The sequence below is a fragment of the Myodes glareolus genome, chromosome 3 (genome assembly GCF_982192425.1).
Source record: "Myodes glareolus chromosome 3, mMyoGla1.1, whole genome shotgun sequence".
In the NCBI taxonomy this organism is placed as follows: domain Eukaryota; kingdom Metazoa; phylum Chordata; class Mammalia; order Rodentia; family Cricetidae; genus Myodes; species Myodes glareolus.
Window position 1 is genome coordinate 92,040,984 of NC_142028.1, and position 144,179 is coordinate 92,185,162.

General features: G+C 44.0%; 1 long non-coding RNA gene and 1 pseudogene across 1 annotated transcript; one reads left to right on the top strand and one right to left on the bottom strand.

Moving 5' to 3' along the window:
* The first annotated feature begins 22,352 nt into the window (after positions 1-22,352).
* On the top strand, positions 22,353-72,146 carry LOC125412669 (BCL2/adenovirus E1B 19 kDa protein-interacting protein 3-like; annotated as a pseudogene).
* A 21,308-nt stretch (positions 72,147-93,454) lies between these two features.
* Positions 93,455-130,837, bottom strand: LOC146895107 (uncharacterized). The gene is made up of 4 exons (XR_015000725.2): positions 130,643-130,837; positions 97,128-97,189; positions 95,982-96,067; positions 93,455-94,187 (listed from the first exon to the last, which is right to left on the bottom strand). It is a non-coding gene; the product is annotated as an uncharacterized LOC146895107 (long non-coding RNA).
* Positions 130,838-144,179: the final 13,342 nt, after the last annotated feature.

Here is a 144,179-nt window from a genome sequence, read left to right on the forward strand (position 1 = left end):
AAGCAGCTTCATTCCATGGCCTCTGAATCAGTTCCTGCCTCCGGGTTCCTGCCCTGTTTGAATACCTTCCCTAACTCTCTTCAGTGATTAATTTCAAGTGTAGTCCAAATAAACCCTTTCCTTCCCAACTTGTTTTTGGTTATGGTGTTTCATAATAGCAATAGTAACCCTAACTAAGACACTATGAAAGAGAAGATGGTACTGGGGATGGAGCTCAGTTGGTGGAGTGCTTTGCCTGGTATTCATGAATCCTCAGGTTCAATCCTGATCACACATAAACCCAGCCTGGTGAAGACCTGTGATTCCAGGACTTGGGGAGTGGAAACAGGAAGACCAGAAATTCAAGGTCATCTCCAGGTACAGAGGCAGTTTGAGGTCATCTTGGGCTATGTGATGCACCTATTTCAAAACAACAAAAATAAAAACAAATCGGAGGGGGGTGATTTCATAGAAAATTGTTTATGGTGGAATCTCCTGTCCTTGATTGGGGAAGCTGCCTTGGGTTGTGTGGATGCTCTGGGGCCTTCAAATCAGATGTGAAGGCTGGGGGAAGGTTTCAGGGCCTGGGAGCTGGCTGTGTGGCTGAGCCTCTTGCTTGTGTGAACAAAATTGAGCTGGAGGGCCTACAGGAAGGATTCTCCTACCCTCATAAAAAACCCACAGGATTTGGCAATAAGTCTGAGTGAAGTAAGAACCTGGAACTGTGCCCCCAACTCAGATAAAACCTAGAATTTAGAAGTCACAGCAAAACTGGGTGTGGTAGTGTGACCTTGTGATCCTAGCACCCTGAAGACTATAGCAGGGTGACCTTGTGATCCTAGCACCCTGGAGACTATAGCAGGGTGACCTTGTGATCCTAGCACCCTGGAGACTATAGCAGGGTGACCTTGTGATCCTAGCACCCTGAAGACTATAGCAGGGTGACCTTGTGATCCTAGCACCCTGGAGACTATAGCAGGGTGACCTTGTGATCCTAGCACCCTGGAGACTATAGCAGGGTGACCTTGTGATCCTAGCACCCTGAAGACTATAGCAGGAGATTTTGTGTTCAAGGCTACCTAAGCAGATCTTGTTGGGGGAAAAAGTCACAATATTCAAACTAGAAAAATTCCCATTTTGATCATAATAAGGGAGAAAGAAATCTTAAGAAAGGGAAAAAAGAATGGGAAAGGAAATATGAGGGACAGGAACACAGAAGGGGAGATGTTGGGGGACTGTTTGTTCGTTCCTGGCCTCCCAGACCAGAAATAATCACTCAGAAACTATATTAATTAAATCACTGATTGCACAATCACTTAAGCGCATTGCTAGCTAGCTCTTATATTTTAAATTAACCCATTTTTATTATTTTATGTCTTACTATGAGGTCCGTGGTTTATCTGCAGTGTTCTGGTGCATCTGTCTGCAGTGGCGGCTACACACCTTCTTTCTCCCAGCATTAAGTTTAGTTTTCCTGCCTAGCTCTACTCTGCCCTATCACGGGCCAAAGTAGCTTTGTTATTAACCAATAAAAGCAACACATATACAGAAGGACTTCCCACATCATCAAGAGGGAGACAGCTAAAGTGGGATGAGGTCACTAACAAAACAGGTCCTAAATCTTTAGGGCAAAAACTGGAAAACTGACAAAAAGAGAACTAAAAAGCAAATCCAGTCAATTTGCAAACACAAAATCGGTATGTGGAAATCAATTGTACTTGAATACACTAGACATTAAGTTAAAAAGACCGAAAATCACCAAGCATCACCCTCCCATACCCCAAAATAGCAAATGGAAAAGAAGACATTCCATGTTCATGGACTGGGAGATTAACACAATCCAAACTGATCTATGACTTATAATAACCATTATCAAAATTCTAAATGTATTTGTGTAAAAATTAAAAAATCACATCCTTTAATACTCAAAAATCTTATTTAAAAAGACTTGTTGTTATTTTGCATGTATTGGTGTTTTATCTGCACATGTGTCTGTGTACCATATGTGTACAGTACTGCAGAGGCCAGAAGACAGCGTGGATCTAGAACTGGAGTGATAGACCATTGTCAGTCGTTGTGTGGGTGGTGGAGCCTCCGCAAGAGCAGCAAATGCTCTTGACCAATGAGCCCTCTCGCCAGAACCTCTCTGAGGACTTTTTGGTAGAGCTGGTAGATATTAGTGTTTTGGTGTGGTGAAGTTTCCTAGCTAAATTCTCTACTGAGACCAGCAGAGGTAAGGAATGAAAAAATTCCTTATGGAGAGAACTGTTGTAATGCAGACAAGGAGTGTATGGGGCTACAGTAATTTGAGAACATGATTTGCATCACATGTGGTTACTGGCTATGCCTCAGTTGCAGAAGACGGTTAACATCAGCATTGGCGCATAGGTAGTTTTCCTAATACTGAATTAGTTCATTTGGCAGCTTGCTCTTACTCCTTCCTTCCTTCCTTCCTTCCTTCCTTCCTTCCTTCCTTCCTTTCCTCCCTCCCTCCCTCCCTCAATCCCTCCCTCCCTCTCCTTTTTCTGTGTAGTCCTGGCTGTCTTGGAACTTGATCTGTAGACCAGGCTGGCCTCGAATTCATAGATCAGCCTGTCTCTGCCTCCTGAGTTCTGGGATTAAAGTCATGTGCCACCGCTCCCCAGTATACATCTAGTTTTTAGTGAAAAGGTCTGACTTGGGTTTTGAGACCCTTTTAAATAATTATATTTATTTGATTACAATTATTCTTTCTCTTCTTTCTTTCTTACTTCTTTTGTATGTCCACATGTTTGTTTATTTTAGAAGGGGTCCTCTGCAGTATAGGTTGGTCTGGATTTCATTATGTAGCTAAGGACCTTGAACTCTTGATCTTTCTGCTCCTGAGTCCCAAATACCAGGATTACAGGTATGTATCACTAGGCCCAGGGTAAATCATGAGCTCTTATCAGATTCAGGGGGAGATATTAAATAAAACATTTAAAAGGGAGAAAATACACCATGCCCTCCCTTGAAGAGTTTAATTAGTAGCCCTACCTGAATAACGGCCTCATACTGCAGAATGATGAAGGCAGGATTTCAAAGATGGTGGCCTTCTTAGTCATGTTTGGTCCCCTAGCTTGTCTTACATCACATAAGTGTATTCCATGTGCTGATTGCTTCTATATGAAGACATCCAGTCCTGTTTCCTGTATCACAGACTCCATGGTGCTTTGCTTAGGGCCGCAGAGGGGGCTACAGTTATGGCACGAACAGACCGTGCTGCAGAACGGCACAAGGAGGGAAGAGGCCTTTTTTCTAGAGTAAGACAGCATGGATTCCATGCTGTGTAAAGAAAAGGTGGCTAGGGGCTGGGGAGATGGCACAGTTGGGAAAGTGTTTGCCACCCAAGCAGGAGGACTTGAATTTGATTTCCAATAACTATACATCCCCGTGTCCACATCGAAACCAGGGTGGTGGCATGTGCTTACAATCCCAGTACTGGGGAAGTGGAGATGGAAGAAATCCCGGACTTGTTGGCCAGTAAGCCTGACCAAATCAGCAATCTCTAGGCCAAATTGGTGAGCTCTAGGTTCAGGGAGAGATTCTATCTGAAAAAAAAAATCAGAAGAGAGAGAGAGAGGGAGAGAGAGAGAGGGGGAGGGGGAAGTCACTCCATGGTGATCTCTGGTTTCTACATACCATGTGTGCCCGTGTACCCTTCCGCCCCCAACACACAACAGAAAAGGCAACTGAAGCCCTCCACTCTACCACCCTGCCTCATGCTCTTGGTGCCAGCCAGTTAACGTCTCCTAGGCAACTGCATCCAGCAAAGAGCTTTTCTAAAACTGTGATGCTTATGTCTGACCCCACGCACCGTAAGTACTCCTCCCAACTCCTTTTGTAACCACGTCTTCTGCTTGGTGTGGTCTCAGATGTTAAATTGTAATCCTTCCTCCACTCTCTGGGTGCTCGCCAGATCTCTTGCTCAGGGTCTATGTCCTATTTCATGCAGTATTGGCTGCTCCTGAATATACCTCATCCTTCCCAGCATTTCTGAGAACATGGTGACTGTCACATTTGACAAACATAGAGACGTGGGAAGAAATGAAGAGGAATGGGTTCTCTGTGGTGACTAACTACTCGATCCCTTACTGAGTACCACACTAACCCATCACATGTGGTATGGCAGACATTCAGATATGCTCTCTCCTGGAGTTGAGGATTTAACTTGGTGGTAGAGCAGTTGCCCTGGATTTGGTCCTCAAAAGAAGACAAAATAACAAAAAGACCAAAAACAAAACCCAAAATAACTGCTAAGGTAACAGAAATGCTGTCTCCAGAGCACTGTATGGCCATCTGCAGCTTACAAGGCCTTCCTTGGTTCTTACGCTGGCCCTGTGAAGATGCCAGGACTTCCATGACCTCCTCTGATTCTTATGCCAGCCCTGGGAGGGAGCCAGAACCAGTAGGATCATCTTTGCTTTGAGAATGAGAAAACAGAATTTCAAAGATGTTATGGAAGTTCCCCAAGACCACTCAGTGAAAAAATAGCTGTGCCACTGACTCTAAGGGATTTTGTTAATAAAGCAGACAACAAAAACACAAACTAAATTATTAAATAAGTATATTGAATTTTGCTAAGTTTTATCATTATTCCTTATGGTATCCATATTTTATCTCTTCATTTATTCATTGATCTAAGAAGTGTTCCTTGATCGGTACCAAGCATTATTACAGGCATGGCAAGCACATCTTTAAATAAGAAAGAAAAAAGTCTAGTTTCTCAGGGTTGACATTATTTTTTACCGAGATGAATTTGCCTACCGATTTGCTTTCCCCTTTACTAGAATGAATTAATTTATGAACTAACTTGGTCAGTAATCTTTATTGAGAAGCTTCTATGTGCTTGGTATTAGGACGGGTGGGTGCTGAGAATCATGAGGGGCAAAACCAGTCACTGTGGGAAACAGACATTAGCCGAACGACGGGTGTTATGAGATATTCGGGACCACTTCAAAGCCCATCTGACCGAGTGGTCTACCGAACTCTCCTTTAAGTCAAACAACTGCTAACTTTAGGAGTTTAGTTGTTCTCGTTTGCAAAAGATCAGAGCCCACCTCCTGGGCTTGTTGACTGTTTCCATCCTCTCTTGAGGGGCGGGGAGGGTAAGGAGACCCTCACCTGAGTACCTATCTTCTTACCACCTGTTGTAACTCTGTCCTAACTGCATGTAACCTTGGGGAGAGGCTAACGTACCTCGGGCAAGGAAAACTGGAACAGGGGGCTCCATCTATGAGGCTTTGGAAAAGCCATATCCCTGTTGGGTATAGACTTTGTAGTGAGGTCTTTTGGGGGAGTACCCACACCCCAGTAAATAGCCCCTTACCTGTGCTCTGTAAGTAAGCCAGGTACAGTCACTGGTTCCCCAGAATGAACTTTGGTGGGATTATGCCTTGGTTTGTTGTTAGGACCTCAGGAAAAAGGGTAGATATTATGTCCCCCCTCAGAAGGAATTTTAGAAACACCAAGGAAGGAGGGGCAGAGAGGTGATATTTGACCTCAGACGAGTAGGAGGCAATTAGGCGAAGAGGCGAGGAGAAGTGTGCTCAAAGATCCTGTGGCAGGGAGGACAAGCTGCTTACAAAGAACTTAAAAGAAAGGGATGCGGCACGGTTTGAAAAGGGGACTGATGAAGCTTGAGAGGCGTGCTGGTCCCTAACGTGCAGGCTCGTGGAGGCCTTATTAAAGAGCAGGGTCTTTGTCTTTAGAACAGCAGGAAGTCACTAATGGATTTTCAGCATGACGGGTGGCAAGAGGAGATGCAGGATTTGGAAAGATTACTTCAAGGGCCTAGAGGGGAATGGGAGAAATCCAATTAGCGGGCAGTAGTAAATCTACACAGAAGATGCTGCTGCTGTCTTGGACCCGGGGTGGGAGCGGTGGAAACGGAGGCAAGACCATGGATTGAAGTTAGGAATGACAGAGCTCTATGGGCTTGTCTGGGTTGTTATGGCGAGGATGTGCCAGGGGCCTTGTTTAGTGAATCTGCTCCGCTTCCCAGCACAGCTGGCACATAGACATTCATAACGGCATCGGAACAAGAAGAAAATGAAATCATATGACTCCCAATATTAGTATATGAACGAGCTGAGGATTAGTGGAGAAAGGAAAGAGAATGTTTTTTGTTTGGTTGTTTATTGTGGGCATGCACAGAATGTGCCATTACACTAGTACAGAGATCAGAGGGCAACCCACGGACGGCGTCAGTTCTATCCTCCGTCATGTGGGAGCTGGGGATTGAACTCAGGTGGCCAGGTTTGGTGGCAAGCACCTTTACCCACTGAGCTACCTCGCTGGTTCAAGGAAAGTGAATTATGAAAATGACCTTGGAGATTAAGTTGTTCTTTAGTAAAACAGTCTATTTCTGAAGATTTTTAGGGGGAAACACATATATTTAATTCTAAAAAGAAATTATTATAATAACCAGCACATGGCTTTAATCCCAGCACTGGGGCTGGGGAGATCAGAGCAGAGGCAGGCAGATCTCTGTGAGTTTGAGGCCATCCTGGTCTACAGAGCAAGTTCTGGGGACAGTCAGGGATACACATAGAAACCCAGTCTTGAAAAACAAAAATAAATAAACAAACAAAAGTACTTATTATTGAGCACAAGAACTGAGGTTTGTGCTTCAAATGGTTTTGCTCTTTGAAGATAGAGTTTCTCACTCTAATCCAGGCTGGTCTAGAACTCACAGTGATTATCTACCTCAGACTCCCAGCCTTCCGAGTGCTGGTTGTTACAGGCCTGAGCCACCATGCCCAGTTTCAAATCATTTCATTTCATTTCTAATTTGAGTGTCTTAGTAATTCTCAGAGATAAGTAGGGCAAAGATTATCACTTCTCATTTTCCAGTAGAAAGAACTATAGCCATGTGAAACTTGACTCCACATTGTTGAATTCAAGACTCAGTAACTTTCAGTAGGTTATATATTAAGTACAGAATTGATACTTGATGTAGGATATCCTTTTGTATGCTGTGACTATGTGTGTGTGTGTGTGTGTGTTTTAATTGGTTGATGAATAAAGCTGTTTCAGCCAATGGCCAGGCAGAGTGATGTGAAACTCTGGATGCAGACATAAATCAAGCTGTCTCTCCCCTGGAAATGCTTCCCACTGGCTGGCTTCCATAGTACTGGATGGTGCTATGCAGGCTGCCGGGAAGGAAAAGTCATCAGCAGTCTTTCCCAGTGCTCACCAGTGCCTGCTAGAAGACAGATCTGCTCAGTAAGAGGTGTTCAGTGTACAATAATGGCATTACTGTTATGAGGCTAACCAATTGTCTTCTGGTTGGATTTGTGGTCCTTTCCACAGAAGGGAATTCATACTGTTAACCCAATCAAAAATTCGTGGCTGAGGAAGTCATAGGCCCCTATTACTGCTGTTTGGCTAAGTGAATATATTGTCAAGTGTCTTCTGAATATTTGTTTTTGACTGCAGCTTATTACTGCTTTCTGTCTTGGTCAAGGAAGCTTCCGTTTTCAACGAGCAGTGGTTAATGCATGGACTCATGCTCAGTCAAAGTGCTGAGAATAAGTGACCCATCCATAAGTGAGACACCTCTTTCAATCCCTTCAAGGCTCGGAGGACATTTCAGAAGAGACACTGGGGAAAAAAAAGCCTGAGAGCCAGAGAATGAGGAGGAATGCTGTGACATGGAACTTACAGCAGCGGTGGTCACATGCACAAGACCTGAACAAGATTGAGCCAGTCAGTATGCAAGAGTATGTAAGAGGAGCTCATGAAGCCCACCGCAGCTGAAGAGCTGTTGTCAAGTAGGGTTTGCTGAGGAAGGGATCATCTGTTTTTTCCCCCCATCAGTGTGGTCACTGCTAAGTCATCCGTAGTTCAATAAATAACACCACACCTGTATTCATGCACACAACTCTAATTAAATTCAGTGGATCATTTAAAAGAAAGATACAAAAGCAAAAGTTCTAGGAAAAAGTAGGAGTTCAGAGGGAGTAGGAGGGGAATATGAGAACAAACTCTCTTATTAGGGGTGAATATGATAAAAATACATTAAATACAAGTATAACTGTATTCTTTTAAAATATTTTTAAAAGAAGGAGACCTACCTGTGAAAGCTGTCATAAATGGTTATTCATAGGATGCTGTCCATACAATGTATTTCAATAAAATTTTAACACATATAAGCAAATAAAAATCAGTGGGGAACAATTAAGGAAGACACCTAGCATCCACCTTTGCCCTCCACACTCACAAGCAAATACATGCGCCACACACATACCTCAAGGTATCTGTAACTAACTAAATTTAAAAACAAATAAATAGAAAGTGATTGTGGTCACATATTCTTGAAATTATATACTATATTCCCTATAGGGAAGATTTGGGTTTTCAGAAAACCTAGACAATTCTCTTAAGCTGATATTTTTGTTTGTTTCATGTTGTCAGTCAATTGGCTTTCCAGGCCGGCTCTTACAGAACAATTTATTTGGCTTTCATTCAAAATTCTTAGATTCAGAAGTCCTATTCCAAGCAGAAGAAACTGCCAAGTCAAAGGACCAAGTCAGAGGAATAGGAGACAAGGGGATCTTCTACAAGTTCTCTGTGTCACCAGACAGGGCTCCTCCACTCCCTTTCTGTCCTCTTGGTAGTTCTGAAAGCCCATGGGACTCTGTGCTGGGCAAGAGTGACTGCAGTTCACCAACACTTGCCTGCTGCCTCCTAGAACTGAAGGAGTTTGGAAAGTTGCAGACACACTGTGTGGTTGGAAAGCTGCATTCATACTGTGTGGTTGTAAAGCTGCAGACATACTGTGTGGTTGCAAAGCTGCAGACATACTGTGTGGTTGCAAAGCTGCAGACATACTGTGTGGTTGCAAAGCTACAGACATACTGTGTGGTTGAAAGCTGCAGACATACTGTGTGGTTGCAAAGCTGCAGACGTACTGTAGTGAACTGAGCCAGCTGGTCTGTTAGCAGCTCAATCTGATACTGTAAAAATCCACTTGTTTCCTGGGCTTTGTTTCCCTAACTATAGAACTGTGCTATCTGTAGGTATACCTGGTTTGCACATTTAGGAACTCATTTGGTGTTCTCATCTCTCTCTTGTCTGTGTTTAATCCCCATTAGCATTAATAGAAGTTGGATACACAAACCATTAAACGTTTATTTATGGGGCTGCACCCTTTAGTTTCCTAGAGAAGTGAGCTAGGCCCCTCTCTAACTTCTTACCAGGTGATCTTCAGAATTTGGTTTTTGTTTTGTTTTGCTTTTTATTTATTTATTCATTTATTTTTGAGACAGGGTCTCTCTATGTAGAACTCACTTTGTAGACCATTCTGACCTCAAAATCATAGAGATCTGCCTGCCTCTGTCTTCCAATGGAAGGTGGAGTCACCAAGCTCAGCTTTTGATCTTCAGGATCCCTTTGGCAAAATTTTTGAGCGTCTGATAGTTGCTCTTAAGATGAATCTTAAGAATAGCACAAAATCATTTGGTTTTTCAAATTGTTTTTATTGAGCTGTACATTTTTCTCTGCTTCTCTCCTTCCCTCCCCTTTCCCCTTCTACCCTCTCCCATGACCCCCCCCCCACTCCCAGTTTACTCCTTGTCTTTTCCCCTTCCTGTATAGATCCACACATGTCTCTCTTAGGGCCCTCTTTGTTGTTTCCTCATGTCTGTTTTCTAAACGTGCTTCTCAGAATATGTGTAGAATATTTATATGATTCTTTCATGAGTTTTTCCAAACACCTTATTAGAGTTAATTGCTTTATTATTAAAAACTATTTTAAGAACATTATCAAATATATTAAAGCTATTAATCATCACCAAATGTGCTTCAATTTATGCACTAAAATAATATTACCAAATTGCTGGTAGGGCTGTTCCAGGCATACTAAGGGACGGTCCTTGTTTGAGAAGACAATACTAACAACCAAACAAGCTGTATAACACAAGAGAGTAGATAAGGACACAGAGTCTTGGGTGCACAGGGAGAGTCAGAGTGGCCGGAGGGAGTGGGAGAGGATTCATTCACTTCGGTAGGATAGACCGAGCAGTCTTTCCTTTGGAGCATTGCGTTTCCGAGTAGAAGTTGAGGCACCTGAAACAGTCTCAGTGTTTGTGTAAACTTGAACACACGCTAGACAAACACAACTGAAGCCAGTAAACTGGAAACGCTTACTTTAAAAATTTACATTTAGGGCTGGAGAGAGAGTTCAGAGGTTAAGAGCGCTGGCTGCTCTTCCTGAGGTCCCGAGTTCAATTCCCAGCAACCGCACGGCAGCTCGCAACCTCTGTAATGAGATCTGGCGCCCTCTTCTGGCACGGAGGTGTACAGGCAGGAGGAGCATTGTATATATAATGAATACATCTTTTTAAAAAATTACGTTCAGCAGGGTGGTGGTGGTGTATGTGTTGAATCCCAGCACCCGGGAGGCAGATGCAGGTGGATCTCTGTGAGTTCAAAGCCAGTGTGTTCTTCAGAATGAGTTCCAGGACAGCCAAAGCTGTTACACAAAGAAACCCTGTCTCAATTAATTAATTAATTAATTAATTAATTAATAAAATAATTACATTTATTTATTTTGGATAGAGGGATGTTGGGGTCAGAAGACAACATCCAGGAATTGGTTCTTCCTTTCTATTATGTGGGTTCCTGGGACTGAACCCAGGTTGTCAGGTTTGATGGCACAAAGTACCTTTCCCCACGGAGACACATTGCTGGCCCTGATGAACGGCTTCTGTCCTAGTGGTGTTTCTGCTGGGAAATAGATTATAAGCGGATTAAAAAAAAAATAAGAAATCACATAGTGAAAAGTGGTCTTGAGAAAACGAACCTGAGCAAAGGAGTTTATTTACCATGATCAGAAGGACTTCCATGGAAGACTCCTACAGCACCGAGCTAGAGTGAGGGAGAAACATTCCAGACTGAAGTGCCAAGTACAGAGGCTCTGAGAGAGGCAAGGAGGTTGGCGCCTCTAGGGAATCATGAAGAGAGCAGAAGGAGAGGGAGCCGGACTGTGAACAGCCTCTGAGCCACGGCAAGAATTTTAGGGGCTGGGAATTCGCTCAGATATAATATACTACAATGCTTGCTGGCAAGTGTGAAATTCTAGGTCCAGTCCTTAGAGCTAAGTAAACTAGGCCTGGGGAAGTAGGCCTGTCATTCCAGTGCTTGGGAGAGGGGGCAGGAAGAGCACATAGTTAGGTCATCCTAACCTGAGACCAGTCTGTGGTGTGTGAGATGCTGTCTCAGGATAAACCAAGAAGCCGATCAGTCAACCAGCCAAGACAAAACAAAAGAGCAAAACAAAGTCGTGGTGTGGCATGGCTGTGGGGTGGCGGGCTGGTCCACACCATCACCCTTAGCTGCAGAGCCTGCCAGCCTGGACTACATGAAACCCTATCTCCAATAAGAATTTTTGAGGAGTTTTCTTAGAAGCCTTAATGAAATAATGTAATATAATTCATATTTAGCACGCTTCACTGTGATGCCTAATCTTGGTTGACCACTTGACATGCCTGGGAAGAGAAAGCTTCAGTTGAGATATTTTCTCCAGCAGTTGGCCTGTGGGCATGTCAGTAGAGCATTTTCTGGATTGTGGATTGACAGAGGAGGGCCCAGTCCACTGTGGGCAGTAGCGCCTCTGGGCTGTTAAGAAAGGTAGCTGATCATGACTCCTCTGGGCACCGACTGGTCTCTGCTTCAAGCCCCTGTTCTGCTTGCATTCTTACATTGTCTTCCCTCAATGATGGGCTCGGACTTGTGAAATGGAATAAACCCTTCCCTCAAGCGTCATTTGGTCGGAGTGTTTATCACAGCAACAGAAAGCAAAGTAAAGCAGGCACCATTCTAAAAGGGACGCACTTTGGCGGGGGTGGGGTGGGGCGGGAAAAGGTTGTGGGGGTTGAAGTGTTAAGACTGGCCAAGAAGCTGGGGACGGAACCCTGATGAACTCCAGAGGGAATTCAGCAGTTTTCATTTGATGTTGCTACCCAGTTCTTCTAACCCTCTATCTACATCGATTTCTTCTTTAACACCCAATGTCGGTTTTCAGGTCTTCTTCATTCTCCTCTGTTTTTGCTCTGTATTGCCTCTTTCTCCTTAACCCCCACCTCCCCAGCCCAAAGAATACAGGCTGCCCTGGTGTGCAGCGTCTCTCTGCCTCAGAGAGGGGAGACTGCTCTGTGTTATCTGATATCACAGCTCTTCTCCAGTCTGCCTTTAACTCAAGCTTCCTCCCCTCTCACGCCCTACTCTTACTTTTTCTACTATGTATGTCTTTTACATTTTTTGGGGGGGTTTTATTGAGATAGGGTTTCTGTGTGTAGCTTTGGGGCCTCTCTTGGCCCTCGCTCTGTAGGCCAGGCTGGCCTCGAACTCACAGAGATCTGCTTGCCTCTGCCTCCCGAGTGCTGGGATTAAAGGCGTACACCACCACCACCTGGTGTCTTCTACTTTCTAGTTATCAGTCTAATACTAACCATAGTCTTCCTATTTTTATTCTTTGTATTGCCATTCACACCCAAGACTACTGATATTTTCGTATACACAGTACTGTCCTGTCAGTGTCTCTTTAATCCCTAAAATGAGTACTTAAGGGGTGATTATTTGATAGGTAATTATTACTGTATTTTCATAGTGGGTCTACATCTGGAAAATGAAAAAAAAAAAGTATTCTACTCTAAGGGGAGGACTAGGAACAGAGTCTGGGGCCCTGAACACAAACCTAACAGAGGAAAATGTCACCTCAATCCCTACTACAACCTAATCCCTTCTGAGCATTACAAACAGAGGCACGGAAGAAAGATCCCTTAAAATTATCTAACTCTAGATACTCATGTCCCAGTGCAAAAACACAAGGCATGCGACAACCCAAGGCATCAGGTCCCCTCCAAACGTTACCAGTCCTGCAGTAATGAGCCCCGGGGGAATGGCTTAAATGAGTTTTCAGACAGAGACGTCAAAAAGATGATTACAATGTGTTCAAAGAGGGCACAAACAGAAAGATGGCCAAGTGGTTAAGGCCACTTCCGGTTCTTGTCCATGACCCAAGTTCAGTTCCCAGCTCTCAGATGGCAGTTCACAGCCTTATGTAACTCCGGCCCGAGGGAGGTGAGGACCTCTTCCGGCCTCTGAGGGGACCAGGCTTGCACATGGAACACTTACAAGCAGGCAGGCAATTCACTAATTCCATAAAATTAAAAGAAAATGGGCTAAAGGGATGGCTCAGGAGTTAAGAACACTGACTGTTCTTCTACAAGCCCCAGGATCTGTTCCTAGCACCCACACAGTAACTAACCGTCTGTAACTTCAAGCCCACAGGATCTGATGCCCTCTTCCGGCCTCCATAGACACTGCATTCATGAGTACACAGACATACAAAGGCATGGACTCAGATTCCCGGATAAATCCCACGAGATGTAGAGTGGAAGGAAGTGTTTTCTCTTTGTGCCCGATCCTGACATGCGAGATCCCCACTGCTCTGTGGAGCAGTAAATACAAAGGTGACAGTCTACCGTCCCGAAAGCTCATTAAGAAATGGTCTGGTTCCTTATCACACAACCATCCCTTCGCCCTCCTGATATTCCGAGGGATGCTTGGTAATTGCCACTTGGTTCTGCTGATCTTTCAGACATGTACCCAAATAGTGTGACTCAGCATCACAATCATTTCAAAACACAAGGACTATCTGTACCACTTCTTCTGCAGGCAGGCGAGGAAAAAATAACTCCTGGGAATAAATTTCATCTAGCAATATTTTGTTCAAATGGGACAATGTCACAGGTTTGGGAACTTGTTTTAGGGACCCCACTAAGAAACAGCAATTCGCTTTTAAACATAGGGTGATTTTTCGATCTCCTTTGTTTGCATATGCAGAGATTAGCCTTCTCAGCCTTCTCAGAAATGCCTGTGATGTTGTCAGTTACTTTATACTCACGCGGCAGGACGTGTTTGTCAAAAGGCATATTTATGTAGATGCCCTAAAGGAATGGCGTCTTGGAGGACGTCGGAGTGTAAATCAGCCCTGTGCTTGAAGATGTTCTGCTGAAGGAGGCAGTCTCTCCTGGAGAGCTCACTTGAGCCTTCTGTCCTAGAGGCGGCTTGCGTTTCTTAGGTACCTGATTGATTTTAGGGCACCTTCTTTCCCTGCAGAGGCTTCTGGAGGGCTACCTGCTCAGAAATGGTCGAAGTGCCTTTCCTCCAGGGGCATAAACGAGCTTGTGTTCGTCCTTCACTACTGATGTCTCCTCAAAGTCTCCTTCGGAGAGTGCCGAGGTTGTCCTCATGTGTGCGTCCACTGAAGGTGAGGGTGTGCAAAATATTTACGCTATGTTAATTAAGCTGTAAATACAGGCTTTTTCTGGGGGACACGCAGTTGGGGTGTCACAGGTTATCTTCAGTACCATCTCCTCTCTTGTATTTGTTTTGTTTCAAGTTTGAGACAGCACTCACTATATAGCCCTGGCTGGCCTATGCAGACCAGGTTGGTTTCGAACTCAAAGCTCCCGTCTTCCTTTGTCTCACAGAAATTTAGGTCTGGTAAAGCTATACTTTTTTTTTTAATCTGTATAATTCCTTCCCTTTCTCTGATTTCCCTGCCTACCATGATTGCGTCAACCTACCACAGGCTCTCCCCTGACTCCTGGGTCATCTCATGTTTGTCTCATTGCTTTGGGTTCTCTCTCGCAGACTTTATAGCTGGCCCAGTTCGCAAGGCTGTTTGGCCTTTTCTTTTTCTGTGCCGTGTTTCTTCCACTGGATTGGAAGCTTTTGAAGATCACAGACCATGCTTGATCGCTACTCGCATCTCCTTACCTGGCTTAGCCTATGGTGTATGCTGAAACCTCTGTTAACTGAGAAAGTGAAGCACACATTCATTGCTAGCACTGTCCAAGCTGCCATTTGCAAAGGGTTCGCTACATCAGAGGAAAATGTTGTCTCCAAGGCCACTTGGTCCATGCAACTCCTCTGACCAGTGAATCTCCTCATATGGGCACAGTTCCCTCCTGATTGGACATTTTTTTGTTGCTCAGAAAACTGGAACAAGGGACTGGAGAGATGGTTCAGTGGTTAAGGGCCCTTTCTGCTCTTCCAGAAGACCAGGGTTCAGTTACAGCTGCTTGTAACTCTGGCTTCAAGGGATATGACGCGCTCTTGGCATGGAAGTGTGTGCTTGAAACCCAGCACTGCACAGGCGAGACAGGAAGACCTCTGAGGTTTGCTGGTTAGCTGCTGTAGCCCACTTGATAAGTTCCAAGCCAGTGAGAGATCCTGCCTCAGAGAAAAGGTGATTGATGCCCGCCGGGTGACACCTGAGATTGTCAACCGGACTCCATATACACATGCACACACATGCACAAACATGTGTAGTGTGTACACACACATACACACACTCACACACACACACAAAAATTCCCTGAGGAAAAAGCCAAAGCAAAACAACATCAAAAACTAAAACCAGGGGCTGAAAAGATGGTTCAGTGGTTAAGAGCATTGGCCACTCCGAAGGACCTGGATTCAATTTCCCAGCACCCACATGGTAGTTCACAACTCTCTGTAACTCCAGTTCCAGGGGATCTGGCATCCTTACACAGACATACATGCAGACAAAACCCTAATGTTCATAATAAATAAATATTTTTTAAAAATAAACAAGCAAATAAACAACTAGCATCACCGTCAAAACACACCCCAAAATTTAAAACCCCTAAAACAAAGTCAAATAAAAATTAAAGTTCTTTCTTGCTTTCATCATTTTATATCTAGTAGCGATAAAAGTGTTGCTGACTTTTTTTCTAATATACAAATTATTTCCCCAGGATTCTAGACTTTGAAATCTTTGGGTTTGCTTATTTGCCCTTTTAAAAACAGGGTCTCATGTATCCTATGCTTGTCTTGAACTTGTTGTATAGCTGAGGATGACTTTGAACCTCTGATCTTCCCATCTCTGTGTCCCAAGTGTTGGATCATAGGTCTGTTCTACCACATCTGATTCTTACCTATGGAACCCAAAGCTTCCTGCCTGTTAGATAAGCACTCTTCCAACTCAACTGTATTTCCAGTCCCTAAACTTTTAAATATGTGTTTTTAAGTGAAAGTATTCATTATTGAACTTCTGTTTGGGGTGGGAGGATTTTTTTTTTTAGAAGGATCTCAATATGTAGTCCAGGCTGGTCCTGAACTCAAAAGATTCTCCTGCTTTGGTCTCTTGGATGCTGGGTTTACAAGCTACCGTATCTGTTATGAACTTTTATCAATGACTTTTACTTCAAAAGAGTCTTTGAGAATATATTCTCTCTTACTCATTTGGAAGGCAGCAATGCCAACCACTACACCATCAATGACTTCTTAGTCATTTGCCATCCAATTTTAAAAAATGTACTGGGCTGAAGAGACAGCTAAAGTAAAGCACTTGCCATGAAAGCCTGAGGACCCGAGCTCAGATCCCTGGGACCCATATGAAGCTAGACTCCGTAGCATGTGTCTATAACTGCTCTTATGGTGAGATAAGAAGATGGGGCAAGAGAATTCCCCAGAAACTCTTGGGCCAGATAGCCTGGCATACTTGGGCTGAACAACAGGAGATGCTCTCTCAAATGAGGTCAAAGGTGAAGACTAAGTCCCGAGGTTGTCCTCTGATCTTCACAGGAACACCCACATGCATGAATACAGACATACTCATACACATAGACACACACGTGCATATACACGTGCACGCACACAAGATATCTCTGGACAGTGATATGACAACAGACAGATTGTCCCTGTCTACCAACAGTTTAAAAATGATGAAAATTAATTAAAAGCCCCATTTCTGTTGATCCATTCATTCAATCAACAAATAATTACTGTGTATACACACCAGGTACTTTGTAGTCCCCGAAGATGTAGAAATTACATAGGTAGACACATCTCTACCTCCATGAAGCTTATTTTTATCAGTGGGAGATGCAGGAAAAAAAAGATGAAATTTTCATGCAAACAACAGAATAGACTGGTCTGCTGGAGACCGACTTACATCTGTGCCGGTGGAGCTACTTTAGCAGGCTAGGTGGGGAAGGCGTGGTGAGGAAGTACCATCTGAACTAAAGCCAATTCTGACTGAATGTGAGAGACTAAATGATAACAGAGGCATGAAGGAAGTCAATTTGTTTGTTTTTTTTCACCAAGATTTTTGGCAATTCTGCTGCACCAAGTTATCTGGGACCTAGCATCCTTCTGCTTTGGTTATTGTTGGTTTTGCTTTTTTTGAGACAGTTTTACTGTGTAGCCCAGGCTGGCCTTCAACTGGTGATCTTCCTGTTTCTGCCTTCTGATACTGTGCCACCGTGCTGCTTTCCTTTGCTTTCTTTGTTCACCCAGCATCTCTTGTGAAAAGGAGGCAGAAGCTCAAGGTCTCTTAGCTGAGGAGGATGTTGCCTGGTGTGGGAGGTCCTTCTGTCTATGTGTTGCTTTCATTGGTTAATGAATAAAGAAACTGCCTTGGTCTGTTGATAGGGCAGAACTTAGGTAGGCCCTTCATCATCCATGCTAGTTACACAATATAAATCTCAGGAAAGGGTTGCTAGACAGAGGGTCAGGTTGACTTGGTCTCTGTCTTCTTGCCTCATGTGATGTCTTCCTAGATGTACAGTCTCACCGGGATGCCACACACCAGCATGTAATGAAGACCAGGGGTCCTCTAAAAAGACTCATGAGCTGGGATTGCCCAATTTTAAAGTTTTATCCTTCAAAACTGTGAGCCAGATAAATAGTTGTATTTTCTTTTATGCTATTTATTTATTTTGTCTCAGACAAGTTCTTACTATATAACCCAGGATTGCCTTAAATTGAGATCTTCCTGTTTCAGCCTCCCAGGCACTGGGATTATAGTTATATGCCATGGTGCCTTCCCTGTCTCCCTACTTCCCCATTGGGGGAATAAAATGCTGCAGGGGTAAGATATGTATATAGCATATGTGAGGTCCTGAGTCTGAGCCTAGCGCCAAAAGAAAGAAAAGGCTGAAGCAAATGCAGCAATGCACTTGTATTTCTAAAGACTAGGTGGTGGGTGTTGGCTTTGTTGCTGTTTTGTTTGTTGACTTTCAATGTTATGTAGCCCCCACTGGCTTGGAACTCACCATTTAGCTCAAGAGAGACTCCAACTGACAATCCTCCTGCCATAGACTCCATAGATATTTGGATATCTGCCACCATGCCCAGCTCTCTTTTACCTTTCTATATATGTAAATTTTTTTAAAGGTCTGCATTTGAAGAAAGAGGGGAGCATTAAGGTAGAAGGCTTGGACAGAGATAAGGTAAGAGATCACAAAGGCTTAAATTAGATTAAGAAAAAGAAGGTGTGTCTGGAACATAGCTGGCTGTATAACTGATAGGATCTCATAATGAATCTTATGGGACAAGAGGCTGGGGAGATGACTCTGTAGGGTGAGACACTTGCTGCCAAGTCTGACCGACTGGGTTCAATCATCAGGACCCACATGGCAGAATGGAAGAACTGATTCCTGAAAACTGTCCTCCAAATGCAGATGTGTGAATGTTCCCAGAGACCTGCCATCCATCCCTTCATAACAGGGATTTGGAAACCAGAGGAGGTCGTGGTAAAGTTGGGATAATGCTCTGTAAGACTTTCCATACTGATTTTCAAATGGCCTTCACACAGTAGCCTGTAGTTTACTGGCCGGTGCCTGATAACAAGGACTCCACTGACATTTAGGTTTTCATACGGGGAGGGATTCGGGCCATCATTCTGTTGTGCCTAAACACATGTGTGGGTAGCTGGTAACCTATGTCCAAAGGGTAATGGTTGTGATAGTTAACACAGGTGACAAGCAATGTCTAAAGATGGTAAAGTAAAAACTGCACTCAATTAACCTGACCTCTTTCAGGAAAATTCTTTGTAACACACAAAAACAAACACAACTGTTTACAGAGGGCCTCATGGGCATGAAACTTTTGATGGAAGCACATCTTATCCTATGGTACTTAATCTTATGAGGACTTCATTTGTTATGATGAGTTTTAGCGTATATGTTGAAGAGTTATGCAACAAATAAATTTTTATTAAGCCAGTAACTGTAGAATAATTTAATGTCACAAGGAGAAGCCAACAAAGAAGTGAATATTGCTTGAGAAAAGTGACAGATGTAAAAAGATTCAGGCTGGAGGGAGAGGGTCTGGTTCTTATCCAGAAAGAACACTTTCACTCAAACACAGACACGGACAATGGCGCAGTCTAGAAATTGCTTTAATGTGTAAAAATCCTGACTAGAAAAAATCCAACTTCAATTCAAATTTAAAGGGGCCGATAAATAGCATGAAAATTAATTATGTATATATACATGTTGTGTGTCTTTTTTGTGTGGACTGTGTGTATATGTGTGTATGCTATGCATATTGTGGTGTGTATGAGTGTGTGTGTGCTATGTGTTATTTCTGGGTAGAGGTCTTCTGGCTTACGTTGCTGTATGGTGTGTATGTATGTGTTATGTGTTATTTCTGGGTAGAAGTCTTCTGGCTTATGTTGCTGTATGGTGTGTATGTGTGTATGCTACCCATATATTATTGTATGGTGTGTATGTGTGCACTATGTGTTATTTCTGGGTAGAAGTCTTCTGGCTTATGTTGTTGTATGGTGTATATGTGTGTATACCTGTTGTGTGGAATGTGTGTGCTATGTGTATGTTGTTGGATGGTGTGTATGTGTGTGCTATGTGTTATTTCTGGGTACAAATCTTCTGAGTTTGTGTAGACTCATTCAGACCACCATCTATTTTCATGTTCTTCTGAATATTTTCCACTTTCCAATTGCGTCCAGCTTTAGCAGTACAAAAACAAATCCCACAAAACATCAGCACAGGACGCCACCACCACATATAAAAACTGCCATGTTCGGGATCAAAACCAGGAAGATCTCTGCTATGAAATTAGCATAGACTCATCAAAGTAACAGTAGCTGTGACTAAGGACTATGACAATATAAAGGGATTAACATATGTGATAATGGGCTAATTAAACCTTAGCTTTTCACCGCGGTGGTTTTACAGCCTCTTCTTCTGGCTGCCAGTTTGGAAGCTGCCAGCGAATATTTTCTTAATTGCAAAAAGAGACAATGCACGTTCCCCCGTCTCATTCATAACATTCAAGGCAGACGTAACTAAGACCACGCATAGAGGATGAAAAAGACCACATTATTTGGAGAGCCCGAGGGATGGCGGGGCAGGAGGAAAGTGATGGCTTAAAAGCAAACCCCAATATAAGTCCTTACAAGAAATATTTAAGTAGAATTTGCACCGAAAGAGCCGACTTGCCTTGATAGACTAGCCTGCCCCTGTAATAAAACCTCCCAAAGTCAACAGTTCATAAAGTCTTTTGTTCTAGTAAAAGGGTCTTTAATTTTTAACACAAACTCATACTTTGGTATGCATGGACTTAAGTAAAATTAGGAGACATGTATATAATAGGATTTAATGGATTATCATCTGCATTTTCCAAAGATGTCAGCTTCTCTCAGCTCTGATGGAGTAGCACTTAATGTAAATTTAATTTGAAGTGATGTATTGAAGGCTTGAGGTGGTACTCCGTGATTCCCTAACTGCCTGGAGAGCCTCTGTGGGGAGCATCTGGATTTGGCGGCTCCACATGCCCGGCAGCATGTACTAACTAGGATTAATGAGGTAGCCTGTTCACCAGTGATCCAAAGGAGGTATGCTACATTTACTCCCAACAATATGAATAGGAGGGCTAGTTTCCTTTGGGGGCACATTGTATGATGAAACTTAATGATGGACTCTATATTGGGCATAATAAATAGACTAGGGTGGAAGCACTTTTGCTTGGTCAAATTTAAATGTTATTTAATCATAAAATTGTGTTTGGTGGATAAGGTGAAAGTGAAGGTTTTAACGTGTGTGTGTGTGTGTGTGTGGTGTGTGTGTGTGTGTGTGTGTATCCTCACAGATAATAGTTTCTTTAATGAGGCTAAAACAGTAAATCTTCCCTTTAAAACACCACAGGGTTGTTTAAAATAAAACCTACCTTTAGGAGTTGTTTGATTGTTAAAGCTAGCTTTGTTACTGTGTGTGTGTTTGTTGTGTGTGGGTGTATGCGTGTGTGTACACTCAGTATGTGTAAGTCAGATACTGCTGAGTTAGGCAAAACTTCTTAATCCATTCGCAACTCATTTAAGCATCAAAATTTTATTTTGTCTTTGTGCCTAACTGAGCATTGACTAAAATCGCAGCTAATTTCAAATTCCCTTTGTCATCATGGTTTTCAGCCAAAAGTCTATAATAAATGGTCAGAAGATGAGCGGAGACTGAATGAATAGTGAGCGGTATTCATCAGCCAAACAGAGTCCAGATCCAATTATATGTATTCATTAAGTGATAATGATATCATGGTCTTTAACTAGGAAGAAAAGAGCGTAATTGAATAATAACAGTTGTACAATCCCAGCGGAACACACTTTCCATCCCAGCCCGGCGACCCTCGGGGATGCTGCAGGATTGATGGAATTCTATTACTCTTTGATAGATTTATTATGAAAGGCCGAGTGGACTCGCAGCCCACTTTGTCACTCACGCTAATCAGTATCGTAAGGGCCCCCGAGCGGGCAGGCTTTTGTACCCCTTTGACAAAGACAAGGTTAGGGGAGGATGACAGACACCCAGACCTTTACAAACCCATACTGCAAGATAAAATGGGCCAGCTGAGCTCTGTGCTGGGACAGAATTTTAATTTGTTTATCAATGGCTCTCACATGTGCTGAGACCATAAGGGTATTTGTCGGAGGAGTTACACTGAAGCTGAACTCTTTTGTTTGCCAAGTGGGGCTTGGAAAAATATTTATTGAACTGTAAAAAACAGGCTAAATGGAGGGAAAAGGTAACTGTCGAGAGAGGGGGGATAACTCACGTTTCTCGACATACGATCTGAGCCCATCCATTAATTCTGATTTTGACTTTCAAAAAATATTTTTAGTATTAAAGCTACCTTTAAGGGTTATAGAATAACAACAGATAATTTTTTCCTTTCATCTCTCTGATTTTTTAAAAAGAGCTAAAAGATTATGAAGAGACCAGTGGGCATATTGAATGGGGAAGATGGATTAAATTTATTGGTATTTTGCTGGTTTTTTTTCCTTCCTGTCCATTACAATGTAGTATAACTTAGCACTGAAACAACTGCATTTTCCAAACATGCTTCTTTTTTTTTTTTTTTTTTGTAAGTAAAAGGTGTTTTCAGGCCTGCCAGCCTGGCTCAGCCAGCAACAGCTTTTCACATTGAAATGCAGCTTGCTAACCTGAGTCTGCGGTCAGAGCGCATAGGATTTAGGAAACTAGATAATTCGCTTTGCTACTGGAGGGAGCAGGAGCCGAATGGGGCGAGGTTGGCATTCACCATGCCCCAGCGCCGCGCCTGCCAGGGTTTATTTTTTCGGTTATTGTTGTTGAATCATCCTGATTTGTAATCTCCTTTTCTGCTTGAGATCTCCTTTTATCCCTCAGAACTGTGCTTTGCGCCGCCAGAGGAGCCGGTGAATTGGGAGGCTGGGCGGCCAACCTGCTCTGTCATAGAACGCCTGGCCTGGCGCTGTCCCGTGTGGACCTGCGACGCCAGCTCCCTGCCAGTTCGGTTTGGTTTTGTGCATCTCTGGGAAGGCAGGCGGACAGCACAGTCACCTGTGAATGCGGCCTCAATTGGCTCAGCTGCCTCTCTGATGAATGGGCCGGGGTGTGCTGCAAAGGGTTTAGCATTGCTTCCAGCAGCACACGGTGATTTTCAGGAGCGGGAAGGATGGCTTCACAGCCTTCTTGAATTTCATTGTAATGTGCGTGACAGAGCACAGGACGGCTGCACCTGCACGCACCGATCGCCAATGCTTGCCGCGGTGCGGCCAGGTTCTGTGTGTTGCTTTGGCTGCTGCGCCTTGCTCAGGGTTGGCCTTTCTCCACAAGGTCGGGCTGGGAAGACTCTGGATGCCAGACACCGGGCGGTTGGACTCTGGAGCCAGCCGGCCGTGCTGTTTGCTCATTCTTCCTGGAAATGGGCACAAAGTGAAGGTTAATTCATACCTCTTGGCCAGGGCTCCCTTAGCCACGCAAGTTCACCAACCTGTCCACGCAGGCTCATTGATTGCGTTTGGTCTTTCATGAACAAAACAAACCATCGGAAGGAACACAATCAGACTTCGGAGGATATGGAAGGTTGACAGGAAATTACATGAAGGACAACAGAGAGTTGGGATTTGCCAGCTTAGTTTTAAAGCAGACATTTAATGTGTTCTGGTTGGGAAGCCTGGAAAAGACCATATTTTGGAGCCTACTTTTAATTGCTTCTTTTAGCCTCAGATCGTGTGTCAGTCCTCATGTAAGATGACTTCAAGTATGGTGGCCATGTCACCCCAAAGGGGTTTCTAAAGAAAATAACTCTTCTTCGGTGATTGCTGGATAAGAACTTTGTTTTAGCCCCCGCCAAAGCCTCTGAGGTACGAACATTACCAGCATCGTTTTAGAGACAAAGGAAATAAAATTTAGAGGGTGAAGGGAGTGGTCAAAGTCATGCAGCAAATAGCAGAATTAAGTTTTGGGCTCAATCACTGTCCATGGCCTCACATGCTTGCCCAATGTGCCATACTACCCCTGCTGGTGGCCAGGCTTCTGTGCTACCCCAGTCGGTGACACAGGTGACCGTCATGGGAGGCTGATAGCATAGGAAAATAAAGTCTTACACACTGTCAAGCTATTATTGTTCAGTCGGGGAAAAGGTTGCCCTCCGCTGAACTAAACGGCAGTCATCAAAACACATGCTTTTCTCAATGGCTTCACCGTTCTCCACACTCTGCAATTGGTCTCCTTTCTACTAAAGGAGCCCAAACGCCTTGGCCTGGGAAGAGCCCTGGACCCTCTGTTCACTCAGCGTTTAGCTTCATGGGCCAGAAACTCTGCCGAGTCTTGGCCATCTCTCTCCTCATTCCCTTTGGTGTAGATGGGAGAATGGCTTTCCAAAGATGTGGTATCCCTCAGAACCCGAGGAGGCTAAGAATGTGGTATCTTACATTAAAAAGACACTTTGCAGGTATTACGTATTATATCATGTATAATTATATTCAGGATCTTGAGGTGGGAAAACCATCTCAGATTCTTGGAATGTGTTCAGTATGTAGTAATATATACTGTGTTCGGTATATAGTAATAAAGTAATAGTGCTAATAATAACAGCAACAATAACAACGGTAGTAGAGAGGCTGGTGCTTCATCAGAGAGGGAGATGAAACAGCGAAAACGAGAAGCTGGGTAATGTACAGAAGGAGCCACAAGGAATGCAGACAGCCTGAAAAACTGGAAAAGGCAAGGGAGCAGATTGTGCCCGGGATCCTTTGCGATGAGCATAGCCCTGCCAGCCTCTTGATCTTAGACTTTCGCTATCACAGATTTGAGAGAACAAATCTGTGTTGTCTTAAATCCTGTCTGCGGCAACAGGAATCGAGTACGATCCTGCCAGGGTTATTCTCGGTCGCCCTCACTTGACACGTCCTCCTCTTTCTCCCTTCGTTTCTTAAATCCCATTTTTATGGTTAAGTTGTACCTTGAACCTACAGTAGACGAATTGCTTGCCGTAGAGGCCACAGACCGCCTGACCGGACCATACATGTTATTTGCTATCGATTCCTCAAATATTTTTTTAAAAATATTTATTTATTTATTATGTATACAATATTCTGTGTGTGTGTCTGCAGGCCAGAAGAGGGCACCAGATGTCATTACAGATGGTTGTGAGCCACCCTGTGGTTGCTGGGAATTGAACTCAGGACCTTTGGAAGAGCAGGCAATGCTCTTAACCACTGAGCCATCTCTCCAGCCCTCCTCAAATATTTTTAAGGTCCTTGCCAAGAAATCCATGGTCTAAAGGAAGAGGATGTGTGGCTCGATCCTGAGCTACTGAGGGGGCGAGTGTGGGAAACTGTAGAAAGCTGTGTACTAAGGAACCGGGGGTGGGGGGGGTGGGAGGGTGGGGGGGGGTGGAAGGGTGGGGGGGGGTGGGAGGGTGGGGGGGGGTGGGAGGGTGGGGGGGGGTGGGAGGGTGGGGGGGGATGAAAGAGGTGTAGCTTGGAGGCGTTTGGAAGCTTCGGCTCTCCACTTAGTTCTTCCTACTTCAGCATTCTGAAAGCAGCAGAACGGTAGCGCACTTAAGAGTATGGCTGATGACCTGGCGTCTCTGAGACCAGAAATGGCCTCATCTGATCCATGTGGAAGCAGAGGCAGGCAGATCTCTGTGTGTTAGGTCAGCCCGGTCTACAAAGTGAGTTCCACAACAGTCACCAATGAGGACATTTGAGCCAGGCTCAACGACCCTGGCTTCGGTGCCAGCAACTTGGGACACTGAGGCAGGGCAGTAAGTTCAAGGCCTACCTAGGCTACCAAGTGAATTCAAGGCCTGGCCAAACAACCTGGTGAGATCTTGTCTCAAAATAAATAGTTTAAATAGTGATGGCGCAGGAAGAAGGGCCTGGGGTGGAGGTGGGGTGGGTGTTAGATGAAACTCAGTAGGGCATTGCCTACCACAAGTGAAGCACAAACGAAGCTTGATGCTCCGTTCCTAGCGCTGGGAAAACAATATGCACATCTGCATTCAGATCCAGTCTTTATTATTCTGATTCTTGTCTGTGAAGTAGGGATGATGCCAGTGTTGACACCCCCACCTAGAGCCATGCAGAAGCATTAAGTATTGTGTGTGTGTCCATGCGCGAGCTCTCGTGTGTGTGTGTGTGTGTGTGTGTGTGTGTATGTGTGTGTATGTGCATGTGCGCTGTGCATGCTGAGTGCATGTGTGCCACTGTCAATGTGTAGAGGTCTGAGGAGTCTGTTTTCTCTTTCCCCCATTGGGTCCCATGAATCAACCTATGCTGTCAGGCTTGGCAACAAGTGCTTTTCCTGAGTTGTCTCTCTGGTCCCTGCTGTTTATTGTTTCTTAAAAAATTCCCCGAGAGTGGTGGTTACTATCTTATTAATATCTTTTTGCATTTATATAGTGCCGAATGTCTGTCCCTGAGAGTCACACATGCATATGCGCATGTGCACATGGGCGCATACACTCACACACACACACACACACACACACACACACACACACACTTGCACACCCTGCAGGTTAGCAAGTCCCACAGGAAGAGCCTGTGCTCACTCACGGACTTGACAAGGACATCAGGAAATCCACCTCTAGTTTCCTAGTGAGAGGTGGGAGTAGTTCTTTTCCTTGACTCCTTCCGGGCCTTTCAGTGGGGACAGTCCTTGTCTCAACACCTGAGCTCACATATACAGGACTGAATAGTGACATGTGGGATTACCTTGAAGCCAAAGGCAGATCTACTGGGAAGTTGCTGAAACTCAGGTCTTCCGTAGGCCCCTTCCAAGGCTTCAGATCTTCCTTTGTTCCTGTAATGTTAGGGTCTTTTATTTCCCCGTCATGGACAAATTCCCAGAATCGTAACAGCCTCATTGGAAAAACCTAGAGTTACCCCCTGCCTAATGGCTGAGCATGTGACCTCAGTGGCCAGGCAACTGACTCCAAACTCACTGCTACTTAGTCTCAGAGGACTCTTCTTGTACTTGTGGTTTCTTCTCTGGAAAATGGAGCCGATAGAAATGCCACCTTTTTCATAGGGTTATTGAGAGGATAAGATGCGCTAATTTTAGCAAGTGTCTTAGCGAATGTGTTATCGCTGTGAAGAGACACCACGACCATGGCAACTCTTCAAGAGGAAAGCAGTACATTGGTGCTGGCTTACAGTGTCAGAGCTGTAGTCCATTATCCTTGTGGTGGGAAGCATGGTGGTCTGCAGGCACACGTGGTAGCTGAGAGAGTTCTGCATCTGGATCCTCAGGCAGTAGGAAGAAGAGAGACTGGGCCTGGCTTGAGCATTTGAAACCCCAAAACCTGCCCCCCAGTGACACACTTCCTCCAACAAGGCCACACCTCCTAATCCCTGTCAAGTAGGGCCACTCCCTAGTGGCCGAGCATTTAAATATATGAACCCACAGTGGGCATTCTTACTCAAACCACCACAGTAAATGTCCAGTGACTGGGGTTTTTATTTTTTGCTCTTGTTAGTTTTGGCCACAATTTCAGATTACAGACCATCATGGTAAGTAAGTCCCAGGAGCTGAGAGATGTGGCCACCTTGCATGCACAGTCGCCTTGCATGCACAGTCAAGAGCAGGCAACAATGTATTCACACACGCATGCTCAGTGTCCAGGAGGTATGAGCACATACAGCTGGGAAGTAAGGAAGCGTCCGGCTGTTTAGTAAAAGCAGTTTTGAGAGAAGGCCAGCGTAGAAGCCCCATGAGAGAAGACACAATTCCTCACCTTGCTTATCTCCATAATCCCAGAACTTTAAAATCGAGAATGCCTAGTGTCCTCCTAGCCACTCTGATGGAGCCTGTCTTTTCTGCCATCTCATCCCTTCAACTTCATTATTATGTGCATGCAATGCCCAGAGAGGCCAGAAGAGGGCATGCTGGACCCCCTGCGACTAAAGTTACAGACAGTTGTGAGCCCCATGTGGGTACTAGGAATTGAACCTGAATCCTCTGGACGATCACCCAGTGCTTTTGAACCACTAAGCCATCTATCTCTCCAGGCCTTAAAATTTTTATTTGCTTGTGTGTTTTAATTTTGTGTGCCCGGGTATGGGTATGTGCACACGAATGCAGGTGCCTGCAGAGGCCAGAGGAGGGCACTGGATCCCTCTAGGGCTGGAGTTACAGGTGGTTTTGAGCTGTTTAAAGTGGGTGCTGGGAACTGACTTGAGGTCCCCTGGAAGAGCAGTACTCACTCTTGACTGCTGAACCATTTTCCTAGCCCCTCACGTAGGTCCTAAATTGAATCATGGCTAACTCAACCAAGTGTAAAAGACTTAAACCTTCCTCTTTTCTAACTAACCCCTGTGTCTTGGTGAAATTTACATAATAAATGTAAAGCTTATATTGTCTTGGTCAAAAACACATTAACTGAGAAAACGCAGATAGCTGAATGAGTATATTAAATGTGGGGAGACAGTTAAGCTGTCTTTACCCTTGGTCACCATTTCATAGGACACCTGCTGTCCAGGGCACACTGCATCCGGACTGAGCGGGTAACTGTGGATTGATTTAGGATATCTTGTCTGTGCTCCAGGCTTGTCCTTTGACCTTGGGCAAGTCTCTTAGCTCCCACCCCCACCCCCAGACTCTCTTTGCTCCCCTGTTAAAAGGAAGAACCAAGGTCCTCATGAGCTGCTTTGCAAGACTGTCATTGTCTGTGACTACATTCTGAGGACAAGCGCTTAGTAGTTCTCGTCTGCCTAAGAACAACTGCAGCACCCGGGACGTAACAGAGACATATAAATGTCAACCACAGGAATTAAGAATTCCACGTGGAATTCTACAAATAAGTTATGATGATCACGATCTCAGATGGGAAGGCAAAAAGAAAGGCATGAGGAAGACTATAAAATAATGTGTAACAGGTGAAAAATTTGGTATGATGGTTAAGGATACAAAACATATTTCTTCAAAAAATATATTCTAAGTGACTGTTTCTGTCTGTGCAGGACCGTCTTTCCCTGGGTTGTGGCAGTAATTTCTAACAGGTCTCTTTGTTTCCACGTTTGCCCACCCACAAATTTATTTTTTACGGAACAGACAGCGTCATCTTTCAAAACCGTGCACTTCCAGAACACCCTCCAGTGGCTTCCTATGCAAGCTGGTAACGAAAATCCAAGCCTGTCACGGTGGCTGGTTGAGCCCTGTCCCGATCCCTACAGCTTGCTGCTTCCACCCCTGGGTTCTCCCCTGAGCTCTGGCCACACGAACTTTCCACCTGTCTTCCACTGGCAGGAACTTCTTGGCAAGCTGCTTAAGACGGCCTTCTGTGTCCTGACTTTCCACTTCTTCAAACTATGCAATTCATTTGTGGACTCACTTAGTATAATTATTGGCCTGTGCCCCTTTGAAGAATAAAGCACTGCGAAAGTAGGTTCTCCCATCCCCTTCCCTGCCCTTTCCAACCTCTTCTCTCTCCTGCCCTCTTCTTCCTCCCTTTCTTTCTTTCTCTCCTACCTTCTTTCCTCCCTCCCCCCCTTTCTTTCTTTCTTGGAGACTGTTTCTCATGTATATAGGTAATCTCGAACTTGCTATATAGCTGAGGGCCACCTTAAACTTCATTTTTAAAAAGTTAATTTATTTGTTTACACTGTGTGTGTGTGTGTGCATGTGTGTGTATGCGTGTGTCATGGCACACAGTGGAGATCAGATGGCAACTCATGGGAGTTGATTCTTTCTACCATGTGAGTCCCAAGGATTGAACTCAGGTTGTCTGTCAGGCCTGGCAACAAGTGTCTTTACCCACTGAGACGTCTCACTCAGCTCTACCCCTAAGTTTCTGTTGCTCCTGCTTCTACCTCCTGAGTGGGAGGCGACATGTGCCACCACATCCGGCTGCTTATTATTTTATCCCTCTTTCTATTTTCCTGTCTTTATTTTAAAAAGACTTTCATAATTTTCACTTATCATTTTCTTTCCCCACCCATCTTCTTTCGACTCCTTACAACAGTTACTAGGGAAAGTTGAATTTGTTTTGGGATTTGTGAGGCCCTGAGGTCCTTGGCATCCTAAAGGACAGTGTGTTTTCAGACTGGGGATTTCACATTCTGAGGTTCCCTGGCTTATCCCAAAAACAAACAAACAAACAAAAAAACACACAACAAAAAAACCATTGAAATACCAATTTTTTGGAGACCCTATAATTGGCTCGTTCCCTTCTTAGAATTGTATGCGCATTGTCCACTACAAACAATACAGCTGTCTGTGTGTTGTGTGCGCACACACTCAAGTGAGAATGCTGCGTGCAGGTATTGGCACTCCTCTCGGAAGGAACTGTGCCACCCAGGACACGCTTCTCCTTTCCCAGTGCCCACATTACCAGCGTTTCTTTTTTCCTAAATAAGTGGAAAGAAAATGTTTACATTCATCTTAGATGAAAGAGGCTGCATTTCCTTGGCATGGCCCTGCCCACATCCTGCCCATTTGCCTGCTTGCCACTGACTGGCACGCCTGCCTCTTGAGCGCTGGGCTGAGCCGTGTTCTCTCCATCGTGGTTCATTTTCCCTTCTGTTGTCTGAAATAACAGTGTGCGGAAAACTTGTTTCCTAAGTCTATACACTCGCTTTCCCAGTGACTCTCAGGGTAATCAGGCATGTCCATCCACCTCCATGTTCCCGTAGCTTCCTCTATGGGTCACACCTAGTCGCATGTTCTTCTGTGATGTCAGGTTCCCCTGGAACTTACCACTACCTGACCCAGCATGCCTGTCAAGGACTATTTTTTATTTTCTTTTGACCTCCTATTGATCTGGGCACCCATGCCTATGATTCCATGGAGTGTAGAAGGGCACATGCTGCCTGGCTTTCCCAGGGAAGGGCCTCACCATGACCCAGATGTAATGCCCAGTGAAACCTCTCGCATTGTTTGGAGAGCCTCTCCCATGCCAAGAATCTAACCACCCGCAAACAGGCATGTTGTTGGCCAAACAGATGGACAAGGGAGATAGGCAGGCCAAAGCCCATGGATGATCATGAAATGACTTGGCACATGGGAGCCAAGGGTGTTGGAAATGGATGCTCGTCCTTGCGGCTCAGTTTCCACAGTAAGAATAGACCGGTGTGGGCGAGGGTTTGACACGGAGTTGCTACGGGGAAAAGATGAAGTGTGACCGAGTGTGCAATACAATGTGTGCGTTAACAGGCAGGGGAAAGCCCCCCAAAACATGGATAGCTCTGAAATGATCATGCCAGTTTAATAGAAAGGGGAGTTAATGTCATCTGCTGCTGGTCAGCTCTGAGAACCCACATCTGCTCTGGTTGTCCAGTGACCATCATTCATAGATTATGTTAAGGATCTCACGTATGTCAGATCATAGAAGACACCAGTAGGTGAATCGTATCACGAAGATGCATGTACCATCCTCCAGTTAGCTTCATAGTTAGTTATTTGGTTGCTGCTTTACATATCACGGGTACACGACCAATGTGCAGGGGTGGAGCAAGGTTAACGTGGAGGCCTAGAACAATTTCTTGGAAGAAATGGCATTTAGGTTGAAATATGGGGAATGTATAGAAGCCGAAGGAGCAGCAGGTGTTGACAGTGCAGGGCAAGGTGTACAATCGTGGCGTAATGAGATGCACAGCATTTTACTATGTTGTTTAGAAATGGCAATTCGGACTTGTGGTGTGGCTCATTTGATAGAGCTTTTGCTTAGCACACAGGGAGTCCTGGGTTTAATCCCCAACACTGACTAAACTAAACACTGACTAAATATATTACCATATATTATATGATAATATAAATCTGTAATCCTAGCTTTAGGAGATGGAGACAGGAGGAACTTAAGTTCAAGGTTACTTTCTATCGCCCTTAGAATTTAAAGCCAGCCTGGGCTACAAGAGCACGGTCTCGAATAAATAGAAATCTAAACAAGCCCCGATCGTCATCTGAACTTAGAACTGCCTCTCAAGTGGTCTTTGAGTGATTGTCTTAGTATCTGTTTCTTGGGGCTGATGAAACGAGCCAAGTCCATCCTCTGCAGCAGAGGTGACACTCGACTCTCTTCAGCTGGCAAGGTCTTCAGCTTCTCTAGTCTCGAGGGTCCTCGCCTCTGCAGTCTATAGTGAGACCGGTTAACATAGTACAGCGGAGTCTACATAGCCCTGATGTGCACCCCTATAGGAAGGGTGTGATTGTGATTCAATACCCAGAAACACTGTTAGCCAAGCGCTCAGAAGGGTTAGCTGCCATCAGATCTGTCACAATACAGAAGTCACCCAGATGCTTGTTTTTGTTTTGGGTTTATACTAAATGCAGAGACTGAAACAGCACGGATTTTGGAGTCAAACTTGAGATTAGAATAGTCTGTCTGTAATATTTACTATCCACAGTTACTGTAATAGTGTAACTTCTTTGAACATTGTAAAAATGGTGCTGTCTCTCACTGTTCCTCTAAATCATTGCAACAAATAAGCAATCATCTAAGTAAAGAATCCAGTAACTGCTGGCCTTTAGCTGGCAGTAGTCACTTCCTTCCCTCTTTGTGGCATTTAGAATTCAACACCCACCTACTTTTGAAAGTACTGGATCTCCTTTCCAACAAGTTTTCTTATATGAAAAGCCAGAAGGGGCTGGAGGGACGGCTCAACCGTTAAAGGCTAGGCTCACAACCGAAAATGAAAAGCAGGAAGATCTTCCCATCAGAAAACAGAGGTTGAACATCTTGATGGAAATTGGGGGAAAGCAGGAGAGCCACCCAGGATACAGACAGACTCTTCTGGGGCCAGCGACCCCGCTCTTGCCTCAAGCTACCTATAATGAAAAAGCTGGTGCCTGCCGCCTGTCTCAGAGATCTGTCCCCAGGATTAATGCGAGGCGGTCTGAAGGGCCCGATGAAGCTTTTGAAAGGAAATTGCAGGTGCAGGCCCCGTGCCTCGGAATACAGCTGGTGTGAAGTGATTTTCCTTCCTCGGTGTTGAGAAGCCAGCCCAGGTTGTGACCGCGTTTTAGAGACATTATTCTGTGATAGCTGTACATCTTTGAGACACCGTAGTAGCCTCTGGGCCAAGTTTCCTGGGTTCCCTGTCCCTTAAACGGTCATTCTAGAGCCATCTTTCTGAGCGCCCAGATTGCCTCTCTCACCCGGATGTTTGTTAGAAGTGGTGTTTCCTGGGTTTTGACTTCAGATCCACAAATTAGCCAAACTCCAGGAAGCACCATTTACATGCAATACCATGTGAATGGTGCCCCCTGGTGTTGTTCAATGTGGCAGTCGGATTGCTGCAGATGGATTGAAAAGAGGTTTCTGCCTGTGGTTGCCCGGGAATTTACATTTCAGCGAGCACTTCCCGAGGATTAGCATTGGGAGCCTAAGTCAACACACAACAATTTGGGACAACTCTCTTGACGACCTTGAGAACTGGAAGTTCCCTGGGGGACTTGGGCAGGGCTGCCTCAGCTTTCGCCCCCTCACTGAGTAAGAACAAACACACCAGGGGCCTAAGAGCCAGTATTTGTTGAGAAAGTTACTAACATCAGGTGAGATGCTAGGCACTTCCCAGACCCATTCTAATTCCATCCTTCCCACCACTTTGTGAGCACAGTACTATCCCTTCCTTCTAATGAAAGAGTAAAGCGGAATTCGGAGACTGGCTCTGGTGTGCATAAATATCCAATAAGTGTTAGTATTCTATGAGTTTATGCGTAAATCCTTAAAAGATTATAAATCCATTGTCCCCCTCACCCAGAAGACAGTAGTGTTGTTAGGAATGACTGAGAATTGGACAGTAGAAGGGACTCGGGAGGGGTGTTTGCCAGGTAAAAGGGTGACAAGCACCTGTGGAATGGAGAATGACAAGGGAAGGAGGTGCTTAGGGATAAACAAACAAACGGGTTTCAGCACTTCATCCTTTCTCCTGCTGAGAGGGAACTTGCCCCGCCAGAGCATCCTTCCTGCCCCTCCCTGCTTCACCAGGAGGAGCGGGGGAACTTTCCTTCTACTGTGTCCAAACTTCAGCATTTCTAATGTTTGTCTGCAGCAGAGAATTCCCTTCCTGTCAGAAATATCCGGCAGCAAACTCACAAGTGAGCTTTCAGAACACAATGCATTTCTAAGGGGCGAGTTCTTCCGGCTTTCTGAGCGGAGAGAGTCACCTACTGAACATGGCGGCTCCAGTTGTAGTTGCCTATGGCAGACACCAGCCAAATCTGTGATATTCAGGTTCCTTTTCTTGGAACCCGGAGCCAGACCCCATCCTTCTGGCTTCTTCGGAAGTTAGACATGGTCGTGGGATGTGGGCCTTGAGGGGAAAGGATGCGTGCAAGGGCTAAGTTGAATCCAGCCATGCTTCCCTGCTTTGAGCTCCTGACTGACTGGAGTGGGGTCGTCCAACGCCACCTGGGAAGCTGTGGTGAGGATGGCAGTGCTCTTGCCAGCACCGGGCTAGTATGACTGCTTGCAGGACAGCCACCGTGGCTCTGAACCTGCTCCTCCTGGGATTAAGATTTGAGAGAGAGTTTTCTTCTGACTCCCTGGGCCCTGAGCCTTCTGATGGCTGGAACCTCCTTGCACTTTGGCGAGTGTATCCATGGCGAGCATCACATCTTTTCTTCCATGGGTTTTGCCTCCTTTTCCTCTTTGAAGGCTAATAATTTTTTTTGTTGCTTCTTAACCTTTTGCATTTGTTGACTAAACCCCCAACACCAACTCTGGAGCAAATACCGCCCTTTTTCATGATTCACAAGGTGCTGGGGAGCCTCATGCATCTGAAGAGACGGTCCCAGGAGCAGTTTATAATATTCTTTTGTCCACTTAAATGATCTCTATTTTCAGTTGTATCTAGTAGCATGGGCCTAGAGTCCCAGCACTTGAGACGCTGATGCAGGAGGACGGTATATTTGCAGGCTAGTCTGAGATACATGGGAGATTTTGCCAAAAAGAAGAGGAGGAGAAGAAAGAAAAGAAAGCGAAACGCTAACCAACAAAGAAAACTTCAAACCAAACCATGGAGATACCTGATTAACTCTTCTAAATGGGTTTTTTTTTTTTAAAAGCAAATAAAGATTGATCTTCCTTTGAGCAATTTTAGCATAGGCAATATTCAATTTGAAATCAGTATTATTCATTGCGAGACAGAGAAACTTTGTAAATCCATAATCCATTTAAGTGTGATTGTCTTTATGACTATGCTCTATTCAGCCTTCTATCAATACCTACATAAGTAACTACAAACTGCAAGTTCATGGTTAAGGTAATAACAGAGAAGCTGGAGTTTCCTGAAGACAATGTGTTTAATCAACATTTAAACACGTAGGGTCTTGGTTGGTTTTTATTTTTTGACAGGATGACCTCTAACTTCTGCCTCCACCTCCTGAGTGCTGAAGGTACAGGTGTGTGTGCATGTGGATTTTTTTCACCAAGCACCTTTAGAAGTTGGAGACTACAGCAATGACTTTGTCTATTGCTCTCTCTACAGAAGGATGTCTTGTTTCTAACCAATATGGACTGTTTGCCATCTAGTAGGTTTACTTCGGCTCTTGAGATGCTGATGAGATTGCTAATTCAGGGGCTGCAGACTTGGCTCAGCAGTTGAGAGCACTTGTTCTTGCAGGGGACCTGAGTTCTGTTCCTGGCACCCACATGGTGGCTCACAACCACCCTTAACTCCAGCTACAGGAAATCCAGTGCCCTTTTCTGACCTCCTTGGGCACTAGGTGTGTAAGCAGTGCACATACACACATGCAGGGAAAGCACTCATATACATAACATAAAGATAATAGAGGGCAGGGATTTGATCCTGCTCATTGATCACAATACTGAATAGTGAGCGATGTATTGGCATTGATGGAGCCCACACTGCTGTCTTTAGACCGCCTTTACCTCTTTACCTCTGGATGCTTCTCTCTCTCTCTCTCTCTCTCTCTCTCTCTCTCTCTCTCTCTCTTAATATCTCCAGAAAAAGGAAACAATTCTACCCACCAATCCGAGCAGATCTGTGTTAACAAGCTATTCTTTATAAAGAAATGAGACTGTGCATATCTCTGGAGTATTTTAAGGAAGGTCGTGGATTGTTAACACTGTTTTTCCTCCTGGGATTAAGATCACTGACAAGTGAGCTCTTAAGCTCTACACTAGGTTTTGTTTTTTTTTTAATCAGGTGTGTGTGTGTGTGCATTGCACAGGTGTGAGAGTGTGCATGTGTGTGTGACTGTGTGTGCACTTGCCTGTGTGTCTCTGTTTGAATGTGTGTGTGTCTGTGTGTATATGTGCATGTGAGTGTGTGTAACTGTGTATATATGTGTGTGTGAATGCACATCTCTGTGTGTGTGTTGTGTATGAGTGTGCATGTACCTGTGAGCATCTATGTGTGTGAGTATGTGTGAATGCACCTTTGGAAATGTCTGTGTGTGTGTGTGTGTGTGTGTGTGCATGTGTCTGCCTGTGTTTGTGCATGTGTGTGTTACTATAGGATATGACTCAGGTAGGCCTTGGACTCGAAATAGTCTTCTGCATCGTGAGTAGCTGAGATTACAGGCCTTTGCTACCCTTCCCACAGTTGTGGCAATAGAAACAGGTGTTAAACTATTCCTTCAAAGATGTTTGATCAAGGTAGAAAGACAAGATGTCTACATCATGCAAACTTCCACCTTAGGGCATTGGTACATTCCACTTTCTTTGCCCTAGCTTTGTACCCTAAATCCATTATGGTTTTCTTTGCACCTTCTGGTCCTCCCCCTCCCTCCTTTCCTTCCTTCATTCTCAATGATTTTAATTATTTAATTTAGTTTTGTTTTGAGACAAGTTTTCTCTGTGTAGCCCTGGCTATCCTGGAACTTGCTATGTAGAATATGCTGGCCTTTATTACAGAGATCCTCCTGCCTCTGCCTCCCAAGTGCTGGAATTAAAGGCGTGTGCCACTACCACCAGCCCGTCTAAATACTTTTCAAACAATAAATTTTGATCATGTTTTCCCTTCCCTAGCCCCTTTCGGATCCTTCCATGTACCCACCCGACTCCATGTTCCCTTTCTCTCTCAAAAGGAAGTGCCAGGGCAGAGAAGGTGATATCCCCAAAAATGACATCAAATACTCTGCCTTGAAGGAGAGCTCTAGCAAGCACTGAGGCCTCTGGAAGTCTGAGGCCTTCTCCCCAAAGCCGCACAAAGAATTCTTCCTCCTGGGAAGATGCCCAATAGCTGCCTTGCTTTCTGTTTCTCAGAGAAAGCAGCCAAGACCCAGAGGACAACTGACAAGCAGACCTGGCTAAAGTCCTCACTTTGATCACCCCAGCCCTCCTCCAGCTTGTCCATCACCTGTCTCCACCACTGTCCATTGGTCAAGCCTCTCAAACATAAGCATATATGTTGTCATTTGCTCGAACCCCAGAGCTTCTGGCTTCCTCCTACTATGTAAGATCTGGTTAAGTCCTCTTTTCTCTTATTAATCTGTGTCTTTTTATGAGGAGTATCAGCCATAAGTATCAGCAAGGAGTGGGAAAAGTTTTGTCTTTCCCCTCAACATAATTCTTAATTCTATTGCATTATACTTTATTTTTATATCATTACGGTAAGATTGTTTTATTGTTTTAGCTTTTTAAGGACTGGAGATGTCACACAACCGGCAGAGCATTTGTCTAGCATGTGTGAAGTCCTGGGCTCAATCCATAGGTATTACAGCTGTTAACATTTTGCCTGTCTGTTTTGTCCATTTTAAAAAAATAAAGATTTTTTTAAAAGGCTGTTTAAAATCATAACCACATTATAATATTCACACACAATAAAACAAATAATAATTCCTTAATATCATGTTCGACTTTTCCTAATTGTCTCAAAATCTCTTTTTACAGTTGGTTTGATTGAAACAAGATTCAGATAAGATCCACGTATTGATTTGGTTGTTATGTCTCTTAAGTCTTGTCTGATCTTTACTACTTCCCACCCCCAGCCGTCTATTTGTTGAAGAAAACGGATAATTGATCACCTAGAATTTCCCCCGCTCTCGTTCTGTCTGGAGCCTCACAGAATGATTCAATCCATCCTCCTAGCCAGTTTAGTTCCTGGGATGTCTGTGCATTGGCTGTCGGGCTGCAGAGGTGCCTGGGATCTGCTGAGACACAGGTTTCTGGGGCCCCTCCCCAGAGTTTCCGGACCATTTGCATTTCTAACACGTTTTTCCAGAGGATGCTGGGGCTGATGGTCCAGGCCTCACTCTGAGAATTCCAGCTTCAGGGGAAAGATTAGGTCTCTTTGAAGATGTTAAGCAGTTGGGGGAAGGAAGTTCAGTGGCAGAGATGATTCTCAGGGGGGCCCTGGGTTCATTCCCTGCACCATGTACATGACCAATGAGAAACCACATATGCCCGCACGCACACGTGCACACGCCTGCACGCGCGCGCGCGCGCGCGCGCACGCACACACACACACACACACACACACACACACACACACACACACCACTAGCTCAAGGTACAGTATATTGGCATTTTCAAAAACAGCCAGAGAAGAGAGGTTGCTCCCTGACCTTTTCCCGTTCTTCTTTCTGCACACTCAGATTCTCATTTGAGAAATTCTCTCCTCATATGTGGAGGAGAAATGTCCACATTTCTGAAGACATAGACAAATATGAAAACAGAAAAAGTTCTAGCCAAATCTCCCCCCGTGGATCAAGACATCACACTCTCTTTGTCCATATGCCTGTCAGTAACCAACTTCTCCAAAAAACCGCATGGAAACGTCTAATCTTCCCCCTGCTTTGGCTCTCCTTTCTCTAAAAGCTCCCTTGGTTTCAAAGCTTACACTAAATCATTTGCATGCTTCTGTGAACTTGCTTTTGTCGTGTTTGCGTCAGCTAAGAGTCTAGCAATGGGTGGTTAAGAAGTCTTTCCTCCTTCACAGTATAACAAAGGATTTATTGAGAAAATGTCAATTTTGTTTGGTTCTATTGACTGTTTCTTCTTTTTATTTCTTCTTCTTTTTTATTGTAAGCTTTTTTAAAAAAATTATTCTTCTCTCATATTGTTCCTTCTTTTTATCCCATTCCCCCCTCCCCTGTCCTTGGAGTTCATTCCCCTGGTTCCCCTTCTGCACTGAGATCACAGGTGTGTGCCATCACATCTGTTTCTGCAGTGCACGCCAGGCAAGCCCTCTGCAGACTGAGTGATATGCCCAGTCAAACAATTTAACATATTTGTTTAGAATTTCTTCCATCATTTTGGATAGTTCCACCCAATCTGAAATAATTAACATTTCATCTAGGTTTTTGGGGGTGGTGGTGGTGGTGGTGGTGTTGAAACAGGGTTTCTCTGTGTGTAGCCCTGGCTGTCCTGGAACTCACTCTGTAGACCAGGCTGGTTTTAAACTCAGAGATCCTCCTGTCTCTGCCTCCCGAGTGCTGGGATGAAAGATGTGCACCACCACTGCCTCGCAGGGCACTCATCTAGTTTTTAAGGTGTACGTGTTTGGTTTTCCAGCTATCAGTTTGGTTTGGATGATGTTTATTTGTATGCTGCAAGGGTTGCTTGAGTTAATGGGATCTTGGGCAGCACTTCTCCCAGGCTGGGTTTACTGTGGGAGGGAGTCCCATACAGACCACATGACTTATCTGTGAGTCACAGAAACGTGTTGAAGGGTAAAGCGGACGATCCACTGAAGAACCATTTCTCACAGTACTTAATGCAGTCAAGAAGTAGCAGTGTGTTTGAATCATGACATAAGAACTGGGGAGACAGGTACCTGAGTCCAGTCTGTAGCTATTGCCCAGGCTGATCCTCACATGAAACATAATTTTATGCCAACAAGACTTTAGTCCAGAGAACAAATAATTCTGAGTTGTGTTCCAGATTTTGTAAAGACAGGACACTTTTTCATAGAGATGTACTTTTGCATTTTTCATTAAGTAAAACCCATAATTTATTCATATTTCTTTAATTAAATTCATAAAAAATGGCAAGAAAACTATTACTAGGAACAATATATTGTTTGGAAATTTGTGTCTATTGTGCAGTGGATGAATTAATTTTTTTTTTCTTTTTTGTTCTTCTGTGGAGGCATCCTAGGGTACCTTGTACGCTGGGCAAATGGCTTTACCCCAACTGCCACTCCAGTCCCCAAGCTGAGCTACTTAGCACAGGTTCTATCTGATACACTCTATTTCGTGTGTATGTGTGTGTGTGTGTGCGTGTACACACGCATGCGTGTAATGAAAATGATTGAAAACCATTCTAGTGGAATTTCAAGGAATAAAACTCTGTTAACTGGAGTTATCATGTCATAGTAAATCTCCTGAGTTTACTATCCAGCTAACTGAAGTTTTTTCCCTTTGACCAGCATCTGCCATAGCTATCCTCCCAACCCTGCCAGGGAACCACCAACTCTCCACCCTGCATACAAGTGAGGTCATGCCTTTTGTGCCTGGTTTATTTAGACCATTTTAGGATTTCATTCACGTTGTCATCAATGGCAGGACTTCCTTCTAAGACTGACGCAGTCCATTGTGTATATATACTGAATTGTCTCTCGCTCTCCTGTCCTGCTCCAGGATCTCCTTCCTCCATCTCCTGAGTGCTAGGATTACATAATGTGTACCATACCAGGCTCCTGAACTTTCTCTGCCCATTCATCCACTGCATTAACATTCATCTATTGTCTTTGTGACTATGAATAATATTGTAATAAACATGGGGAGCCGAGAGATGGTGTAGCCCTGGCTGCTCTTCCAGAGGACCCAGATTCTATTCCCAGCACCCATATAGCAGCAACAACTGTCTGTAGCTTTAGTTCTAGGGGATCTGCTGCCTTTTTCTGGCCTCTGCAGGCACTGAGGGAATGCATGTGGTGCACAGACTTGTTTGCAGACAAAGTGTCCGCATGCATAAAATATATATAGTGTATATATGCTTTTATATACATACATATACATATATACATACACATATATACATATACACACAAATATACTGAATATATATACTGATTTTGTTCAATTCAGTATAAACCCAGAAGTGGGACTAGGGGTCATATGGCAGTTTTAGGATTGATTGATTGATTTTTTTTTAAAGAAACTTCATATTTATTTCCATAATGGCTTTCTAATTTACATTGTCCCTGACAGTACACAAAGATTTTTGTGTACTTTTTCTACACCACCTCTAACACTTGCTATTTTCTGTCTTTCTATTTATTTATTTTTGAGACAGAGGGTTGCTGTGTGGCCTTGGCTGGCCTTGAATTAGCATCCTCCTGCCCCCTGAGTGCTGGGATTGTAGATATACACCACCAAGCCAAACAAACATCTTCTGTCTTTTGACTGTTGCCATTCTGACAAGTGTGAGGTTTATCTCCCCTGCGTCTTAGTTTGCTCTTCTCCCATAGCTGTGACACTCGACATTTTTTATGTGACTCTTAGCCAGTTTCATATCTCATCTGAGAAAGGACTATTTAGGTTCTTTGTTCTTCGTTTGTTCATTCCTTTCTTCCTTTCTTTTATTTTTTTCAAGGCAGGGTTTCTGGTGTACCCTGAATGTCCTGGGACTCACTTTGTAGATCAGGCTGGCCTTGAACTCAGAGATTCGCCTGCTTCTGCCTTCTGAGTGCTGGGTTAAAGGTGTGCACCACCACGGCTTGACTAGATTATTTATTTCTTACTTCAAATTATTTTCTTCTTGTTTGTGGTATACACACACATATACATACATACATACACACACACATATATGTACATGTATATACAAATTTTATTTTGAGAGAGGGTCTCTTCCCTGACTGGCCTGGAGCTGATTGTGTAGACCAGGCTGTCCTGGAACTCATAGAGATTTGCCTGCCTCTACCCGCTGTGATTAAAGGTGTGTGCCATCATACCTGGCTCTATGTATTTTAGATATCAATATTTTGTTGGTGAAGTGGCTTTCTCATTCTTTTTATATTGCTTTCATTTAAAAAACTTTGTCATTTTATAATCACTATTGGCATGACAAGTTTGTCTTATACAATTTATATATGCTACTGCGAAGACGAAGATGCATATATAAAAACAAAGCTACCATGTGGCAATGATAGAAGTAAAAGCCTGCGTTAACCGAGGTTCAGCGTGACTTGAAGAGCCTTGGTTGGTGGTTATGGGAATCACTTTTCTGCTGCTAAGACACCATGACCAAGCCAATTTGTAGGAGATTACTTTAGCTGGGCTTCCAGTTCCAGAGGAGTAAGAGTCTGTTGTGGAGGCAAGCGCAGGCGCGGTGGCAGGAGCAGGAAGTGTCAGAGATTTCTTAAGACCAGCCTCTCCACCTACGCAAATAATTCCAATCAGACCAAATCAGACTGAATGAAAGATGTCCATGTTTCATGTAAAGCTCCCGGGTGGCACCGGGAAAACATGGAGAGGGGAAGAGAGAGAACGGAAGACCGTAAAACCCGGAGACCACGTGGTGTTCATACTCTGGGGGCAGTTTAAGTAGCCTGTGGGAGTGGTCTTGACCCTCAGTGGGGAGGGGTCACTGTTTGGCGGGCTTTCTCGGAGGTGGAGTTTGGACTGAGGCAACTCCCAGGGGAGGGGTTTGAAATGGATGCCAGGGCCTGGTATGAGGCCCCTGACTAAATATCTCAAACAGGAAGCTGAGACCAAGACCTAGAAACATGTGAGGTTTTTTCCCACTCAAAGCCCCTCCCAAGTGACATAACACCTCTGACTCAGAAGTTCTCAACCTGTGAGCTGAGAACCCTTTGGGGTCAAATGACTCTTTCACAGGGGTCACCTAAGACCATCAGGAAAATAGATATTTATGATTCTGAACAGTAACAAAACTACAGTTATGAAGCAGCAACCAAATTAGCAACCAAATAATTTTGTGGTTGGGGGCCACCACATCCTGAGGCGCTGTATTAAAAGATGACAATATTATGAAGGTTGAGAACCACTGATTTAGGTAGTTAGAGTGCATCTCCTAAACTCCCCAAACACCACCAACAACTGGAGATCAAGTGTTCAAATGCTCGAGACTATGGGAGGCATTTCTTATTTACGTCAGCATAATGGTCAAACATTGCCAATCTTTGTTTCTTATTAAGAAATTAACATGACTCTTGGATTCATTAGTTTCTTTTCCCCAAGATCTTTCTTTGTCTTGCACTCAGGGAGAGGACATCCACATTTACAGATTGTCTTATAACAGAGAATGAAGGGCAGCAAGTTCCAGAAGGGAGGTGATGTGAAATGACACTTTAAAAGGGAGTTTTATTAGGACAGGGAGCCTTGGGACCCTGATTGGGCCTTGGGGTGGGAGAGCATTAGAAAGGACAGTGCGTACAGTTTATCCTTGGTAGCGTGATGGGACCTTAAAGGGAACAGAGTCTTCTCTGAAGCCCAGAGAGGGACTTCATGAAGAGAGATAGGTTAAAACACAGGAAGCAGGCTAGCTGCTGTGGGCATGCTAGGGATCTGAAGGGTGAAGGGAAGAGTGTCCTTGCAGAAGGGGGTATTCTGGCTCAGGGGCTTCCAGCAAGTTCCACACTGTTAGGAGTTAGGAACAAAGCAGCCCCCTTTGTGTGTGTGTGTGTGTGTGGGGGATGACAGGCACAAGGGAAGTCAAATGTCTGGACATCCTGGTGGAGCTGGAGTCAACTCTGAGAATACTGCGATTTTTACAGTGAACTCAACCTAATTTCTGAGTTAAGGAACTAAAATCCAAAGAACCCTGACTCAGCTATGGTCAGGCTAGGGGAATGGGATCCATACTTTTAATTCCTGCTTCAGCTCTTGGAAGGCAGAGACAGGGGGAGCTCTGGCAGTTACACACCAGCCTGGAAAACAGTGAGTTTCAGGCCAGCCACTGTTACATACACTGTCTTCAGTCTGGCCCACAGAGTGAGTTCTAGGGCAGGCTCTAAAGTACACAGAGAAACCCTGGTCAGCATTTATTGGGAGATCTATCAATTCTTGAATGCTGACAATTAGGTAAAAGTTATGTTAAATATGTGGACTCCAAAAAATATATGTGTTTGTTGCCTTTAGAACTTGCCCTCTACTTTGGTCAAGTAGAAGAATTAGTTGGAACATCATTGTTTGGGACTGGAGGCATAATTTATAGTAGAACACTTGTCTGCTATGCTTAAAGCATGAATAAGTATCCAGCTCTAGGGCTGGAGAGATGGCTCAGTGGTTAAGAGCACTGCCTGCTTTTCCAAAGGTCCTGAGTTCAATTCCCAGCAACCACATGGTGGCTCACAACCCTCTGTAACAGGGTCTGGTGCCCTCTTCTGGCCTGCAGTCATACACATAGACAGAATATTGTATACATAATAAATAAATAAATATTTAAAAAAAGAAAAAAAAATAATCCAGCTCTACAAAAAGAATCTCCTCCCCCAGCCCCCCCAAAAAAACCCAAATAATACCATCCACGTATGTAATTTAAATTTCTTTCATAGTCATGTCAAAACAGTTTTAAAGAGGTTGAAGTCAATTTTCGATGTTGTTTCGTTTTGTTTTTTTCCAAGTCAGGATTTCTTTGCGAAGCTCTGGCTGTCCTGGAACTCCCTCTGTAGACCGTGCTGGCCTTGACCTCTGCCTCCAGAGTGCTGGGATTAAAGGCATGTTCACCACCAACCAGCTCAAAGTCAATTTTCAATAATCTCTTTTATTTGCATTAAGTATAAAAAATTATTTAGACATAGTAAATGTCAGTGCTAGGTATTTTATTTACAGGCTGGGCCAATTTGAATTCAGCACATGGAAAGCCCTTCACATTTGACAAGCGGTTGCCAGAGTGTGCAGGATGACCTTAGAAGCCCCAGAGAGCCCCAGAAGAGATTTACTTAAATGTAGCAATTTGTCCCTCAGGGAACAGCTCTACCCAGCTGTTCTGAGAGTCTGTTAAAAGCCTTTTATCCCCTGGCAAACGAAGAGGCTTCTCATTCCTCCTGGTAGAGCAGAGCTTACCTTGTTTGTACAAACAGGAAAATGGGTGGATGTCAGTATGCTGGGTTCTGGACTTTGCTCAGCAAGAGAGGGACAGCCCTCATCTTTTCAGCCTGATACAATTCTAAAAGAAAGTGTTTAAGTGTGTGTGGTTCAACCCCCAAAAGTAGAATTATCAATTTGCAGTTCAGAGGCAAATACCAAGGTGTCAGATCTGGGGATAGCATGTTATGGACTTTATCTACTATTAAGGATAAGAAATGTCCAACTACTTATCATTTTCCTTCAGTTTATCAATAAGGAGGGGTCAGGACCAGTATTTGAAGCTATTTCAGCTTAGCTGACTGCTCCTGGCACCCTGAGAGCAATTATTGAAGTTGTGACAAGGGAAACAAGCCCAAGGCTGGGGGAGCCAAAGGGAAGCCAAGGACAATTAACTGGGCACCTACTTAACGTAGTGCTTCCTTTTCCAAAGCAGGCCCGAGATGGCAACTTAGTTGGAAGCAGAGAGCCTACACCAAGGCAGCCAGCTGGAGGGAGAGGTTCTGAGGGGAAACCTGAGACTTGCCCGGAGAGATGTGCTGGTGTAGCCGGGCTCTTTATAGGTACTTTGTGGTTTTCTCCGCGAGTGAGGAGGGAGCAATTAAGGTCCCTAAGCCACAGGGCCACCTGTCACTTCTTATCACCGTTTCATTTGGTTAACACCTAGCCCCTCAGGGGACCTGCGGTGAAGCCTGTACTTGACCGCATTCTCGGCAGGCAAAGTTCTACTCAGCGTTTATAGCATCCGTTTTTTTAAATCAGCGCGTGTTTAGAGGACTCCCGTACCTGGGTCCCGTTAGTGAGGAAATTAGTTTTCCACTGTTCACTGTGATTCTGCTGGGGGTGTTTTTGGCAGTCTCAGAGCCCGTGTGTGACTTACACAGAGAGCTTCGTTGGTTCTGGAAGAGTTAGTTTACCAGGGAAGTTTTATCAATGAACAGGTGACGGTCGCTGCTGGCCGGGAGTTGGAGCCGAAGTTGAATAAGATGAAGAAACAGTGATAAAATAGATACAGCGTGTAAACAAATTGTGTACAGTATTAAAAACTGATAAGTGGAACAGAGTGAAGGAGATGAGGTGAATCTTAATTTTTGGTAGCCAGCAGACATAGAATTGCTTATTAGAAATGATAATAATGAGAGTATAATTAGAGAAAGTAGGCTGTGTTGCCAGGTTGGTGAAGGTTGGGAACGGTCGCTGTAAATTAGTCAGAATTAGACTGTATCTTACTGTGACCTTCACAGAGCACCTCCATGATGTAATTATTTAATAAATAATAATAGTCCCTCCTTTCCCTTTTCTTTTTTGTCTATGATTCTTTCTCTTGTACATTTTCCACTTTCCCCTTTTCTGCCTTCTTTTGACTTTTTTCTACCTGCCATTTACTCCAGACAGAGATTAGAAGCCACAGAGCCATCCCTCAAGGAACTTACGACCCAGTTAAAGAATAAGCAAGACTTGAAGTAATTTGAGAGCCCTGTGTCAATGATAATATGAAATGAGGACTGGCAGGGTGGCTCAGCAGAGAAAGGTACTTGCTGCCAAGCCAAAGACCTGAGTTCAATGCCAAGACCCACATGAAGAAAGGAGAAAACAGATTGATGTAAGCCTTGCTTTGATCTCCAAACATAGATCATGGCGTGTGCACGCACACACACACACACACATGTAAATATATTAGTGTAAAAATGAGAGAAACGAATGCTCAACATAGAGTGGGACATATTATTTTTTGTTTGGTTGCTTTGTTTTGTTTTTTTGTTTGTTTGTTTGTTTCTTGTTTTTTTAAGACAGGGTTTTTCGGTGTAGCCCTAGCTGTCCTGGAACTCACTCTGTAGACCAGGTTGACCTTAAACTCAGAGCTCCATCTGCTTCTGCTTCCAGAGTTCTGGGAATAAAGGCGTGTGCCACCATTGCTCAGCTGTGGGATGTTATTTTTTTTTAAAAAGATGCATTACTTTTACTTATGTTTACATATGTGTGTGTCTCTGTATGGGTGTGCATGTGAGTGTAGGGACCCACGGGAGCCAGAGGTCCCCTTGTTGCTAGTGGTACAGGCAGTTGTGAGACACCGGTGTTGCGCTGGGAAACAAACTCAGGCCCTGTGCAAGAGCAATGTGAACTCTTAATCGCTGAGCGGTCTCGCCAGCCTCTTGTGGAGTGTGGTTAGATAAGGAATATTTTGGTGGTGGGGAGGGCATATGGATTTATCTCTGAGGGAATGTGTGGTCGAAAGGAGGCCAGACATTCTGGGGGATTACACAGACAAATTCTTGGAGGAAGGATTGTGGTAGAATGTGCTGAGAAGTTTGCACCATCACTGGTTTGGATGGGATGGACAGATTTAGTTGGGTGAATGACCTTGGAAGAATCGTGGAGTTGAGGAGCATAAATTAAGTATGAATTTAGGACACAGTATGGCGGTCTGAAAGGGGTTAGAGTCCCCCCCCAATACTATTTATTGCCAGAACTAAGAACCAAAGAGAAGCTCCCTGAGTCTTAGCTAAGTCACTGAACCATGGTAAGTAATGAAATGACCTTATCCACTTTATAGAATTCAGAATTCCTTACTGTTACCAGACCTCTGATTTATTGTATGCTTAGGATATTGGCTATGTTCTAAGAGTAGTCCCAGAGGTAGAGAGAATGCCAGGGTTTTTTTACTACCTCCCCATCTCATCTTCAACCTTGATCTTTGACGTGTTTGGTTTGGACACTTCTTTCATATGCAGGAGTACTATGCTGACTCTTCGAAGGGAGGAGAAAGTTCAAACTTCAGTGGTGTGGGAGAATTGTCTGTATTCTGTCAATCATATTTTAATAAAACGCTGATTGGCCAGGCAGGCAGTATAGGCGGGAAAGCCAGACAGGAAGTAGGGGTGGAGCAAAGAGACTGGGAGTTTTCTGGGACACAGGAAGTTCTCTCGCCATTCCTACACAGATCACCGAGGAGGCAGCATGTAACCTGCCCTGCTGAGAAAGGTACGGAGCCATGTGCTAACATAGATAAGGATAATGGGGTAACATAAGTTATAAGAGCTAATAAGTAGCCTGACCTAATGGGCCAATCAGTTTATAATCTTTTGGAGTCCTATGTGTGATTTTTCTTTGGGGCTTGCCGACTGTGGGGTACTGAGCGGGACAGATACCCCAACAAGGCAGCCCCCTCATGTTACACTTCAGCTGTAGCTTTCAAAGAAGAGATGGCGGGAATTTAGAAGCGAGTGCCCTTAACCCCCACCTAAATGTCCCCTGTAGCAGGCAGTAATAGACTCCTTTATACGTCTGCTCCTGCTTATTTGGGGCTTAATGCCTCTGACTGTTCATTTCACGTAGCCTCTGAGCTGACTTTCACTGGACATCTGAACAGTGTTGAACACTTTGCCCGTGCAGCTTCCCAGGAGAGAAATTCCTTCTTTTCTTGGCTTTGTGATCTAGGCTTATTTTTCTCTAGGTACACCTTACAATATCTTATTTGTGGGTGTTCTCGATTGTTATTTCTTCCTTGTTGTCAGGACCGCTCCTGCTCTTGAGTGTGTGACTGGTTACTATGGTGCTGTGGCAATGACAGGCAGGGAACAAGTCAGTGGATCCCTGGTGTTTACTGTTTCAGTAGTGCTGCTGAATCATGGCTTTCCCGGCTGATATGGATGGGATGGCAATAAATTAGGGAAAAAATTCCAAGCCAGTTATAGTGGCATGCATCTTTAATCCCAGCACCGCCTGGGAAGGTTAAATAGGAGGAGAGTTTGAGGCCGGCCTGTGTTGTGTAGAGAGTTTGAGACTGGTTTGGGCTTACAGCAAGAACTCTGGGGGCGTGCGTGTGTGCGTGCATGTGTGTGTGTGTGTGTGTGTGTGTGTGTGTGTGTGTGTAATTCAAATAGATCTTATCTGGTCAGTCACTTTTGTGCATACCCAACTAACAAATGAAGATACATGTTAAAGCATGTTAGAGGTTATTTATTTTATGGTATTAGATATAAAAAAGGAACCAACAAATAATAAAATTTCAAAAAAATTGTCTGTTTACTTAAAATACCAAAATTTCAATAAGTATTCTATATATTTCAAAAACATTTCAAAATATTCTACATGATAATACCATCAGTATTTATTTCTTATTGTTAGTATTTTGCATAAATAACACATTATATTCTTAATAAGGAAAACTGCCAGTTCTTTCCCCCCTTGATTGGCTGTTACAAAGATTCAATTTTCCAAGTAAGACCACAGTGGAGAAACCTGCCTTGGAGGCTGCGGAGACTGCTCACAGGAGCCCTCCTGCTCTTGCAGAGGAGCTGAGTCTGGTTCCAGGCAGCCATGTCAGGCAGCTCACAACTCTCCATAGCCCCAGGTCCCAGGGATTCAATGCCCTCTTGTGGCTTCTGAGGACACCTGCATGCACACCACACACATAAACTCGAGCAAGCACATATACATGCACATAACTTCAAAAAATAAAAATTCCAATGAAAGAGGCCTAAGAAGCAGAAAACTTCTGCAGAGTTTCTGAGAAGCCCAGGAGAGACTGGGCTGATAATGTAATAGAACGGGCGTCTATTCATCGTTCGTTTAACAAGTGAAGCCCTCTTTCTATATAAAGATACTGTGATGTACAGGTATATTGTGTGTGGGGTGCTGGGTAGGTGGGACAGTGGAGTATAAGTGGAACAGGGGAGGGGTACTGACTCAGACAAGTGATAAGGTAGTGAATACTGGCTACTGCCTAGGTGGGGTAGCTTGGCTCAGGTAAGGGGAGTAGTGGAAGATTCTGCTTTTGGCTTGTGCCATTTAAAGGCTCTTAATGCCTGGAGCCTGGGTATACTTCTAATTATATTATGAGACAAAGTAGAAAAAAAAACAAATGTGATTTTGGGATAGGCATTCTCCATTTCTCTTATTAGCTATTCATATACAGACCACAGTGGATTATATAATGTCGAGTTTTAGTGCAAGGTATAGTCCCTAGAGTTGACCACAGTAACGTATAGACAGGTGCTGTGGGCAGAGAAGGCATGCCCACAGTGAAACTCTTATTTCTCAGGGGCTTTTTCTCCCCAAGAAGGTTGTGTGCCAAGAACTCTGTGCATTGTAACTGGAGATTTCTCTCCCACCCGCCAGTCCCCGAATAATCACTCAAGGCTTAATATAATTACAGTCTGTTTGGCAGATGACTTAGGCTTATTATTAACTAACTTATGCGTCTTAAATTAACCCATTTTTATTAATCTATGCATTACCATGTGGTCGTGGCGTTATGGCAGATGACTTAGGCTTATTATTAACTAACTTATGCGTCTTAAATTAACCCATTTTTATTAATCTATGCATTACCATGTGGTCGTGGCGTTACCTCGCATCTCGCTTCTCTGGTGGCTGCTGGCATCTCCCTGAACTCTGCCTTCTTTCTCCCTGTATTCAGTTTGGATTTCTTCCCTAGCTGTACTCTGCCCTGCATAAACCAAAACAGCTTTATTCATCAGTCAATAAAAGCAACACATATCATAGCCTACAGAAGGGCATCCCACATTAGCGCGTGGCATTGTAAGATCAGGAGCGAGGTGGCTCTCCACAGTAGAAAACTGGCTTAACCCTCAGTCTGAGCAAATAGTTAAGAATTAAAACAATGCTCATATTTGAAATGTACTGGGCACTCCTGGAAAGGATCTGGATGGGTTTGGCTCTGTTTGAATTCCGAAATGACTGAATCAGCTCTAAGATTCTGTAACTTTTTGAAAGCCATTAGTATTGAAATATTGAGTCACAGCTTTGTCAATTATGGGAATATGTATTTTAAATAGTATACATAAGAAGATAGCACACAGTACAGCATGGTAACCTACTCTACAGCTTGCATGAAATATGTATAAAATTATAAATTTGGGGGAAGTTATTAACCCGGTTAAAGGGAATTTTACAGTATTTTTGTACTTTGAGAACTCCAACTTTTTATTACTCTTTCTTTCTTTCTTTCTTTCTTTCTTTCTTTCTTTCTTTCTTTCTTTCTTTCTCTCTCTCTCTCTTTCTAAATCCTGCCTCCAAGTCTCCATTCTCAGATAGATGGAGTCGCCTCTTCAGGAGCAGCAGGTTAGTGGTGCAATCTTCTGAGCCCTCTCAGTATCTTCCCCTTCCACAGCTGGATTACAAGCCTTTGAAAGACAAAGAACAGGTCTAGCATATAATTTGTGTTTGTCACAGCACCTAAGAGTGTGTATTTTGGTTTATGAGTCATAATTTGTAAAAGTTCATTTACTTTTTTTTAATTTTTATTTTTTCAAGACAGGGTTTCCCTGTGTAGCCTTAGCTGTCCTGGAACTGTCTCTGTAGACCAGGTTTGGCCTCGAAATCAGAGATCAGGCTGCCTTTGCTGGGTTTAAGAGTGTGAGCCACCACCACCTGACCAAAACATCCATTTTCAATTAAGCCACATGCAGGCAATCAGCTTTCTCCAAGAGCTGTGGAGCAAAGGTGAGTTGAGCGCAGAGGGCAGCCGAGGTAGCCCGCTAGCCTGGGCAGAGGTGGCAAGGGGGCAGCTTTGCAGGTGCTTTTGGTGGGGAACCCCCGTGTGCGCTGGAAAGAATGACAGAAAAGGGGCTAGAAGGTGAGGAAGGGAGAGAGAACTTCTAGGCAGTGGCCCGTCCCTCACTTGGTGTTCCACAGAAGTAAACGGAGGTGGCAAAGAGAGATTTGATGAAGTGCTGGGTTTAGGAGCTCAGCCCATCGGCCCACTCCAGAGCACTGACCAGCTAGCTGTGGCCTCCAAAGAGAGTCAGGAACAGGAATGTGTTTCTTTCTGACTGGGAAGTCTGAAAAATGAAATCAGAGTGGGTGGACATTTATTTTGGCTCCACCCAGAGACAGTGCCAGTGTGGAGTAAGCCTCATGAAAAAGCTGTCTTTTATTGTTCTTTTTTTTAACCTAAGAAGTAATAGGTAGTATTTACTGAGCAACCACTAAGTGCAGTCTTAGCGCTGATGTCAGTGGAATATTATTACTGTTGCTATCATTATCATGGTTATTAGCAGCTAAGGTCAAATCAGTGTTTGCTCAACAGGCACCATGCTTAAAATCTCATAGGTATGAACTCATTTATCTAACAGTTCTCTGAGGTAAATACTATTATTTTCCTCATTTTAAGGATATTGAAACTCAGGCGTGAAGAAGCTGATTGATTCATTCAGGGCCGCTTAGTAAGGAGCAGGGCTGAGACTTAAGGTTACACATGCATAGATGTGTAGTCATACGAAAGAATGTAACATTGCATGATTGGTATGGTGAATGCCTGTCGTATACCAGAAGCCCCTACAGTTTTGTTTGCAGAGTTTTATTTTTTTGCTCCCTCACTAACTTACTAAACACTGATCCGGTTAACCTATATGGAGAGTGTACAAAAATATTCACCTTTCCGCCTTGTGGTGGTTGGAATAGGAATGCCTCCCAGAGACTCACGTTTTTGAATGCCTGGCCCACAGAGTCACTATTAGGAGGTGTGGCCTTGGTGGAGTAGGTGTGGCTTTGTTGGAGGAAGTGTGTCAGTGGGGGTGGGCTTTGAGGTCTCAGATGCTAAGCCAGGCCCAGAGTAGCAGTCACTGCCTTCTACCCGCTGATCCAGACACAGACGGCTCAGCTCCTTCTCCAGTACTGTGTCTGCCTGCTTACCTCCATGCTTGCTTCCCTCTGTGACGATAGTGGACTAAACCTCTGAAGCGGTAAGCCAGCCCCAATGAAATGTTTTCTTTGTAAGAGTTGCCATGTGTCTCATCACAGCGATAGAAACCCTAACTTAGACACTTTTCCCCCATATCATTATTCTTGGGTTTTTTGTTAAGCGTGTGTTACAGGACATGAAACATAAAAGAAAAAAATTCATTTTTTTCTCAATAATTTGAGTAATTTGATGACTATTCTATCAAGAAAAAAACTTTTGAAAGTCCTACATCCAAGGGAAGGAAAGAAAGGAATCAATATTGGAAGTTCCCAGTTGTCAAGGCCTGCGCTAGAAATGCTGTATGGTCACTCGTTGCTCCCAGCAACCAGTGTGCGATGACCGTCAACTGTAGTTGGAGGTCGGATCTTCCGATGCTAAGAAAATTCAGTCAACTTCCCTACTAAGAAGGGTAGAGCCCAAACCATGGCATCAGAAATGCCTCTGGCTGCCTTCCCCACAGTCCCAGGAATCCTGTCATTAAAGCATTTGATCTCAGGAAATCTCCAGCTCGGGAGTTCAAATAAGACGGAGCCGATGCCAAGGAATTTGCTAAGGTTGAGTTTTGCTGGCAGAGTCCCCTCTTTTATTCCAAACAATTTCCTGAAGAGCACAGCTGTTTCCTCCTCCGAATCCTCGGTGGCTAAGTTAAGCAGCATTTGCCCGAATGCTAATCTTGAGATTATGTGTCTCTTAATCAATTTGGCTGTAATTAGATTGAGCTTACAAATTGTCATTCCAGGAATAATGATTGTCTTTAGAGGCGGTAAGAAAAGCAGGAGCATTGCTCGTTGCTGTTTCGTGCCCCTACAGCAGCCATCCCTGCCTGCCACGGGGGGCAGAGGAGATGGGGCACCCGGCAGGGCTCTGACATCATGCTTTGGGCAGGCAACTGGTGAGAGTGTGGCATGGCATTGGTTTAAGGATGGCTTCTGTTGTAGCATTTGCTTCTCTGGTTTGACTCTATTTGGCACAAAGGAATGACATTCACATCATCCCTCCTTCCCCCACTGGCATAGCTCTGTGTGTTGAAAGATTAATAAACATAATCTTCTCAGTTGTGTCTTCATTTATATAACTTCTTCCATAGCTCAAGTCATTTTTGTAATCACTGCCTCTGTCTTAATACGTGAGATGGGGGAAGTCATTCTCATTCTCGCCAACAGCATGTACATTCCACGGCAGGAGGCTAGGTTTATAGCGTTCCCCGTTGTAACCTAGTTCCTGTATCGGGATGCAGAAGACATAGCTATTGTTGGTACTGTCTTCCCACCTCGCTTGAGTCAAGGAATCAGGATTTGTATAGCCACAGCCTTGGATCAGCTTTCTCTAAACTCACCTTTTCTCTTCGTTTTCCCAGCACTCCTTGGCAATTGAAAAAAAAAAAAAAGCAAAATTGGTTTTAAACTCAGTGTTAAGTTCTGTTAATGCTAATCTTTGTGGCATCAATGACTTAGCTGTCTAAACTTGCAGCCAATGCTTATAATTTCAAGTCTGTTCAAATTCCTGCCTTCTGGAATTTCTTCTGTTCCTCCTTCTTAGCCTTGTTGTGTGCACCAGGGAGGAAATGAAAGTCAACTTGTGTGTGTGTGTGATTTTTCCGGGTGTGAACTGAGGAAGATACAAGTTGCTCTCAGGCCCCGATTGTTGACTGTGGGATGCTTTCACGGGATGCCTCTCCATCGAGTCGTTCTTAGAGGTGAGGATAGGGAGGCGTACAGAATGACCTCCGTCTGGCCCCTCCCCCCACAGCATGTTAAGGTCCAGGGTTAAGTGATCTTCTGTTTTGGTGTTTGGTTAGTTTCTTGATGAAGTAGTGTAAACCCATGCAATGGTTTCCAGTGCCCTCTCTTGCCTGATCTTGTCCAGTCTCTCTTTATCCTATACCCTACCTGTGAAGTCTCCCTCCACAACCTATGGACCTCACAATGGAAAAATGTTGCTTCATCTCAGATAATCAAATGGTCAACATCCTTAGGACAGAACAGTAGCTGTAAGATTGAGCGGAGGGCCTAGTCAGAAATGGAAGATTCACTCTCCACCCCTCCCCCCCCAAAAAAAAAACTTTTGGGAAAGAAATGAAGTCTTCTTCTGGACTTTACTCACGAGATAGATGTAAACAGTCTGGGGGCCCTTCAGCTGTGTCAAGAAATCACCACGGAGGAGAGGCAATGCTGAGAGGGATCTTTTTGTGACATTGTTTTAGCTCCATTAAAACCATGTCAGAAGCTGACGAATCCTTGGTCTTTTCTGTTGCATAAGTTAATGGAGGTCCTTGTTTGTATCTCTTTGGGTTTTCTGTCTGTCTTCACATAGATCTGCAGCCAAGCTTACAAGAAGTCTTAAAAGAACACTCAAATACTCAAAAGATACAGAGTAGCAGAATTGCTTGAATATTCTGCTTGGGTAGAAGTTTCAGGCAGTCAAATTCCAGACCAATATAAGGAGTAACTTTTAACTCTTGGAACTCTTATCAAGAGATTTAGTGTGGGAATAATTAGCCCTTAGGGAAAATGCAGAAGAGGAAACACTTCCTTCCTATGTTAAAATAATCCTGGGATGGTCTAATGATGATTTATGATAAATAGTCTGACTTACCTCTGTTTATACACCGATTTGAGCAGCAGGGCTTTCCAATGAGCTTGCTTGTTTCTTTTTCTTTTTTTTTTAAATATTTTTTATGGTTTATTTAACTTTATTTTTATGTGCATTGGTGTGAAGGTGTCAGATCCCCTGGAACTGGATCTTCAGACAGTTATGAGCTGCCATGTGGGTGCTGGGAATTGAACCCGGGTCCTCTGGAAGAGCAGTCAGTGCTCTTAACCACTGAGCCATCTCTCCAGCCCCTGCTTGTTTCTTTTGAGACATGAGCTCACTCTGTAGCACAGAATCCCTGCTTATACTCCACGGGTGCTGCGATTATTGGCGTATGCAGCCACTCTCAATTTGTTTGGTTTGAATTCTTTAAAGAGAATGCAGTTATTTACTTAATTATTATTTTTTTAATTTTTTTTATTAAGTTGGGCAGTGGTGGCACATGCCTTTACTCCTAGCACTTGGGAAGCAGAGGTAGGTGGATCTCTATAAGTTCGAGGCCAATCTGGTCTACAGAGTGAGTTCCAGGACATCTAGGGCTGTTACACAGAAAAACCTTGTCTTGAAAAAACAACAACAAAAAAAGATCAAAATTTACTTACATTAGTGTGTGTGTGTGTGTGTGTGTGTGTGTGTGTGTGTGTAGCACATCTCTAGAGCACCTGTGTGGAGGTCAGAGGACAAGTTACCTGGATTGGTTTTCTCCTGCCATGCTGGTCCTGGGGCCTGAATTCAAGTTGTAAGACAGCAGCAAGCACCTTCAGCTGCTGAATCACCCCACAGGCCCCGGTTAGTGTCCTTTTTTGTGTAGACTCTGAGTAGTTATTCTCTGATGGGCCTGGCAATCAATTCTGTAGTTTGGGCGTCATCATTCCCTGGACAGAAGAGGAACACATCACCTGTTACAAGGACAAGAGTTGTTTTGCAAAAGCTGGTTATTTTTGTAAATAAAATGCGCATAAAGGGAGGAAATGTAGAGTGTTGTTAAAAAAAATCATGAACTTTGGAGTTGAAATATAGGATTTAAATGCTGGGACTGCCATGTTGTGGCAGTTTGAATTAGAAATGTCCTTCGCAGACTCTGGTCTTGGAACATTTGCTCCCCAGGCAGTGGCACTTTGCGGGGAGGATTAAGGGATGTGACCTTGCTGGAGGAAGTGTGTCACTGGAGGTGGGTTTGAGAGGGTAAAGCCTCACAGTGCTTTGAGCTCACTCTCTCTGCCTGTGTTTGCAGTTGAGGCTGTGAGCGCTCAGCTTCTTGCTCTGGCTGCCGTGCCTGCTGCTTGCTGTCCTGCTTCCCCACCGTGGTGGCCTCTTACCCCTTTGGAACTACAGACCACAAGAAACTGTCTTCTTAATGCTGCCTCACCGTGGTGTTTTGTTGTAGGAACAGAAAAGTAACTAAAACAGACCCATGAGTTAAATAGGATGATATAGGGAAAGAACTGGACAAGAGTCTGGTACAGGGTGATACTCCATCAATGCTGGCTGCTCTGGACAAGAGTCTGGTACAGGGTGAGACTCCATCAATGCTGGCTGCTTTGGTATTAGCTTTTGTCAGTAAATAATTCTTGAGATTCAGAAATTGACATTTGTAACATCAAGGTCTGCCAGATACAGAACCACACACCATTAATCCCAGCACTCGGGAGGCAGAGGCAGGCAGATCTCTGTAAGTTTGAGGCCAGCCTGGTCTACAGAGTGACCCAGGACAGCCAGAATTACATCGTGAGACATTATCTTGGGAAAACATTAACAAAACAAAAAGCAAACAACCAAAAACCAAAACACTGAGGTAAAAGTCTATCCCTGTTTGTCAACCCTCAGATTTTATCAAATCGTCACTACTTTCATGGTTTTTGCTGGAGGGAGAAATAAACCTGCCCCGCTGGCACCAGAGGACACAGCCTTGTCATTTGCCATTCCAGCAAGGCCACGAAAGCCACAGACTCATTAGCCTGCAGGGTCCACGTTAGATCAGTGACTGCTCACTCATGGCGTCTCCCGGCATTTCTGAGCCTACCTAGAAAAGAACGGTCCCTTTTTATACGTCTCTTGAGTTTGTTCTCTTATCTTTGGTACTCTTCTCCTATCACCTAATTCCCTGTCCCCATTTTTTGTTTAATAAGTGGATTTTTCTGGAGTCCTGTTTTACAAAAAGAAAAAGGAAAGAAATATCCCTTTCCGCTATACAAAGTATGCAAACAAACAAGGTATATCCCCCCCCCCACCCCTAATACTATTAACGGCTTCACCATCTTTAGGGATATTGCCTGTTTTAAAGCATTCATTATAGATCTCTGTCACTGAACTCCCGATTTCCCACTTTGTCTCGTTCAGAACCCATGGACGAACGCCATCTGGCCAGGGTGATTTACTGCACAGAGTCCCTCAAGTTGCTCCACACCTTTGTCCTCAGAGACTGAAGACTCTCCGTCAAGGCCATTCTCGGCTTGACCATAAAATGTGTCCTTGGAACAGGAGCTTCCCTATTGTCTTCTTCAATAAATACTGATTCAAGTCCTCATTTAGTGGCTCTTCCTCATCATCCCATTTAATATTCTCCTCTGCTGATGAGCACTCCGGCCACAGCAGACACCGTCCCCTTCCCCAATGCCATGGCCTCTCTGTCACCTTTATCATCCACCCTGGTGTTTCTGCATGTTTTCCCCGTGATCTCTCTGACCTGCTTTAGGTATTAATGATGGAACTTGAGTCCCCATCAGAGTGTGTGACCCACTATGAATGCTCACTTTTCAAGAATGCTTTGGATGTTGATTTTTCTGCTATAAAATGGAGTGTATTATACCCAGGAAATAGGGACAATTACAAAATTAGGAGAGAGTATATCTAATAAACAAAGAGAACATTCGGCTCTTACAGAGGACGTGAGTCTGGTACCCAGCATCCACACTGGCAGCCCACCATCACCTGTAACTCCAGCTCCAGGAATCTGTGCCCTCTTCTGGCCCCTGTGGGTACCTGCACTCACATCCATATACATTTATACATGATAAAGTAAAATAGAATAACAGTTATGTGTAGATGGTGCACCTATGGTGCGGGAGAATTGTCTGTATTCTGTCAATCATGTTTTAAATAATAAACGCTGATTGGCCAGGCAGGAAGTATAGGTGAGTCAACCAGACAGGAAGTAGAGGTGGGGCGATGAGAACAGGAGAATTCTAGGAAACAGAAAGCTCCCTCCTCAGCTCTGCCCAGACCACTGAAGGCAATTCTGCCCCACCGAGAAAGGTACTGAGCCATGTGGCTAACATGGATAAGAATAATGGGTTAACATAAGCTACAAGAGATAATAAGAAGATTGAGCTAATGGGCCAATCAGTTTTAAAACTTATGGAGATCTCTGTGTGATTTTTCTCTGCGACTTGCCGGCTGTGGGGTACCAGGCAGGACAGAAACCTCAATGAGCAGGCCCTCATGTTACACACCTACCCTTTGCTTTGTTTTCCTGGGACGTGAGATCTGATTTTCCTCACGTCTGGTGCTTTATTTCTTACGTGTTATGCAGTGGGGCTGGCGAGAAATAGCATGGTGTATACTTCAGGCGTACTTCAATCTCCTCACCCAGCATTTCGGAGGATGTGTTATCAGATGTGTTCTTTAGGGAGGCCAGATGTCTCAGCTCCCGGATGCTATGGGGCTCAAACCCCAGCAACTCACTTCCTCGGCAGCTTCCCTAGCATCCTCTCCTTTGCATGGCATTCCTGCTTCCCTCTGGATTCAGGGCACTGGGATGCAGGCAGTCAAGTTAGACCATGTAACTGAATAATGGCCTCTCACTATTTGAACTAGTGAGCAAACCTCCCTGAACTCTCGTGTAGATAATGGGTTAATAATAGTCTGTTCTTAAATATTTCTTGGATTTTTTTTATGGGTGCCAGGGATTTGAACTCAGGTCCTCATGCTTGTCCTTAGTAGCTTTACTTGTCAGCTAGGCATAGATATCACCTAAGAGGAGAGCTTTAGTTGAGGGATTCCCTAGATGAAATTGGCTAGAGGGTTCATCTGTGTGGGATCGTTAATTGGCATAGAGGGCCCAGCCCACTGTGGGCGTTACCATTCCCTGGGCAGGGCTATATGAGGAAGCTAGTTGAGCACCAGGCCACCTGAGCATCAGGAACAGTCTTTGAGGTTTCAGATGCACTTTTTGCTGTGAGCGAATCCCCTGGTTCGGGGTGATGGTGTGCAGACCAGCAAGCAGGCCTGCCTTCACCTTCCTACCGCAGCTTCTCTCAGAGAGGTGGACTGTGACCTGGAAGTGTAAGCCAAATAAACCCTTGCTTCCCTCAACTTGTTCTGGTCGTTTGGTATTTCTCGGCAACAGATACGAAACTCGAACACACAACACGTTTTCTTACCTATTGAGCAATGCTCCCTGACCTTTTCCTGTTTCTTTCTTTTCTCCTTAATTTAAAACTTTTAAGTAAGAAATTGAGTTTAAGGAATGACTGAGGATAATGGAATCCAGTCTGATAAAACCTAACAAGAAATATTTCAAATTGTCCTCCTGAAGGCCTGCACACTTTCCATCTGTCCACTTCCTCAGTCTCTCAGCACAACACACAGGCACAGCACGTGGAAGGTGATGCAGATGGGAGCTCTGAGGAACACTTGAGATGATAATGAACAAAAACCATCTCAACAGAGGAAGGCTTTCTGTTGGCGTCATGGCAGGAAAGGCTTGTGGAGGGAGGGGCTTGATCTGTCTCAGGGGCCGGGAAATAGAGCAAGGGCTCTCTCAGCGGGCTTTCTCGTGTGCTGTTTAGTCTGGGACTCCAATCCACGGACCCATATTCAGGGTGAGTCTTGCTCCCTCAGGTAATCCTCTCTGGAGGTGTGCCTCCTTGGATTCTAAATCCACTCCACTTGACAGTGAAGGTTAACTCTCTCTCTCTGAGCCTCGGTTTCTCAACTGTAAAACAGAACTAAAAATAGTATCTTTCGGGTACATCACTAGGAGGTGGGGTAACAAGTGGGATGGCGCAAGCTGGCTATTGAAAGAACAGTGCCAGACGCATGATCTGTGACTCCAGCTTAATGAACATCTTTATACTCACCTCCCTAATATAGCTATGGGCACCTTAAGGGTGGAGCCTGCTTCTCCTGGATGCCTTATTGCACTCAGCACAATTCCTGGCTCAGTAGTGGGAGCTCCATAAATGTCTGTTGGTTACAAGCAGAAGTAATGTAGACAAAATACGATGAAATAATGGCTTTTTATTTTGCTCCGAAATGCAGTGAGTTTACTGCATTTGGGGCTGCTTAAAACCACTGGCCCCATGGGTTTCCCTCTCCAGCACAAACACTTTGGAACAGTCTGCAGAATAGGCCCACTGTGTTGCCATCACTCTGGAATTTGGAAAATTACCAGCAGAATTAAGGAACACTATTAGAATTATTTATTCTTTCTATGCCTCTTTATTGCACTCATTTTGGGGGAAATCATCTGTTCTTATTCAATAAGGAGATTGCATTGCATATTCATGTAGAAAGAATTTCACCAATTTGTGGAAGCTTTTCTCAGATCTTGCCTCATGCTAGATGTCAGGCAACGCCTCATTTGGGGAGACCTAAAGCCACTTGAGCCCTGTGACTCCCAGCAACACAACATTTCTGACTATCCCCGCTAGGAAGAAAATGGAAAGGACATTTGTAAAATATAGAGATCCGTTCTTCTAAACAGCCTCCTCTCTGGAAAATATATGTAGTCATTTGTCCGACTTAATAAGAGGACCAGGCAAGTTTCACTTATCTTAATTTGGCCTATAATGAATATACCAGATGAGATTTTGCTATGAATTGTGGCCGCTCTTTCATTAGCACATGAGATAATTGCCCTCCTGGAATGGACCGACTTTATTATTTGGTGCCTAACTTAATCCTGACATGATCTAGACATTCCTTGGAAGTGACTTATGGTTGGAGGAGAGATGTTGGGACTGTGGGACACTGAGATTTCATGGGTGTCCATATGTGGAGAAGGCTTCAGAAAGACACACACAGCCTGCAGGGACAACTTCAGAGCTATGATGTCATTTACTTGCCAGAATCTGAAATTCTGCTTTCAGAATCTCCATTCCTTCCACCTGCAGTGGTGTGTGTGTGTGTGTGTGTGTAGTGGTGTGTGTGTGTGTGTGTGTGTATGTGTATGTCAGTGAACATGCATGCATGCTTGCTCTTGTGTGTAGTATATGTGGTGTGTGTTGTAGGAACAGGTTCAAGAGAGTTCAGAACTTAGGAAGCAGTCTGGTTCAGAGTGGATTTGGCTAACTGGGCTAGCAAGCTATTTTTGTATAGTGCATGAAATAAGAATTATTTTCCCTTTTAAATGGAAAAAATAATTAATTCCCATGATAATGTAAAATCACGTAACTTCACATTTTAAACAATTTTTAAAGGTTTATTTATTTTACATTCTGTGTATATTCATGTTTTGTCTACATGTGTGTATGAACATCGTATGTGTGCCTGGTGTTGACAGAGGTCAGAAGTGGGCATCGGATCTCCTGGAACTGGAGATACAGATGGTTGAACCATCCTGTGGGTACTGGGAATCGAACCCAGGTCCTCTGGAATAACAACTCAGTCATTAAGCCATCTCTTCAGCCTCTGTAACTTCAAAGTTGTTAGCATTTTCTTGGGTGTATGACAGGGCTAACGAGTGACCCTGTGAAGAGCAACTCATTAAGAGCACATAAGGGCTTATGTGCACATAAGAGTTAGAAACGGCCTTGCTGGGGCTGCACCATTCCCAGTGTCCCTACTGTGTCGCACTTAGTCGAGGTGCTCCTAACCCAGCACAACAAAAATAATAACGATAGCTGCAAGAAAGCAGAGCAGCCCCTGCCACCGTCCTGGGCCGCCACAGTTCCTGGGTGGAGCTACCCACGAGCAGCAGCAGCAACTGGGCAATGACAAAGGCAATGGGAAGAATGGGGGCTGGAACATGTCCCTTCCTAGTCCTCCGTCCACAATGGAAACATGGAGAAGGTTCTGTAGGATGCACAGCATGAGTCAGGACAGAGCAGCTCAAGAGGCGGCTCTCACTGTGATAGCCCTTCACCACAAGGAGATGGGCAGATCACCTTTGATATCAAGATGCACACCAGCCTGAAACAAAGGGCTCAGTCAGAAGAAGTTATAGAAGGAGCGAAAGGAGTTAGGGTTTTGGAGAAAAGTGCAGTCTGGATATCAGGCTGATTCAATAGGCTGGAAAACATCCCACCCCAAGAGTTCCATCTCAGACGCCCTAAATATGCTGTGCCTCTAAGCACGCGGAAGAGTGGAGCCGTGATGAAAGGGGGCGTTGTCGTGGGATGGTTGTACACTGTGTGCAGATATGTTGCTGGGATTGGTTTAGTAAGGAGCGGAGCAGCCAATAGCCAGGCAGGAGGGATAGGTGAGACTTCCAGGCAGAGAGGAAGTAGGAAAGGATAATTCAGGTGCAGAGGAGACACCAATGGGACATGGAGGGATTCGGACATACAGAGTGAGAGAAAGGTAAACAGCCACACGGTAAAGCACAGGTTAATAAAAGCAGGTTAATTTAAGTTATAAGAGCTAGTGGGAGCTAAGGCCGAGCTCTCAGAGTCCATAGTAAGTCTCTGTGTCATTATTCGTGTGCTGGCGGCCCTAAGAAAACTCTGACTACAGGGCATTTTCCCTGCAGAGCTCCTAAAGATCTTTATCCCAACTCTCTTCCTTGCTCATGTCTGGGGCTTTGGGAAGAGAACTGAATACTCCTCCTCCCGTCACCTGCTGAGCGAAGGAAAAGGCCCTGGAGATGTGAGTGGCTTGTGAAGAGGTGAATTTGAGTCTTATTGTAAGCATATCAGCCACCTACAACCCAATCCCAGTAACTCTCAAACCCAGTATTTTATGCAAACTCTTGTTGAGGCATTTGACTACCCTTGTCCCCCTTTGACCTGTGAGACACTTTAGAGCTTCCTGTCGTTTAGAAACTTACAAGGGCTTTTTGTCAACAATGCCACCAGCAGATACAATCTTGTCAGCAGTGCCTTTGTCTCCTCTTGGTACCACCAGAACCACACCTGCATCGTTCACGCTAGAAGCTGTATTCTAGCTACCCAACTGCATCTCGATCTAAATGAGGTCAACTTTGCAAGCACTACTATAAAACTTTGGTTTAGTATTTGTTTTGTTAGTCGAGTTGCTGCTGCCGCTGCACAACTTTGGTTTCTTGAGATGGTCTCACTATGTTCCCTAGGCTGGCCTCAAACTTGAGACCTTCCTGCTACCATCTTCTGAGTGCTAGAATTGCAGGTGTGCACCCTAACAGTCAGCTAGAGCTACCCACTCTAGGCATTACTGTTTAAAACTTTGTGTATTCGTATTTAAAACAGTGTTCAACAAGACCTAGGATGAATAGCCAAGAAGAAAGGTATTACTATGCCCATTAGATGAGGAACAATGTATCATTTTATTTAGATTCTTATTCTGCAAATAAGGAAGCCGGGATGTGGAAGTCACTGAGAATAACCGCCAAACCCCCAAACCAAGACAGTTTTTTCTTCAGGAGTGTTTGTGAGCTGCGTTGTGCACAGGCTGGCTTTGATGCTGAAGACAGGTCTGCCCCTTGAGGAATTTGCTGGCATGAACATCAACCGTGTCCTGAGATGCTAAGCTTGCTGAGATGGCGGCTGGGTGTTGCTGCTCTCCTCCTCAGCAGTGGCTACATGTATTGAGGGGTTTCTTGGAATCCCTGAGGCAGAGCTATATTCAGTTAACTGTCTGGGTATATGCGCATGTAGGGGTGTGGCGGGGGAGAGATGGTGCCCACATCCCATTCCACCTACAGTACACTAGGGGGTGTTCCAAGATATGTAAGTTGCCCCCTGGCTATCTATAACTGTTCTTCAGGATTCCACTGCATTCCCAAGGTCCCCAGAAGCCTTCTGCTCATCTCAGCTTTTCTTTCTTCCCTTCCTCCGAAGCCCCACGCAGTGACAGGGAAATGTATACAGAACACAGACACAGCCTGCTGTGGATCAGAACTCGCCTTGATCTAGCCTAGCTCTCTCAGCATGGGAGGTTCGTGGAGAAGGGTGTGTGGAAGCCACATCTCTGCAGGGTTTCCTGCAACAGGTGCTCAGTGAGAATTTTTCTATCAAAAGGTTAAATAAATCAATAAAAGAGGAGCCACAGTATACTAGACTTTGTGTTTCTTTTAAAAGGTTTAAATTACATGTATGTATATATGTATGAATGTATTGATTTGTTGGTTGTTTATTTATTTATGTGTGTACCACTGCACAGGTGGGAAGGTCAGAGGGCAGATTTTGGAAGTTGGTTCTCTCTTTCTACCATGTAGGTTCTAGGTATTGAATTTGGGTCATCAGGCTTGCTGGCAAGTGCCTTTTGCCACGGGGCCATCTCACCTCAGTTTGCATTGCAGATCATGCAAATAGATCCCAGGTACCTAAACTGAGCAGAGAACACCCACCCAAGGGCACACAAGGCATGCTGGAGAGCTGCAGTGCTGGAGAGCTGCAGTGCATGCCTGTTCTGTCTGATGGGTATGCCTCCCATCTGTGGTAAAATATGTGGATCATTTAGACATTTCCATCCAAATTCCAGTCACCACCAGAAGTTGTCAACCTTCCTTGTATCCAAGCGCTTGTGTTCTAATCAAAATGTGCCATGTTTTATCAGTTTATTTTCCTATTTTTTCTATGACAAGAGGAAGGATGCAATGACCAGATCCTTGTCTTTAATGCTTATGTGCTTCAGGTGCCTGCTGCATAAAGCAACTCAAACTCAGTGCCGAAAAAATACCAGCTATTTGCTCTTGTTATTTTTTTCTAAATATATGTACATGAAATACTGTTATTGCAGGATTTGTGAGCAATAACTTCATCATGGAACTAAATATCAGAGAAATAGACATACATTTGTTAAATAATGATTGAGTGGATACAGCATATATTTATTTATTTTTATGTTTTATGTTATGCTGTGTTTAGCCTGCTTGCAGTTAAGTGCACCATGTGCATGCAGTGCCTGAGGAGGCCAGAAGAGGGAGTCAGATCCCCTGGAGCTGGAGTTATAGACATGAACTGACACATTGGTGCTGGGAACCAAACCCAGGTCCTCAGCAAGAGCAGCAGGTGCTCTTAACCGCTAAGTCATCTGTCCAGCCCCACCAGCCATTTCTTTATGCTTCCAGTGTCGGCCCCATTCATGGTGTCCTTGGAAATCTGCCTCCCACAGCAGGCATGCTTCATCTCCATTTCTTGTTGTCAGGGAGATTCATCTGGCAGGTCTGAATGTCTGCTGTCTGGTCAGAGGGGACTCAAAGAGGAGAGTATCCACTTGGACGATAGAGTAGAACCATCTACACAGCCTCTCTTTGTGTCACAGATCCTGAAGGATTGTGGTAAAGTGAATTATTTCAGAAGATCATAAGGAATGGCTTGGCAGTTGTGTGGCTTTGCTTCCATACCATGAGCATGTAGAGAGTCCCTGGGCATAAGTGGAAGGAATGACAAAGGCCCTATGGGATGTACAGCCCTGCATCAATCTCCCATTTGGTATGGCATTCGCGGTCTGATACTTGCCGAATAAAAGAAGTGTTTGTCTGGCGAATCTAATTCCATGTAGAACCAAATTATACCCATGAACACTATTAGAGGCAGATCTCAAAACTCTGAATGAGTTGAGTGGGTGAAAGTCTAGCACAAGATTATAGGTGGAGTGGGGCGGAGGGCGGGGTGTCTACACCAAGGTATAGAAAGTCTCCAGAGACTGTAAGGGTTGCATAGCTAGAGTATGTAGCGTGTCAGGAAGACAGGAGAGAAGATGGGTGGAGACAGATCGCGGAGGAGTGTGGGGTGCATACTACGCGCTTCCTGAGGGAACTGCTTAGATACAGTGTGGCTGACGAGATTAGGGAGACGTTTTAGAGATTCTCGCGTCTGCAGTAGAGATGGTAGACAGGGGGGAGGCGATTGAGAGGCTGACCCGTGGTGGAGGTAAAAGCTGATGCGCGCAATTGGAGCCTTTGCGCCTGGGCGTAGAAGAAAGGGCAGTTTCCCACCATGGCGTCTCACTCACCGCTTTCAGCGCGGCTGTTTCCGTTTTCCCTCCTTTGCATCCACGGCAATCTGAACGCCTACTCCTTCTTTTCGTCAGAATTTGTCACCTGCAATGCATGAGTTTGTAACTCACGGACATACCCCGGCCTGTGTAGCACACAGTCTCTGTGGTGAGGCTCCCTGGGCATCAGGCGATGAAGAGCCTCCGCTCATGCAGATGAAGCTGCAGCAGTCACCTCGGCTTGGGTTTCCCAGGAGATGGAATCTGATTTCTGCCTTGCTTGTGTTCCCAGCAGCCTGACACATTTGTACAGCAGTGCTGTCTCTGGAGCACCAGGCACTTAATAAACATCACCTCCGGAAAGCTCTGAAAACTGGGCCAGTCAAATTCCCAGGTTTCCGGAGTTAGCGGAGGCGACAAGCATAAGTCTCTCCCTGTTATGAAATGAGGAGGGGCTGGAGAGGCAGCTCAGCGGGTAAGAGCGCTTGCTGTGTGTGCACCGGGACCTAAGTTTGAATCCCCAAAACACACTTTAAAAAAGCTAGCCATGAGCGCACCAAGGCCAGCTGGACTGGAACTGAACGAGCATGTGATCAAACCGGACTCTCTGAATGTTGTTGACATGGGGGCTGACTGAGCCCCCAAGGTCCAAATGAAGACTGAGAAGCCATTGACAATGGCACTGGGTCTTGTTTCGTCTGCATGGACTGGCTTTTTGGGATCCTGGCCTGTTTGGATGCTCACCTTCCTGGACCTGGAAGGAGGGGGAAGGAACTTGGATTTCCCACAGGGCAGGAAACCCTGACTGCTCTTGGGAATGGTGAGGGAGGAGGAGAGGGAGTGGGGGGAGTGGGGGGAGCAGGAGGGTATTGGGAGGAGGGGAGGAAGTGGAAAGAGTGTTTTCGGATACTTGAATAAACAAGTCTAACGGAAGAAAAAAAAAAACTAGCCATGGCTGGTGCCTGTAATCTCAGTGTTGGCAGGCAGAGGCAGGAGGATTCTAGGAGCTCCCTGACCAGCTAGCCTGTCAGAAATGGAGCTTTGAGTTCAGCGAGAAACCCTGTCTCAAGGGAATAAGACAGAGAAGATAGATGAAAAAGTCTTCTTTAGAGGATTCAAGCGCATGTGTACACAGGTAGACACACACACACACATACACACACAGTAAAGAAGTTATCAACTACTGATCTCCTTTGGGACTGAACAAGCAATTTTACAGAGTTAAGATGTATTCCGGGAGGGAAGAGCCTGGAGCTTCCGAGACCCTATCCCAAGGGGTGGTTAACCATATCAGAACATGTAGATGGAGCAGCAGGCCGCTTCCTGCTACTCGCTCGGCTAGCTTTACCAGAAATAATTACATGGAAACTGTATTCTTTTAAACACTGCCTGGCCCATTAGTTTCAGCCTCTTATTGGCTAATTCTCACATCTTGCTTTAACCCATGTTTAGTAATCTGTGTAGCACCACGAGGTGGTGGCTTACCAGGAAAGATCCTAACCTGTGTCTGTCTCAGAGAGGAGAGTCATGGCGACTGCCTGCCTCTGCTTTCTTTCTCCCAGAATTCTGTTCTGTCTTTCCCCACCTACCTATGTTCTGACCTATCAGGCCAAGCAGTTTCTTTATTAACCAATGAAAGTAACACAATAGACAGATGACCCTCCTACATCGAGAACGTCAGGAAGACCTCAGAGAGATGTCATTATTGAAGCAAGGACCTGAACACTTAGGCAAGACAAAGGGGTGAGATGGGAAGAATACATGAAGTAGAGGAAATGGCCCACAAACAGGGGCATTGTGGGCTCCAAGGAACACGGATCTCTGCTCCATGTCTGGGCTGGGGTATGTGATGGGCTGTTAGAAGAGGTCAGATAACACAGGGCCTCACCATGTCCCTTATTTGTAAAACGAAGGTGGAAAATAACACATCACATCTTGCTTGAGTAGGTACTGAATGAATGCTGGCCATCAGTCACATGAGTGGGGATTATGCTAAATATCACATAATCACATATTAAAAAAATAAGTGAGTGGCATAACCAAAAACAGTTGGACGTTTGTGCTCGTGGTTTGTCTTCTGGGTGGTAAATGTGCGAGCACAGCAGGTAGCTAACTTGATCTTCAAGGCTTTAGGGTAAGCTGGTTTCCCCTTATACTGCAGAGCCCTAAGACACATCCCTTATTTAGATGGTCAGATGACAAGAGGAAGAACAGGAAATCACAGACAGGTAGGCATGGCTTTAAGTGTTTAGTCTGCTGCTCACTAGCTTGATGACATGGTGGCCCTTCTCTGGGCCTCGATGACGTTGTCTAGAAAGTGGGGCTGATAATATTATCAGATAATGACGATCGAATGAAACAATACTTGGAAAATTTTGTTGTGATATTGGAAGTGCCTCCGTTGGCTTTGTTTTTGGAAACACACTTCCAAGGAGCCCCTTCCTCAAGCCTTCTCTAGCCTGAGTCCTCGCCATTGTGACCACGAGGGTCCAAGACATCCCCCAGCTGGTGTGCTAACACTTCCTTCTGTCATTGGAGGGAGACTCATCTTGGGACGCTAATTAATTATGATGCCCAGATGTGAAAGTTGAAAACAAACGGGCCCAGAGGACCCTGTGGCTAGACCCTGGGCCTGACTCTCACAGGTGCCTCCCCGGGATGGGGCTCTGTTTAGGCAGAAGCAGGCTAGCCTAATCTCCCCCACATTACTGTAATTATTAACTACTACTTCTAGAATCTATCGAGTTATCATTATTGTTATTATTCTGAAACTCAACCCCATTTCCATGTCGTAAAGATAAACCAAATCTCATTTCAATTAGTTGCAGCAGGAGGGAATGAACTTTAAACAGACATTTAATTTCTGGAAAAAAAATTAGGAAGTTCTTCATGGAAATGTTATGGCATTTTGAAACAGATTAATAGTTCAGTGTGAACACATCCACCCTGCAGCTAAATGACGGCTGCATGAGGAGGAGGAGGCAGGTACATTGAGCAAAACCAGTGGCTGCCACTGGCTTGGAGCTCCTCAGATAGTCTTTGTTTCCTGACTTTCAAATACTATTCGGTTTTTTTAGAAAGTCACTTTATAGATTGAGTTATTGGTCTTACATTATGGGTATATTTTATTTATTGAGTGGAAAGAGTTGACTTTCAAGGTGACGATAAAATTTAGCAAAATCTTCCCAAATCTATGAAAAGATGTAAATTCTCCCCCCAAAAGCTCAACTCTCAAGATGGTGACCTGCAAGGGCGGGTGTGTGGGTGTGTGTGGGGTGCGAGGGTGCGGGGCTGGGGTGGGGGCTGGGGGTGTTCCCTAGCGCCGGTTCAGATGGTGTATTCTCTTGCTTTCTCGAATTAGCATTCATATCCAAGAGCGTGCCCTGCTTTTCAGCAGCTGGACATGACAAGGGGAAAGGTCTCCGTGATGGATTCTTGTGTGTGTCTGTAAATTCCATGCTTGTGAAGTTGGATTAATAGCAAGGGGTACTGAAGTCCTTTTGTTCTTGCACAAACAGCTCCCGAGCCGGGGAGGGACAGAGTGAGCATCTCAGTGGAACGGAGCCCGGAGGTATGACTTGGAGAGGGACTTGAGTCAATCTCTGGCCTCCCTCCCCAAGCCTCATTACCGCATCTTTTCCTCTGGGACCTGGGGAGAAACCACAAAATAAATGTCAGCGACTTCAGCGTTTCTCTCGGTATCTGTGCAGGCTGCAGTGAGCTCTAGATTCAGTGGACTGCCCTGGATGTATGCAGCGGGGCCTGTAAATACAGTCTAGTTCCTAGGGAAAGAAAACAGCAGCTAACCTGGCTAGGGGCTATTACAGATGAGGGTCTTTGGAACAGGGATTTTAGCTCCAGGGCTGAGCTGTTGCTGGGTGTGCTATGGGATGTAACCTTCTATTCCTGTAGGAGACACCAAGCCACAGTTATAAAAATAAGCTTTTCCCTCCAGAAATACATTGTAGACAGTTGACACAGATTAATGAGGTTGAGATTTTTTTAAAATCTAATACCATTTTAAAAAGTAGCATAAAAGTTTTCATCTAACTCAACTTAGCATATAATTTGGTAGCTTAGTGGCTGGGAACAGTGCTGCTCAATGAGAGTTTGCCGCTCTGTTGCAGAAAAACAGTTACAATTTAGCAAGCTTTTTTACAGAAGTGAGTTTATTCTAGTGTCCATGATAAATTATCTTCATTTTATGAAATGATGATGGAGATAGGCAATTTTTAATTTGTTCAAAAAATTTAAAATTATATTTTTGTGGGGAGGGGTCAAGACAGCCATGGCACTTGCGAAGGCCAGAGGACGACTTGCAAGAGGTGGTTCCCTCCTACCCTGTGGGTCCTGGAGATTGAACTCAGATAGCCAGGCTTGACAGCAAGTAACTTTACCCACTGAAATATCTCTTGGTCCTAGTTTATTTTTTTTTTAAAAAAACCAACCACTTTATTGACATGTGAAAAGCCGTACCCATTTAACTTTTATGATCTGATGAATTTTGGAACAAGCATATACTTGTGAAACCACCTTCATCAGTAAACCTTCACATCGCCTCCTCCTGGCCTCAAATCCATCACCTCTCAAAGTTGTCTCTCACCTCTTTTATTAATAGCATGACTACTTTTTTTGTGGTAAGAAAACTAATGTGAAAAAATATAAAAAAGAAAACTAATATAACATCTATTTTCATATCAAAAGTTAAACAAAAAAATATAATGTTGTGAACTATAGGCACTATGTTTGATGGTGTTCTAAAATGCCCTTTGCACATAAGAAAAACACTTTTCAACTTATTTCCAAATCAAAAAGATTTTGTTTTTAAAATGTCAGGTTAGAAAAATCCTCAGGTCTGATAACCACCATCTTAGGGCAACGACTTTAGGATTGCAGTCCTTGAACTCCATGACTCACCAACTTTTTCAGCTTAGGCAAAAGAATTACTGTCCTAGCTCTTAATTTTCTCAACTGTAAAATGAAGACAGATGCATTTATCTTACAGAGATATCATAAGACAACATTATTAACAAAAGCCTAAACACCCAAACCATCTCCGTGACCATCAGCTTGGGCCTGGGTAAACTGATGTGTCCACAACGGCATAGCACCCAGCAGTAAAATGAATGAATGAATGAATGAATGAATGAATGAGATGATCGGCTGCATCTCAAAAACAAGCTCCGTGAAAGGAACTGGATGCAGAAGATGACATATGACTTACATGAAAGGTCAGAGAGGACGAATCTACAGAGGTAGAAAGAACATTAGCGATTGCCCAGGGCTGTGGCGGGGGTGGGGGTTGACTGAAATGGACACAAAGGGTCTCACTGGGGCAGAGGACATGTTCTTAACAGGACCATGGTAAAGGCTATTCAACTACTCACTTAGAAAAAAAAAATCACCGAATTGTGTATTTAAGATTGGAGAAACTTTGGATTCTACCTTAACAAAGCTGTTAAAAAAAAAACAACTAAGGATAAGGTTAAGGTGATGGAAACGTGTAACATGCTCGCTGCACAAGCATGCATACTTGAGCCTGGATACTCAGCACCCACGTGAGAGCTGCCAGGGCAGCTCACTCCTAAACCCCAGTCTGGGGATGCGGGAGAGAGACAGATTCCTGAAGCTGGCTGGCCTCGCCATCGTCGTGTGCTTGCTTCAAGTCGGTGAGAGACTTGTCATGAGAAATAAAGATGGAGAGTAACCAAGCAAAGACACCAGACATTGACTTCTGGCCTCCACATATGTGTGAGTGGACAAGCACACACACACACACACACACACACACACACACACACACACACACACACCCCTTTTAATTAAAAATATAAAATAGAAAGCTAATGCAGGAACTGTAATCTAAGATTCAGCAGGGTGAAATCCTGGCTGGTCCTTGGCATGTGCTCCCTGAAGAGAGAGCCAGACCCACTGGCCAGCATCAGCCAATAGTTATGGCTGGACTGAGGTACGTTGTCTCTTAACACGCTAATTTCCATTATGAAATATTTGGAGGTGGGCGCAGGTAGGACCTGCTTTAGAGGGTTCTGCCTTGCTGAGTACATTCATCTATTCACAGTAGCGGGCCCACTGGCGAATGGGTCATCCTGAGAATGTGTCTCCTATAAGGCCAAGGTGAGGCCTCCCATACTTTGTCTCCTACCACGTAATGCCTTATCCTGTGTCAGGTCTCTGCTAGTAAGAAGGCCACCGCCAGAAGTGGTCGCTTCACTGTGGACCAGGACCATGAACCACAGTAAACCTATTTTTCCCCAAATGCACCTAGTCTATGGTATTGTGGCACTGGCCACAGAAAATGGGCTAAGACATGACCCTTTGAGAGAGCTCCCTCCTCTGCCATGAGCTGTAAGTTGTTGTAATGCACCCCTGTATAGGTATAGCTCCAGCCCAGGTGTTTAGGGAAACAAAACCAGTAAGTAAAACAATCAGATGTTGAAACAATCCATTTACTGATTAAATGTTATGGTGGTTTGAATGAAAAGACAAAGTCAAAATCAGGAGGTGGCATGTTAGGGAAGGGATCATTAGTCAAATCTTGAAGAAAGAGGAAGAACCCAGAAGAAAAGAAGTTAGAGGCAGAGCCTGTAAGAATACCACAGGACAAGCACAGCCACAGAAACAAATCCCCAAGGTCACTCTGAGAGACCCAGGGGGAAGTCCAGACTTTGGAAGTAGACAGACTTGGGGCCAATCTCTGGCTCCACCCTCAGACCCTGGGTGACCTTGAGCAAGGACCACACTGTCTGACCCACGCTCACTAACTGTAGAGTGCTGGTAATAAAGCCTGTCTTCCAGGATGAGCTAAGATATAAGTGAGACATCTACCTGAAGCCCTCGTTCACTGCTTGGCTGATACAGGGTATTTCATAAAAGTAAGTTTCCTTTCTTCACACGCCCTTAAAAAGGTGATCATTGAATTATGGAAGAAACCTATGGGAGGTCTTCAAAAAGACAGCATCAGATTCAAACGAAGGGGCTGACACCATTGGTCAAATAGTTTTCCTCCCCTTAAGACCTGGTTCATTTCTAATGCAGCCTGTGCGTCTCCTTGGCTGTACTGGGGTCGTTTTAGAAAGAGCGCCTTTGCTATGCTATCGCCTATGGATAGCGTCTGCGCCCATTTTTAGTGCACGATTCACTGAGCTTTGACAAACGTAGGCTCACTGCCACCGTCACCACAGTCAGGTCCCGGGTAATGTTATCAGCCTTGCCTTTCTCTGTCAGCCTTCACCACACCAGTCCTCACCCCACCCACCCCTCACACCTGAGATATGGCAATTCGGTCTCCGTTCTAGCAGGTGGGAATGTGGGAATGGTTTCTGGTTTTCAGCACAATGAGTAAAATCGCTCCAGGGGCTGGGGATCTGCTCACTAGTGGGGCAGTCGTGTAGGTGAGGCCTTGGGTTTTATCTTAGTACCACGAAATGAATGAATGAATGAACAAATGAATGAATGAATAACAAATGAGCAGATACATCCACTGAGCCAGTTGCTGATAAAGACTTACTGAACACTATTATTTCCTAGGAATTACAGCAGGACCTGGGACTGTAGTAATTTATAGAATTTACATTCTTTGTATGTAAGGCAGACACTTTTTTAAATCATTAAAATTCCTAGAGCCTTTCCATTTTTTGAGAGCTTTCTTCCCCACAAATTTGAAACAGACAAGAGACTTTTAGATATTTTAGCTCAAATACATAACTTTAAAAATTCTAATTAGAATATATCATCACTTGCCCATGATCATGGTTACAATTAAAATGAATGGGAAGGCTGGGTGTGATGGCTTCTATCTTTAATCTCAGAATTTGGAAGGCTGTGGTAGAAGGATATCAAATAATAGGCCAGGCTGGGAGAGGAAAAATTACAGTAGCCACCTTGGAAATTTTCAACAATTTCCTACAAAATTAAAATTCGACACAGCAGTTCCATACCTGAGCGCTGACCAAGAGAAATGAGATATTTATCAAAAGCTCAAGTGTTTAGAGCATTTGCTTGTTTCTGCAATCACTATTCTGTTGGACCAGAAACCTAGGGCCTCACACTGCTGACCAGGGCTCTGCCTCTGAGCCACCCCAGCCCTCTGTGTCTTTGTTAGGTGTGGAGAAGCTCGGCTGGAACCGTGGGTCTCTTCCTATGAGATTCAGGTGTATCACTTACTCTCAGCCCTTTCTGAGAATTCCCTGCCTGCTTCCTTGTTCCAGTCACTCAAACAATACACCTTTTAAACGAAAGCACCATCACCATCAGCAAGATTTGAAGTTTTGTTGTTGTTGTTTTGTGTGTGTGCATGATATGTGATGTGTGTGTGCATGTGTGTGTGCTCATGCCACAATACACGTGTGTAGGTCAGAGGACAACTTTCAGGAATCCATTCTTTCCTTCTAACCTTACCGAGACAGAACTGCTTAGATTTCTGCCATGCTGGTACTCCAGGCTGGCTAGCCTGTGAACATCCGGGACACTCTTCTGTCTGCGCCTCTCATCTTACCACAAGAGTGCTGGGGTGAGTACCACAGAATCTGGCTGTTTTAAAATTGATGTTCTGGGGATTGAACTCAGGTCAGCAGGCCTTTGTGGCAGGCAATCTACTGAGCCATCTTGCAGGCCCTCGAGTATTTATTAATGCCCAAGTTCAAGGCAATCTGATACAGGGTTGAGCAGAGCTTGATCCTTGCTCTTGGGAAGCCTGTGGTCCCTCTAGAACTACGAACTGCAAGCATTTCCTCAAAGGCCATACTCAGAAATCAGGTGTGGCAGTGATGAGGGCAGCACTGCCCGAGTTCGTGATATCATGAGGAAGGAGGTCTGGTCTCCTGCATGGGGAACAAGAAAACGTTTCATGGAGGAGGCGGCAACAGGAGATGGAGGAGGGGTGGGCTGAGATGTTTGTAGGGAAAGGCAGCACAAGCCGGATGTGGAGGAGGATGGCCCGGGAGAGCAGAGGTGGATCGCCCTGCAACCCCGTCTTGAGATGGGATCAGAAGGTAGAGTTGGGTCCTCTAAGAACTTGCACCGTATCTTCTTCTCTTGCTTCCTGGGAAGAGGTCCTCTGAAATGGAAAAGGAATTTCTGGAGGAAAAGCCGTGTAAATTCTGTTTTAACTTTTCTCAGTCAGCAATGAAGACTGTGAGTGCGAGACAGATACAGTTCCATGCCCTGAGCTCTCTAATACTCTGGCCTCCACTTGGACAAGTCTATGCTTGAAATTTACCAGGTTTGAGGCATTCGCCTTGTCTGGGGGTCAGCGAGATGAGGATGGGAAACTCTGCTAGGCATCAGCTGCAGGAGGATGGGAAAGGCTTCTAGGTGCCTGCAGGTGAGGGTAAGAAACTCTGCTAGGTACCTTCCAGGTGAGGGTAAGAAACTCTGCTAGGTACCTGCAGGTGAGGGTGTGAAACTCATTGGTTTTGTTCACAGTTTTATTTTCAGAGCCTGAATTTGTTTAATCAACCAGTTGGTGAAAATGAAATATTCCTTCTAATTTAGATTCTTTGCAATGATATAAATACTTGTGCGTGCTGTTCTTCCGGTAACAGTAAGCTACCCAGTTACTACAGTTGATTGTAATGTCTGACTGAAAACCCTGCTGTTTTTAACGCTTTTGATTTTTTTTTTATAAGGGTCTGTTTTGTTTCATTTTTGTTTTTGTTTTTCGAGACAGGACTTCTCTGTGTTGTTTTTCAAGACAGGTTTTCTCTGTGTAACATCCCTGAGTGTCCTGGAACTCACTTGTAGATCAGGCTGGCCTCGAACTCACAGAGATCTGCCTGCCTCTGCCTCCTGAGGGCTAGGATTAAGGGAGGAGTAGCCACCACCTCCCTGGCAGGTCTTCTTATTATGCAAATAATAAGAACTGCATTGATAGAGACACTTTTTTTTTTGACATAGAGTCTCACTGTGTAGTCCCAACTGGCCTGGAATTCACTATGTAAATGAGGCTGGCCTTTAACTCACAGAGAGCCACCTGCCTCTGTCTCCTGGGTGCTGGGATTAAAGGCATGTGACACCATGTCCTACACAAGACACTTATTCTTTGCCAGACATTGCATTATCAAGTTTCCTGTAATATTTGAGTAAACTGACGTCAAGAGAAACTGAATTATTTGCCCATAGTTCAGACTAAATGACAGGGTTGGGATTCCCATGTAAGTCTGGACTCAGCAAGTTACGCCTTCCTCTGAAGTTACAGAAATTGGATGTGGGTGAGGGTAACATCCATCGTGATGCTAACAAGGGTTGGCTACAGAAAAGGTTCAACCTAGCCATTTGCCTATTTGCTTTGGGAAATTTGAGCCATCTTAAATACCATATGTGAGATCTCTGTATTAAAATAATGAGATGAAGTCAACAGAAATGAACTTGTTCTTTACACATCAATTTTAAGGAGCCCTAATTTTTGGAAAGTACTGGGGTACACCTCTTCAGGCTAAAATTTAAGCATTCAAATAGCTTCCTCCTTATATTTCCAAGTGGCTTGGATATTTTCCCCTTTCCTTTCCCTAGGTATTTGTCAGACAGTGTCCGCACACCTCTGTGCACACCCAAGTGCCAGAATGCCGCTTGAAAGAAAATAGTTTGGGTAGTGTAAAAACATATTCTAAGTAAGCTATTGCTTTTGTCCCACACCCTAGAAGCCTTTGAGCAAGATTCCTGAAATTCATTTAGTGGGTATTCACTTAGACTTTTCTGAAGAACAATTTCTCTGTAAATTATTAACTTTTTATTGCCACATTTCCCAGATTCAATTAGATTAACATTTAGCGTCATTTCTCAAGCACGGATAATCATCCCGAAGACGCTTTGAAGAGAGAATGGGTGCGCTCTCTACCTTTCGGTCTTTTAATTTATCTTATTTATTTGGCAGGTGTGTGCATGTGTGCCGGGCAGAGGGAGGCTGAGAGTCTGACACTTGATGGGAATTGATAAGTTGAGAACCATTCCACGTTGAGTTGATGGCGTTTGGTTTTCTCTGCCGTGGGCACATCAGAGAGCCGATGAAATATGCAGGCTAGAGAGGACGGATTCCCTAAGTGGCTTCTGAATACAACATTTACGCCTAGCCAGTAAAGTTTAGCAAACCATGTCCAGGGCTGTTGACAAGCAGCACAAACGGAGTGATAGCAGTGATCTTTTGATGTGTGGGTGAAGGTAGGCTTTGGAGGTTTCTTCTTTACGGTCCCCTGACGGGATGGGGGTAAAGTCCAAAGCAGGAGCGGTGGCCATAGCAAGGCCCCTTGCTACGGTGGCAGCGACTTCAAACATGGCTCATGAATAGGAGCCCATTTGACCCTTGACCAGAACCAGGCTCTAAATTGGCAGACAGAGAATCGGAGTAATTTGTATCATTTCAATTAGTTACTCGCTGCATAACGGGGAGGTCATGACTTTCTGCCATGATGACTGCCCATGGCAACCAAGCCTGAATGTACCGTCAGTTTCCAAATACTTTCACTTAATAAATGTAAGTTCATAAACAAGGCTCGATTGTTGGGGTGCACAACAAAGCGAATTATCCACTCTGAGACCGAACGGACGGAAGATGACATAACTTCATCGGCAAGATCCTTTCAATTTTTTCTTTTTTTTTTTTTTTTTTTGGTAAGGGAGAAGCTGATAAATGGGGTTAATAACGTCGGCTGAATGAGCAGTATTGATCTCGGGCTATGTAAAACAGCCAGGAAAGAAGCAAGTTTATGTAAGAGCACTGTTGTTGGAGTTCTGAAAGCCAGCAGTTTTCTTTCACTGTTTGCTCTGTACAACCAAAATTCAAAAATCTTAAAATCAATGTTACCATTGTCGGGCCCAAACAGCACACCCTTCCGTGGACAATGCAAAGAATTTCAAAATATAGATAGCTGCCTGCTCCATACAGCTCTGATGGCAAGAGACATTGGGCTGTTTTCTTTCGAGAAAGAAAGGGCAGCTTGTTCCAGTGTGAAGACAATGGTGCATCTAGATGCCTGAGAAACCTCATGAACTCCGTGCAATAATTCAAGCCTTTGATTTGAAAAATGTTTTGTGTGTCTTCCTCCACTTTCCCCTCGTGCCAGTCAAGAGCTGTTAGCAAGTCAATGTTTCCCGCTCGAGGAAGGAAGAAAAAAAAAAAGTTCAGCACGTACATAAGTTTTTGCTATTTGGCTTTTGTTTTTTGAATTAAAATAAAGGTTTCCTTCTTCCGTGTCACAATCTATTAGCCACCAGGAAAGCTGGTATCACAGTTCGCTCCCATTCGCCCTGCATCTATAGCGGATTTGACGGTGTGTGGAAACCAACACGGGCTCTGCTCTGTGACTGTCACCTGCAATCAGTTGGTGCTGTGGCTCAGATTAACCATGACAGTAGGCAATATTTCCAACATTATTAGAAGAGAAACCTAATATTTTGGGACATCAGGGATCTCTGAGCTGTTGTCCATCAAATTGAGAACATTCATTTCCTACTCCTTGGATGGATAACCTTAAGTTTTAACCACTTAATGGGCAAAACTCTTCCTTAAATAAAAATAAGAAGATTAAATTGAATATGAAGGGGGAAGATGTAACTATTCTGGTATTTAAAGCTATGTCTTGGAGTCATCCCCCAAAGGTCTGGTGTCTTCATACCCAAGATGGACCTCCTATTTTTTTTCTTTAAATTTATCCGCACAAAGTGCCTTAGGCGTTCTTGAATTTTCATCCTTAGAATATTTTGATATTAAATTTGTGAGGTAGCCACATCTTCACTATTTTTGGATTTTCACCTAATGTGGTTCCTGTTATATAAACAAAGATTTGCCAAAAATGCTATATAAGGCATTTATAGGATGGGCATTCAGACACTTGAAAACTACTTATTTAAAAAAAAAACTATTGTGTTGTATGACTATGCATTCAGGTAGGGTACCAATGACCACGGTCAAATTTGATAATACTATTTAGAAAGTGGAAGGGTTTTTAGGTCTGTGTTTATCAGCGTGAATGTCATTTTTTTTACCTCTCTCTGATTGGCTTGAGTTTACCTGAGTATAACTGAAAGGTGGGTAGCCTCCTGGTCTTCTGAACTCCGTTTTGTCTTCATTACAGCTGAAAAAAGTGCATAGAATTATGGTATCTAGTCCTTATACATTAGTCACAACTTCCTAGGTGATTGAAGCCCCTTACAACCATACTTTTTTCAAATATTGATTATGTTCTAAGCACTAGAAATGTAGAAATGTCTTCAGACAGTCACATCAACTCCATGCACTGCGCTTTGAGAATTTGCTCCCTTTGGCTAATGTGCATCTTATTGGCCCATCTCATAGGTACAGGAGCCTAGATCAGCAGGAGAATGTTGCAGGGCTAAACCTCTTCTTAATCTTTTCCTTCTATCCCCTGACTCTGTATTTCTCATATAGAGATAAATGATTTCCAAAGCTAAGTTTGCAGTCTTATAAAGAACAGATTAAGGCTGGGGAGATGGCTTAGTGAATTAAGCACTTGCTGTGTAACCTGAGGACTAGAGCTTGAATCTCTAGTACCCATGTAGTACCCATGTAGTACCCATGTAGTACCCATGTAGTACCCATGTAGTACCCATGTAGTACCCATGTAGTACCCATGTACCTGACTGATGGGCGTGGTAGCCTGCCTGCAAGCCCAGCACTCCTGAGCTAAGGACAGGAACTCCTCAGAGCAAGCCAGCTAGCTAGTTTGGCAGAATTAGTGTGCTCTGGGTCCCAACAACAACAACAACAAATCTGTCTTAAAATATGTGAATATGTGTGGGAGGAAGACATCCAATGTCAACTTCTGGCCTCCACATGCATGCATACATGTGCACCTGTGCACACTTGTGCACCTACACACATTTAAACACACACACATGCATGCATGCACACACACATGTACACAAGCACACACAAAAGAAAAGAAAGACACCAAAGACTTGATCCCCTTCCTTGTACTCACCAGGTCTTTATGTTTGAAGACCTTAACATTTCGTAAGGGCTGTGTAGACAATTACCTAACTTCTCCCTGCTTTCTCTCCTAACCTCAGGAAAACAAAACAGAACCCAAACAGCCTGATAAAGTTCGTAACTTCTTTCAGGATCCTTTTTTTTTTTTTCTCTTTTTAGGCCACTGCTGCTCCCAGGTCTATCCATCATCATTTTAGCTTTGAAAGTTGGCTCATTTGTCTTGTCCCCTTACTTCTGTCACCTCAAGCTCTGAATGTTGGGTCCTGATTTCTTGCCTGTGGTCTTTCATTGGCCCACTCCCTGCTGGCACCCACTCCATCATTCTTCTGGCTATTTGATCTCAGTTTCCTGTGTATCAGGCTGCTTAGCCACCTGATGGCTTTTGACTCCGGATTCTTCATTCTTTTCCCGGCTTGCCGGTCCATCATTACCCTAACCTTCCCTCTGCTCATCACCCTTTCCATTAACACAATTCATTGCATTTTCAGTCTAATTACGGAGTGGAATTCTGTTAGAGGAATTTGGGGAACATGGAGAAAACCACAGACAGCTTCAATCCCACAATCCGGACAGCACCACAGCTCCCATTTTGGAATGAGTTCCTGACTTGTGGGATGTGTCTTCCCTCCCTCTTCTCTTCTAATTTTTTTCTTCCTGCATATAGTTGGTGTGAATTCATACAGCTTATAGAGTTATTGGCTCCTTGGGCCTTTTTTCTTTTCATCAGAAGCATTACTTCCAGCATTTTTCTTCTCAGATTATCTCCAAATGCTATAAAGTTCCGTTTTCTTCTATTGCCTCTGTAATTTTCCCTCTCATTTCCTTCCCACAGTCTCAGGCCTCCATAAAATAACTCATGGTTTAATATAATGCATGTTCTCCATACCCTTTCGCTTTGGCCTGCTTGGATGTACTCTATCAAGAAGCTTTCATCTTGTAATAAGAACATAATCTTCGTTGCTTTTCCACACTTGGTTGCTACTTTTTTTTCCTTCTTTCTCCTTATAGTTTTGCAGGGGGAGTGGATAGGGAAAATAGAGTATTTTGAGAATAGATGCATTATAAAAATCTTACTGTTGGTTTATCTCCCAGGAACATGGACTATACCACGTATATTATACTTAGGGATGTTCCAATTAGCAAGGAAACGTGACTTTAGGCTCAAGATATACAGAACAAGGTGCTCTTAGCTTTTCTAGAACTCTGGATATTATTGGTTACCCAATAATTCATTTATCAAAAATATATCAAACAACTTTGCTTTCTAACAGAAACATTACGTAAGCTACAAATGTGACTCACATATGCTATTTAAGTCAGAGTAGCCACAATGAAAAAGCATGTAAAACTAATTTCAATAATATATTTTATTTAACTCAAGCTATTAATAACTATCAACTATAAGCAATATGAGATTATTAATAAGATTTTTCCCCTAAAGGTCTTCAAAGTCTGGTGTGTGTTTTTTTATAATTTCAGTGACGTTTCCATTTCAAGTCTTTAACAATCACATTTGCCTGTGGCTACCTGTGGGACAACACGGACCCTGAACTATTCTGCTGAGGAGTCTGAAAGGAACAAGGAAGATGCAATCCTCAGGCAAGCTAGGCTCCACCAGGCACGGGAGCAGAGGCAAATGATCATTAATGGGATGTAGACAGGACAAGCAAACTAGAGCAAAGGAGACAAGGGAAGGCGCAGGGTTAGCCTGCACCTGCCCACCCACGACTGCTTTGATTGTGTAATGCTGGACGGTCAAGAAGCTCTTCCTTCTAGACTTAGATCTGACTCACTACCCACCGCACCTTATGTTAGACTCTACACTGAAAACCAAACAAGACGATTTTACGTTCACTGACCCTGCCCTGCCTCCTGCATGAATGCCCTGCTCTCCTGTGAATAATGGGATTCTGGAGATTGCCTCTGTCTCCTCAGCACTACCGCAGCCCGATTCTTCACTCTGTGTCTTTAGACTGAATAAATGAACGAGGAAGCATGTGTCGGGTAAGCAAAGGCTTCATTTTAGGATTATAATTATTTTTTCCATTTCTTGCTGCCTTGCGCAATAAACTTCTTCCCATCTCCTCCTCTCTGCTTTCTTCTTTCTATCCTTTCTGTCATTTCACAGCTTTTAAAGCTAAGGTTTGATTATTGCATCCTGGGAATTGAACAAGGTTTCATGTATGTAAAGACAAGAAATCCAGGCACTGCCTACAGGGCTCTGTGAACCTTTGAATATGTTTCTGTAAGTAATAGCAGCTAATCTTCACTGAGTGTTCTCTCTCTCTCTCTCTCTGTGTGTGTGTGTGTGTGTGTGTATTTGTGTGTGTATGTGTGTATGTGTATATGTGTGTGTGTGCCAGGCTCAACTCAACTATGCACTTCTATACATTTTATCTTTTAGAATTTTAGTGTAGTATTGTGTGTTGAGCATTATTTTATCCTTATTTCACAGATAAGGAAATTTGCTTACGATTCCATTGCTGGAACGTGTTGGAGTTGGAATTCAAATGTAGGTCAGAGTCAATGCTTGTAACCCTTGTAATAAAAGGGACCTGAGTCTTTGGAGTCCCTGGGATGGCCTAGCGCCCATTTTGCCCAATTAGATAAAGCGTCATCTTTAAAATGAATAACTAGATAGATATTAATAATTTAAAATAGTAAAGGGTAGTGTTATCTATCTCCCTACTAAATGCCCTGGAGAACTATTTCTTAGGTCTCTCACTTTATACCTATTTCTAATATATATATTTACATACAATATTTATATGTGTATATGAAATCTAAAAGATATATAGGTGTCACTTCCCCCCACATCTTGTTCCATGCCTGGAAGATGGCTGACCCTGTCTCAATGAGCAGATTTGTTCTTTTCAAGGCTCAACTATTACCATGAAAATTCCACTAATTCAGTTATTTTATTAATACCTTCCCGTCCTAAGGGTGTGTATCCTCTGTTTATGCTCTGGCCAGGCCTCTGGCTGCCCCCACCTCCACCCCAGACACACTGTGCCTGTGTGGAAGGGTCTCTTAGGAACGTACAGACCGTCGACAGCAACTTTCTTCCGGAATGTTCTCTAGATGAGGCTTTTCATGTCCTGCTTCTTCTGTCCTAATCATCTTTCTACTTTAGAACCCAAGTTTTATTTCCAACAGATACTTGATTGCTCTGAGTTTTATTACCTCTCCCATCTGTAAAAGCAGATATTAGTTTGTATTTAATTTTGTAGAACAATATTGTAATATTCTTTCATTAACATGTGCTTTCCTTAAAATACTAGATATATATAAAAATACAAAGGTTATATTAATGATCTGGCCTTTTATAACATCTGTTAAAGATTTATTTGATTTTATGTGTATGAGTATTTGCCCGCATGTGTGTATGTGCACCTGATGTGTGCCTCATTCTCACAAAAGCAAAACACGGGAAACAGATCCATGTGGGTACTGGGAACTGAACCCAGGTCCTCCACAAGAGCAGCCAGCACTCCTAACTGCTGGGCCATCTCTCCAGTACCCAGACCTGCCTCCTTTGTAAACCGCCAGGCTCTTTTCCCGTATGCATTAGTACTTCTGGCTTTTTCTATGGAGTGGTAGTCTAGCACTCAGAGAAGGAGGTGGCACTTTGTACAGGACAGACCTGAGTTTAGGTCCAACTTCTGCTACTCAATCTGGGCTATCTTGTTACTGGCACGCCCCCTCCCTGTGCCTCAACTGCTTCATCTTATGAAGTAAGAATGGTAACTTCTGTGTTTTAAGTACTTCTGTGCTGACATTTACTCTTTCTAACAGCCCTGCAATGAGGCTGTTAGGCACATTAACATCCCAGGGAAGTATATTTTCCATTGAGCGCTGTGGCCTAGCCTGTAATGGCTTTGTACACATGTTCTAATGGCTGCATACAGTCACAGTGTAGTTAGGCCTTAGCATGTGTGGCTATTGGCTTGCTGCCAGACACCTGGATGGTTTGGAGAGTTTTTCTCTGCAAACGTGATTGTGATGAACATATTCCTGTACGAGTGTTCCCCTTCGTTCTGACAGTCCCCTTGCTGTAGAGCCAAGGCCTTAAAGGTCAAGGGCAGAAGCACATTTTTAAAGGGTTTTGCTGCCAGTTACTGTAATCATTTCCCAAACAGTTGTATAAATTTATGCCCCCCCACTAGCATGGCGGTGTCTCTTTGACCTACTGTGCAGGTCAAAGTCATTGTGGAGAGCAAACAACAAAGGTTAGAGCCCCCGTGACGACGCACTCTGTCTTCCAGGCGTTCCCAAAGAACGAGAAACTTTTCTCCCCGTCAGCCAGCTCCCTGACCTAACCACTCTGCCAGCTTTATTGGGGGCCTCTAGATAATGGTCAGAGGCAATTTAACCTCCCCTTGCAGAGGTTCCCTTCAACATGGATATTAAGGATTAAGTCTCTCCTATCATGTGTACAATTAGGGCTTTTACTTAACCAGGTCCAACCAAACTGGGCCAATTCTTAGGAACCAGGGTATAAACCCTGCATGCGATGTGTGTGAAGGTTCTAATGGTGCCTGAGTCTGACATGCATGAGCATTGGAGGCTCGGGAAGAGGGCAGACTGGCAGGGTTCCCATGAGCCTCTCTCCTTTCTTCTGGAAGATGATGGTAACTCATTATGTTTCTATAGGTTGAGTGGAATTTGTGTTCTTTTATAAGCTACTTTTGTTAATTGGAAAAGCAGTTATTAAACTCTACCAAATCTCTACTTTCAGAGCTGCAAATTGGGACCATCACCTATTACTTAGGGCTTTCTGAAGAAAAAAAATAGAGATCCCACTTTGAATTCTTTTAAAAACTATGTATTTTTATTATTTTAATTGTGTGTGTCTGTGTCGGGCTATATGCATGTGTGTGCAGGTAGCCATGAAGGTCAGAGGCTATGGGTCCCTCCAGGAGCTAGACTTGCAGGTACTTGTGAGAGTCCTGATGTGAATGCTGGGAACTGAACTTCAGTCTCTACAACAATGGCATGCAGCCAGCACTTGGGAGGCAGGGACAGGTGGATCTCTGTGAGTTCAAGACCAACCTGGTCTACAGCATGAGTTATAAGACAGCCAGGACTGTTTTACAGAGAATCCTGTCTCTAAAAACAAAACAAAGCAAAAAAAGAATGGCATGTATTCTTTACACTTGAACCATCTCTCCAGCCCCTTGATTCTTACCACGGAAGTTCCAACTCGCACCATGACTGAATTTATGGTGTTTTTTCTCTAAATAAATTGTTACAATTTTTTCTCTGAAACGATTTTTGTGCAGACTGTTAGTGGATCTATCTCTTGAAGTCAGAACAGCTGTTAACGGGTCATCCATACTAAATATCTAGACCTTGGGGCCACTGCTTGGACTTCTGAAGAGAAAGCTGCTTTCAGACATGTGCCTTCACGATAACATAATCTTCATAATACGAACATCTCTCAGAGACAGAATGTTCTTCACTCCTGAAAGATCCTGTGATGTTCGCTACAAGCGTGGGCTAGAACACTGTGTTTTGACTTCTCAGTGAATTACAAAAGGCTTGTACCACCTTACAGCAAAATCCAGCGCTCAGAAACCACCTGCCTCTGCTCCTGACTCTATTCCATTGCTGCGCTCTGGTCCAGGGCGGACATTTCCAAGGAACAGGAAAATGATCACGATACAAGAACCACTACCATAGCCGCTCTCGCTCAGGGTTATTGAGAGGGTACCAGATGCAGCCAAGTCTCACGGGCACGAACCATGGACCCTGCCTTTAGTCACTGGTGAAAAGAATGCTAATTCCCTGTGTTATAGAGGAGAAAACTAAGCCTTGGACAGTTTGGGTGACTTGTTCAAAGTCAGAGTTTATGAGACCCAGATTGCAATCCCAGGTCTTCCTGACTTGGATTTTTTGGGTCTTCTCCAAATCTCCGAGCATGGAATTTTAAGATTTCAGTGACTGCTATGCTAAATGTAGAAAAGGGGGGAAATGGTCACTGGGTCAGGGGCTGGAAGGAGTATTCTGCAGACAATGCAAACTGAGCAATACTTTCCCTGGACAGTTAAAGAACTTTCTAGAGATTATACTACTATAGACTATAGTTAAGTAAGGGCATAAACGTCTATCAGTTGCTGTATTTTTTTTATTATGTTTAGCATCTGTTTTTATTTTTTGTAAATGGATAATTTGTAATTGTGTGTATTTATGGTATGCAAAGTGATGTTCTGATTTATTAATTCAATATGGAATAACTAAGTCAAATGCCAAATCTATCACTTCAAAGACATCTTTAAAAAAGACCTATTTATATTATTATAGTTACGTTTGTGTGGGTTTGTGCATGTGGGTGCTGATGCTGGCAGAGGCCAGAAGAAGGCATTACATCTCCTTAGAGCTGGGTTTATAGACAGGTGTGAGCCACCTAACATGGGTACTGGGAATTAAATTCGGGTCCTCTATAAATGCAACAGGGACTTCTAACTACTGAGCCATCTCTCTAGCCCCAACATGTATGTGTGTGTGTGTGTGTGTGTGTGTGTGTGTGTGTGTGTGTGTGTGTGTTGGGAACATTTGAAATCTACTCTATAATTAAGATTAATGATACACTATTATTAACTAGATTCACCATGTAATGCAGTACATTAAAAACCAAATAAAAACACTCTCCTTGCCTGAGATTTTGTAATCTCTGAGCAGCGGCTCCCCATTTTCCCTAACCCCAGCCCTATAACCAGGATTTCACTCTTGCTTCCGTGAGTTTGGTGTGTGGGCTCCACATGTAAGTGAGGAGGTGCAGTGTTTATCTTTCCCTGCCTCGCTTACTTTGCTTAGCAGCACACCTTCCGCGTTGTCTCCGATGACAGGGTTTTCTTCTCGAGGCAATATGCACACCGCACAAATCCATTCACATAGCTACTGACTGGGAGATGCTCTACCCTTAGTGATAATGCCCTCACAGGCCAAGACAATCACGGGAGAAGTTCTGAGACTGGGAACGTTCACGGTAGGAACTTGGTTTGCCATGCTCATGTTTGATGTCAAATGACTTGCTTTTTTAGGGGAGCATTTCTTTGGACTTGTTTTCTATTTGATCTGTTATACCCCCCCCACACACACCCATCCCCACAAGGGAGACACACTCTAATGAGTTCTTTAAACTGGGCAATAGGAAGATAAACAGAAAGATACTGGATCCTTCCTGTTTCCTCATATCCCATGGTTCCCAAACACCTTCCCACTTCCCACCCTATTGTTTTCGTTAATAGTCACCGTTTTTTATCATTTCATATTTGCTAGGTGCCAACAAATAGCCAGGCACTGGTTGGAACAGAGAATTGGTTTCAGCGTGGGCGCTTGAGGCCGGTTCTCATGCCCTCTGCCCTCTGTGTCCTCACTGTGCTCAGTATTTGTCTTTGAAGTTAAACAGAGCCTGGGCCTCAGGACATAGCGTCGGGAGGAGTTAGCACTGGGAAGCGCAGCCCGCCAGGGACCATTGGCAGGGTCTCCTCAGACAGAAGCCATCCTAGATAGAGAGCCGGGTACTTGGCAGGAGGGTGCAAGAAGACTCAGAGAGGGAGGGCGCTTGAATGGTTCCTTTTAAAAATAAGGGAAGTGCTCTAGGTCTGGAAATTTATCTCTGGAGAGTCGGCTAGGAGGAGGGAAAGGGTCCATGCTTAAAATGCCAAAACGTAGCCCGGCAGATTGATTCCGTGCAGCCAGTATCAATCATGCAGATAGATTTTGCCACAAAATAGTCCAATGTCCTTCCCTCCGCCCCCTCCTGACTCAGGCGCCCAGATGGTGCAGGAACAGTGAAGAATGGTGGCCATTTTAAGACATCTTAACTGAATGGAGGAGTTGAAGCTAAGCATGAATTTCCCAGTTCCCTTTCTCAGCATGCATGAAAAAGTGCCCGGTGCTGAGCTCCTGGAAAGTGGCTGTCCCCATAGAGCTGTCTTCTGGGCAACTGACACAGACCTGTGGAGTTCCTTTTAGGGAAAAAAAACAAAGGCTCAAACCAATTACTTTTGTTCAGTAGGGTTTTGTTTTTGTTTGTTTTGTTTTGTTTTTGTTGGTACTCAGTTTAGCTGATTTTAATGTATAAATGCCACTGAAGGTATTGGACAAAAAACAAAAATTAAACTTTTAAGGTTATAAAAATTGCTAATTATCTTTTTTTTTATTTTAATATATTTTTTTATCTCCCTGACACTGGAAATTTAGTTTACTAAGTGTGGAAAAGATGATACACAAGATAAAAACTTAGAGGCTCATGGGGCATGGTGGCACATGCTTTTAATCTCAGCACTGGGGAAGCAGAGACAGGCAAATTTCTGTGGATTTGATGCCAACCTGGTCTACCTACCAGATAGATTCTAGGCTACATAGTAAGACCCCATGTCCAAAAAGGGGCTGGCTTTATGAGACTGGTTCGATAAAGTCTACTGAACGAAGATGGTTCTAATTCCCTTGAATCGGCAGTAATGGTTAAAATCGCAGTGTTTGCTTCAGAAAGAAAACAGGAAACAAAGGGAAGCTATTTGCACTCGCCGACAACACGACATCTCGTGTCACTTAGCAGTGCAAACCGTCAAAGACAGAAATGAAAAGCACAAAAGTCGAAGCCTTAGTGACCACAGCAAGGCCTCCAGACATGAGTCAGCCACAAAAAATGCTCAATCCCCTTTAAAAGCTCTTTGTCACGGTCCAAAAAAACAACATTTTTAGTGTTTTCCTTTGACTTCACATCCCGCCGTTGAAAGTACATGGCTAATTATTATCTGAATGCGATCTATTATTCCTGTGCCCCTCTGGTTCTCACCGGATATGATCCAAATATGGCCACAAACACATTACAGTGCGCAGTGAAATCAAAAGAATAAGATAGTTCTGTTTTTGAGGGTTTATGACATTTTCTCTCCTCTTCAGTTTGAGTCCTGGACAATGGCCTCAGTGTTGTCTATTCTAGGCAGCTGTGCAGAATAGTAAAGATTTGGAGATCTTTGTAGGCAGGAGAAAAATTGAGCCTTTGTATACTTTTTGTTCAGTATATTCTACCCAACACCCATGTGTGAGTGCTGGATTCCGGGAGAGGCAGCAGGCTAAGGGAAGTTTGTGCAGATACAGAGGGATTTGAAAGTGCGAGCCCACCAAGTTCTGAGTCACTGTGCCTGGCCAGTCTGGTGGAGATGTGTGGAAGGAATCCTTTCTCCTGCTCTGTCTACTGTGTGAGCTGTACTTGCTGGTTTTGGATGACGAACCCATGAACAAGAACCAAAGGAAAAAGTTGGGAATAAACTCATCATCTCAGCCCTCAGGTGGTGGGGTTCTTGGTCACTGTAGCAACAGTTTCAGGAAGGAATGGAGCCACACAGGAGACAAGAGGATAGGTGCTGATGTGGTGTGAAATGATCAGACAGTGACTCTGATCTTTGATGACTTGGGGCCACCATAGGAAAGGTAGCGGTTGAGTCAACGGCGCTCGCATCAAGTGTTGGTGTGCCATGCCGTAGCCTGTACCCTCATATCTGTCATGTTCAGTGTGAGGCAAGTCACCCTGCCATATCATCAGCGGGGGTGTGCCCCAGTGTCAGGAAGATGGGATCAGAGATGGAAACTACCATGCAGACCTGTAATTTTCCTCCATTTATCATTGGAGAATTATTTCTTTGTTTCAACTGAGATACTATGATTTTTTTAATTTAATTTTTTTTCAAAAATTTCTTACATGAGTACTGTATTTACATAAATTCCATACCATCTCTGCCCCTCAACGCTTCCCATGTCCCCCTCCACTCCTATTCAAACTTATGACCTCTTCTATGGTTATTAACGTCACACACACTCACCCCCCCCCCACACACACACACAGCCTACTGATTCCATTCAGTGTAGCTTTAATGTACCTGTGTTTAGAGCTTACTACATGGGTCCGGATAACCTTGCAGGGCCTTATCCCTGAAGAAAACTGGGCTTCCCTCTGTTCCCTGTGGCTCTTCCTCTAGGGCGGGGCCTTCTGAGATTTTCCCTATCCACATTGTCAACTGGTGCTATCATTACCAAAATTATTTCTCAAAGAGATTTACGAATCCTAGTATCAGGGTCATAGCACAACAGGGCTCAGCAGGTAAGAGCAGTCGCTACCCTTGCAAGTGGTTCCCAGTTCAGGGTGATCCAACCCTTCTGGCCTCCACAGACACTGTACGCACACGGTCCACATCCAAATATATAGACAAATGCTCATATGCATAAAATAAAAAATAAATATTCAAAAAGTTCTAATGTCCCTTCTTATCTCACTGTCATGACAGCTGGGAAATAATAATTAATTATTAAAATAATAAGTATAATAATTAAAATAATAACTATAATAAACACAATAAATTAATAATTAATAGATGATTAATAACTACTGCTTACTGAACAGCTAATGTGGATGAGACATTCTTCTCTTTAGTGTTTCATCTAATTGTCACATCTAATTCCACAGCTGGTCAAAAATATGGCAAAGAAGATGCAATGACCCCAGCTACCCTCAGACCTCACCTGTGCCCCCAACACATCGCCCCCATGTTGAGCCTGCTTCCTTACATACGAGGAACACATTCCCACCTCAGGCCTGTCTATGTGGCATTCCCTCTTCCTGGAATGTTTTTCCCACACCGGTTTGAACAGCTGCTCTCTCATTTCATCCGGGTCTCTGCTCAAACGTTGCCTCACCAGTAGAGGCTTCCCTGATAATCGCAGATCAGATTGTGCCCTCTGCTCCACTCTCCGTCCCTACATCATTTCTGGTGGCACAGATCGCTCCAAACCTCACGCATTTGTTATTGTCTCTCAAACCCTGTTAAAACGGCACCTTCCTGGGCTGGCAAGCTCAGTGTTTAAGAACGCTTGCTGCTCTTTCAGAGGACTGCAGTTCCATTCCCAAGAAACTTCCTGGGCAGCCCACAACTGCACGTAACTCCGGCTCTATGGGATACAGCACCTTCTTCTGGCCTCTTCGGGCACCAGCAGGCATGTGTTCATACACATACACATAATAAACAATAAAATAAATCTTTAAAAAAAATCCAAGTTTTCTGAGCACAGGATTCTGGCCCTCCTCTTTCTCCCCTGGATTCCTTCCCAGTGCCTAGGACAGTGCATCGTGGATGTGAGATATTCGCTGTGTTTGCTGACTGAATGGGGAAGAAAGAAGCAATCTCAGCTCAGCTACCTACCTTCCCCAAGATGAGAACCCAGGGCAGTGTAACGGGCCAGCGAGGAGGTTACACTGGAACCAAACCCCAAAGTTAGGTGGAGCTTAGCATCTATAATCTTTGGTTCTGGCCCACTTGCACCTCTCATTTGAACATTCTCTTTTGGTCCCCACTTTCTAACTTGAGCATGGGCTATGCTATTGCAGAGATGCGAGAACACACAATACCATGGTCACGACTGCCGCACTTGCTCGTCTCTCAGTGTTTACCCTGTCTGCCCATCAGTCCGCCATGGCTCCTGGCCTACTGTCTTTAAGTGTGTAAGCCAGGAGGGTAGCTTGGTGTGATGGGAGCACTGAGAAAGCTCTCACTGTTTGCAGACAGCACGTAAGTGCAAGTTCACATCAGCTCCTAATCCTATGCAAGGTACTTAGCTCAGTTCCCGGCCCCCAGCCTCAATAGAGGATAATTCAGTTTTCAGACCCACTACAATGCTCCAAGTTCCCTATGGACCCTGTTTCTCTGCTGACTCTGCTACCTTAGGAGTCCCGGATAAACCATATGTTACTCTAGTCTTTGCTGCCTCTTCCCTGTGATAGTGTGGTCACCTGGTCTGCTCTGGCCTCTGATATGGACACACAGGCCCTGAGCACAGGCTTACACCTTCTTCACGGATCTTTTACCATTATTTCAAACTTTGGGCAATCTACCTGGGTGTGATTGTCAAGAAAGGGTAGGGGTCATTCACTAAAACTTTTTCCTTGATCCCAAGAAATTTGTGTTCTTCCCTTCTCTTTCTGTACTGGCACGTTGGAAAATCCCTAATGGTCACAAATGCCCACACTTTGTTTCTGGTTTCTATGAAAAGATCTGATCTTTTGAGTCACCCAGCCACTTAGAAGCTGCGTGACCTTGGAGGAATTACTTTGTTTCTCTGACCCACAGGCTTTTCTTCATCTTGACCAAGGATGTACATATACATGAAAAACTGTAGATGGCATTGTACACATAAAACAGAATAGTCCCTGATACTCGCATGACACACACAGAAGTTAGCTTTGCCATGAAGATGTTGATGGTAATGATACTAGGAAGCCAGCCTTTACGGTACCGCATTCCTCCTGTGAATTGTGTCTTAATTAATTCCTATAGAAGCCTCATGCCTATTCTCGGGGACATGGGGCTCAGCAGTATGGCTCTGAACTCTGCCTCTCTTTGCCCATGACCACAGTTCATGCTGCAGGATCAGCTTCCTTCTCCCCCACCCTCTTTTTCCTTCAACCAGCTCCACAAAGGACTCCAATATCTGTGACCTCTCTGTCAGCCCTATCTCAGCCCAGCCGTGTTACATCTCAAAGTCACTGTTACTCCCCCTTCCTTTTATTTCTGAATGCTTTACATAGGCTGGGGATATGTCTCAGTGGGCAAAGCATCCCTTGAGCAAGAACGAGGACCTGAGTTCAAATCTTGCAAATGCACGTAAAAGACAGACTTCGTAATGTGTCTATAATCCTGGTGCTCCCGTGACAAAATGAGAGACATAGACAGGAGGATCCCAGAAGCTCTTGGGTTGGCTCTTTTGGTGTACTCAGCAAGAAGCGCCCAACTTCCCACCTGAAACAAGCTGGCAGGTGAGGACAGCACCCGAGGTTGTCCTCTGACCACCTCAAGCGCATGGCCACATCCACACACACATAACATATCATACCCATGTCTCAAGCATATAAGATACACATCACACACACACACACACACACACACACACACACAAAGAATTAAAAAATCATTTGAATACCCTCCACGGCCCATGTGAGCCCCAGAGAATGGGAGGTGTTCCCGTTCTGCCCCAGGCACAGGTCCAAGGGGGGCTGGTCAGTCTACCTGCAGCTTGTGGTGGTGCTCTTCTCTCCCTCAAGCCCTCTTTGCTGTGGTCACCCGGCTCTACCTGGTCACAACCCTGTTAATCGATATCTTGGCTTGGGTCTTCATTTTTAGTCTGATGAGCGTTGGTTCTTTCTGTAACTCTCAGCATGCTTTATTGGTGGAAGCATCCGTGCAGTGTGCTTGTGTGGGCTCTGAGGGCCGCTCGAGACAGCATGCTCCCCCTTGACATCTGAAATAGGGAGCTGGACTTCCCTCCTCCAGAGCACTGCTTTTTTTTTTTAAGATCACATTTTAAACTTCTTTTTTAAAATAAGATTTTGTACCTCTTTCATATATTTCTGGCAAATTTCCCAGGCTCTGAGAAATTAATTTTGGCTATTACCTTAGCACGGAAGAGAGCTATCTTTCACTTTATATTCATAATCTCTGTTTTTTTCTTGTATCTAAATCCTATTAACTCTCCTATCCCATTTCTTCTTTAGTTTGAAGAGCAGTAGCTAATGTTTGTGTAATGTTCTATGGTTTTAAAAGTGTATTCCCAGGTACTTTTGAGCCTAACACCACTGTGAAATAAATCGATACGTTTTAATTCTAATTTAACCAAAGGGGAAAGCAACCAGCCGTGTCCCCAGACTGGGTAATTTGTGTTGGGTCCCCTGAATTATGGGATCAGCATCTTGGTCTTGAACTTGAATTCCTGCATCCAGGTTGTTTCCTATCATTCCACACTATCTTTTTGGATAGGCTTGTCCTGTGTTAGTTTTAGATGATCTGGTTCAAAGGCCAGCCTGCTTCTTTTTAATCTTTTTTTTTTAAGTGCCTTTGTTGAAATCATCTTCACAAGTCACAATTCTCCAGAAACACAGAAGGCAGGTGAATTAGGCTGGCAAGTCGGTATCTATAATGAGGATTATATCATGTGTTTATGAAAGACGGACCTGACTCAGTAAGCTGTAGACATAGGAACGCTGACTGCAGTTCAAAGCTGTAGGCTCAAGAGTCAGGAGGCCAAAGGTACAAGTCTTAGCTTCATCCTGAAGGGCCAGGAGTGGAAAAAGGTTGATGACTGAGGGCTGGAGAAGCTGCAGGTCCCAGCTTACAAAAGGAGATCAATTGGTGTCTGCCCACGTGGGGAATGGCAGGTCTCTTGCTGTGGGATAATGCTCTTGTACACTGTAAAGATTCGTGACTCATATTAGTTTAATAAAACGCTGATTGGTCAATAGCCAGGCAGGAAGTATAGGCAGGGCAACCAGACTAGGAGAATTCTGGAAAGTGAAAAGGTAGAGATGTAGTCACCAGTCAGATGCAGAGAAAGCAAGATGAGAATGCTTCACTGAGAAAAGGTAACAAGCCACGTGGCTAAACATAGATAAGAATTATTGGTTAATTTAAGTTGTAAGAGCTAGTTCATAATAAGCCTGAGCTAATAGGCCTAACGGTTTACAATTAATATAAGCCTCTGTGGTTTCTTTGGGACTGAAAGGTTGTGGAACAAGGCAGGATAGAAACTTTTGCTTACAGTCTCTGAATCAGTGTACTGATCTAATCTTCTAGAAATATCCTCACAGACACCCTAGATAAAACTTTACCAGTCATCTGGGTATCCTTATCACACATGGAATTGCCCACACCACTTATTTTTTTTTAAAAAAATTATTTACAAGTTTTTTCTCGTTTTACATACAAATCACAGTTTCCCCCTGTCTCCTCCTCCCACTTCCACCACCTTACCCCTACCCAACCCCACATCCACTCCTCAGAAAGGGTAAGGCCTCCCATGGGGAGTCTACAAAGTCTGACTTATCAAGTTGAAGACCAAGCCCCTCTCCTTCTGTATCACAGCTGAACAAGATATCCTTCTATAGGGAATGGGCTCCAAAAAGCCAGTTTATGCACTAGAGATAAATCCTGGTCCCACAGCCAGTGGCCCCACAACTGCTGAAGACACAGTACTGTTATCCACATTCAGAGGGCCTAGTTCAGTCCTATGCTGGTTCCCCAAATATTAGCTAGTGATCTCCCACTAGCTCGGGTCAGTGGTCTCTGTGGGTTTCCCCATCATGATCTTGTCCCCTTTGCTCATATAATCCCTCTCCCTTCTCTGTGACTGGACTTGACCTAGTGCTTGGCTGTGGATCTCTGTATCTGCTTCCATCAGTTACTGGATGAAGGTTCTATGATGACAATTAGGGAAGTCATCAGTCTCCACTATTGCTAGGAGTCTTAGCTGGGGTCATCCTCGTACTAGATTTCTCCCTAACCCCAGAATGGCTCCCTCTATCAAGATATCTCTTTCCTTGCTCTCCCTCTCTGTCCCCCATGTTCTCCTCACCCCCCTTCACTCCTCCCTTTCTTCCACCCTCCCAATTACTCTGGAGATCTTATCTATTTCCCCTTCCTAGGCATCCATGTGTGCCTCCCTTAATGTCCTCCTTGTTAGGAAGCTTCTCAGGGGTTGCCCACACCACATCTTAAAGCCATCACACACACACACACACACACACACACACACACACACACACACACACACATTCCTACAGATACATCTTGGTTTTGGTCTTTGCACCCACATATCTATTTTGTCTTGGCTCTGTTTTCACCTGTGATCTCCAGGCAAGTTTCTCGACTCTCCAGACGAGATTAAGTGTCCCTGTGTGTTTCCACACAGCCCTGCTCATTCCAGTATGCAGTTCTCCTGTTGTTCAAGTGTCCCTGTCCTTAACTATAACTCCAACCACAGAACCGTACGTACACAGAGTCAAGACAAGGACCAAGCTATCAAATCCACTGCTGGGAGCCCACAGCGTATCACAAAACATGACACCAGCAGGCATTCAGACAGTTGTTGGGGAGAATAAACAACAAGAGGAATGAGAAATTTCTCTACGGAGAGAATCGGAAGAGGTCCCAAAGGAGATTTTGAGGAAGATTTGTTACATGTGTTCCATGAAGACATATTCTACAGGGAGTGAACATGGCCAGTCTTGAAAAAGTGTGTGCCATCTTTCTGTCATTTCTCACATGCAGAGCAGGCCTTGTAACATTACTCACGAACTTACTCAGTGATGAAGTGCTTCTCAATTGATGACCATCGCTCAGGGCTATGGCTGCTCATGTTCCCACCATTTGCTTATGAAAAGCAGAACTGGAAAAAAAAAAAGTAAACCCATTAGCTTCATAAATAATGCTGATATATGGAGTTATACACATCTCAAACAACCTTAAGAATATTAATTACAAGATGAGTTGAAAACTGTATTCTTGAAACAGGCAGTTTTCTTGAGTCTGGTCAATTGCGTGTGGCCTGAGCTGAGGGGAGAACGCTGAAGCGGAAGGATCAGCTCGCAAAGTTGACCAAAGGTGATGCTGTTCTTCCTCAACATAGTGTTTGTGTGTGCTACTGGGTTTCTTCTGTCTTGACACGAGCTAGAGTGAGTCAAAATAAACCACAACTGAGAAAATGCTTTCCAAAGACTGGCCTGTAGATAGGCCTGTAGGTAGGCCTGTAGATAGGCCTGTGGGACATTTTCTTCATTAGTGATTGTTGTGGGAGGGCCCAGCTCACTGTGGGTGGAACCAGACCTGGGCAGGTAGTCCTACACAGTATAAAGAAAATTAGGTTGAGCAAGCCATGGGCAGTAAACCAATAAGCAGTGTTCCTCCAGGGTCTCTGCTTCACTTCCTGCCTTGAATTCCTGCCCTGACTTCCTCTATGATGAACTGTTACCTGGAAGTGTAAGTTGAAATAAACCTTTTAAATCCTGAGTTGTTTTTGGTAATGGTGTTTTATCACAATAATAGAAAAGTATATAATATATTGTGTCTTGTGATAAAGATTGCATTTGAATTTTAAACATTAATGAAAATATTACTTCCAGAGGTACGTGACTCCCTTTGGCACATAGGGTGTTTGCCTGTGAACACAAACCAGCCAGCCTCAGAGCCATCATTGGATGGCTGAGAATAGGAAAAACAAATAATGGTTTCTGGCTCTCATTGTTTTTGTTTTTGTTTATTGCCTTTTACTTTGTTTTGTTTTGCACCTTCAATGAAACAGTAACTACAAGGTGTAAATGACCTGAGTACAAAATAGAGTTATTGAGTCTTGTGTGTAGAAGTAATGATTCCTTAACATTTCTGGTTTGAAACTCTTCTCTCTGTTAAAACCAAGTCTAAGTTTCTGTCCTTAGTTTTGCTTCCCTTACCTCCATTTCTTCTTCATTTGAGTGCACTTGATCTTGAGGGGTGGAGTTTCTTTGTCATCAATCTAGAGAGACATTACAAATGAAGAAAGAAGTCAAGTTCTTTCAAGTTCTTTTCTGTGCGGGGGGGGGGGAAGGGGAAATGATATGTTTCTTTTTCTTTTTTTTGTCAAGTTTAAATTTTGGATGGATTATGACAGCAAATATGGTGGTTTGAATAGATATGGCTCTAATAGACTCATGTGTTTGAATGCTTGGCCCATAGGGAGTAGTACTATTAGGCGGATTAGTCTTGTTGGAGTAGGTGTGGGCTTATTGGAGGAAGTGTGTCACTGTTGGGGAGGTCTTTGAGGTGTCATGTACTCAAGCTCTGCTCAGTGTGGCACACAGTCTCCTTCTGCTACTTGAGGATCAAGATACAGAGCTCTCGGCTACCTCTCCAGAACCGTGTCTGCATGCATGCTGCCATGTTTCTCACCATGATACTAATGGACTAAACCTCTGGAATATAAGCCAGCCCCCAGTTAATTGTTCTCCTTTGTAAGAGTTGCTGTGGTCATGGTGTATCTTTACAGCGATAAATCCTAACTAAGACAGCAACCCAATGCTAAACTTTAGATTAATTATGATAACAAACCTGAAGATAATTATCTGGACTCCCCAAGTCTCCCCCTATTTCTCCAGCACCTACTCTCTTAGATGCTCTCTAGTCCTTTTGAGATATGCTTTTGCTTCTATGGATATGATGAGCCCAGGGAGTTCTTCCTTCTATAATGGGAGGCTTTGACTGAAGCATAAAGCCTTCTGAGGTGTGTAGGATACTTCTCTTTTAGTTGTTAGTCAAGGGTGTCCTGGAAGTCTCAAGACAATAGGGCCTATTGCCGTTGCTCTTGGTTGCCCCCCAGAACTTGGCGGTAAGACCCAGTTACTAAAGATACTACATACTTTGGTGCTAGGAAATGGAGAAGTCAAGTTGGTATTGATCAGGAAACTTCCTCCCTGCTGGCTAGCTCTCACAGCACTGGAAGGTGTTATGTAGTCTGCTGAAGGGGGGCAGGGGAAGCCTAGCTTTATAATGTATTTGAGACATCAACATATTTGAGTGAGTGGATAATTTTGATGAAAAGAATTCCTGAAACCAGTTGTTTTATTGAAGTCCTCTAAATGATCCCCCGTGGACAGGGATTGCAAGTACAGCTCTCAGACATCTTCAATGCAACGCTGTAAAGATCCTTTGGAACCTCAGCCTTTGCAAGTTACTCCTTTTAGGAAAGGCAATGTTAAGAAATAGCTAGTTGCTGCCAATAACACTATTTTAAAACAAGAGAGCGCTGGCTGGAGGGATGGCTCAGTAGATAAAGTGCTTACTTTGAAAGCATGAGGACTGGATTTCAAATCCCCAGAGCTCACACGAAAACTTCATAGGCACAGTGGCTGCCTGTAATCCCAGCTCTCAGAAGCATGAGAGGGGATCCCTGGGGGCAAGCTGGCTGGCTCCAGGTTCCGGGGGAGGTTCTACTTTAATAAATAAAGTGGAGAGGAACTGAGAAAGATGCCCGATATCAACTTTGACCCTTCACAGGCAGGCAGGCACATGGTCACACAGTAAGCACATACACACATTCACATGCACCCACACACATGCAAATATGCATACTCAAATACCTATACATGTGCCATGCATACATATGCACATAAAATTTTAAAAATGAGCAGCTCTTATAAGAAATAGTAACTGACAGAATTTCTGTTACTTAGGGGGGCATTAAGATCTACACAAATACACTAAACTGGTGAGAAAGGGTTAATTGTCTGTGTTACTGAAGATAATAGCTTTGCAAGTTTGAGATATCGATACTCATCTATATAAACAAGTCTAGATTCCCAGAACTCAGAAAGTACAGATTTTTTGCTTTTTGTGTGGATCTTGTCACAAAGGACGCCAAGGGAAGTGTTCCGCAATGAATGAGAAATCTACTTGGAACCTACTAATCGTTCTTTCTAGAACAAATGTAGGATTCTTATGAAAGGCATTGGGTGAGCATAGCTCTGCTCTTGGAACTGGGGCGCCACCTTTAAAGTGGACCCAGGAGCATTTAGTTGAAGTGATACTGTAACTTAGTAGGATGGGGGTAGGAATTCGAAGGCCCGCTCACCAGGGTGATTATCACTGATGCTGCCTCTTTGCTATCTGTTAGCTTCAGTTTACTGCCACTAATAGTGTGGGCATATTAACAATCAATAGTAATTATATCACTTATTTTATCACACGTCGCAGCTATGGGAATATTCTAACGAACATTAACAGTATGCTAACCCCAAGAAGCAGACAGGAGAGGTGAGGGAATGGAGGTTCAGAAAGAGCTTGCCAGGAACCTGCAGAAGCCCCACCCCATATAACAATGTCTTTACTGCACATTTAACTGTTGTTAGATGTCAAAGCGGAGCCCCAGCCATGTTTTGAGCAATACCCTTTATCAGACAAACCATACTGTATTGACAGAGAGGCTCCTCTGCCTACAGAGCTCCTTTCCTCGGAGTCAATCCCTCACTGACCTTGAGGGGAGTTTTCTGTATCCCCCAAAGCTTATCTGTCAATATTCTCCCATTAGTCCAATAAAAGGGATTACTTGAAACTTGACTCTACATTTTGCCTGACCAATAAAGGCAAGTAATTAAAAATATTGAGTTAAGAACCAAGAGATATTGGGGGTTGGGATGCGTTAGTGGCAACATTCTTGAAAACTAAGTTACTCGCTGTTAAAAGACGGCTCATGTTCTTTTTGTTGTAAGTTAACGGTCTTGACCATTCTGAAAACCAATTTGGGTCTTCAGAACCAGATATTCTTCTGCATGTCATCTTCTTCATCAATGTCATGGATAGAAGGAACACAACTGAGGTGCTGGGCCTCAGGAGATGAGGAATCAGGACCAAATGGCAATAAACTGAACCTTGGAGTTGGCGAGACTTGGGAGCACCTTGAAGAGTTTGTAGTTCTGTCTCCCCTGTCCTTGCTGTAGCCCTAAGCAGAGTGACTCAGTGTTCTAACCCACAATACTAGGCTGTTACTCAGAAAGCAGGGGTCTGTGACTTCCCAGAGAGGTATGGTTCAGAGGGAACCTGTGTCTGTCTGAAACCCCATGCATTGACCACCCAGTCTTCAGTTTCCAGGCACAGTGTGTAATAAGTGATAGATTACTCTTCTGAAATGACAGCTCCGCCGAGTCAGGGCAATCTTTGTCCCCTTTTTTTTTCCAGAGAAGATCCTGAAAGACCTGAAAATACATATTGTATGAACTAATGAGCAATGATGGGTAGATCCGAAAATCTGAAAAGGAGAAAGAATTTGGAGAAAAAAGTACACACAGAATTCCAGGATTGGATTGTGTGTCCAAGGAGCAGCAAGGGATCTGCTCTGCTCAGATGACTTTAGCAGTAGAATATTTTGTTCTTCAGTTTTTTGATTATGTGTTGTCTTAGTCAGTGTTCCATTGTTGTCAAGAGGCACCATGACCAAGCCAACTCTTATAAAAGGAGAGCATTTAACTGGGGGCCTGTTTGCAATTTCAGAGATTTAGTTCATTTTCATCACGGCAGGAAGCATGGGAGCAAACACAATGCTAGAGAAGAAGCTGAGAGCTTTACACTCTGATCCATAGACAGAAGAGAGAGAGAGAGAGAGAGAGAGAGAGAGAGAGAGAGACTGGGTCTGACATGGGCTTCGGGAGCCTCAAAACCCAACCCCAATGATACATTTATTCCAAGGCCACACCTCCCAATCCTTGTAATCCTTTCAAACAGTTCTACTCTGGTAACCAAGCATTTAAACATATGAGCCTATGGAGGCCATTCTCATTCAAACCACCATATACATAATACATAGATGCCTTCTGGTGTATATGTGCACATGAGCTCAGGTGCCTGCAGAGACCAGAAGGGTTGAAGTACAGGTTGTCTTGAGTGGCCAGATGTGGGTGTTGGAACTGAACTGGGGACCTCTGAAAGAGCTATACCTGCTCCTAAGGGCTGAGACGTCACTCCAGCCCTAAAGACTTTGATTAGAAAGTGCTCTTTGTTGTTCATGAAGGATTTTACGTGATGGTAACATCATTCAGCACTTTCAAAAACACAATCTGAACAAGTGCACCAACCTGAAAGACCAAACTAAGGCCCAAAGCCAACCAGATAGCTTGCTGTCCATTATAAACCCAGGAAGAACATTGTCGTTTACGTGGCAATAGGGTGCAGCCACCAAGCCCAATGAGAAAGCCTTCACACTCAGCTGATGCTAACTTTCTCTGAATAAATAAGTAAATACATGTCAGGATAAGGAAGCCCACAGATGATTATTAAAGGATTAAATGAAGTAATGTAGCCTTTTTTACTTTATTTGGTTTAGGGAGTAGTGGTGCTGGGGATTAAACCTATTAAACACAGTAAACTCACACTTACTAGGCAAGCCCATTGCTGTTGCTCACTATTTACAACCCTTACAAGACATTATTATTTTGAAACAAGATCTTAGGTCTCTCTAAGGGGCCCTGGCAGTCCTTGAACATTTTGTCTTCTTTCCTTGGCCTCTCAAGTGTTTGGTATTACAGACTGTATCACCAGGCTTAGTTTATTTACTTAAAAAAAAAAAAAGATAGACTGACCAAGAGAATAGAAACGACACAGTACAGTTTCTCGTATATCAGCTGGCAGGAATGGAGTGTTTCAGTTTGTTAGATTTTTGAGATAGACTCGTGCGCAGCCCAGGCTAGTCTCAAAGTCACTAGATGGTTGAATTTGTCCTTGAGCTCCCGTTCTTCCAGCTTTCAATCCCCTCGGTGCTGGGATTACAAGCAGGTCCCATCATCCCTAACTAAACAGCTAGTGTTTGATAGATTCTTAGCTGCTTTCTTCCCAAGTGGCCGGGAAAGTAGCCAGGAGTACTGACATTTTACAGAAGAGAATATAAGACTCAGGTAGGCAACATGCTAAGATTACACAGCCCCTTGGATTCTTCCGGCCCTTGAGGGAAAGATTCAAATTCCTCAAGATGTGTCACTTTTTCCAAGTGCTGAAATTATATGAACCAGAAAATCCCTTCAAATCTTGTTTTTGATAAGAATCGTCATAGGGAGAATCCTTGGAAATGTTCAGGAAAAGTTCAGGATGGAAACAGTCAAGCCAATGGTTCTGCTAGGCGACAAAACATTACAATGGAGAGATCCTAAGACTGAACAGATTGTGCTCGAGGCCCAAATACTTCACTCAATGAGTTGTACAACCTTATGTAAATTACTTGATCACTCCAAGTTTCCTGTTTCTCAGCTACAAAACTGAGATGAAACACATAACTATTTAATTAGATAAAATTATGTAATGGGTACCTATGTTTCTTTATGGTGCCTGGTCCGTGGTGAGGCAGCTTATGGCATGCCTACTGTTGGTGATGGAGAACTGGCTTTGTAGGGCTGAACAGTTGAGAGGGCGTTCTGTTCTCACAGAGGACCATAGTTCAGTTCTCAGCATCCATGTAGAGCAGCTTCTGCTTTATGCCCTGTTATGGCCTCTGAGGGTATCTCATACATATGCATAGACATATAAATGAAAATGAAATAAATATATTTTTTTTAAAATGACTTTCTTGTTGCTATTTGTTTCTTTAGATCTGGTTTCCTCACAATGACATTAGCTTTGTAGAGTGGTAAGGAGACTTTGAAAAGGGTGCTTCATCAAGACAGTATCCAGGAGGAGAATGCTCTTACCTCCCTTGAGAGCCTCATTGTTTAGATTTGTCCACATCAGTGCAAACAAAACAGCAGTGCACACACACACACCTATGTTAAAGACTCTACAAGGCTCATGGATTAAAACCTCCATGATTTTGGAAGTTGAAATGCTACATTGAGTCATATTATCATGGGCTATCTTTAACCCAGTTAATAACTTATTCATTGCCCATCTCTGAGTCTAACTGGGCTAGCAATGGAACCTTAGGGATGTGTTAACAGATAGCTTCTGCCATCCCACAGGCCAAGAATGTCATCAGAGAGTGCCTACAGTGTATAGCAAAGGCTTCCTGCTGTCCTGGCACTTGGCTGCCCAGTGTTCCCACCAATGTAATTCAACTCACCTTACTTTATGACTTTCTTTTGCTCTGTAACTAAAGATGTTCTTAAAACCATCACCACCGCATTGGAACTTTGTTTTGGGGGCAGCAAGCATGGGAGTTCCTCGGCCATGGCCACTCACTTGTGCCTCCAAAATAAAGCATCCGCCATTGTCACTCACTTTTGCCTACAGAATAGTGTCTCTTGTTCCCTTTGAGATGAGAGTTAAGTTTCTGTGTCAATGAAACTTTACTTTCTCATTCACAGTTTTATATATATATATATATATATATACATATACATACATACATATATATATATCCATTTTACCTCATTTACTCTCTCTCCTCATTCTCTCTCTCTTCACCCTCTTCTCACTCTCTCTTGTCAACCTCCCTCCCTCCCTCTCTCCTCACCTTCTCTCCTCACCCTCTCTACTTTCCAACATTCTCTCTCCAAATTTGATGTAATTTTAAACCTATAGTCCCCCAGTAAGTGTCGAGGTTCATGTGCCTTCTCTGTGTGTGCTGAAATGCTGGCAGGGCCAATCTAATGTAGGCTTTGGGTAAAAAAACAAGCAAAAAACAAAAAAACAAAAAAAAAACCCATAGATTTGGTTGAAATTCAGTTTCTGTTGACCATGGTAGACGGAGTGGAGATAAATGAGGCGATTCCGCTCCCTTCTACAGATTAGATGGTTTGTAATGCCATGAGAGAGCAGAACTGGAGATGTTTATGAGTGTGTGTGTGTGTGTGTGTGTGTGTGTGTGAGAGAGAGAGAGAGAGAGAGAGACAGAGAGACAGAGAGAGAGAGAGGGAGAGAGAGAGGTATGTGTGTGAGAGAGAGAGCTGTGTGTGTGAGAGTTGTGTGTGTGAGAATGTTGTGTGTGAGAGAGTTGTGTTTGTGTGTGTGAGAGTGTTGTGTGCGTAAGAGTTGTGTGTGAGAGTTGTGTTTGTGTGTGTGAGAGAGTTGTGTGTGTGAGAGTTGTGCGAGTGTGAGGGTGTTGTGTGTGAGAGTTGTGTATATGAGAGAGAATAGTGTGTGTGTGTGTGTGTGTGTGTGTGTGTGTGTGTGTGTGTGGTGATGGAGCCTAGCATCTCACACCTCTGCAAGGTGCTGCACACTAGAACCCACCAGCCCCAGAAGACAATGTGAGGGAAACAGCCCAGCTCTCTCTAAGAGGACAGGCAGGAGCTGTAAGCTCTGTCCTTCATCTGAGTTTTTTAAAGGCAACAGGAACAGTGACACCAGAACATAGTCTAGCCCTCTCTTCTACCGAGAACCAGCAACCCCGCCCAAGTTAGCTGAGAAAATTGATTTGGCTCATTATTTATTTTCTGAAAAGCTACATTACACATTATATCTAATTATAAATTAGAGGTAGTGTTTTCAAAGACATGTCACCTGGGCAACAACATCTCAAATACCATTATTTTCACCAATTGTATTTCTCCCTCTTAGAGAACGTTTTAGGATGTAGAAAGAGGGCAGGAATATAGTCACATATTCAGTGATGAAAAAGCAAAACTAGTAGGTCTGATTTGAAGAACTGCATTAATGACCCGCTTAAATTAAAGTCGAACTCAGGACTGAGAAAACTCTTTCTAAACAGCTCAACACTAAAATGTTAATATTTAATATTTGATAATGGAGTATACTTAACACATATAATGTTACGTAGCCATTGATGGGATTTTAACACAATTTGTGCTTGAAACAAATATATTGGACTCTTCACGAAACAGAGGGCCCCACACTCCATCCTTTGATTTCTCCTTTCCAAAGGTCTGTTTTGAAACCAAGCCCTAGAGCAGACCGCCCATGAAAACACAGACATAGAAAGCTTATATGCTTAGTTCAAACAGATGCGGGGTTGAAAAACCCGGACCCAGGCTGAGCAGGAAGAAAGCAGAGCTTTTGTGTATTGTTGTTGAGGTTTCAAACAAAACTAAGCATCAAAATATTAGAGCACAGCAACAGAACCCCATTGTCACTAAAACTAATTAGTGTTCTGCTGTTTAATGCAAAAACCTACATGCTGCCTTGACCTCTTCACACATCTTATCTGAGGTCGAGCCATAAAACAGAGGGACGCTCAGAGCGCCTCCAGTTAGCCTCCGAGCTCTCTGATTTAAGTAGTTCAATTGATTGTAACAATGCAGGCTGTGTGGGGGACTTATTTAAAGGTGCTGTGTGAGAGACCCTGATTACAAGGAGCCAGTGAATTAAAGTAATGTCATGCCAGGGAACAGTTTCCAGGGCAGAATGGCTGCCATTTCTCTTTAATGTGAGACTGCATGGTTTAAAATACACTTAGCTGGAGTGCCTGACTTTGAAGGCTAGCTTCCAGTAAACCCCACACGACAGGAGAGGATTCTCTGAAGAAGATGAAGGAGGATGTTCATGGGGTGGCGATACTGTGTTAAGACACAGTTATTAACAAAGATAACCCAAGACACATAAGGACCTTTCATCGGGATGTCCCCAGGCAGCTTCAGGCAGACTCACGAGCTTTCCTGGCAGGCAGAGCTGGTATCGTGGCTTAGTGAGCGCTCGTTCCTTCTGTGTTTTGTGTAACTCAAACTCCGGATGTTTACAGAGGCTCATCAAAGGCAAGGAAAAGCTGCTGAATCTTCAGAGTCTCTGCAGAGAGTCCACGGGTCCAATGTGAGCTCTCTGTCCAGTATGAGTCCATGGGTCCAGTGTGAGCCATGGGTCCAGTGTGAGTCCACAAGTCCAGTGTGAGCACCCGGGTCCAGTGTGAGAGCACCTGGGTCCAGTGTGAGTCCATGGATCTAGTGTGAGTCCACGGGTTCAGTGTGAGTCCATGGGTCCAGTGTGAACACACGGAGTCAGGTTCAGGGAGGACCTGAACTCTGTTCAGGCTCTGCTATTCAGATAGCATGAGCTCTCTGGAATGTTCTCTAACCTCTCAAAACCCCCTGTGACTCCTTTTGCAGAGTGCTATAAAATTAGTAGTTTGTTGTCCTTGTAACAAAATACCTAAGGGGGAGCAGCTTAAAAGAGAAACAATTGCAGCTATAATTTCAGAGGCCTCAGTTCAAGGCCAGTTGGTACCATCACTACATGCTGCGTGGCAAAGCCAAACCTTCATGGCAGTAAGACACGGGACAGGAATCCTAGAAGGTAGAGAAAGGGAAAAGGAGCCTGTGTTGGTCTCCCCTCCCCCTTAAGCCTTTGTTCATCCGGGATGGTAGCCCAATAGAAGATGCCACCCACATTCAGGGTCATCTTTCTGCTGCCCCTTAGCTGCTGCCCGTTTCTACAGACATCCTTCCTGACACATCCTGAAGTGTGCTCCATCTTGGGTGCTTCTCTGTCCAACTAGGGTGACCATCAAAATTAATTACACAATAATACACTTAATGTTTTTATCAAGAATATGTACGATTCTTTTTATACAGGTTTAAAATTATGTATGTATGCATATGGGGCATGTCTATGAACATCCAAGTGCAGGTGGAGTCCAGAAGAAGACACTGGATCCCCAGAGCCGGAGTTACAGGCAGTTGTGAGCAACCTGATGTGGGTGCTGGGAACTGAACTTGGGTTCTCTGCAAGAGCAGCAAGCTCCTTCAGCAGCTGAGCTACCTCTCCAGTCCATGCTTCTTTATGTCATGAACGTGTGTGCTGGAGCTGACGCCCAGGTGTTGCATGCAATCCACCGCTGAAGTGTCCCACAGCCTTTCCGCCAACTTTTAGATACCCTGTGCATCCCATTGATTTGATAATTAACACAGACACATCAATTCCCTCTACTCTGGGAAGGAGAATCTCTAGCTAGAGAAAGCAAAGGCTTTTCTGAGGGAGATTTGGAGACTTTCTATCAAATCTTCCCTCCAAGCTTCTAGAGTGCTTAGATTAGTGCTGGCGAAGGCACCTGGCTTACCAGGGCAACACAAATCAAGACTGGATCTAGAGCCAGAGGCCTGAATCTTAGTGTTCCTGGACTAGGGAGAAGGTCCTGACAGGGTGAAGCTGAGGTCAGCATTTGGTCCCTCGACCCTCAGGTTTTTTGTAGTTATGAAAAGGAAGTGACCTGCTCCGTGCCTGTTATCTGATGTTGATTTCAGGAGTAAATAAGATCATACCTGGGGCTGGAGAGATGGCTCAGTGGTTAAGAGCATTGCCTGCTCTTCCAAAGGTCCTGAGTTCAATTCCCGGCAACCACATGGTGGCTCAAAACCATCTGTAATGAGGTCTGGTGCTCTCTTCTGGCCTGCAGACATACAGACAGAATATTGTATACATAATAAATAAATAAATAAATAAATATTAAAAAAAATAAGATCATACCTGTGGTAGAATTTTTAAAAATCATGGCTGCTGCATACATTAAATACTGTTAGGACAGTAGGTACCAGTAGGTCAGAGACAGAACAGTCAGTCAGAGATAGTTCGCAGCAGGCAATGGGCTGGGCCAGATGAATGGAATGGGAGCGGAGCAGAGGCCTCCAGTCAGTGAGTATTAATTTAATGCTTCCCTAATACCGACTAAGCCAGCAAACCAAGACAAACCAAAACAGAAGATGATGTCTACAATTTTTAAGTGTAGCACCAGCAATCGAGTGTTTCTTAAGTTAAAGACAGGACACTGCCCCCATAGGCAGTCTCTTTTGTTGTCTGGAGACTTATAACAATCGTCTCCTGGCAGTTAGTTTTAAGATCATTAAATGGTCCTCATTTGCAATATATTTGCAGAAGATTACAGCCATCTAAATTGACCCTGAAGGAAGACTTATTTCATTAATGGGCTGTCCTGTGCTAATGCATAAAGCTAGAAAAATATATCTATTAAATTCTTAATGTGTAAATGATGTTTCTGGCTTTCTTCTTAATTACAAAGCAAAATGAGCCTGAAGTGCACCGTGTCTAGGACAAAATGATCAATGGAATCCATCTTTCAGGGGGTGGAACTTTTTCAGACCATCCCCAAGTTCCCACTAGAGACTCCTCAGGCTCTGAGGAAAGTCCTCCTGGAAAGCAGGCCCTGGGAGTCCTTCCTTCTTCCCTCAGATCTGCAGCAATGCATGCAGCCGGGCAAGCTGAAGAGGCCTTTTCCAGAGTCCAGTGAACACAGGGAGATAATCTGAGTTCTTAGAGATGATCCCCCTTGCCGTTCCTCAGTAAACACAGCTCCTGCTCCTGCTTCCTCGATTGCTCTGGGCTTTCTGCATGAACCATGCCGTGTCATTGCTAGCTTAGCATGTGAGTGCAGCTGGAGAAGAGACTGACACACGTGTGTTCCAGTGTGCGCACAGAATAAATGAATAAATGAGTAAAGCAATGATGTCATGTGCTGATAACTAGGGGGTGTGCGAGTGGCTCCATCTGTCCCCTAGTAAGGCTTCTTACAGTGGCAGGCCACATTTGTGCAGAAGTTTAGGGGGCGCAGTTCAGAAACAGTGATTGTACTCTGGTTTCCCGGCAGCATTCGCGGCTAAGAATAGTAATCCTCTAGACGAGACACATGCACACAAAAGATCTGTTCCCCCTAGTTCAGGGTTTTCTACTGATAACAGTTAAGGAGAGTGAGCTCATGCCTGCGGATGTTGCTAGGGCGGTGGCCAATTAATGGTTAGTGGCAGAATTGATCTGTCACACTTTTGTTACCTTGATTCTTAAGTATGTCTTGTGCTTTACTTAAAAGTTTTTGTGTTAATCTATTTGTCATCTATCTATCTATCTATCTATCTATCTATCTATCTATCTATCTGTCTATCTATCTATGGAGGTATGCATGTGTCACAGCATAAATGTGAAGTCAGAGAACAACTTGTTAGAGTTGGTTTTTTCCTTCAACCATATGGGTTCTGGGAATCAAACTGAGGCCATCAGGCTTGGCAGCAAGCACCTTTAGCTGCCAAGCCATATTGTCGGCCCATGTTTTACTTTTAAGTATTCACATCTTGATAGATTCTGAAATTTACACAGATTTTCCTCTTAGTCCAGTTCTGATTTCACTGTTCATACACAAATATGGTATTTAAAAACATACAAAAATAAATATCCAACAAGTGAACCATATGAGTAGCATGTATAAGAATGCACGAATCTTTAATCCTAAAAGGAAAATAAAGAAGAAATCTGTAGAAGATTCCACATTTCAGTCAGATATATTTTGTTTAGTATGAGTATGCATTTGGTCTGTGTGTATTATTGCTGTTGAGTTACAGACGCACGGCCTACAGTGCAGGGGGGAAAAGTAGGGAAAGGCAATATCTTTTTTGAAAGTTTCTTCTCTGTATTCTTGTTTCTGTGCATTGAGGTATTGTATGTTTCAGAGTTGAAGGGGAAAGGATATAGGTGAGCACATTCTTCCGGTTTGTAATGGAAACCCACAGGATGAAGCCTGGGCAGCAGATCTCCATGGGTTATCTGTTAGATTTTTTTAGCATAGTACTAGAGAAAGAAATTCATTGAAAGAAAGAGGGAAAGAAAGAAAGAAAGGAAGAAAGGAAAGAAGGAAGGAAGGAAGGAAGAAAGAAAGAAAGAAAGAAAGAAAGAAAGAAAGAAAGAAAGAAAGAAAGAAAGAGAGAAGAAATGTTATCTTGTGGACATTTATTTTAGGAATTGGGAAACTGTGCTATGCTTCTCAGGATGACGAACACCATGATTAGGAGAGCGCTCATATATCACTGCTTGCTATTTACTCTGAGTTGAGTGAAAGCCACGCAGTAGGAGGGTTTTTTTATGTTCAAGTGTCTCCACTATTCAAATCCTTATATTCCTGTACAGTGAGGACAATCAAAGTATGTGACTGCCCCGAGCCTGGAAAGAAAACATCTCAGGAAAGAGGATGCCAAGGCTGCAGAACTCAGCAGGGCAGCAAGCACTGCCTCTCTAACCCGCTATAGTGACAGAGGCTTTGAAACGTAATTGTATTTATGAGTTGTAACTATTGGACGTTGTCTTATTTACCTTTCTATTGAGCTAAATCACTATGACCAAAGCAATTTGGAGAGGAAAGGGTTCATTTTGTCTTACACTTCCAGGTCGCTCTCCATCACTGAGAGAAGCCAGGGCAGGAACTCAGGGCAGAAATGTGGAGGCAGGAACTGAAGCAGACACCACAAAGGAACACCGTTTACTGGCTCACTCCTCGTGGCTTTCTTTGCTGCTTGTTTACATAACCGAGGACCACCTGCCCAGGAGGGGCATCGCCCACAGTGAGCTGGGTCCTCCCACATCAGTCACTAATCCAGAGAAGTTCCCCACAGGATTACTTACAAGGTAGTTTTTCAGTTGAGAGTGCTTCCTCCTAAATAGCTGGAGCTTGTATCAAATTGACAAAATACTAACCAAAACAGAAATAAACTCAATAAATTTACTCATAAACACAGTCTTAGCTTACAGTCTACTGTCTTAGGTTTTGATCCCCGTCTCTGTGATAAAATTCTCTGACCAAAGCCACTTGAGCAAACAGTAATTAATTTAGCTCAAAGTTCAGTCCATCATGATGGGGCAGTCAAGTCACTTAGGAACATGAAGCAGGTGGTCACATGGCCCCCATCAGGGGACAGAGAAGGGTGAGTACAGGCTGCTGCTCAGCTGCCTCTCTCTAGTTACACAGTCTAGGAGATTCTCCTTCAGGGAATAGACCTGCCCCCAATAAGCCTTCCCACAACAATTCATCCCCAACAGGCATGCCCAGAGGATGTCACCCAGGTGACCCTAGAATTTGTAGAGTTGACAATTAATAACAAGCAAGACAGGAGCCAAGGCTTTGGCTGTTTAACTGCTACTTTGGGGGAAAGTCTTTTCTTAGTTCTCAGGTTTGCAGAATTTTTATTTTATTTTTTTAAATATTTATTTATTTATTTATTTATTATGTATACAATATTCTGTCTGTGTGTATGCCTGCAGGCCAGAAGAGGGCACCAGACCTCATTACAGATGGTTGTGAGTCACCATGTGGTTGCTGGGAATTGAACTCAGGACCTTTGGAAGAGCAGGCAATGCTCTTAACTGCTGAGCCATCTCTCCAGCCCCCTTGCCATAATATGTATTAATTAATTGTTGCTTAAGTAAGTCTATGTGGCCTTGATCAGTGATTGGCCTTCTCCAAACAGGGATTTGGAAACCCAAGCTTCCTCTACATTGTGACTCTTCAATACCACCACATTTAGCTGCAAGAGAAGTTGGAAGCTTTTGCTGAACTATGTACCCAAGAGAAAGAAGATGCGCCTTGGGAACCAGTAGCCATTCTCTGCCACACTCCATGCTTTTCTCTACCAAACAGTAATTTCTTTCCCAATGAATATCCATTCTCACTTCTCAAGTTGCTGACAACCTGTTCGTTTTTAATCTTCCTAATTTGATACTCTCAACTTCTCTGGCTATATTTACCAAAATGTGTATAATGGCATGTTACCTTTAAAGTAATTTTCATATTCATTATCTTTTCTCATCTTCATGAAGTGACAAGGGAATAATATTTACTCAGCAATTTATATACTATCTTTTTAATTTTGTATATATATATAGTAGGATATACACACACATAAAAAATTTTGATTTTTCCTGAAAAGAAATGAAGTTTTGGAATGACCATGTATATCAGTTGCTTTTCTTTAGTTGTTATAAAACACCATGACCAAAATCAACTTATGGAAGAATCCATCTTGGCTTATGGTAACAGAGAGTGAGAGGCCACCATGGTGGGCAGCAAGCGGCAGGCATGACTGTAAGAGCAGGAAGCTGAGAGCTCACACCTTAAGTCACAGACGTGAACCAAAGACCAAGCGAAACAAGGGTGACACCACAGACAGTCAGACTAAACATGGGTTAACACCATAGACACTCAGACTAAGCATGGGGTGAGAACACAGATATTCAGACTAAACATGGGGTGATACCACAGACACTCAGAGTAAACATAGGGTGACACCACAGAAACTCAGACTAAACATGGGGTGATAACACAGACAGTCAGACTAAGCATGGGGTGTACCACAAACACTCAAAGCCCGCCCCCAATGACAATCTTCTTCCACCAGGGCCATACTTCCTAAACCTTCCCAAACAGCACCACCATCTGGGGACCCAGGGCTCAAACACATGAGCCTTTGGGGCACATTTCTCATTCAAGCCATCACACCATGGTTTGCATCTGAACTGTATCCCAAGGGCTCATGCTGCTTAGAGGCCTGCCCCCAGCTTGGAATCTTTAAGAGGAGGAGCCTGGGGGGCAGTGAGATGGATCAATCGGCAAAGTGTTTGCCATACAAGAATGAGGACAAGTTCAGATTCCCAGGAACCGTGTAAAAGACAACTGGGTGTGGAAGTGAGTCCCTGTAACTCCCGAACTGAGAAGAGGAGACAGGAGAATGACTCTCTGAGGTCAGTCACCAACCAGTCTAGCTGAATTCATCAACTCCTCAGCTCTGGGTTCTGAGAGAGAGTCTGTCTTAAAAATATAAGATAGAGAACCTTGAGTAAGATACCCAGTGCTGACCTCTGGTTTCTACATGCACATATGCACTTCTATGCCTATGCACACACACACACACACACACACACACACACACACACACACACACATACACACATGCACACAAAGAGGTAGGGCCTAGGAGGAAGTCTTTTAGGTCACTGAAGACAGTCCCTGAAAGGGATTATGGGACCCCCCCAGGTCCTTCTTTGTTCTTTTTTTGCTTCTTGACTTTTATGTGAGCATTTTTTTTCCTCTGCCACATGCTCCTGCCATGATGTTCAGTTTCTCCCTGACCACTGGTCTAAAAGTCATAGATCCACACCATTACAGACTAGAACTTCCAACATTATGGGCCAAAATTGTAAATGGAAACTGTGCTTTCATTGCTGGTTGCCCAGATCCTAATAATTACACAGAAACTCTGTTAATTACAACACCGTTTGGCCAATGACTCAGGCATATTCATAGCTCTTACATATTAAATTAACCCATTTCTATTCTTCTGTTTATCACCATGAGGCATGTCTTGCTGGTAAGGTTCCTGCATCCTTCTCCTTCGGTAGCCACATGGTGTCTGCCTGACTCTGCCTTCTTTCTTCTTGCATTCAGTTTAGTTTTCTTGCCTAGCTATAGTCTGCCCTGCCATAGGTGACAGGAGCTTCTTTATTAACCAATGGTAATAAAACATATTCACAGCGTACAGAGGGGAATCCCGCATCACAAAATAAGCCTTTTCTCTTCATAAGTTCATTGCTTCAGACTTCTTGGTTCAGTTTCTCTAACACCACCACTTCAGAAACCCAGTAGGCATGACTAAGTCTGTACTGTTTTCTCTTCTGGTGATGATTGGTGATTACGTGATCACAAAATGGCAAAGCCAAGACCTGAACAGCATTCTTCTATCTTCAGCCCTGACCTCATACAGTATGACCTCGAGACAGACAATTCATCAATAATTGTGACTTAAACTTGCACACACAGTACAATGCAAATACATGAGAAACAGTTTTTTCTATCAAAGGTAGTCTGCCTGACAAGGGTCCATATTTCCCAAACCTTCCCCTTTACTCAAACTAGCCAATCACGGCACATTAACAGGGAGAGTAGTGGTCACCACCTACCTCATCAGTCAAGACGGAAGCCATTTTGGCAGGGTCTGCTACTTGCTAGTCCAGTCTGGGTTCTGATGCACCCTTTGAAAAAAATCAAATTGCCTTGCCAAATAATTTTTATTCATGCATTCTTTGTACAACACCAAGATTATTTTTTTCAACAAATATCAGATAAACCTGAGTTCAGGTTTTCACTTCTTTGCTTATTAGATAAATGGTACTAGCCACCCATCTCTTTGAGCCTCAGTTTTTCCATTTGTAAAACAGGGACAGAATGCTTTTCTTACAGACAGGCTGAGGAGAAATGAGACATGCTTATATAAGGTAATCTGTAGTCTGTGTGCTCGGTGTGTATAAGCACTCATGATATATGAATCTTTATTTGCCTTTCACTGTTCTGGACACTGAGGTTTTCCAGCCCTGTGACATCCTTTCTTTTCATAAAGGAATGCCCATTCTATTTTATGCATTGCGTTCCCTTGTTGTGAATAGGATCAATGTAAATGAGGTCCCCTTTCCTTCTTTAACCAATGGATGTACCTAAGTTAGGAGAATCAACTTCTCTCTTCTAGGACTTAAATCTTCAAGAGAGTACTGTAAGGCCACAAGAAAATGTTGGTGCAAATTCATGTGGGGTTAAAGTCACTGTTGGGGTTGATCTTTCTTTTCCAAACCTACTTATGCAGCTATCAGAGAGATTATCAATGACACTGAGTCTTTCCAGAAAGTACTTTTTTCTGTTTACATTAACAGACTTTGTCTCTTTTGTTTATAACCAAAGGCTTCATAAGATTACTCATCAGATATAGTAATTAATTTATTAAAATTCTTGACATCATTGTATAAAATCACTAATTACAAAAATTTGACAAAGCTAAGATATAGTACAACTCTATTTTTTTTTTACTAATGTAATAGATGTATTTGGGAGGTTGTGCAGTCAGTATGATTGGACTGTTTTTAGGCATAATCTTGCAGAAAATGATAGCTAGATCTAGGATGATCATCCATTGGCATTTACCTTTGTGTGATTCTCTAGGGCCTGTGCTTATTGATTGGTGCAAAGAAAATTTAGACATGGTCCCTGACATTACCAGGTTTCTAGTCAAAGTGGCCTGGATGGAGCATCTGCAAATTTCCCATAACTGAGAACAATCAGATTTACTGGACCTGAATTTGTGGGTACTGGAATATTGTGGAACCTCAGTATCTCCAAATTAGTCTGTTCTTGATCCTGGGCAGCCCTTTTAGAGACAGGAAGTGTTCTTGCTCAGGATTGAGAAGCATCTGACAGTTGTCTCCTAGAACTCTGGCTTATTTGGGGGGGGGGCCAGCAGTTGGCATAAGACCCAGGGAGAGACTTTCTAGTCAACTCCCTTCAGAGGCTGTTTTCAAACCTGGTCAACTCCAAGGTCATTGTGTGATGGCACTCCGGAATTCCTGGTTAGGGTGTGAGAATATGACGCAAATGCATTGTGTCCTCCACACTCTGTCACTCCTAATTGTTCATCCGTCTTCCCACCACCACTTCTTCGGTGGTGGGGGATGAATGACTCTGGCAGGACTATGATGGAAACCAAAATGGCTCCACGGCTGATGCTTTCAACATGTGATCCCCTTCTGCTGGTGCTGTCTTACGAGATTCTGGAAACTCTGGAGGTGGCACCTAACTGGAGGAGGCGGCACACAGGGCTGGGTTCTTGGGTGCACTGTAGCCCTGCTTGCTTCCTGTTGCTCGCTCACTCTCTCTGCCTCCTGCCTGCCACGAGATGAACAGCTGACCTCTGTCACATGTTCCCACTGCCACGATGTCCTGCCCAAGCCTATGGAGTCAGTACTCATGGACTGAACCTTCTGAACTGTGAGCTGAAGGAGACCTTCCCTTCCTTGAGTTGTTTCTCTTGAGTATTCTGGTCACAGAGATGCAAAAACAACGAATACAAGCGGGAAGATTGGGAACAGTCATGCTAGGGCTAGGGGATAATATCTTCCTATCCAAGAGTACACAGAGCAGAAGAAAGCATGCATTCTCATGTGACAAGCATAGTATAGCTCTATGGACAAATAAACCCTGCTCATCTCCAGGTGAACAGACCCCAAATGTGAGTGGATTGCTTCTCAAATCTTTCTTTTTTTTTCTTTTTTCTTTTTTTTTTTGGTTATTCAACATGGCTCTTAGATGAACCCAATGGTGGAATATCTGGTGACAAATGTGAGAGTTAATACAATTTATAAAGCTTTTATCTACAATATGACTGAGTCGTGCCTTACAATAACAAAAAATATCAAGAACCCCCAAAATACGAATCTTAGAACCAAGGCATAAAGGAACGAGTATATTTCGTAAGGCTGTGAAGAGTGTATTCACTGGCAAGGATGAATTAGTAATTACTTGAGATAGTGGTGGAAGTTGACTTTCTAAACCGATATTTGATATGCAAAGACGAGAAGGAAGGGCCTTTGTAGTCTAGAACCACTTTTCCATTGGTTAAAAGTAAGTTCCTACTATGTGCAAGACATGCAGGCAAGGTCCAAGAAGACACTGTTATTATTGTCAAGCTGATTAAAATACAGTGAAGAAACCATCATCGATATTCAATTGTCCCATGGTGTCTGTGATCAGCTAATTCCAAGGCTCCTGTGGCTATAGAAACCTGGACGTGTTTAAGATTCTAGGACAAAATGGCAGATTGTTTGCATTATAGCCTTTGCAGACCCTATGTCTACTTTAAACCATCCATCTCTATGTTACTTATAACACATAATGTAATGGAAATGCTATATGGTGCTATTTAGAGGATAATGACAAGAAAATAGCCTCTATGTGTTTAATACAGGCACAACGTTTCCCCCCAAAATGGTTTCGATCAGTGATTGGTTGACTGTGCAGGTGCAGGACCCACAACTGTGCAGGGCCCACTGTGTATGCTGCGCACACTGGCCTCTCTATCCCAGGAAGACGCTACGTTCATTTCCAGAACAGAGACGAGACTGACACACAACTGCTCGTGTTTATTCATTCATTTCACTCTCCCTGTGCAATTAGTTGATGTGAGGCATTTGGGAATCTGTTCCTACGAAATTTTCTTTCTAGGTGAGGGAAACAGACAAGTATGCAAATCCCAAGGCACTGATGAGCCTGGAAGATTCCACAAGGCAGAGGGCAATTGGTGGACGGAGACGTCTTGCCTTCCATGTGGCGCGTGTGTAACTACTTCTTGGAGCAGTCAGAGAGGAGCTGTGGTCTGAAGGAGGGCTGGGCTGAGCGCTTACAGCCAGAGGGAGAGCAGATGTGTGCTGCCGGCCAGGTGGCCTGTTCACCTCTGGGTGACTGGGAAGCAGAAAGGGAAAGGGGAAGGAGAGGGGGCAATGGTCCCAATTAGCCCCTCCATGACCTAACTTCCTTCTATGAGGATCCACCTCTGAAAGGTTCCACTATTCCTAGGAATGAGGACAAGACCTCCGACACAAGGCCGCCGGAGAGAGTCCATATCTAGTATTCCAAAGGGCCAGCTGTTTGCTAACCTCATGTGCATTCGGTAATGCACACATGGCTTAGGTCACATTGTATAATTCACTAGTGACTTAAAACATAACTTTGCCTTTGTTTTACTCAAGATGGTTTCCTTTTTCTACACTTAATTTTCCCAAAAGTCAAAATGGAGGAAGGATGGGTGCTGAGTGGCTCTTCTAAGTTGTCCCAGAGTTGCCCCTGGAACAGAGGGTGACCAGGTACTGCTTCTGCTTATTCTGAACTAGGGGAAAACTGCTCTCTTAAAATGGATGTAAAGGTCTTCCAAACCAGAACATGTGTGTGTGTGTGTGTGTGTGTGTGTGTGTACGCTTTGGAAAAATCTAATGATAAACTTCATCACATCCTCATTTTAGAAGACAAGAAAAAAATACAAAGAATAATTTTCAGCTCTTGTGTTCCCGTCTCTCCCCTGGAAACCTCTTATTGGCATTCAACTTAAAAATGCATCTCTATCTCACATAATAGATTAACAAAACCATAGATTTCCCCCCCACCCTGCCCCCCACAATTCATGTCCTTAGATACATGGAATATCTGTTATTTAAGAAAATGTTTATTTGTTTTTTCCTATTGTCCAGTAAGCCTATTAAAAGTACAGATTGTGGGATGTGTGTGTGTGTGTGTGTGTGTGTGTGTGTGTGGAGTATGTATCACATGAAAACTGGGAAATCTTCTAAGTTATTTCTTTCCACAACACAGATTGTCTGGTCCTTTCCACCAACTGGAGAAGCATACATGTTGCAGGAACATCTTCAGGGTGGTTTATGCCCTTGACAGGTCAATCGGAGGGGAGCTGAAACCGAAGAAGTCATATGCCACCGTGCCAGCGGAAATGAAAATTATACCGCTCACACTATCGAGAGCATCTCCAAAGGGACTATTTAGCAGCATTAGAAGTCTCTGAGCAGATGCCTCTGAACTTAAAACACACTTAATTCCCCAGGATTGCCCTGTAATTAATTTACTCAGATAGACTCAGGGAGGAGAGCACAGGCCGGAGCATCATGTTGCTCAGCGATTTGGAAGCTTGAGGGAACACTAAGATAAATAATTTGATTTTTTAAAAAAAAGCTAAATAATTTCTGCTCTAACAGAACCAGCCCACAAAAAGGAAATCACTTTCCCATCTTATAGTGTCATCTCCTTTAAGGGGTGGGGGTGGGGGAGTCTAGCTGCAGCGACAGAAAGGATTTCATGTAGCCAAGATCAAAAGAATCTCCGTCATGTTTGGATGCCGCTTGTGTCCCTGCTAACTTGCTGGCCTGTAAACATTGCTCTGAACGTGGGAAGCTCCCTTCACTGTGCCGGCTACACACCCTCGGTGTACAGCCCCCAACAGCCGCACATGCCCCTGTTAGCACAGCTTGTGTTTCACGAGGCACAGCCAAGTCCTTGTGACTACTGACAGCTGTATTTTTCTAGCATTCAGGAATGCAATTTCAAAAGTGCTCAGATTTTTTAAGGGTTTTGTGCAAACCTGAGGTTGAAAGTATTGTGATCCCAGGGGAGTGGGCTGCTACACCAATGGAAGTATTAAATATTATGGCCGATAGTGGTGGTGGTTGATGCTTTTTCTGGAAACGTGGTTTGGGGTTCACTTGGACCCGTGGTTTGGGGTTCACTTGGACCATAGGGAAGTATTAAATATTATGGCCGATAGTGGTGGTGGTTGATGCTTTTTCTGGAAATGTGGTTTAGGGTTCACTTGGATCATAGTTTTAAGCTGCCTTCCTCTTGGACTTAGACAAAGGCCTTGACTTTTTTTAGTCCTTAATAAGTAATTAAGTAATTATTTTACTTATTAAATGAAAATGATAGGCCTGCAAAATGCCTTAGTAAGCGCTCCGCTGCCAAAACTGACAACCTGAGCTTGATCCCCAGAACCCACATGATAGAGGAGAACTGAACCCCACAGGCTGCCTGCCCTCTGACCTCTGCACACATGCCATGGCACACATATATCCTGACAAATAAGTAAGTAACTAAATAAAGTGTAAAAATAATGATAATGCTATCAAGTAGTTGTTGAGTCATGAAGTAATGGGTATAGAACTCACCTAAAACAGGTCCGGTCCTCACTCAGTAGGGACAGTTTTTATCATAACGGTTTTACTTTCGCTCTACACCCTCTTCCATTTTTTATTCTACTCCTTTGGGAGACCTTAGTTTGTGCCCCACATGATGCTTGGCATATTTCCATAATATCTCATTACCTTACCCTACCCTTCTGAGTAGGTTTCATTATCAGTTTTATAAGATGTGGACACAGACGGTGGGAGGGGCAGGGATCTAGCCAGGCAGAGTTGACACTTGCCATATCTGCAGTAAATCTGCATTCCAAGTTTATCACCAAGCTAAGCACTGGGAGAAAAGATTGAGAAGACAGCATCCCACCACCACCACCAGTCTCCTAAAATTCTGCGTCCGTTTGGGGGTGAGGAGAGAAACAAGCAGTGAATGAGCCATTGCATGACAGGTTCCACCCTCACAAGTGTGAAGAGGTGTTAGAGACGTGTAAGTAGCAAGCAGTGGATTGTGGGGGAACCTGGGAAGGAAGTCACAAGGGGTTTTCGGTCTGGATCTGGAAAAATGAATGAGATCTTGATAGATAAATCAAGGTGGTCCAGGTAGTGGGAACTTCCCGTGCAAAGGTGTAAAGTCTCGGAGTATTTGAAGGATGATGAAGAAGCCAGTGCTCAGTCTCCCTACTGCAGTACATACTGCATGTGCACTTTGGGGCTGATTATCCATACTTTGTTCTTCCCTGTGTCTATCACGACAAACACAGGATGCCTCTTGGAATCAAGAAAAGCAGACTCATGTCTAGCACAAGGATCTGAGGTCCATCACCAGTATCTATGTAAAAAGACAGTCATGGGGCACATGATCTACTTCCAGTGCTGGAGAGCTGGAGAGAGACAGGAGGATCATTGGGGCTCACTGGCCAGCTAGCCTAGCCTAATTGGTGACACCCAGGCCAGTGAGAGGTGCTGTCTCAAAAACCAAGGTGAATGACTCCTGAAAACAACACCTGAGGTTGCCTTCTGGTTGCTACCACACACACATACACACACACACACACACACACACACACACACACACACACACTTATGTCCTTGCAGACACACATATCTTTGGACACATCTGTACTTGCATAATGAATATTGGGGACAGTTTGATAGGAAGATTAATTTCTAGAGTTCTACAGAACAAGTAGGCTACTATAACCCACAACAACTTATTAAATATTTTATAAAGAACTAGGAAGGAGGCACTGATAGGCTGCAAACACAAAGAACTGGTGCCTCAAGACATTTAAGGGGCTTAAATGATGGCCAGGTACGACCACAGCATATTGTTGGCATGGATGGAAGTGCCAGCCTCTAAGCCAGTCACTAAGAAGGATGAGGCAGGGACGTTCCGAGTTCAAGGCCAGGCTTGGTAATTTTGTGAGACTCTGTCTCAAAACAAAAGGTGAGAAGTAGGACTAGGCATGCAGCACATGGTGGAGCATCTGTCTGTTGTATACAGGGCTCTGCATTTGGTCCTCCACACTGCCAAACCAACAAACAGAACAGCAGTGACCCAAAAGCAATCAATAAGATGTTGTGATGTAATTAGCAATTCCGCATCTAGGACTGGAGAGCTGCTTCAGTGGTTAAGAGCACTGACTGCTCTTCCAGAGGCCTGGGTTTGATTCCTAGCTCCCACATGGTGCCTTCCAACCATCTGTAACTCCAGTTGCAGGGGATCTGACACCCTCTGCTGACCTCCACAGACACTTCATGCACATGGTGCACAGATACACATATAAGCAAAACACTTTTACATGTAAAATAATTAAAACAAATTAAATAATCTCCTTTTGCTTTCTATGCATGCCAGTGCCAAAGTTTTTACTCAGAATCTGTGGTTAGTTGGACGTGATTCCATGGCCATGTTTTCTGTACTTTCCATTATAATTGCAAAATAAGTCCCTTAAGATGATTTAAGAAATGGGTACATACAAGCACACCACACAATGCCTGATCAGTAGATGGTGGCTATTGGTGCTGTCTGTGCTTACGCTAGAGCTCCCTCAGTCACCTGAGTACTGATGGGTACATTTCTAAGGACACCTCCAGATGCTACTGCTGGTGTCATAATAGCAAGGCAATGTTTCCCAGCATGCTCTCCGTGTTTCTAACATGCTTCCACGAATGCCTTATCTACTGGTCTACAGACCGTGATTTGGCTAGCGAGGGTCTCAAGCGTCATAGAGGGACCCATCTTTAAAAGACCTCCAGTAAGAACTTGGCTTCTTTTCATTCCTTTACTCTTCATACAATAATTGGTCTCCAACAAACTGTACTCATTTGTCTTTTTCTGAACATCCCCATTACTACTATGGAATGTTCCACCCAATTATCCACCCTCCTTGTGGTCCACGTGTCTCTCCACAGTTCTTACCCTTCTAGCTTGTTTCTAATCGTCCGCTAGCTGTTAACTATACTATATTTGAGTAATTATCTCAATGTGTGGTGGTTATAAGTCTCAGAAGGAAAAGGGGGTGTTGGGAATGAGAGTTGCACCCGTTTCCTAGGTTGTCATAACAAATTGCAACAGGCTTAAACCACTGAAGACAATACAAGTTCATGCCTTCCAGAATGCCCACTAAGCCTGTTTCAAGCCTGGTTCCTAGTCCCTGAAAGTTGCTGGCAACCTTGGACATCCCTTGGTTATGGATCCATCATTCTAATCCCTGCCTCTAGCGTCGTATGCCCATTCTCACATTGTCTGTGTCTGTGTCTTTTTCTTTTCTCTTTTTGGGAAATCAGTTACCCATAAGAAAATAAGGATGTCAGTCATTGAGGTAGAAGTCCTCTTTATTCCAGTGTGATCCCATCTTAACTTTATCTTAACTGTATCTGGCAAGGGCATTTGAGGGGGATACTGTTGAAAGCATTACATCCACCATAGAATTACTGATACATGGTAACTATAAGAGCTAGGCCAAGCCAGTCAGTGATGGCGCAAACCTTTAATCCCAGCACTCAGGAGGCAGAGGCAGGTCGCCAAAGCAGATCTACCTAGTCTTGTAGCTGATATATTTTTTAGCCTTTATATGGATAGAAGTGTTGGTATTGACTGATATTTAATTTCTTTGGAAGACAGGATCTTGCTAGTTAGCCTGGACTGGCATTGAATTTGTGATCCTCTTTGCTTCTACCTCCCAAGTGCTCAATTGCAGGTGTGTGCCACCACAGATTGTACTGTGCTAGCCACTGAAGCACGTTTGCAGAGACCCCATGTTAGAACAATCATCTAACCAAGCCCTTGCAAGGCCTCTTGGTACCAGTTCACCTCAACTTCTTGATCTGGGAAAAGGTTTCCTTTCAATGCTTCTTAGCTCTTCAATCACCACAATCCTTTGACCAAAACTTAATTTTCAGGTATTAGCTTGTGTTTCGAGCACACATATTTAAATATTTATATGGCTGTGACTGTAAGCACACATTTTTTAAATTTTATTTTTATTCTGTGTGCATGATTTTTTTTTTTTGCCTATACGTATCATATGTCTATCACAGACATGCCTGTTGCCCATGGAGTTCAGAAGAAGACATCAGACCCCAAAGAACTGGAGTTTCAGAGTTGTGAGCCACCATGTGGGTATTGGGAACTGAACCCAAGTCCTCTGAAAAAAAAATACTTCTAAGCACTGAATCATCTCTCCAGACCCTATGAGTACACATCTTGAAGTTGAGGAGGCCTGGATTCACAACCTGACTCTAATATTTATTAACAGCAAGTCGATAGCAGGGCACGATGCTACAGGCCTAGAATCCCAGTGTATGGCGGGGACAGGGTGGGGGCAGACTGAGGCAGAAGGATCAGAAGTTTAGGGCCGGTCTGGGCTACAGAATGAAACCCTGTCTTAAAAGTGTTCATTTTTTTTTCTGTCAGAATCACATTTCTTGTCTGTACATTGAAATAATAAAAATGGCAGATAACCACTCCATGGGTGTTACCATGGTAAACTAAGATAAAGTGTAAGGGCGAGGCCTGGCACAGGTACTTGAGATTGACACTCCCTGGAAAGAGATGTACTGTATACTGAGTTTCCAATCCGAGCTTGATACACTTACCAAACCGCACTTCCCATTGGCTGGCTGCCCCTCATCTAGGATGGGAGCATCTGTAGAGATGAGAGCAGCCTTCCTTCCTAGATGGTGCTGGCTTTGATAAATCATCCCCGCCTGTGGCACTCTTCAAATTAGCAGATGAAGTGGCATCTTTCGGCAACCGAACAACATTTATAAATTAAATTTATCGATACACATGGTCTTGGTTATTATTTTAATCTTCCTCTCTCGGTGTTCGGAAAGAAAATATAAGTCTTTTGTTTACCTCTGTTTGCTAAGGCTTTGATAGATCGCACGCTTTTGGTATTCTATCAGTGGCAAAAGTCTAATTGCCGTATTGTAATCTGATTTATTTCTTTCCTTACTTTCTTTGCATCTGCAGCTCAGCAAATGAGTCTCTGAAGAGGGATATGTTATGATACAGTGTCAGTGAAATTAATCCTGATCAATTTTAAAGTTCACGTTTTTATTTGATGGCTTTCAGGGGAAACACTAAACTGGGGTTGACTTGGTCTCTTCTTTTGTTGGTTAAATATTGTTGTTTGAAAGCAGAGGAGCGCAGTGACGAGCAGGCTCCCCCTGTGCTTCCTAACACTGTTTCGTTTTGGAAGAAAAGCCACAGGGTCCCCCGGCCTGTGGAGAACTTGAGGCTCATTGGCCAAAAAGACCACAGGTGGCTGGTTCTGCCCGGCTAGTGCCTGGCCTCTTCCTATCAAAAACAAGAGAACTCCTGGGAGCTCTTGAGATCCTCCCTCCCATCTTTCCAGGGCCTTGCGGTGTTTTGCTTTTTTCTTTCTCAAAACAACTGTTGTCTCACGTCAGCGTGGTATTTCATACATAGCGCACCATGTGAGTCTCGGAACGACGCAGGATGGTAACCCAGGTAGGATTTTCTTCCCTTCACCGGCAAGACACCGGTGGACAGAGCGGAGAACTATTTAGCTCAGTTCACACAGCGAACAGGTTCTGGGTACAAATTTCAGAGAGAGAGCTATGTGTTTCTCATTGGAAAAATGAAAGACAAGCTTGCACCCAGGTAGAGCGGTGTTGGAACGCACTCTGCTAAATATGGAACATAATTTAAAAAATGAAATCCGGGTAATATGCAGTGCTTACTTTTAGTGCAGATATTTAGACTCCTTTCTATAATTTCTCAAGTTCAAAAACAAAACGGCATGGGGTTTTTACAGTTGATTGCAAAAGATACATGGTCTAAGAAAGAAATGTCTGTGTTCTCCCACAGTGGAATCTTGCCTGGGTTCCTACACTCTACATTAAAAAATATTTTTATGTGTGACTTTGATAGTATTTATAAAGATTTTAATTCTTATAGGTATTAATCATATATTTCTTGACTTTGTCTCTAACATCTGCTTTCTTCTTTAGTTATTCACGCAAAAATAAATCTGGGGTAAAAATAACGAAGAAGTAAGGTCGTTTCCAGAAAAATCTTTAACATGGCATAAGTAAGTATACATGCACATATGTGTGGTCATTTGGTGTTTCAAAAGTACCCTAAGCCATTCCTGTTTGGCTAAAGTTTATCCCATGGAAACCCGAAGTTAACTCCGAGGGAATGTATCATGGAGCTTCATTGGCCTCTGGAGAAGATGGTTTCTGCTGTGACCCATATTTGATGCATATGATATAAATTCCATGTATCTACTTTCAGATTCAAGGGTGTACAGACGTTCTTGCATGCTCATGATGAGGGTGCCCTAATTGTTTAGAACGCCCCTTCCCTGCGGATCTCCCTTCAACGTGACTATCCAAATCAGATCTTGGGGGCTTGAGGGGGCTGGCCTAACTTTAAATCACAGGCTCCTTGGTCGGCTCATTGTTCTCAGAACAAACGGATTTTATTTTTTGCCTCCTTTTTTTTTTATCGTTAATGTCAAGCAAACATTTATTTCAGGTGCAAAGCCTCGGGATACGTTAGAGAAAACAGTGGCTAGGCTGTTCTACCGCTTACTGCCCACTAAGTGGGTGGGAAAAGGGTGCTGTGACCCTCTTACCCTTCCCACCATTCTCCCTAACAGCTTTGGCCTTCGGGTCAGCTCAATTTCCCCTCCACTGAGTGGCCATTACTGTGCCTGCCCGGTGATAAATGCTTTTTGTGAGAGACTGCATTGCCGCCAGCCAGCACTAGGGAAGTCTGCCACCCGGGCCAGTCAGCCAGACTAACGTGCTGGCTCGCCATGGGCTCGTTACCTAGCAACGTGCCTGCTCTCACCAAAATGAATAGACCGACAAACAAAAATGAAAAGGAACGAAAAGGAGTCAAAGTACAAGGGGCGAGGAGGTTAATATTCTTCTATCAAATAACTTCGTTTTAGAGAATTGCATTTTAACCTTCTTTTCCCCCAAAGCCTGTGGGGAACATGTATTGGAAATTAAATTAGGCCACATTTGTATTTTTGAGAAATGTTTTCTTTTATGTAAAATTTTCTTTCTTTTTCTAAGCAAAATTTCCTAACTTTCTCTGGAAGCGGAAGGAGCAAACTCTGGAGAGGATTGTAACAAGGTGTCCAAGGATCGTGTGTTTCTGCTGCCTGCTGAGTGGCTTTGGTCAGCTAACGGTGTCACTGTTGTTCTGGGACCCCAGGAATAATAAAGGAGAGCAGAAGTGACTTGTTAGACACGGCCAGAGGGTGGGACATACTGTTGAACGCTCAGTTTCCTCAAACCTGAACACAGTCAACTCTTAGTCTACAACTAGAGAGTTTCTTACAGATTAGAAAACACTGTGCTCAGTTTAATATGTCTTCAGCTTTGAGGTTAGAATTGTTCCCAAATATCAGTCACTGGTGTGTGTGTGTGTGTGTGTGTGTGTGTGTGCGTGTGAGTGTGTGTGTGTGTGTGTGCGCGCACATGTGTGTGAGTAAATGTGAGTGTATGCACTGTGAGCACGTATGTGCGTGTGTGTGTGAATTTTTAGTATCTTGTATGCATAATGCCCTTAATTATAATATTGCCATTTTTAGATTAAAAATAAATATATAAGTAATCCTAGCCCTCATAGTGAAGGATCTCTGTGAGTTCAAGGCCAATCTGGTCTAAATAGCTAGTTCCAGGCCAGCCAGAAATACACAGGGAGACCCTTTTGCAAAAAACAAAACAAAACAAACAAACAACCAAAAAACAAAGGAGATTTTTACTCAATAAAGTCGTTTGATGACTGTTTCTTTTTCATGTCTACCCATCTTAATCCTTCCTATCTCCTCTTTACAGAGAGATAATTGTGCACACACAAATATACAATGTTTCATAATCTCTCAAATGCCCTCCCGGCATCTTGCCAGTCACTGGCCTTGTTCAGGACAACACTTGCATCTAGAGGATCAGGTCAGCCTCACACCCATCTCCCTCTCCAGATCTCCCTATACTCTCTTCACTGCCAGTTGACTTCAGTGGTATCTCAAGTCCTGCGTAAAATCCTCATATGACTCCTGTTGGGTCTTACAGCTGCTCCCCGCTACACACACACACACACACACACACACACACACGCACAAGCACACGCACACACACACACACACACACACACACACACACACCACCTCTCTCCTATCTTGGGTCTCCTAGATCCTCTGGAATGCCACGCTTCTCAGCACCTTCCTTGGGGCCCATGCTGCTCCTGTGCAGACAGTGTACTTGCTGGGTCCACTTGGCTCCAGAAAATTTCCCATAGCTTTTAGGTTCGTGTTTTCTGCGCCCAGGCAAAACCAGCCATTCCAATTGTCCCATCTGGAGCAAGTCCTTTACCTTCCCTCTTCTAACCTACAAGATGAGGTTAATAGCACCTACTACTGAGCTGCCAGGAGGCTAACAAGTTACCAACCCAGAAGTGCTTGTCACAGCCCAGTGTTGTCACCAGCTCCCAACAAACATTGTCACCTCTCCAGGACAGCACCCGCGACACAGTCACAGTTCACCTGCTTGTCTCCCCTGAGAGGACAAGATTCAGGGAGCCTGCTTTAATTAACTCACCTCCCCTTGTTAGAGGTACTCAGGAAGGCTTTGCTATAGAGAGGGAGGGAGGAAGAGAGGGAAGGAGGGAGGGAGGGAGGAAGAATGAAGGAAGGTTAGTTAGTTTCCAGGCCTTTGTGGGTTAATGAGAGATTTTGCTACCTTGATACTTTGGCATACTTTCTCTTCAGCAAACCTTTGCCCACCTCTTATTTCACCCCCTAGACTCTCCTCTGAGGTTTTATTTTTAGGATGCCCACCGACAGAAGTGGCTTTTCTTCCATCTCCTATGCCTATTGGAAAACATCATAAAACTCCATTTTATTACATAGGCTGAACTTGAACACTTAAATCCCAGAGCCTCCTGAAAAACCCCTGTAAAGTGATGGTGCTGTTTTTTGTTTCATGGCTGTTTGAGATAGTCTCACTGTAGATTGCCTGTAAACTTTACAGGGTTCGACTTTGAAGCCAGCTCGCTGACTACGTGCCCTTCTCGAGCGGAGCCAGTTTCATACTTTAAAAAGGAAAAAATATGCTTATTTATCCATCACCTACAAAAACTCAAGTCGAGCACAAATCATTATTTTTAGAGGAGTCACAAATGTGCAGCCTGATGGTGGAATAAAATTCCAGGGACCCAGGAGCCACAGACTCCACACCACGATGATGGGCATGTAACGTTAAAAAGAGGCGAGTTGAGAAGAAAGCAGAAGAGAGTGTGGGTGTTGTTCCGGAACCCCCAACAGAAGATGGAACTTTTTGTTAAACTAAAAAGCCTGAGAAATCGTTTTTTTTTTTCTTTAAAAAAGGTGACTGATCCAGTTCCTAGCACTGACATGGCAGCTCACAGCTCTCTGTAATGCCAATTCTAGGGGATCCGATGCCCTCGTCTGTAGGTGCCAGGTATGCACAAGCTCACATGTAGGCAAACATTTATACACATAAAATAAAAATTAAACCTTTTTTTAAAAACCAATACAGTAGAGCTGAAAAAAATTTCCATTACCTAGAACTCCTGTTTTAGTTCGGGTTTCTTTTGCTGTGAAGAGACACCATGACTACGGAAACTCTTAGAAAGGAAGACATTTATGGGGGTGGCTCACTTACAGTGCAGAGAGCTTTAGTCCTTGAGCATCATGGCCAGACATGGCGATGCACAGGCAGATATGGTGCTGGAGAAGAAGCTGAGAGTCCCACATCTTGCAGGCAACAGGAAGTGGTCTAAGTGTCACACCGAGTGTGGCTTGAGCATATATGAGACCTCAAAATCCACCTCCACAGTGACACACTCCCTTCCACAAAGCCACATCCACTCCAACAAAGCCACTCCTCCTAAAAGTGCCGCTCTCTTTGGGACTATTTTCTTTCAAACAGCCACAGCTGCCAGGGCACATGTCCCGACTCACATGCCTGCTATGATATGAAGACAAGCAAGTCTGCTACCCATGCACATACAATAACACACTGTACCTAGAACTGGAAAACCATAGGAAATGAAAAACTGCTAGTTTATAGCTTTACTATCCTATATTTTTTATCACTAGGGCGTGTTCTACCTGTTTTTGAAGAGCTTCCTAGGAATGTTCCAGGCTCTGTGGGTGACAGCCTTACACACCTTGGGCTCATGACATCTTTGGATGACCTCAAGAGCTTTGAAGCGCCCCCGTGGTGTGTGGAAGCACACTCTGATGTTTGCATAATGAAAACACCTAGCAGTGTGTCCCGTGATTAACCTCACACTGTGCACAAGGTCACTGTATGTAACTTGAGATTTGAACCCATGCTCTTCAGCCTTCCAACAAGGTCACTGTATGTAACTTGAGATTTGAACCCATGCTCTTCAGCCTTCCAACAAGGTCACTGTATGTAACTTGAGATTTGAACCCGTGCTCTTCAGTCTTCCATCTTGGACCTTTAACAACTACTCTACATCTGCCCACAGAGCAGTTATTTGGTCACAGGATGGCACTGGAAATAACATCAGTCTTAGATCCACACAGATGGAATTTGAATCCCAGGAATCATTCCATGGGCTTACGCGCATATGGGCCTAGGGTAGCAATGCCCAAGGTGGGGCTGCCCATCACCTTTGAGCAGTTTATATCACTTATTGTTCCCAACCATCCATGTCTTCATCCACCAAATGGATGAAATAATCTGAACTCTTGAGCATTTTTATCACAAATGAAGGTCTCCATACACATTTTATCTCCTGTTTCCTATTACCTTGCCATTGCTTTATCTATAGAAAGAAGCTGTGGTTCAGATCAATGCTAGGCTTCCTGAACGTCCTTGTGTTAAAGGTTCGGTCCCTAGGGTGGTGCTATTGAGAGATGATGGGGCCCAGTGGGGGGCTTCTTTGAAAAGAATTGTGGAACCCCAGCCCACCATCATTCTTTTCTCTATTTTGCTTACTCACTAGGTGAGTAAGTTTGCTCTCCAGGCACATCCCCAAGATGCGCTGCCTACCCAGAACGGGGCCAGCTGGCCATGGGCTTGAAGCACCAATGACTGTGGATCAAAATAAGCCTCTTCTGTTTATGAGCAGATTATCTCAGGTGTGCCACAGAAAGCAGACGACCACAGTGACCGAGGCCACTGTGTTACTGTTGGCCTGGATCCAGGCAAGGTATTTCCAGGCTCTTGGCCTATTATTCAAGAAGCTGAAGCAAAAGTTTGCACATTTGCTACGTAGCAGCAGAACTTTATTCAAAGCAAAGGAGTAGTGCAGATTAGAAAGGAATACCCTGTCAGAACTGACAGAGGGGCTCATGAGTAAGCATCCTTAGCAGCCCAGGTTACTCTCTGAGGCTCGTTTTGTATAGACTCTGAAGAAAGAACAGATTAGTTACTAAGTGCCGTGGTTTGGGTGGTTCTCTATTTTGATTGATAGATTGGGTCATATAATTATTTTTCTATTGTGCATGCCCCTTCCCTAGGGAATCTGATTTTAATCACATGTGCACCTATGTACGGGTAGGTATCAGATGGGGATTTTCTCTAAAGGTTCATCTGAAGACACAGTTTTGCCTTGCTGTGCATGCACCCCAAACCAGTTCCCAGGTGACTCTAGCGTGTGCCAAGATGACAAACACAAGCAGCACCGTGAGTATGTTTATGGTGCCTGAAGGTAAGGACATTACTGTTAGAGAAAGGGTGTGCATCTACCCCAAGCCAAGTGACGTTCAAGGTTGCTGGGTCATTCCCTATACTCACTTACCTCGACTGGCCTGTCACTCAGAGGCTAACTCTGCACAGGTCTGCTGTCCCCAATGCTGATAGACGAGAAGCAGCTGCAGCTGACCGAGTTCTGAACACACAGCATAGTTAGTGCTCTGTGAAGTGTTTGTCTCCCTCTGTGCTGGCTAGTGACACAAGCTAGAGTCATGAAGAAAGAGAGATCCTCAACTGAGAGGATCTCTCACAACTCCACACCCCTGCAACAGATTTGCCTATGGGCAAGCCTTGAGGGTATTTTATAGTTAATGATTGATGTGAGAGGGCCATGCTCACTGTGGGCAGGGCCTCCCAGGGCTGGTCATCCTGAGTGCTGTAAGTAAACAGGCTGAGCAAGCCAGTCAGCCGCCCTCCTTCATGGCCTCTGCTCTAGTTCCTGCCTCCAGGTTCCTGTCTTGAGTTTCTGCCCTGATTTCCCTCAGTGATGGGGTGAGACCTGAAAGTGTAAGATGAAATAATCCCCCCACAAGAGGCTTTCGGTCGTGGTGTTTTATCACATAACAGTAACCCCAACTAAGACCCTCTTCCATCTCTTCCTCCCTTCCCTCTTGTTCTCAGTCACAGATGTCTAGACAGTGAGTGGTGCAGGAGAATTGTCTGTATTCTGTCAATCATGTATTTTAATAAAATACTGATTGGCCAGGCAGGAAGTAGAGGCGGGTCAACCAGGCAGGAAGTAGAGGCAGGGCAATGAGAATAGGAGAAAGCTAGAGAGGAGGAAGCTCCCTCCGCCACTCCTGTGCAGACCACCGAAGAGGCAGCATGTAACTTGCCCAGCTGAGAAAGGTACTGAGCCATGTGGCTAATGTAGATAAGGATAATGGGGTAACATAAGTTATAAGAGCTAATAAGTAGCCTGACCTAATGGGCCAATCAGTTTATAATCTTATGAAGTCTTGTGTGTGATTTTCTTTGGGCTTGCCAGCTGTGGGGTACTGGGCGGGGCAGAAACCCCAACAAGCCGGCCCCTTCATGTTACAAGTGAGAACATGGAAACTAAGAAATAATTAGAAAAGGGACAGAAGCATATCACATCTCATCCTGAGGTGGCCCTGCATTAATTCTCTGAAATCAATTTGGGTGTCCCAACTCCGCCATGTGGTTTCAGAGACCCTGTAATTAACTTTTGAGTTTTAAGTGGTTTTTTTATGTCTCTTCCTTTGTATTGACACTTTTTAATTCGTTTCCTTGTCCCTCACTCTTTTTCTATCCTAGGCACATACTGGGCCCGTGATAATGAATGGACTCAGGTAATTATAAGGTCTCAATTCCATCAAAGGACTTGGATGCCGCCATGGATTCCATCGGTGATGTGAGCAAAACTCCAGGGGTTTAGAACTTTTACCACTGTCTTGCTGGAAATTCAGCTCCGATTGTTCCAGTGTGGCGCACTTGTGGCTCGGAAGAAAAGGAACTTTCGGATCGCTTGCTCTCTGCTAAGGCCACTGCTGAATGCTTCCTTGGTCTAACCACAGAAGCTAGTCAAGTTTTGCAGTGGCTTGGAAGGAAAGCAACTTACATGTGCGATGGATCTTGAAAAAGGAACTCTTTGTATCAAGAAATCACTCTTCATTGGCCCTAATTAATTATTTCGCAAACTTTCTGGGAATTGAACCAGTTTCCATGGAGAGCTTAGGACTTTGGAAACTGTACACACTGGGGCTGCTGGCAGCAACACTGGTGCTGGCATTTAACCTTATAATGTAGCTCTCAACAACCCAGAGTAACCAGTATTGGCTCCGTTTTTAGATAGGAAAAATGGAGTCCAGAGATATTAAGTGACCTTCCTAAGACTTCACAGCCATTGAGTGGTATTCAGGCTCGTATCTGGATGGCTTCAAAGCCATCAATATCCCACACTGTATTATATCTAGAAAATAGAACCTTCCAATCGTTGGTCCAGACAAAGAAATTGGTTTGGGGTGAATGGAAAGGTTTGGTGAATGGGGACAACATGCTGGAGGGAATGAGGATGGGGAGTTGGTGTAGGAAGTCCTTCTGTTTATGTGTTGCTTTCATTGGTTAATGAATAAAGAAACTGCCTTGGCCTTTTGATAGGGCAGAACTTAGGAAGGCGCAGGAGTATGTGGGAGGAACAGAACTGAATGCTGGGAGGAAGAAGGGAAGAGTCAGAGAAGCCATGGATCCTCCACCTGAGAGGGATGTCAGTTAGAATCTCCGGTAAGCCACTGCCATGTGGCAAGACACAGATTAATGCAGATAGGTTAAACTAATATGTAAGAGTTAACCAATAGGAAGTTAAAGCTAATGGTCAAGCAGTGTTTTAACTAATACAGTTTCTGTGTGGTTATTTCGGGGCTAAGCTAGGCGGGTGACCAGGACTAACAAGCGGGCCCTCTTCTTGCAACAAAGAGTTGACCCAATTGTTCCAGGTAAAGAGCCCTATGAATTTCTAATTCCCAGGTTATCAGTCACAGCATAGGTCCATGGTGGTGGGAAGGCCTGATGAGAGCAAGGCAGGGACTGGGGGTCCCCACGAGTTATGAGAAATAACACTGGGATTCAGAGTAGGCCATGGATGCTAAGACATGATTCGTTTGGACCCCATCACACACCAACAAGACTGTCAGTGACAAGGGGAGACCCAAAGCCATTCCATCCATGGTTGCTGCCTTCAAGAGATTGACAATGGAACTGAGGAAAAGTACGTGTGTGCTTGGTGCTGTAAACTTACAGTGTGAGGCAGTGTGGGAGAATAGTGAGGGCTAAACATAAGCCTCTTGCTCCTTCCTTCTCACCCCATGATCCACAGGAGAGGGCAGCATATGAGCAGTTCTGAGAAGCCCCTCACACCCACCTCCTGTCTTCCTCTCCATACGCTCTGATACTCTCTCTTTACTTCCCACAGTGCATTGAGTTACCAAGACTCTGTGACTCCTCACTTGTTCAGCTGGACAGAAGCTCATGCCCACCAGGAACACCCCTTGCCTGTTGTAACAGCCTCTAAGGTCCTATGGTCCTAGCAAGGTCCTCACTTCAAGGGAGCCTTCCCTGATCCTAACTGGAAGTTCAAGGAGATCTAAGGAGGCTGTTGCCCTTCCTTATGGTTATTTCTAACCTTGCAAGTCAACAGATGAGTTGTTGCATAGTTACCATCTACCTTGCATCAGCAGTGTGTGCTCAATTCATTTGGTTTCAGCAAGTATGTAAACTGAGCCCCACACCTGTAGGCAGGCTTTTCTGTTCCACCAGCCAGTTCCCAAATAACCACACAGAGACTTATTATTAATTACAAATGCTTGACTGATAGCTCACGCTTGTTACTAGCTAACTCTTACATTTTAAATTAACCCATATTTCTTAGCTATGCTCTGCCATGTGTCTTAGTACCTTTTCTCAGTATGTCAAGTTTATCTCCTGTTTCCTCTGCATCCCCTGGAGACTCCTTAGACTCCTCCTCCTCTTCCTCATGCTCTCTTTTTGTCTGCCAGTCCTGCCTAACTTGTACCTGTCCAGCTATTGGCCAGTCAGCTTCTTTCTTAACCCAATCACAGTGATGCACATTCACACAGTGTAAAGGAGGAGTCCACACACACCTGCAGCTGAGCAGACAGGGGTGGAAGCTTTCCACTAACCAGGATTTGGTTGCATGGGAACTGGTTGCATGAGAAGTTAAAAATGGTTTCTTGCTCTGCATAGCATTTCCACTCTCAGTTTCTGCAGTGACAAACATTCTTGAAAATGCACCCAGGCTGCCTCTAAGACCAGTAGTTCTCAACCTTTCTAATGCTGTGACCGTTTAAAACAATTTCTCATGACCCCCAACCATAAAGTTTTTTCATTGCTACTTCATAACTATAATTTTGCTACTGTTATAAATTTTAGTGTAAATATTTTTTGGACATAGAAATTGGCCAAAGGGTTTGAGACCCACAGGTTGAGAATCATTGATCTAGCCCCAATCCCTCACTATGTCCCCGATGCTGTGGCAGGATTCTGAGTCCCATCTGGAGGCCCAATCGCATGTGTCTTCTCAAGGCCTGATGCTTGAGCTCCCAACACCCAGTGAGTTTCACTGGTGCTATGTGACACCTGCCTATCTCCATGACACCTTCACATTCTGAAGGCTCTTCCCAGCATACTGGGGCCTTTGCCTAAGGGCTTTTGCAGGTGACTAGAATATGCTCAGTCTGAGACATTGCAGAGCTCATGGCCCTGATAGCCCTACCCATCTGGGAAATTCATGAGGAGCCGCCCTAGAGCTCCCACTCCCACTGGAGCAATGCTGCGACATGTCCTGTGTAGTTTCCCAACATTCTAGAATGGAAATTGATTAATCCATCTCCCCATGAGCTTCAGTCCCTCTCATGATCTCCACACCTATGTATTTCCTGGGCTCAATCACAAATAAGCTACATGTACTTGAGTGCTCATCTTGGGGGAGCTTTAAGGTAGGTTAGCTAAACCCTAGACATTCACAGGCAATGAAAACACACTCTGTCTTCAAGATGCTCATTGGCAAGTTGAAAAAATCCGAACAAACAAACCAACGCCTATGAAAGTGTGGAGAATGCTGTAACAAAGGCTGACAGGGCTGAAGTCAGAAGAGAGTCCCTGAAGACACCCGGGCATGAGGTGAGGAGCATGAGGAACAGTTAGTGCTGGCGGGGTGCATGGTGCATTAGTGGCTCACTTCAGTGCTAAGTGTGCCATGCTATGAGGGAGTTAGTAACTGCAGAAAAGATGCTCTGTGCATCTGGTGTGTGCACAGTCACAGAAACTAGACGATGACATGTTCCCTAAGTCTGGAGTTGAATCCCCAGTGAACTACATGCTAAGGATATACTTCTGGGGTGTAGCTATGTAGGCTTATTGTGTTTCTGAACACTCAGATTCCTGCACAGGCTCCCCCACCCCTGACCCTAGCCTAGTCAGAACATGTAAGGCCATGGCATTCTGACTGCAAACCTGTCATACCTGAACCATCCCTGTGCTCTCCAACCCCATCCCACCCTCTGCCCTGCCCACCACTGCATTCCTTTGCTGAATTAAACAGTTAATTTCTGCATACCTATTTGTGCTTGCCCTGTCTAAATATGCCTCCATGAGGCCAGGGAACTATCTGTCTGGTTCATCATTGTACACTCAGAACAATTATATCTGACACAAGACGGTGTCAGCAAATGTTTATGGAATGATTAAAGAATTATGGGCATGAAGGCACATACCCGTAATCCCAGTGCTCGGGATGCTGAGTACTAGACACCTTGACTTTTAGTCCAACCTAGGCTACATAGCAAGTCCAAGGCTATTCTGAACTGTATAGTGAGATTCTGTTTCAGAGAGAGAGAGAGAGAGAGAGAGAGAGAGAGAAAGAGAGAGAGAGAGATTTTGAAGTTTATCAATTTGCCTGAAAGCCCAGCATTCAGATAGAATTCTATGTTCACAACGGGAGGGAATCAGGGTACCTGACCCCTCTCCCATTCTTCTCTCTTCACTCACAACTTTCCCTTGAATAGAAAGTCACAATCTGTAGTCCCAAGTGGCCGTCACAGAGCTACTGTGTCAGTCACACTTCTGCGCCCTTGGCTGTGTGGGGCAGATCACAGAGTTCTTCAGTCACACCATCGGAGCCACGGAAGAGGCTTGGAACTAGCGGCCAAGTGGATGGAGAGTAAGCAGCCAATGTTGTGTAATTACTCAGACCCAGACAAGAGCCAGGCCACCAGGCCACAGGCTAGTCGCTCAGCTCCTCTCCAAAGCATAGCTGTGACACGTGGTCAGGTTGTAGTAGGAAACTGTACTTTTGTTCCTGGCCACCTAGACCTGACTCACACAGAAACTATGTTAATTACAACACTGCTGGACCTATTAGCTCAGGCTTCTTATTAACTAACTCTTACATCATAAATGAATCCATTTCTATTAATCTGTGTATCACCATGAGGCTATGGCCATACTGGTAAGGTTCTGGTGTGTTCTTCTCCTTCAGCAGCTACATGGCATCTCTCTGATTCCACCTACTCTCTGTATATCTCTTCCACCCTGACTATATTCTGCCCTGTTATAGGCCGAAGCAGCTTCTTTATTAACCAGCAGCAATAAAACATATTCATAGCTTACAGAGGGGAATCCCACAACAACTCGTCTTTTCTGTCTAAATAAAAAGGAAGGTTTTAACTTTAGCATAGTAAAATTACATATAACAAAACAGGCGGAAGCAAGAATTATAGTTATAATATTTAGTCTATTAGTATCTGGCAAAATTAAAGAAAATATACTATCATCTATTTTATCTTTGTGAGTCTAAAGCTTCATATCTAGTTTATCTTTTATTGTAACTAAAGAAAACTATAACTATTCTTTTTTATATATATTTATTTATTACATATGCAGTGTTCTGCTTGCAAGTATACTTGCAGGCCAGAAGAGGGCACCAGATCTCATTACAGATGGTTGTGAGCCACCATGTGGTTGCTGGGAATTGAACTCAGGACCTTTGGAAGAGCAGGCAATGCTCTTAACCGCTGAGCCATCTCTCCAGTCCCATAACTATTCTTCAACTTCTCAAAGATCCCAGAAGGATATAATATTACCTAAGTAAACAGGAAGTGCATTGTTAACAACTTCCAAAACTCTAGAATTGACAGAGACATCTTGCTGCCTGGTTACACAAAATTTTTTTTGTAATGCTGGGACATGCATCTTCAGCCTATAGACCCATGGTATCTAGCAGACATTTCCATGAAGCAGGAAATTTAAAGATCTGTTCTGCTTTGTAATGGCAAAGTTCATCAGTTGCTTTATTTTGTGTCTTGCAGAATGCCTGGCAATTTTCTCTGTGAAAACATGAACCCTAAAGGTTCATCCCATCTTTTGGAAAGTTCAGCAGTCACTTTTCTGTGGGTCCTGCATGTCCAGTTCATACAGCATACCATCAAGCAGTCCAGGCAAGAGCAGTTTCTTATTCAAATAGCTAGCCTTGTCACATTGAAGGCAAATTTCATAATGAGTTTCTTCAATACCCATTACCCTCTCTGAAGTAATTGGTATTGTCAGATGCAGACATGTCTCACTGCTGAGAAAAAGTCTAAATTCTTAAAACATTTTAAATGTCATATTCTATAGGTCTTTGAAAGGTTTGAAGATTATTTAACTGAAATAAATCTCTGTATATCTAGAAAATCTAACCAATGTAACTAAAGGTTTGATTATTATAGGGAACTATATATTAATCTTTATTTTTAGTTATACATTACATTTTTAAATGATCTTCACAAGCACAATATCTTAAACAAGAGCAGAAATACATATACACAGAGTAACAAATCAACCTTAGATCCATATCAACAGACCAAGTTCTATACCAATGCAAAGTATTTATCTCTATATCATATCCTCTTTTAAATGAAAACAAACATTTATAAATAATCATTTTGGGAATGTGAGTGTAGCTTTCTGTTGTTTGTTGGGCAAAGTGTTTTTAGGGTTCATGGAGAACTTTCTGGGGGTCTTGTTCAATCAAATAATATTAGCCTGGAGGAATTCACAGGTTCTCATCTTCTGGGGAAGCAAAAGCAGAACCTCTTTTCCAAAGTAACTCCTTAGAGTCAAATTTTGAAGTAAAAAAATCTTTATGTTAGTTTAGTTTAGCAGCCCCCAGAAACAAATGTCTCTCTGCAGTCAAAAAATTTAAGGAAAATACAATAATATTCATAATCTAGACTTTCTGTGCATTTTCCATCTTTACTCAGCTTATTTTTCTTTATTTCTTTAATCTATGATTGTCTGTACTCTTTTATATTACTTTTGCTATGTCTTTAAAAAATTTACTTCTTTTTATAACTGTCTATACTCTTTCTCCTCTCTCTCCCAAGCCTACATACATTTTAAAGCACACTGTGCCTCATTTAGAGATTTTTTATGTCTGATTTTGTCTTACTGTTTATTTGAAATTTTTTTTTGACAAGGAGCCTTTTAAATTGGTAAACTGTGATTACAGCCCCTCTAGATGCTGGCTCTACCTCTCTTGGCCTTTTAATATAGTGGAGGTACATTTACCACCAGCTCTGGGACTGTTGAGTGGGAGCCATGCTTACCACCTCAACTCTGGGAAGCACTGTGTGGCAATAAACCCTTTTTGTCTGAGTAAAATCTAAATTTGTCATGTAATGTGCTGTGTGGCCTGGAAATGTGTCTGTGTATGGCAGTGGGAAACTGCCATGCTATTTTGTCTGTGCATGCCTAGCAGACCCAATCCAGCCGTTTGTCCAGGCAGGGGTGCTGAGTGGCAGGCATGTTCTCAGCTACTTTCCTTCTAGTCCTGAGAGGGCATAGAAGCACCTGGACCTGAAGTGACCACAAGGTCATGTGGGTTTGCCCCATGTTGTGTGCCATGTTGTAATAGAAGACTGTACTTTTGTTTCCGGACACCCAGACCCAAATAATCACACAGAACTACATTAATTACAACACTGCTTGGCCTATTAGCTCAGGCTTCTTATTTACTAATTCTTGCATCTTAAGTTAACCCATTTCTATTAATCTGTGTATTGCCACAAGGTTGTAGCCTACCAGTAAGGTTCTGACATGTCCTTCTCCTTCAGCAACTACATGGCATCTCTCTGACTCTGCCTACTCTCTATATATATCTTTGCTCACAGATTTGTAGATGAAGAATGAAGCTTAGACAAGGAAGGAAACTCTTATGTGCACATTGTTGTGAGAGAACCCAACACCCAGAGGAAACTGGAAGTCTGGTCTCCTAATGCCCTGAGTATGTCGCTCTTAGGACAGTGGCAAGGCCAGTGTCCATAGTGTCTACCAGTATGAGGTGGGAGCAGCCTATGGTTCATATTCATCACTGGGATATTGTGTGGTGGTAGCATGTCAGTAGCTTCAAGTACTTCAGATTATTCCTTGGCTCACTGTTCTTCAGAAATCTGCCTCTTTTTGCTTCGCTTGCCCAGAGTGGTGATGGGTGCTGTGTGTGGAGGGGAATGATGGGTGTTGTCGTGGAAGGGAATTTGTCAAACCATACTCTCTGATCCTTAAAATTTCCTGTGCAGAAACAACATGACATTCATTCATATCTTCTTAAAAAGCAAGTTTCACCTCTCCAAATTAACTTCCAAGTGTGTGTGTGTGTGTGTGTGTGTGTGTGTGTGTGTGTGTGTGTGATGTCTATATGATGTAATCCGCTCATAACACTGATGCTGTTACTAACAGCAGGCGGATTGGAACATAACATGCTTGTCATTAAAGCATGGGGACGTCAGCCTTTGCTCATCCTTGACTTGTTTCCTCTCAGTGAAGATTCCCATCTCGCACCCATGGCCTTTGTAGCATCTCTTCATACTCTGGCCAGCCCTCTGGGAAGACAGGGAGCTCAACACTACCACCTGAAGCCTGCTATGGAGGTGAGGCACATAGTCAGTGCTTTCTCGAGACTGGATGATAGAATAGTCTATCACAACTTCACAAATACATATCATCACTTTCAGGGGTTCCAGAACTTTAGAGAGAAAAATAAGGCCTCGCAGAAGCTTTAACTTAGATGGTGCTCTCACAGATTCCAAATGATGGCTGCCACTTCGAAAACCATTGAATCCCTGTCTCCTCTGGCCCATAAGACTAGGCTCCATCCTTGAAAGTCCCTCTTGGCAGCTCAGTTCAGTGCCTACCCGGCACGGTGCTGCACACTGCAATTACTTGTCTGCATATTATTTCTGTTTAACTTCTGTCTCTTTGAGTCAGATCCTGGCCCTTTCCCTGGCAACTCTTGTAGAGCCTGCTCCCAGTTCTGTAGGAGGAACATGGAGCTGTGGACATGGGTGTTCCTCCTCTAGAAGGCCATTTAGTGTTTGTTATTTGGATGGAAACTGGGTTCCGGGCTTCTGTGCAGGTCTGTCGCTCTGTCTGGTGGGAAGGGGGCTTGGAGGAGGCAGGCGGCCCTGGCTGGCTCTTCTGGTCTGTCTGGGAAAAGCTGTCTGGTTTCCTGGCATGGTGGACAGACCCAAGGCCCACGCCGGTGTGCGGTCCTGGCAGCTGCAGGGAGGTGAAGCCCACGGCCTCCGCAGCCTATTTAGCAGGCTCTGAGATGTGTAAGTACATTATCCACAAGGCTGCTAAAGAGCGCTTGGGGAGGATTTGTGGGTCTGTGGGAAGGACAAAGAAAAATGTTTTCTAATAAATTATTCACCATCTCACAATCCCTTTTGGGCAGATCGTTGCTCGGTTTGCCCCGCGCCACTTGCCGCTGGTTCCCTGGGCGTTCAGATGCGCAGACTCTCACCTCCAGAGAGCAGCAGAGATCTCGGGCAGACTGCTGCAGCTAATGGTGGCAATTAATAACTTGTCATAATCGCGAGGATGCGAGGAAGGCTCCCCATCAGCAGGCGGGTCGCGGTGCCGCTCCCAAGCAAATGAGGTACAGGTGTGGCCACTGCCAAGTGGGGAGCTCGCCACCCGGCCAGTGCCAAGGCCGCACCCGGAGTGCTGCGACCGGGGACTAGCTCCTGGGCTCAGGAACCGACGCCCATGGCCCGACTCCGTTCAGCCCAACCGCTCAGATGCTAAAGAGACCAGTCCCAGACTAAGTCGTAAATCAGAGCACACAGCACAGAGCCTTTCACTAAATGGCACTCGGTGCATACAGTTCACTCTGGCAGGCCCAGCTTGTCTGGGTTCTGGGTCTTAGTTTTTCCCCAGACTTGGTAGGAACAGCACACTTCTAAGCATCCCCTCCTGGAGGCAGTTTGTGTTGTATCCGCTCACACACACAGCCTTAGGAGTCCCTTTCAACCCTGCATCAGCTCTGCACCCTTTAAACAGTGAGTTGGGTAGATATCAGCCCCTTGTCCTGGCTTGGATCCGAAAGCTGGAGTGTGCGTATGCGAGCATGTGCGTGCGTGTGCGTGCGTGTGTGTGTGTGTGTGTGTGTGTGTGTGTGTGTAACAATCAACCAAGACCCATTTATTCGCAGACAGCCCCAAGCCAGCTTGCCTTTTCTCTTCTTTCCACTCCTGCGGGTCAGTTCTGCTCGAAATGAACCAAGTTTACAAATCTCTTCTGGTTTGTACACTCCTATTATGCATACGAGGTGATGCATTTGTAACTGTCACACAAGTCAGGGTGATGCAGCACTCTCAGCTGACCCTATTCATTTAAATGGGTGCGTCTTGATGACATTGATTCATGTTATAAGTTATATCCATGCATTATAATCTTTATATGTCACCCCCTGGTTATTTCCACTACAACGCGAGGGGGGTGGGGAGACAGGCCAACAACGGTGAGCAAGATTTGAGAGTGCCCAGAGTAATAGGGAGTCCATATAAACCCCAGAGCTTTTGAGATAAGTTTATTATGTGTCCCCATCTTGAGAGAAGGAAAATTTACATGCAGAACAGTCCTGGGTAGGATGTCTTTTGCTGTAAATATTCTACTGACCAACTTATTAATATTTGGAGAATGTGTGCTCCCGAAGCATATTGCACCAAACTAAAGGGGTAAGTAAACATGATTATGCATGCATGCAAGTCTTTATCAAGGTGGGGTTGATAATGTTTTAAAGCAGAACTATTTCTCATGGAAATAGCGGCTCTTAATAGCCTCTGTCTCTTTATTGTGTTTCTTTCAGAAACATAAATCACTAATATGTTTTCAGCGGCAAAGTACTCTCTTTTTCCATTGTATTCACAGATTTAGTGGCATTTCAAATAGATAAACACAAGCAACATCTATCAACACTACAAAAAGGGCGCCTTAATCAAAGCTCCAGGTCCCGGGTCTCAGCATCTCCATTTACCTTGAGATAAATCCATTGGTGTGACCACCACTGCACCGGGTGACAAATCACCCCAGCTGGCCGAGCAGCGCAAGGGCTTATTGGCCTTCCTTTAAGTGGTCTTACCCTTCAATGAAAAGGATGGGGCTTGTCAAGCAGGACCAGATTAAAGTTAGACAAAAAGAAATGATCTGTTATTAGAAAACTCCAATTGAGAATCACAAAACAGGAAAGAAATATGAATAAAAATGTCCAGGGGGAAGACCATCTGATACCAACAGAAATTAACTCTCATTATGGGCGTGAGGTAATAATACATGGCCTGCAGTTGGAACTAATGAGGAGTCCAGATTAAGGAGGTGTTGGGTCCTGCTGCTGCGGGGTGTGTATGTGTGTAGGGGGGTGATTAGCGACTGCTCCAGGCCTTCATGTGCTAAGGGAGGATACGGCTGGGGTTCCAGGTTCTCTGGGCTGGTTGGTGGTTCTAGTGGGACATGGACTGACAAGCTCTCCAGAGCTGGGGCTGACTCATGATTGCCTGTGTGCCTCCTAGAATGCCCAAACTGGCAGGAACCTATCTGAGAGGCCACATGAATCTCCCTTGTTAAAAAGAAAGGAAATAAAATGCTCCCTCAAAGGCCAAAGTGTTAAAGTGTTAAAACTTTAGCTACCAGCATGGTGCTAATGAGTGGTGAATGCATTGATATTGGACCTATGGGGAGTCTTCTGGTCATTGGGGCACGGGTATGACCTTGAAGTGAATACCTTCTCTCTCTCTCTCTCTCTCTCTCTCTCTCTCTCTCTCTCTCTCTCTGATGGGATCTCATTGTATAGCTCCAGATGATCTGTAGTTTGCTACCTTGACCAGGGTGAACTTGAACTCCCAAAGGTCCACGCACCTTTGCATCCCAGATGGATGCCACCGCTTCTAGCTGCCCTCTTGCTCTTCCCCATTTTGTATCCCAGCCATGGAACAAATGCTTTTGCTCTGTTACCCATTCTTGCCACCAAACACCACCATGGGCACAAAGCAATGAGACACAATAAACCTGTTGGCATCATAAGTTGCTTATGTTGTGTTCTTGTTACAACGACAAACAGCTACCCCAGCAGGGCTGAGGCAGAATGCAACGATCTGTCTGCTTCTGGTCCAGCAGGACTCATTTTCCCATAATTGGGGAGCCGCCTTACTTGATTCTTGAACCAAAGCTCAATGCTCTACAAGCACCAGGATGCAGCTAATGCTTTTCAGGTTCTTTCCTAGGTACCAGGCGTTGTGTGTTCTCATGTAACATGCAGATAGCTGCTGTCCCTTTCATCATCTCCATCCGACGGGGGAAAGACTGAGAGTCCGAGCAACTTCCTCAAGATAGAATGACAAATGGAATATTTGTTTTGCAGTTTGTCCGTTTGTCTTGAGACCTTCTGTCATAAGCATGAGCTGCTATGCTGTTAGACAATGGCGTATGGGAACCATGTACAAAGGAACTATGGGAAGCATAGCACAGGTGATACTGCCTACAGCAGGAAGAAGCAGCTCAGATGCTTGGAGGAGATTCACTGTCTAGAACATTGACACAAATAACTTTTAAAAATCTCCCAAGGAAAAAAAATGAAAAAGTTAGAACCGTGGGGTTCATAGTCTACTTGTGACTCTGCTTAAACATACAGACTATAGGAAAAGCCATCACACCGCTCTTGGTAAAGAAAACAGTGCAATGTAACACAAGGGTGTTAAGAAGCCGGCGGTCCTGGGTTCCGTTTCCAGCTC